Source organism: Lampetra planeri, chromosome 56 (assembly GCF_965212315.1).
Source record: "Lampetra planeri chromosome 56, kcLamPlan1.2.h2, whole genome shotgun sequence".
Classification (NCBI taxonomy): Eukaryota; Metazoa; Chordata; class Hyperoartia; order Petromyzontiformes; family Petromyzontidae; genus Lampetra; species Lampetra planeri.
Window position 1 is genome coordinate 236,431 of NC_136162.1, and position 139,001 is coordinate 375,431.

The window sequence follows — 139,001 nt, forward strand, 5'->3', positions numbered from 1 at the left end:
ACCACTCACCACTCACTCACCCTCAACACTCACCCTCACCACTCACCATCACCACTCTCCCTCACCATCACTCACACTCACCCTCACCACTCACCCTCAACACTCACCCTCACCATCACCACTCACCCTCACCACTCACACTCATCACTCACCTTCACTACTCACCCCTCTCCATCACCACTCACCCTCACCACTCACCACTCTCCGTCACCACTCACGCTCACCACTCACCCTCCCCCTCCCCACTCACCCTCACCACTCTTCCTCACCACTCTTCCTCACCACTCTTCCTCACCACTCACCCTTACTACTCACCCTCACCACTCACCCTCACCACTCATGCTCACCACTCACCCTCACCCTCAATACACACCCTCACCACTCACCCTTACTACTCACCCTCACCACTCACCCTCACCACTACTCACCACTCACCCTCACCAGTCACCCTCACTACTCACCACTCACTCTCACCACTCACACTCAACACTCACCACTCACCCCTCACTACTCACCACTCACCCTCACTACTCACCACTCACCCTCACCACTCTTCCTCACCACTATTCCTCACCATTCACCACTCACCCTCACCACTCTTCTTCACCACTCTTCCTCACTACTATTCCTCACCCCTCACCACTCACCACTCACCCTCACAACTCACGTTCACCACTCACAACTCACCCTCACCACTCACCCTCACCATTCACCCTCCCCACTCACCACTGACCCTCACCCTCACCTTCACCACTCACCCTCACCACTCACCCTCACCACTCACTCTCACCACTCACCCTCACCACTCACCCTCACAACTCACGTTCACCACTCACAACTCACCCTCACCACTCACCCTCACTATTCACTAATTAACCTCACCACTCACCCTCACCACCACTACTCACCCTCACCACTCTCCCTCACCACTCACCACTCACCCCTCTCCCTCACCACTCACGCTCCACACTCACCTTCTCCAATCATCCTCACTACTCACCATTCATCCTCACCACTCACCCTCACCACTCACCCCTCACCACTCACACTCACCACTCACCCTCCCCACTCACCACTGACCCTCACCCTCACCTTCACCACTCACCCTCACCACTCACCCTCACCACTCACTCTCACCACTCACCCTCACCACTCACCCTCTCCACTCACCCTCACAACTCACCATCACCACTGACTCTCACCCCTCTCCCTCACCACTCACACTCACGACTAACCCTCACCAATCATCCTCACTACTCACCACTCACCCTCACCACTCACTCAAATCACTCACGCTCACCACTCACCCTCACCACTCACCCCTCTCCCTCACCCTCACCACTCATGCTCACCAATCATCCTCACTACTCACCACTCACCCTCACCACTCACCCTCACCACTCACTCTCACCACTCACGCTCACCACTCACCCTCAACACTCACCACTCACCCCTCTCCTTCACCACTCACCAGAGGTGTGGACTCGAGTCATGTGACTTGGACTCGAGTCAGACTCGAGTCATGAATTTGATGACTTGCGACTCGACTTGGACTTGCATAACAATGACTTTGTCCCACCTATGAGATGTGGACTCGAGTCATGTGACTTGGACTCGAGTCAGACTCGAGTCATGAATTTTATGACTTGCGACTCGACTTGGACTTGCATAACAATGACTTTGTCCCACCTCTGCCACTCACCCTCACCACTAACTCTCACCACTCACGCTCACCACTCACCCTCACCACTCACCACTCACCCCTCTCCTTCACCACTCACCCTCATCACTCACCCCTCTCCGTCACCACTCACGCTCCCAACTCACCCTCACCACTCTTCCTCACCACTCTTCATCACCACTCTTCCTCACCACTCTTCCTCACAACTCTTCCTCACCACTCACCCTTACTATTCACCCTCACCACTCACCCTCACCAGTACTCACCACTCACCCTCACCACTCACCCTCACCACTCACACTCACCCTCAATACTCACCCTCAACACTCACCACTCACCCCTCACTACTCACCACTTACCCTCACCACTCAACCTCACTACTCACCACTCATGCTCACCACTCACCACTCTTCCTCACCACTATTCCTCACCATTCACCACTCACCCTCACCACTCTTCCTCACCACTCTTCCTCACTACTCTTCCTCACCCCTCACCACTCACCCTCACAACTCACGCTCACCACTCACCCTCACCACTCACCCTCACTACTCACTAATCATCCTCACCACTCACCCTCACTACTCACTACTCACCCTCACCACTCACACTCACCACTCGCCCTCCCCACTCACCACTCACCCTCACCTTCACCACTCACCCTCACCAATCACCCTCACCACTCACCACTCACTCTCACCACTCACCCTCACCACTCACCCTCTCCACTCACCCTCACAACTCACCTTCACCACTCACTCTCACCCATCTCCCTCACCACTCACGCTCACGACTAACCCTCACCAATCATCCTCACTACTCACCACTCACCCTCACCACTCACCCTCACCACTCACTCAAACCACTCACGCTCACCAATCACCCTCACCACTCACCCCTGTCCCTCACCCTCACCACTCACCACTCTCCCTCACCACTCATGCTCACCAATCATCCTCACTACTCACCACTCACCTTCACCACTCACTCTCACCACTCAGGCTCACCACTCACCCTCACCACTCTCCTTCACCATTCACACTCACCACTAACTCTCACCACTCACGCTCACCACTCACCCTCACCACTCACCACTCACCCCTCTCCTTCACCACTCACCCTCACCACTCACCCCTCTCCATCACCACTCACGCTCCCAACTCACCCTCACCACTCTTCCTCACCACTCTTCCTCACCACTCTTCCTCACCATTCTTCCTCGCCACTCTTCCTCACCACTCACCCTTACTATTCACCATCACCACTCACCCTCACCACTACTCACCACTCACCCTTACCACTCACCCTCACCCTCACCACTCACACTCACCACTCACCCCTCACTACTCACCACTTACCCTCACCACTCAACCTCACTACTCACCGCTCACCCTCACCACTCACCACTCACCCTCACCACTCACCCACACCACTCACCCTCACTACTCACGACTCATCCTAACCACTATTCCTCACCATTCACCACTCACCCTCACCACTCTTCCTCACCACTCTTCCTCACTACTCTTCGTCACCACTCACCCTCACAATTCACGCTCGCCACTCACCCTCACCACTCACCCTCACTACTCACTAATCATCCTCACTACTCACCCTCACCACTCACACTCACCACTCACCCTCCCCACTCACCCTCACCACTCACCCTCTCCACTCACCCTCACAACTCACCTTCACCACTCACTCTCACACCTCTCCCTCACCACTCACGCTCACCACTCACCCTCACCACTCACCCCTCTCCCTCACCCTCACCACTCACCACTCTCCCTCACCACTCATGCTCACCAATCATCCTCACTACTCACCACTCACCCTCACCACTCACCCTCACCACTCACTCAAACCACTCACGCTCACCACTCACCACTAACCCCTCTCCTTCACCACTCACTCTAACCACTAACTCTCACCACTCACGCTCACCACTCAACCTCACCACTCACCACTCACCCCTCTCCTTCACCACTCACCCTCACCACTCACCCCTCTCTGTCACCACTCACGCTCCCAACTCACCCTCACCACTCTTCCTCACCACTATTCCTCACCACTCTTCCTCACCACTCTTCCTCACCACTCTTCCTCACCACTCACCCTTACTATTCACCCTCACCACTCACCCTCACCACTACTCACCACTCACCCTCACCACTCACCCTCACCCTCACCACTCACCCTCAATACTCACCCTCAACACTCACCACTCACCCCTCACTACTCACCACTTACCCTCACCACTCAACCTCACTACTCACCACTCACCCTCACCACTCACCACTCTTCCTCACCACTGTTCCTCACCATTCACCACTCACCCTCACCACTCACCACTCACCCTCACCACTCACCCACACCACTCACCCTCACTACTCACGACTCATCCTCACCACTATTCCTCACCATTCACCACTCACCCTCACCACTCTACCTCACTACTCTTCCTCACCACTCACCCTCACAACTCACGCTCACCACTCACCCGCACCACTCACCCTCACTACTCACTAATCATCCTCACCACTCACCCTCACTACTCACCACTCACTCTCACCACTCACCCTCACCACTCACCCTCTCCACTCACCCTCACAACTCACCTTCACCACTCACTCTCACCCCTCTCCCTCACCACTCACGCTCACGACTAACCCTCACCAATCATCCTCACTACTCACCACTCACCCTCACCACTCACCCTCACCACTCACTCAAACCACTCACGCTCACCACTCACCCTCACCACTCACCCCTCTCCCTCACCCTCACCACTCACCCCTCTCCCTCACCCTCACCACTCACCACTCTCCCTCAGCACTCATGCTCACCAATCATCCTCACTACTCACCACTCACCCTCACCACTCACCCTCACCACTCACTCTCACCACTCACGCTCACCACTCACCCTCACCACTCACCACTCACCCCTCTCCTTCACCACTCACCCTCACCACTAACTCTCACCACTCACGCTCACCACTAATCCTCACCACTCACCACTCACCCCTCTCCTTCACCACTCACGCTCCCAACTCACCCTCACCACTCTTCCTCACAACTATTCCTCACCACTCTTCCTCACCACTCTTCCTCACCACTCATCCTCACCACTCACCCTTACTATTGACCCTCACCACTCACCCTCACCACTCACCCTCACCACTCACCCTCACCACTCACACTCACCCTCAACGCTCATCCTCAACACTCACCACTCACCCCTCACTACTCACCACTTACCCTCACCACTCAACCTCACTACTCACCACTCACCACTCTTCCTCACCACTATTCCTAACCATTCATCACTCACCCTCACCACTCTTCCTCACTACTCTTCCTCACCCCTCACCACTCACCCTCACAACCCACGCTCACCACTCATCCTCACCACTCACCCTCACTACTCACTAATCATGCTCACCACTCACCCTCACCACCACTTCTCACCCTCACCACTCTCCTTCACCACTCACCCTCACCACTCACCCTCACCACTCACCCCTCTCCCTCACCGCTCACGCTCACCACTCACCCTCACCAATCATCCTCACTACTCACTACTCACCCTCACCACTCACCCTCACCACTCACTCTCACCACTCACCCTCACCACTCACCCTCACTACTCACCCCTCTCCCTCACCACTCACGCTCACCACTCACCCTCACCAATCATCCTCACTACTCACCCTCACCACTCACCCTCACCACTCGCCCCTCTCCCTCACTACTCACCCTCACCACTCACACTCACCAATCATCCTGACTACTCACCACTCACCCTCACCACTCACCCTCACCACCACCACTCACCCTCACCGCTCACGCTCACCACTCACCCTCACCACTCACCCTCTCCCCCACCACTCACGCTCACCACTCTCCCTCACCACTCACCCTCACTACTCACCCTCACCACTCACCATCAGTGTGGTGGTGGTACCTGCTATAATGACAGTAGTACAAGCTGACGTTTTGTATGTTGAATGTCAAAAGCTAAATGAGTGAATGTGTGTGTCTGTGAAGCAAGTTTTTAAAACGGGAATAGGGTGAGTGGTGGTGGTGAGGGTGAGTGTTGAGGGTGAGTGGTGGTGGTGAGGGTGAGTGTTGAGGGTGAGTGGTGAGTGGTTAGGGTGAGTAGTGAGGGTGAGTGGTGAGCGTGAGTGGTGAGTGGTGAGGGTGAGTGCTGAGGGTGAGTGGTGAGGGAGAGTGGTGAGGGAGAGTGATGAGGGTGAATGGTGAGGGTGAGTGTTGAGGGTGAGTGGTGGTGGTGAGGGTGAGTGTTGAGGGTGAGTGGTGAGTGGTTAGGGTGAGTAGTGAGGGTGAGTGGTGAGCGTGAGTGGTGAGTGGTGAGGGTGAGTGCTGAGGGTGAGTGGTGAGGGAGAGTGGTGAGGGAGAGTGGTGAGGGTGAATGGTGAGGGTGAGTGGTGAGGGTGAGTAGTGAGTGGTGAGCGTGAGTGGTGAGGGTGAGTGGTAAGTGGTGAGGGTGAGTGGTGATTGGTGAGGGTGTGATTGGTGAGGATGAGTGTTGAGTAGTGAGGGTGAGTGGTGAGGGTGAGTGGGGAGGGTGAGTGGCGGTTGTGAGTGGTGATTAGTGAGGGGTGAGTGGTGAGGGTGAGCGTGAGTGGTGAGGGTGAGTGTTGAGCGGTGAGGGTGAGTGGTGAGCGGTGAGGGTGAGCATTGAGGGTGAGTGGTGATTGGTGAGGCTGAGTGGTTGTTGTGAGGGTGAGTGGTGAGGGTGAGTGGTGAGAGTGAGTGGTGAGGGTGAGTGACGGCTGTGAGTGGTGATTAGTGAGTGGTGAGGGTGAGTGGTGAGCGTGAGTGGTGAGGGTGAGTGGTGAGCATGAGTGGTGAGGGTGAGTGGTGATTGGTGAGGGTGTAATTGGTGAGGATGAGTGGTGAGGGTGAGTGGTGAGGGTGAATGGTGAGGGTGAGTGGTGAGGGTGAGTGGCAGTTGTGAGTGGTGATTAGTGAGGGGTGAGTGGTGAGGGTGAGCAGTGAGTGGTAAGGGTGAGTGGTGAGGGTGTGTGGTGAGCGGTGAGGGTGAGCAGTGAGGGTGAGTGCTGAGGGTGAGTGGTTGTTGTGAGGGTGAGTGGGGAGGGTGAGTGGTGAGGGTGAGTGGTGAGGGAGAGTGGTGAGGGTGATTAGTGAGGGTGAGTGCTGAGGGTGAATTGTTGTTGTGAGGGTGAGTGGTAAGGGTGAGTGGCGGTTGTGAGTGGTAATTAGTGAGTGGTGAGGGTGAGTGGTGAGTGTGAGTGGTGAGGGTGAGTGGTGAGCGTGAGTGGTGAGGGTGAGTGGTGAGTTGTGAGGGTGAGTGCTGAGTGGTGAGGGTGAGGGTGAGTGGTGAGAGAGTGGTTAGTGTTGAGGGTGAGTGGTGAGGGTGGGTGGTGAGGTTGAGTGGTGAGGGTTAGTGGAGAGTGGTGAGTGGTGATTGGTCAGTGGTGATTGGTGAGGGTGAGTGGTGAGTAGTGAGGGTGAGGTTGAGTGGTGAGGGTGAGTGGTTAGGCTGAATGGTGAGGGTGAATGGTGAGAGTGAGTGGTGAGTGGGGAGTGGTGAGGGTGAGTGGTGAGGGTGAGTGGTGAGGGAAAGTGGTGAGGGAGAGTGGTGAGGGAGAGTGGTGAGGGTTAGTGGTGAGGGTGAGTGGTGAGGGTGAGTGGTGATTGCTGAGTGGTGAGGGTGAGTGGTGAGGCTAAATGGTTAGGGTGAGTGGTGAGGGTGAGTGGTGAGGGAGATTGGTGAGTGGTGGGTTGTGAGGATGAGTGGTGAGGGTGAGTTATGAGTGGTGAATGGTGAGGGTGAGTGATGAGTACAGTCAATATGCACTGCTGTAATCATAGCAGGTACCACCACCACAGTATGTACTGCTCTCATCAGAGCAGGTACCACCACCACCACAGTATGTACTGCTGTCATCATAGCAGGTACCACCACAGTATGTACTGCTGTCATCATAGCAGGTACTACCACAGTATGTACTGCTGTCATCATAGCAGGTAACACCACCACAATATGTATTCCTTTCATCATGGCAGATACCACCACAATATGCACTGCTGTAATCATAGCAGGCCCCGCGGAGGGAATAGGCATTTCCGATTTTTCGTCTCTAAACTTTAAATCGGTCCGATTATCGATTTAGTGCGATTTCTTTTTATTTAATTATTTATGTTTGCCGACCAGCACGTGACAAAGCACGCCGATGCGCATGCGCGAACGCGGTTGCCCCTGGCAACGGGCGGTTGCCCCTGGCAACGGGCAGCAACGCTGTCACTGCGGGGTGGACGCCATTTTTAATTCCCGTTAAAAATTATGCAATCGCGTTAACACGCGACGCTGAGGTAAATTCATCAAAGTTTCACATCCTCTTCACTCCCACCCCCCCAACCCAATGTGTGCAATTACTATTATAGGGTCTTTAGATAATACAATTATAGCGATTAGAGAGTATTATTACAGCGCGGGGGAGGGGGGGGGGGGTAGCGGCCCCAGCACCCAGCTTCGGCCGGGTGGGCAATCTAGGCGAGGCCGGAGGCTCTGCACGGTACTAGGCCTCGACACCCCACACGTGTCAGGCGAAGACTTTGTGCTATAAACTCGATATACCCAGCGTTGCCCGGGGGAAAAATACATTTAAAATATTCTGAAAACTTTAAAACATAATATACCAATGAAAATACAACTGTGTAATTATAAATTTTAACCCGACCGCTCCAAGAATCGATTCTCTGAATCGCGAAAAGGAATCGAATGTTGTAGATTCATTTAGAATCGACCTATTCCCGTTTAAAATAAGTTGGTTATAGAGTCGATATAAACTGCTACGAATGGGAAATATCCGGTGTTGACCGGGGGAAAAATATTATTTAAAACTCCTGAAAACTTTTAAACATAGCATACCAATGAAAATAAAACTCTGTAATAAAAATGTAGCCCAAGCGCGAAAAGAAGCGATTCTTTGCAATCGTTGCGAAGGAATCGAGGGTTGTAGATTACTTTAGAATCACCCTATTCCCTTTTTAACAAACTGCGTGTCGCCAAGTTTGCTTAACATTTCCAACAGACACACACATTCACACATTTAGCTTTTACATTTAACATACAAAACGTCAGCATGTACTGCTGTCATCATAGGCAAAAATATATACAACCTCACCACTCTCCCTCACCACTCTCCCTCACTCACCCTCACCCTCACCACTCACCCTCACTACTCACCCTCACCACAACTACTCATCCTCACCACTCTCCCACACCACTTTCCCTCACCACTCACCCTCAACCACGCACCCTTTTACCTCAATGCTCACGCTCACCCTCACCAATCATCCTCACCACCACCACTCACCCTCACCACTCACAATCAACACTCACCCTCGCCACCACCACTCACCCTCAACACTCACCCTCACCACCACCACTCACCACCACCACTCACCCTCACCACTCACCACCACCACTCACCCTCACCACCACCACCACTCACCCTCACCACTTACTCACCCTCAACACTCACCACTCACCCTCACCACTCACCACTCATCACTCACCACTCACCACTCACACTCACCACAGACCCCTCACAACTCACACTCACCACTCACACCACAGAACCCTCACCACTCACTCTCACCACTCACCCTCACCACTCACCACTCACCCCTCTCCCTCACCACTCACCCTCACCACTCACCATCACCACTCACGCTCACCACTCACCCTCACCACTCACCCCTCTCCCTCACCACTAACCCTCACCACTCACCCCTGTCCCTCACCACTCACGCTCACCACTCACCCTCACCAATCATCCTCACTACTCACCACTCACCCTCACCACTCACCCTCACCAACCATCCTCACCCTTACCACCAACACTCTCCCTCACCACTCACCCTCACCACTCACCCCTCTCCCTCACCACTCACGCTCACCACTCACCCTCGCCACTCACCCCTCTCCCTCACCACTCACGCTCACCACTCACCCTCGCCAATCATCCTCACCCTCACCACCACCACTCACCCTCACCACTCACTCTCACCACCACCACTCACCCTCACTCACCCTCAACACTCACCCTCACCACCACCACTCACCCTCACCACTCACCCTCACCACTCACCCTCACCACTCCCCTCTCACCACTCACCCTCACTCTCACTACTCACCCACACCACCACTACTCACCCTCATAACCACCACTCACCCTCACCACTCACCCTCACCACTCACCCTCACCACTCACCCTCAGCACTCCCCTCTCACCACTCACCCTCACTCTCACTACTCAACCTCACCACCACTACTCACCCTCATAACCACCACTCACCCTCACCACTCACCACTCACCCTCACCACTTACCCTCACCACTCACCTCTCACCACTCACACTCACCACAGACCCTTCACCACTCACACTCACCACTCACACCACAGGACCCTCACCACTCACTCTCACCACTCACCCTCACCACTCACCACTCACCCCTCTCCCTCACCACTCACCCTCACCACTCACCATCACCACTCACGCTCACCACTCACCCTCACCACTCACCCCTCTCCCTCACCACTAACCCTCACCACTCACCCCTCACCACTCACGCTCACCACTTACCCTCACCAATCATCCTCACTACTCACCACTCACCCTCACCACTCACCCTCACCACTCACTCTCACCACTCACGCTCACCACTCACCCTCACCACTCACCACTCTTCCTCACCACTCTTCCTCACCCCTCACCACCACTGCTCACCACTCACCCCTCTCCCTCACCACTCACCCTCACTACTCACCACTCACCCTCACCACTCACCCTCACCACTCACCCTCACCAACCATCCTCACCCTTACCACAAACACTCTCCCTCACCCCTCTCCCTCACCACTCACGCTCACCACTCACCCTCACCACTCACACTCACTCTCACCACCACCACTCACCCTCACTCACCCTCAACACTCACCCTCACCACCACCACTCACCCTCACCACTCACCCTCACCACTCACCCTCACCACTCCCCTCTCACCACTCACCCTCACTCTCACTACTCACCCACACCACCACTACTCACCCTCATAACCACCACTCACCCTCACCACTCACCCTCACCACTTACCCTCACCACTCACCTCTCACCACTCACACTCACCACAGACCCCTCACCACTCACACTCACCACTCACACCACAGAACCCTCACCACTCACTCTCACCACTCACCCTCACCACTCACCACTTACCCCTCTCCCTCACCACTCACCACTCACCACTCACGCTCACCACTAACCCTCACCACTCACCCCTCTCCCTCACCACTCACGCTCACCACTCACCCTCACCAATCATCCTCACGACTCACCACACACCCTCACCACTCCCCTCTCACCACTCACCCTCACTCTCACTACTCACCCTCACCACCACTACTCACCCTCATAACCACCACTCACCCTCACCACTCAACCTCACCACTCACCCTCACCACTCACGCTCACCGCTCACCCTCACCACTCAACATCTCCGTCACCACTCACTCTCACCACTCACCCTCACCACTCACCCTCACTACTCACCCATCACCACTCACCCTCACCACTCACCATCACTGTGGTGGTGGTACCTGCTATAATGACAGTAGTACAAGCTGACGTTTTGTATGTTGAATGTCAAAAGCTAAATGAGTGAATGTGTGTGTCTGTGAAGCATGCTTGGCGACACGTCAGCAAGTTTTTAAAACGGGAATAGGGTGAGTGGTGGTGGTGAGGGTGAGTGTTGAGGGTGAGTGGTGGTGGTGAGGGTGAGTGTTGAGGGTGAGTGGTGAGTGGTTAGGGTGAGTAGTGAGGGTGAGTGGTGAGCGTGAGTGGTGAGTGGTGAGGGTGAGTGCTGAGGGTGAGTGGTGAGGGAGAGTGGTGAGGGAGAGTGGTGAGGGTGAATGGTGAGGGTGAGTAGTGAGTGGTGAGCGTGAGTGGTGAGCGTGAGTGGTAAGTGGTGAGGGTGAGTGGTGATTGGTGAGGGTGTGATTGGTGAGGATGAGTGGTGAGTAGTGAGGGTGAGTGGTGAGGGTGAGTGGGGAGGGTGAGTGGCGGTTGTGAGTGGTGATTAGTGAGGGGTGAGTGGTGAGGATGAGCTTGAGTGGTGAGTGGTGAGGGTGAGTAGTGAGCGGTGAGGGTGAGCAGTGAGGGTGAGTGGTGATTGGTGAGGGTGAGTGGTTGTTGTGAGGGTGAGTGGTGAGGGTGAGTGGTGTGAGTGAGTGGTGAGGGTGAGTGACGGTTGTGAGTGGTGATTAGTGAGTGGTGAGGGTGAGTGGTGAGCGTGAGTGGTGAGGGTGAGTGGTGAGCGTGAGTGGTGAGGGTGAGTGGTGATTGGTGAGGGTGTAATTGGTGAGGATGAGTGGTGAGTGGTGAGGGTGAGTGGTGAGGGTGAGTGGTGAGGGTGAGTGGCGGTTGTGAGTGGTGATTAGTAAGGGGTGAGTGGTGAGGGTGAGCGGTGAGTGGTAAGGGTGAGTGGAGAGGGTGAGTGGTGAGCAGTGAGGGTGAGCAGTGAGGGTGAGTGCTGAGGGTGAGTGGTTGTTGTGAGGGTGAGTGGGGAGGGTGAGTGGTGAGGGTGAGTGGTGAGGGAGAGTGGTGAGGTTGAGTAGTGAGGGTGAGTGCTGAGGGTGAGTGGTTGTTGTGAGGGTGGGTGCTGAGGGTGAGTGGCGGTTGTGAGTGGTGATTAGTGAGTGGTGAGGGTGAGTGGTGAGAGTGAGTGGTGAGTGGTGAGGGTGAGTGGTGAGCGTGAGTGGTGAAGGTGAGTGGTGAGTGGTGAGGGTTATTTCTGAGTGGTGAGGGTGAGTGGTTAGAGAGTGATTAGTGTTGAGGGTGAGTGGTGAAGGTGAGTGGTGAGGTTGAGTGGTGAAGGTTAGTGGAGAGTTGTGATTGGTCAGTGGTGATTGGTGAGGATGAGTGGTGAGTAATGAGGGTGAGGTTGAGTGGTGAGGGTGAGTGGTGAAGGTGAGTGGTGGTTGTGACGGTGAGTGGTGAGGGTGAGTGGTGAGGGTGAGTGGTGAGGCTGAATGGTGAGGGTGAATGGTGAGAGTGAGTGGTGAGTGGGGAGTGGTGAGGGTGAGTGGTGAGGGTGAGTGGTGAGGGAAAGTGGTGAGGGAGAGTGGTGAGGGAGAGTGGTGAGGGTGAATGGTGAGTGGTGAGGGTGAGTAGTGAGTGGTGAGCGTGAGTGGTGAGTGGTGAGGGTGAATGCTGAGGGTGATGGTGAGGGAGAGTGGTGAGGGAGAGTGGTGAGGGTGAATTGTGAGTGGTGAGGGTGAGTAGTGAGTGGTGAGCGTGAGTGGTGAGGGTGAGTAGTAAGTGGTGAGGGTGAGTGGTGATTGGTGAGGGTGTGATTGGTGAGGATGAGTGGTGAGTAGTGAGGGTGAGTGGTGAGGGTGAGTGGGGAGGGTGAGTGGCGGTTGTGAGTGGTGATTAGTGAGCGGTGAGGGTGAGCGTGAGTTGTGAGTGGTGAGGGTGAGTGGTGAGCCGTGAGGGTGAGCAGTGAGGGTGAGTGGTGATTGCTGAGGGTGAGTGGTTGTTATGAGGGTGAGTGGTGAGGGTGAGTGGTGAGGGTGAGTGGTGAGAGTGAGTGGTGAGGGTGAGTGACGGTTGTGAGTGGTGATTAGTGAGTGGTGAGGGTGAGTGGTGAGCGTGAGTGGTGAGGGTGAGTTGCGAGCGTGAGTGGTGAGGGTGAGTGGTGATTGGTGAGGGTGTAATTGGTGAGGATGAGTGGTGAGTAGTGAGGGTGAGTGGTGAGGGTGAGTGGTGAGGGTGAGTGGTGAGGGTGAGTGGTGAGCGGTGAGGGTGAGCAGTGAGGGTGAGTGCTGAGGGTGAGTGGTTGTTGTGAGGGTGAGTGGGGAGGGTGAGTGGTGAGGGTGAGTGGTGAGTGGGGAGTGGTGAGGGTGAGTGGTGAGGGTGAGTGGTGATTGAAAGTGGTGAGGGAGAGTGGTGAGGGAGAGTGGTGAGGGTGAATGGTGAGGGTGAGTAGTGAGTGGTGAGCATGAGTGGTGAGTGGTCAGGGTGAGTGGTAAGTGGTGAAGGTGAGTGGTGATTGGTGAGGGTGTGATTGGTGAGGATGAGTGGTGAGTAGTGAGGGTGAGTGGTGAGGGTGAGCGTGAGTGGTGAGTGGTGAGGGTGAGTGGTGAGCGGTGAGGGTGAGCATTGAGGGTGAGTGGTGATTGGTGAGGGTGAGTGGTTGTTGTGAGGGTGAGTGGTGAGGGTGAGTGGTGAGGGTGAGTGGCTAGAGTGAGTGGTGAGGGTGAGTGACGGCTGTGAGTGGTGATTAGTGAGTGGTGAGGGTGAGTGGTGAGCGTGAGTGGTGATTGGTGAGGGTGTAATTGGTGAGGATGAGTGGTGAGTAGTGATGGTGAGTGGTGAGGGTGAGTGGTGAGGTGAGTAGTGAGGGTGAGTGGCGGTTGTGAGTGGTGATTAGTGAGGGGTGAGTGGTGAGGGTGAGCAGTGATTGGTAAGGGTGAGTGGTGAGGGTGAGTGGTGAGCGGTGAGGGTGAGCAGTGAGGGTGAGTGCTGAGGGTGAGTGGTTGTTGTGAGGGTGAGTGGGGAGGGTGAGTGGTGAGGGTGATTGGTGAGGGAGAGTGGTGAGGGTGATTAGTGAGGGTGAGTGCTGAGGGTGAGTGGTTGTTGTGAGGGTGAGTCGTGAGGGTGAGTGGCGGTTGTGAGTGGTGATTAGTGAGTGGTGAGGGTGAGTGGTGAGGGTGAGTGGTGAGCGTGAGTGGTGAGGGTGAGTGGTTAGTGGTGAGGGTGAGTGCTGAGTGGTGAGGGTGAGTGGTGAGAGAGTGGTTAGTGTTGAGGGTGAGTGGTGAGGGTGAGTGGTGAGGTTGAGTAGTGAGGGTGAGTGGTGAGGGTGAGTGGTGAGTTGTGAGGGTGAGTGCTGAGTAGTGAAGGTGAGGGTGAGTGGTGAGAGAGTGGTTAGTGTTGAGGGTGAGTGGTGAGGGTGAGTGGTGAGGTTGAGTGGTGAGCGTGAGTGGTGAGGGTGAGTGGTGAGTTGTGAGGGTGAGTGCTGAGTGGTGAGGGTGAGGGTGAGTGGTGAGAGAGTGGTTAGTGTTGAGGGTGAGTGGTGAGGGTGAGTGGTGAGGTTGAGTGGTGAGCGTGAGTGGTGAGGTTGAGTGGTGAGGGTTAGTGGAGAGTGGTGAGTGGTGTTTGGTCAGTGGTGATTGGTGAGGATGAGTGGTGAGTAGTGAGGGTGAGGTTGAGTGGTGAGGGTGAGTTGTGAGGGTGAATGGTGAGTGGTGAGGGTGAGTAGTGAGCGTGAGTGGTGAGTGTTGAGTGGTGAGGTGGTGAGTGGTGAGGTGATGAGCGTGAGTGGTGAGTGTGAGTGGTGAGTGTGAGTGGTGAGGGTGAGTGGTGAGCGGTGAGAGTGAGTGGTGAGTGTTGAGAGTGAGTGGTGAGGGTGAGTGGTGAGGGTGAGTGGTGAGAGTGAGTGGTGAGTGGGGAGTGGTGAGGGTGAGTGGTGAGGGTGAGTGGTGATTGAAAGTGGTGAGGGAGAGTGGTGAGGGAGAGTGCTGAGGGTGAATGGTGAGTGGTGAGGGTGAGTAGTGAGTGGTGAGCGTGAGTGGTGAGTGGTGAGGGTGAGTGGTAAGTGGTGAGGGTGAGTGGTGATTGGTGAGGGTGTGATTGGTGAGGATGAGTGGTGAGTAGTGAGGGTGAGTGGTGAGAGTGAGTGGGGAGGGTGAGTGGCGGTTGTGAGTGGTGATTAGTGAGGGGTGAGTGGTGAGGGTGAGCGTGAGTGGTGAGTGGTGAGGGTGAGTGGTGAGCGGTGATGGTGAGCATTGAGGGTGAGTGGTGATTGGTGAGGGTGAGTGGTTGTTGTGAAGGTGAGTGGTGAGGGTGAGTGGTGAGGGTGAGTGGTGAGAGTGAGTGGTGAGGGTGAGTGACGGCTGTGAGTGGTGATTAGTGAGTGGTGAGTGGTGAGCGTGAGTGGTGATTGGTGAGGGTGTAATTGGTGAGGATGAGTGGCGGTTGTGAGTGGTGATTAGTGAGGGGTGAGTGGTGAGGGTGAGCAGTGAGTGGTAAGGGTGAGTGGTGAGGGTGAGTGGTGAGCGGTGAGGGTGAGCAGTGAGGGTGAGTGCTGAGCGTGAGTGGTTGTTGTCAGGGTGAGTGGGGAGGGTGAGTGGTGAGGGTGAGTAGTGAAGGAGAGTGGTGAGGGTGATTAGTGAGGGTGAGTGCTGAGGGTGAGTGGTTGTTGTGAGGGTGAGTCGTGAGGGTGAGTGGCGGTTGTGAGTGGTGATTAGTGAGTGGTGAGGGTGAGTGGTGAGGGTGAGTGGTGAGCGTGAGTGGTGAGGGTGAGTGGTTAGTGGTTAGGGTGAGTGCTGCGTGGTGAGGGTGAGGGTGAGTGGTGAGTGAGTGGTTAGTGTTGAGGGTGAGTGATGAGGGTGAGTGGTGAGGTTGAGTAGTGAGGGTGAGTGGTGAGGGTGAGTGGTGAGTTGTGAGGGTGAATGCTGAGTGGGGAGGGTGAGGGTGAGTGGTGAGAGAGTGGTTAGTGTTGAGGGTGAGTGGTGAGGGTGAGTGGTGAGGTTGAGTGGTGAGCGTGAGTGGTGAGGGTGAGTGGTGGGTTGTGAGGGTGAGTGCTGAGTGGTGAGGGTGAGGGTGAGTGGTGAGAGAGTGGTTAGTGTTGAGGGTGAGTGGTGAGGGTGAGTGGTGAGGTTGAGTGGTGAGGGTTAGTGGTGAGTGGGGAGTGGTGAGGGTGAGTGGTGAGGGTGAGTGGTGATTGAAAGTGGTGAGGGAGAGTGGTGAGGGAGAGTGCTGAGGGTGAATGGTGAGTGGTGAGGGTGAGTAGTGAGTGGTGAGCGTGAGTGGTGAGTGGTGAGTGGTGAGTGGTAAGTGGTGAGGGTGAGTGGTGATTGGTGAGGGTGTGATTGGTGAGGATGAGTGGTGAGTAGTGAGGGTGAGTGGTGAGGGTGAGTGGGGAGGGTGAGTGGCGGTTGTGAGTGGTGATTAGTGAGGGGTGAGTGGTGAGGGTGAGCGTGAGTGGTGAGTGGTGAGGGTGAGTGGTGAGCGGTGATGGTGAGCATTGAGGGTGAGTGGTGAGTGGTGAGGGTGAGTGGTTGTTGTGAGGGTGAGTGGTGAGAGTGAGTGGTGAGGGTGAGTGACGGCTGTGAGTGGTGATTAGTGAGTGGTGAGGGTGAGTGGTGAGCGTGAGTGGTGATTGGTGAGGGTGTAATTGGTGAGGATGAGTGGCGGCTGTGAGTGGTGATTAGTGAGGGGTGAGTGGTGAGGGTGAGCAGTGAGTGGTAAGGGTGAGTGGTGAGGGTGAGTGGTGAGCAGTGAGGGTGAGCAGTGAGGGTGAGTGCTGAGCGTGAGTGGTTGTTGTGAGGGTGAGTGGGGAGGGTGAGTGGTGAGGGTGAGTGGTGAAGGAGAGTGGGGAGGGTGATTAGTGAGGGTGAGTGCTGAGGGTGAGTGGCGGTTGTGAGTGGTGATTAGTGAGTGGTGAGGGTGAGTGGTGAGGGTGAGTGGTGAGCGTGAGTGGTGATGGTGAGTGGTTAGTGGTGAGGGTGAGTGCTGCGTGGTGAGGGTGAGGGTGAGTGGTGAGAGAGTGGTTAGTGTTGAGGGTGAGTGATGAGGGTGAGTGGTGAGGTTGAGTAGTGAGGGTGAGTGGTGAGGGTGAGTGGTGAGTTGTGAGGGTGAGTGCTGAGTGGTGAGGGTGAGAGAGAGTGGTTAGTGTTGAGGGTGAGTGGTGAGGGTGAGTGGTGAGGTTGAGTGGTGTGCGTGAGTGTGGTGAGGGTGAGTGGTGAGTTGTGAGGGTGAATGCTGTGTGGTGAGGGTGAGGGTGAGTGGTGAGAGAGTGGTTAGTGTTGAGGGTGAGTGGTGAGGGTGAGTGGTGAGGTTGAGTGGAGAGTGGTGAGTGGTGATTGGTCAGTGGTGATTGGTGAGGATGAGTGGTGAGTAGTGAGGGTGAGGTTGAGTGGTGAGGGTGAGTGGTGAGGGTGAATGGTGAGTGATGAGGGTGAGTAGTGAGTGGTGAGTGTGAGTGGTGAGTGTGAGTGGTGAGCGTGAGTGGTGAGCGGTGAGAGTGAGTGGTGAGTGGTGAGTGGTGAGAGTGAGTGGTGAGGGTGAGTGGTGAGGGTGAGTGGTGAGAGTGAGTGGTGAGAGTGAGTGGTGAGGGTGAGGGTCAGTGGTGAGTGGTGAGAGGTGAGTGGTGAGAGGTGAGGGTGAGTGGTGAGGGTGAGTGTTGAGGGTGAGTGAGAGGTGAGGATGAGTGGTGGTGGTGAGTGGTGAGGGTGAGTGGTGGTGAGGGTGAGTGTTGAGGGTGAGTGATGGCGAGGGTGAGTGTTGAGTGTGAGTGGTGAGGGTGAGTGGTGTTGGTGAGGGTGAGGATGATTGGTGAGGGTGAGCGTGAGTGTTGAGGGAGAGGAGTGAGTGGTGAGGGTGAGTGGTGAGAGAGAGTGGTGAGGGTGAGTAGTGGTGGTGAGTAGTGAGGGTGAGTGGTGAGGGTGAGTGGTGAGGGTGAGTGGTGAGGGTGAGTGTGAGTGATGGTGAGTGGTGAGTGTGAGTGGTGAGTGATAGTGAGTGGTGAGTGATAGTGAGGGAGAGTGGTGATGGTGAGTGGTGATGGTGAGTGAGGGAGAGTGGTGAGGGAGAGTGGTGAGGGTGTATATATTTTTTCCTGTGATAGCAGTACATGCTGACGTTTTGTATGTTAAATGTAAAAGCTAAATGTGTGAATGTGTGTGTCTGTTGTAAATGTTAAGCAAACTTGGTGACATGCAGTTTTTTAAAACGGGAATAGGGCGATGCTAAAGTAATTTACAACCTTCGATGATTCCTTTGCACGATTCAAAGAATCGATTTTTGGGGCGCTGGGGGTTTACATTTTTAATTACAGAGTTTTATTTCATTGGTATGTTATGTTTATACGTTTTCAGGAGTTTTTAACTATATTTTTGCCCCAGTCAACGCCGGATATTTCTCATTCGTAGCAGTTTATTTTAATTCTATAACCAACTTATATTAAACGGGAATAAGCCGATTCGAAATGAATCTACAACCTTCGTTTCCTTTGCGCGAATCAGAGAATCGATTCTTGGCGCGGTCGGGTTTAAAATTTTAATTACACAGTTGTATTTTCATTGGTATGTTATGTTTTAAAGTTTTCAGAATATTTAAAATGTATTTTTTCCCGGGCAACGCTGGGTATATAGAGATTATAGCACAAAGTCTTCGCCTGACAAGTGTGGGGTGTCGAGGCCTAGTACCGTGCAGAGCCTCCTGCCTCGCCTAGATTGCCCATCCGGCCATGGCTGGATGCTGGGCCGCTACCCCCCCCCCGCGCTAGAATAATACTGTCTAATCGCTATAATTTTATTATCTCCCAACCCTATAATAGTAATTGCACACATTGGGGTGGGGGGGGGAGTGAAGAGGACGTGAAATTTTTATGAATTTACCTCAGCGTCGCGTGTTAATGCGTGTCCATATTTTTAACGGGAATAAAAAATGGCGTCCACCCCGCAGCGACGGCGTTGCTGCCCGTTGCCAGGGGCAACCGCCTGTTGCCAGGAGCAACCGCCCGTCGCCAGGGGCAACCGCCCTCGCGCATGCGCATCAGCGTGCTTCGTCGCGCGCTGGTCGGCAAACGTAAATAAATAAATTAAGAGAAATCGCACTAAATCGATCATTGGACCGCTTTAAAGTTTAGCAACGAAAAATCGGAAATGCCTATTCCCACCGCGGGGCCGGGGGCGTGCCCACCGGCAAAATTTAATCTCGGCGAACCCCACGGTCCGAGAGCCAAATCCTCCGCAAGCGAGCGTACGCACGCAGAGAGACAAACGGACAGACAAAAAATGAATTATATAGGTTAGACTAGCGGAAGTACCCGGCGTTGCCCGGGTGAAAAATATATTTCTTAAAAACCTTACATATATATACACTGATACTAAGGTATTGTCAAAGCCCGGTGGGCCGTTTGTACATTTCTCCACCAACAAATATATAAGAGGCTTGCACAAGTCCAAAAAGTTGTAGAAAGTGTGGGGTAAATAGTTGATGTAAAAGGTTTCCGAAAATTGTGGACCCCCCCCTCAAAAAATATCTTTACCCCTCGTAGGTATATATACCTACACACCTTACATACAACAGAGGAAGTAGTATCTATTGACTCTGTAGTAGTATCTACTGACTGTACCGTTGTATCTACTGAGCCAGTAGTAGCCACTGACGGTGTAATAGTATTTACTGCCTGTAGTAACTACTGACCATCGTAGTATTTACTGGGCCTACAGTAGTATCTACCGACTATATAGTAGTAACGACTTACTGTATAGTATCTGCTGACTCTATAGTAGTATCCACTGACTATAGTAGTAAGTACTAACTCTATAGCAGTATCTACTCACTCTATAATCGTATCTACTGACTCTAGTAGCTACTCACCATGGTAATATGTACTGACTGTATAGTAGTATATACTGACTGTAGCAGTATTGACTGACTGTAGTGGTATATACTGACTGTTTCAGTATCTACTAACTCTATATAGCAGTATCTACCAACTCGATAGCAGTATCTACTATCACTACAGCACTGTATACCGACTGAGGTGGTACTTGCTATCACTACAGCAGTGCATACTGACTCCTTGAAAGTTGACCAGCCATCTGGCCAGCTGGCATGATGGCTGGAAACTTTGCAGGAGTTCTCTTTTGACATTCAATACCGTAAAGGTTCACGTCACGCTAATGCGGACGCGCTCTGCCTGCGCGTGTGCCTCGGGCACGAATAGGTGCATGTGGGTTCCACAGCCCCCGCGGCCTGTCATATCCGCTGTGGAGAAGCCCGTGGCCTCCACGTGTCCGGAGCCGGTTGATGGGGTTTGAATTTGCCGCGTTCCGTGTGGGTTCGTGAACAAATGCTCGATGACTCGCTTGCGGCCTTGCGGAGTCAGGCTGCAAAGTCAAAGGGGTATCCGTCATCTGATGGGATGCCGGGAGCAGCTCTCCGGGACGGATTGTTGCTGTAGAGAAAGGACTTGCAGGGTCGCTGGCACCTTGTCGTTCCGTTGTCGTTGCGATACGAGTTGATTCGGATTCTGCACGCTGAGAAGTTGTTACATCTCGGGGTGCAGAAAACCTTGTTGACGTTGCAACGTGATTATTTTTGGCACGGCATGACGACTGACGTTGTCGGGCACATTCGAGCGTGCTCCGACTGTGCCCGGCGGAAGCCACCCAAACAACCGTATGTTCCCCCGGTGCAATCGATTAAAGTGATGTGGGTTAACAAATTGGTGGCGTTGGACATTCTGGGGCCCTTTCCCCCGTCCGCTCGGGGGAACAAATTTTTGTTGGTCGGGGTTGAATTTTTTTCGTTATGGCCAATGGCTTGGCCTTTGCCCGACCAGTCAGCGTTGTCTATCACGGAGGCATTCCTGTTCGGGTACGTGATGGACAAGGGGGCGCCGGAATGACTGTTCACGGACCAAGGGCAACATTTTTCTTCGAACCTGCTGCGGAATGTGTGCGACGCTTTGGGAACTAAGAAAGTTCGGACCTCTCCCTACCATCCACAAACTGATGGGATGGTTGAACGGTTGAACCGGACCCTGTCGGCCATGCTCTGCCATACGGTTAGCGAGAAGCAGGCCGATTGGGATTTGCATATCCCGGGAGTGCTCTCCGCTTACCGGATGGCACCACATGTGTCGACGGGGTATTCACCTTTCTTTTAAATGTACGGTCACGAGAATGTGCCGCCTATGGAGGTGCAACTTGACACGCGTGCGAAGGGTCCTGTTAAAACCCTCCCCGATCATATTCGCGTGTCCGTTCGGCGCGTGGCGGAAACGCGGGACACGGCCCGATTGGCTACGGCCAAGACCCAGGCCCTGAACGAACGGTGCGCCCGGCGCTCTCATCATGTGTCCCCTTGGCGGGTGGGGGACATGGCCTGGCTCCACTGCCCACAGGTGCCGGTGGGGACCTCCCCTAAATTGCACAAACCCTGGCAAGGCCCAGTGGTGCTGATTGAGGTTCCTAGTCCCCAGTCCGCAAGCGTTCGTGTCGGGTCGCGCCGTTGGTACGTCCACACGTCCCGATTGAAGCCCTACGTTTCCCCTCGTGTCGATGCGTCATCTCCTAACGTTGCCTTGCCGGTGTCTGTCGCGTCCAACGTGCCACTGCCCTTGCCTGTTCAACCTGCAAGCGTGCCTGTCATGCCTCCTGTAGATGGGCCGATGGTGATCCTACCGGACACAGAGATTTCTGCACCGGGTGGCCCTACCACGGCAACGGGAGCACCTGCTTCCGCTGCCCCTCCAACCCCGCCGAGGTTGCGGCTGCAGGGGGCCCCAATTTCGGGCCTCTCTGATGCATGGGGTTCTGCAAAGGACGGGCCTCCACCAGCGGCGGATGATTCCGGTTCCGTCGCTCCTCAAACCCCGTCCGGACTGCGGTCTCCAAGGGCGCCGGTTCTCATGAAGGACGGACCGGCGGCCCGCACTCGTTCCAGATCCCTTCCCTTTCGTTGATTGTATTAGTCGTTATTGTTGTTCTCCATTGTGTCTGTTGTGGTTCTTGGAGGTGTTGCCGTCGCTCGCATTATTTTCATCCTGATTCAGCCGGGACGGCTGGTCCTTTACATCGGGGGGGGGGGGGGGGGGGGGGTCATGTAATGCGAGCATAAGCGGGGTTCGCTGCTGGGCTCTGGGCCAATCATACAGCCCGGGGAATTGGGGGGCGAAGCCCAGTATGGGGGGCGTAGGTGAAGGTCCGCCGCTCACCTCGGGTCCAATCGGAAGCGAGGTGAGTGGGGGCAGAACCTAAAGGCGGCGCCAGCAAGGCGCTATGGGGAGGCCGGATCTGTAAGGTTCGGAAGGGCGTGGTGAGAGGGAGGAGACAGGATCACGTGGTGAAGGGGATATAGGGGGGAGCCCGGAAGGGCTCCGGGTCAGTTGGGAGAGTCACGAAGCTGGGCCACATTGAGTGGCCGGAGGGAATCCGCGCCATCAGGCACGTGGCTGGAGGAGCTTCGGCACACCGTCGGCCAGCAGTGTGCGGAGCGGAGGAAGCGAAAGGACTGACGAGAGAGCGCGTGTGGGGTGCGCGCGAGGAGCAGCTGGTCCGCTGTCGGGACCAAGCGGGGTGCGAGTGTCAACCAGAATAAAGAATGACGGAGACCAAGCAGTGTGTGGTGAAGTCCTTTATTACACATTGATTGCTCAATTTGAATCCATCTTCTCGGTTGAAGTTATGTCTGTGTTTGAATATCTGGATGGCTTCATGAACACATCTTTGATAGTAGCCTGATGGTTTACAGAGTACCTTGGTCTCGGAAAAATCAATACCATGAGAGCCCACCGCGTTATAGCAGTGATCAGCAACTGCGGAAGATCCAGTTCTGCCATGTTTCAAATCCGCCTTGTGCTCGCGAATGCGGTCCGATACATGTCGTTTCGTTTCCCCAATGTAACAATCACCACAAATGCAACTAAGTTTGTAGACTCCAGGGTATTGCATGTCAGGAATGACATCCTATGGATGGGATTAGATCACGGATCTTGTGTACTGTACTGAATCGGACCTGGATATTGTGTTTGTTTAAGATTTTGGAAATCTTTTTGGTAACACCTGCTATGTATGGTAACAGGGGGTTGTCTCTCTATGGTTGGAGAAACAGCTTTGCGGATAATTTGATCTGAATATCCATTCATCTTTAGGGCCTGGCGTACGTGTTTCAATTCACTGGCTAGGTGGTGTTGGTCAGATATGCAGTGGGCCATATGGTGTAATGTTTTTATGAGGGAATTCCTCTGTGCCGGATGGTGGTGGGAGTCAGGTTTCAGATAGGAATCTGTGTGGGTGGCTTTCCTGTAGACTGAATGTCCCAAAGAGCCATCAGGTTTTTACACAAACAGAACATCCAGGAATGGTAGCTTACCATCCTTCTCCATTTCCATGGTGAATTTGATGGATGGGTGTATGGAGTTAATGTGGTCGAGGAATTGGTTCAATGCTGGTAGGCCATGTGGCCAAATGACGAAAGTGTCATCCACATATCTCTTCCATAGGGAAGGACACAGGGTGGATGTCTGGATGGCGTCTGTTTCAAATTTCTCCATGAAAACATTGGCTACCACTAGTGACAAGAGGGAACTCATGGGGGTACCCACATTTTTTTGTAGAAAGTACCATTCCAGGTGTAGTACGTGTTGGTAAGGCAGTGCCTAACCAGCGCAGGGACATCAGGGTTCAGTCCATGTTGGACTAAGTCTTCAATTATTGCTATGGTGTCAGGCACTGGAACCTTGGTGAATAGAGAAACTACATCAAAGCTGACTAGGACATCATCAGGGGACAATGAAATGTCCTTGATTAGAGAGACCAATTGAGCTGAATAAAGTACCGCTGAAGTGGTCTTGCCAGTGTAGGGAAGCAAGGTATCAGACAGAAAACGGGCTAGTTTGTAGGTAGGTAAGTTGATCGTGGCCACGATGGGCCGCAGTGGGGTGCCTTCTTTATGGATCTTGGGAAGACCATAGAATCTGAGTGGTCTAGCAGCCGAAGGTTTTAGGGAGAGCCGTTTGACTGGTTCGATTAGAGAAGTCGAATTGGTAATGATATTGTTGTTTTTTGTAGTTAGGCTGTTAGTAGGATCTTTATTGATTTTGGAGTAGCTGCCATCATTGAGCAGGTCCTGGATTGTTTTGTTGTATGTGGTTTTATCCATGATGACAGTGGCATTGCCCTTGTCGGCCGAGAGGATGACTATGTCATCCCTCTTTTTTAAATTTGCGAGTTCAGAGCGCTCGTCTTTGGTGATGTTGCTAATGGGTTTCTTATCATTTTTGAGGATAGTGGCAATTTCAGCTCTAGCAACGCCTGTTTGGATGTGTCCCAAGCCTTTGAGGGCTACATCGACCTGGGAGATTATATCATCCACTGGGATATGTTTAGGGGTAACTGCTAGTACCGATTTTAGATTGTCAGAAATTGGGATGCTACTCTGATTGATAACACTCTTGTTAACATCTAACTTTTTAATGTGTGGGTCTGGCTTTGACAGGAGGTTGAATTTAGCGATCAAGTTAGCTTTACATTCGGTTGACAATTAATTAGCAGAGGAGAATGTCATGTTGTCAACACGGTCCCAATCGGAAGGGGACATTTTTTCTGTTAACATTAAGTGTGATTGTAAGAGAATCTTGTCTAAATTATCGAGTTCAAATGGGAGCAATCTTATTCTCTCTGGGATTAGTGATAGGCTAGCTTTAAACAAAATCCGTTTAGCGTTCGGAGAAGTGACAGCAGCAGATGTGAGTGTAAATGCGCTGGGCATTATCTTATTGTTGCGGTATCTCTCGAGGAAGGTTAGCGACTCGATTAGCTTTGACTTCTTGTCCCGTTATCTGTTAAAAGCTCTAACAGATAAGTGGAATACCTCCCCGTAGAGGCGGTTAATTCTAGATTTCAAGTTTTCGTGACTGCAAGGATCCATACGTGACTCTCGCTCACCACAAGCGGCCCCGCCAGCCGCTGGGAGCGTGCGCCTCAGGCGGCCATCTTTTTTATCACGGCCTCCCCCCCCCCGGCCCCGTCGGCCTCCCCGGCCCCGTCGGCCGCCCCGGCCCCCCCGGCCCCGTCGGCCCCGTCGGCCGCCCCGGCCCCGTTGGCCCCCCCGGCCCCGTCAGCCGCCCCGGCCCCGTCGGCCCCCCCGGCCCCCCCGGCCCCGTCGGCCGCCCCGGCCCCCCCGGCCCCGTTGGCCGCCCCGGCCCCGTCGACCACACCGGCCCCGTCGGCCGCCCCGGCCCCGTCGGCCCCCCCCGGCCCCGTCGGCCCCCCCGGCCCCCCGGGCCCCGTCGGCCGCCCCGGCCCCGTCGGCCGCCCCGGCCCCCCCGGCCCCGTCGGCCGCCCCGGCCCCGTCGGCCGCCCCGGCCCCGTCGGCCGCCCCGGCCCTGTCGGCCCCCCCGGCCCCGTCGGCTTCTCTGGCTCCCCCGGCTCCACCGGCCACGTCGACATCGGGGCAGCGCTCGACAGGTTCCAAAACTCCGATTACGGTCCCAGTGACGTCACTACAATGACATTGGGGCAGCGCTCGACAGGTTCCTAAACTCCGATTTCGATCCCAGTGACGTCACTACAATGACATTGAGGGGAGCGCTCGACAGGTTCCAAAACTCCGGTTATGACTCCTGTGACGCCTCCGTTGTTGTTAAACCAGAGCTGTGGAGTGACGTCATCGCATTTGTTCTTATTTGTTTTCTGAAACTCTGTAAATCCCCACAGGGATTCGCTCCGTGACGATAAAACCGAGAGGTGAAATGCGATGCAAAACGTGCATGAATTATAAAATATATAAAAATGTATCACAAACATGCGGGTGTAACCCGGAAGCAGAAGTTCGCTTGGGGAGCACGTGACCACTGCGCGCACTCATGGTATCCCTGTTATGAAGAAGGGCCCTTGCCCGAAACGTCGCCTGTTGTACATTTTATTAGTTTCTTTTTTTATCGAGAGCATCGATAGTGGCGAATGTATTGAGCGCTTCTCATGGAGACGGAATGGAGGAGAAGTATCGCGCGGCAGCTGAGACAGCGAGACCGGGGCTCGCGCGACGCGTTCGGGGAGCTCATCCAGAGATGTGAGGGGCCGGGGGGTGGGGGGCTCGCCGGGGGGTGGGGGGGGCTCGCCGGGGGGTGGGGGGGCTCGCCGGGGGGTGGGGGGGCTCGCCGGGGGTGGGGGGGGGCTCGCCGGGGGGTGGGGGGGGGCTCGCCGGGGGGTGGGGGGGCCTCGCCGGGGGGTGGGGGTGAGAAGAGAGGCGCGTGGTGAGTGATGAGGTGGTGAGGAGTGACACAAAGGAACAGGATGAGGAGTGGTGAGAAGATTCACCGAGCGTGGGGGTGAGACGCGCGGGGTGAGGGGACTCGCCAGCCAAGCGGGGTGAGGAGTGGTGAGGATAACAAAATGCTGGTGGTGAGGGGACTTGCCAAGCAGATGTAGAGGGGTAGTGAGGGGACTCAGAAGTGGTGAGCATAACTCAGTGGAGAGTGGTGAGGAGGCGCACGTTTAGGGGGGAGGTTGAAATTGAGAGTGGATCAGTGAGGGGACCAAGAGAAGGGAGACTCGGTAGACGCGCCATTGAGGCGGGTGAGGAATGGTGAGGGGATCAGTGGTGGTGAGGGGAAGGGGGGTGGTCTGGCCAGCGTACCCTGGCATGACAGTCGGAAAACACCTCTCTGTCCTGGGCGGAGTGGGTTTCCACCAGTTCCTGTCTCTCCCGCCACCCCCAGCCCGCTCACGGCCAACACCAGTGACGATTAAATCTGAACCGGTTCTGGGCCTCCCTTAGGTTGATTCGGCCTCAAATGAGTAGCTGGTGCGGTGTGTAAGCATCGCCGCTGGGGAGACAAAGGCAGCCTTGTGTAGTGTTGGCCACCCACCCCCTCGTGCGCCGTGCAGGCCGTCATAGTTGCTAACAGCACTAGCCCCAACAGTCTGCTAAGTCTATACGGGGGATCTTTGTTAACTTTGTGTTTGTGCGCGCATTCTTGCCCCACAGACACGCGCCTGCTGGAGAAGGCTGACTTGCAGTCTCTTTTGAGCGAGCGACTGCAGAAGGAGACGCATGACGGACAGGGCCACGCGGAGACCAGGTCTCCAACGGCAACCGTCCATCCACAATACATAAAGACAAAGACGCATACATAGAGACAATAAACCAAAGAACCAAACCAGTATAGCCTTTAACAGACGGGTAGTGCAAGTCCCTGTTAGGGAGCATCTATGAAGAGCGGCACGGCATATAAGGGAGTGGGTGACCGATACCACGACCGGCCCCCTTTGTCTCCCCAGTAGTTATATATATATATACACACCAGGTACTAATTTGAGACTGAGTCCACCTAGGAAATGCCCAGGACCAGATCAGATAATTGTGTTGACCGTGAGCGGTAATCGAACACGGTGCGCTGGGTTTGTAGCATAACGCTTTAACCATTACATTACCGCTCCCTTAAACATGTTTACACAAAGATACATACACAGATATAGACATAAAGACAATGGCATATTCAACAACCAAATTTTGGCGACCCGGGTGTAGTGCAAATCAGATTTTCGTTGTCTCTGAGTTCTCACGTGGTTGAATAAAATACTCTTGAAACTTAAAATGACCACATACAATACATACATATTACATAAGGCATGCGCATCTAATAAATGCGAACACAACACTCGTACAACTTACACAGAACAACACAACATACCCATAGGAGCAAGTGCTGTTACCGAACACCCGTGTAGGCCAGTATGGCACATGAGGGGGTGAAGAGCCAGCATCATGCCTGGCCGCCTTTGTCTCCCCAGTGGCGATGTTTATACACTACACCAGATACTTAAAATTGAGGTTGAGTCGACCTTGGGAAGGCCCAGGACCAAGTCAGATAATCGTCGCGAGTGTTGGTCACGAGCAGGAATCGAACTGGGGTCGTCGGGTTCGTAGCGCAGCGTGCTAACCGCTAGACTACCACTCCCCATAATACATACACGTAGCACATACTAGTAAAACACAAATACGGAGATCCCGCTTTCACCTTGACTGATTGCTGGCGAAAGTACTGTTCGTGAGCAACTATGAAGCCTGGCATGGCACATGGGAGGATTGTGGCTATTATCGTCTGTGAAGCATAGAGCCTTGATGACTTTGCGCTATCTTAATTGCGCAAATATCAACTGTACTCGTGTTTTGATTTTATTTATCAACCACAACAGGGTTGTTTAGTCGAGTATCCATTTTTCTATAACCACTTTCAGAACCGATTATTGATTCCAAAAGTCACGGAATTGATCATCTACTTCAGTTCAGGTTTTTGTGTACCCCTCAGAGACAGAGACAAAACCCAGGGCTCGAACCCAGAATCTCAGCTAGAATTGTCTCTGACATGGTCATTATGAACCTGAGCCACTTATCCAATTCGGGTGAAGCGATCGAGGTTTTGTCAGACGTGGCGACGTGCGTGCACTCGCCGTTCACCAATCCAACTGCACCCCTGCACCCCCCCCCCTCTCTCCGGTGCATGTTCCCCACAGCAGTAGCCATGACGGGGCGTCACAGGGAGCGGAGATTTCCGCTCTGCGCATGAAGCACCAAGAGGAGCTAACTACGCTGCACAAGATACGTGGGGAGGTGGGTGGCCACATAGCAGTGCGGTACAATAAAATGTTCCACGTGTATTTCATTGTGTGTAAACATGGTGGGATTTCTCCGATGTCTATGGTGTCTTTCGAAATGAAGCCAAACTCCTCTTTAAAAAAGGAATTGTACACACCCACTTGTGCACCTTGATGGCTTTAATAGGTACTTGCTAACGCCACTAGCCCCAGCTTGCTTTAAGCCTATGTCTATAGGGTCTTTGCATGTGTGTGATTCCCGTTCACAGCCAACACCAGTGACTTTATCTGAACCGGTCTTAGGCCTCCCCTAGGTCGATTCAGTACCTGGTGTGGTGTGTAAATATCCCAACTTGGGAGACAAAGGTGGTCGGGCGTGGTGCTGGCCTCACGAACAGCACTTGCCCCAAAAGTATGTGAAGGCTATCAAGGGGATCTTTGTAGAATGTGTGTGTATTTGTCTTTGCATGTGTGTGTGAGCAGTTGGCGCAGGATGTGATTGAGCTGAACCACAAGCTCTCGGCAAAGGAGCAGCAGTTGCAGGAGATGCAGACCAGGTGGGGTGCACCTCTTTTTGCTACACAATCTCGCCACCAAACAAAGACAAAGATCCCTCATATAGCCTTAACAGACTGTTTTGGAAAGTGCTGTTAGCGAGCACCTAGCAAGACCGGCATGGCCAGTTACACGCCCGACCACCTTTGTCTTCCCAGTGGCAATATTACACACTGCACCAGGTACTCATTTGAGGCTGAGTCGATCTAGGAGAGGCCCAGGACCAGTTCAAATAATCGTCACTGGTGTTGGCTGTGAGCTGTAATCGGTCTCGGTCCCCAGGTTTGTAGGACAGTGTGCTAACCTCTACACTACTGCTCCCCATCTTGCCACCACAAAAATACACACACGCACGTATATAAGAACTTTAACTGAGTGAGGCTGAAGATGGGGCATGTGTATTTGTCCGGTGTGTAACCCAGTGACCTGAGTTCGGTTTCTGGCAACAGCTAATATCCGTTACAATATTTAATTTGCACTGCCTTGTCTGGTTTAAAATAGAGACAAGGAGTTTTTGCGAGACCGCAGTTTACACCTACAATTTCTGTTTTCCCTGTGCAGCACACCTGGTCCGCAATCGAGAAATTAGTCTGCCAGTAAGGGGCGACGATTGCCTTGGGGTGGCCCCAGATATATCGTCTGTATCAACGCTAACCTGTTGTGATGTGTCCCGATTGCTGTTGGGCAAACGCTCCTGCGCCCCTGCACCCTTTGTTCTCACACACTCGCACCACAGGCTGGCAGAGAGTGAGGTTCGGGCCGGTGGGCTGCAGGCCGAGGTGGATCGCCTGCGCGCCGAGTTGGCCGAGCTGCAGGCGGCAACGCAGACGGTGAAGGACGAGTACGAGGCGCTGCAGATGGCTTGCACCGCACTCGAGTCACGCCTGCGCCGCGTTGAGGAGGACAACCGCGAGCTGGTGGCACGCTGGATGGCCGAGAAAGCCATAGAGGCCGACCGTGTCAACACCGAGAATGAGAAGGACACGCGGTGAGGAGTGGGAGAGACGGCTCCGGGTGGGGGGGGGGGGGACACACAGGGAGTGTTATTGCTGGATGGCGGATTGGGGTAATAGGGGCAGAGTGGTGGAGATTAGGGGATAGAGGGGCACAGTTATGGGGGTTATGAGATCGGGGTGAGAGGGGGGCAGCATTATTGGATTTGGGGATAGTTGGGGTTATAAGTTTCAATATGAGGTCAGAGGATAGCATATAGGATTAGGGGTCAGAAAATAGGGTTGTGAAGTTAGGAGGGTTCAGGGTTAGGAGGTAAGATGGAGGTGAGTGGTTTAGGTGGTAGGATATGATAATAGGACATAGGAATCAGTGGCTAAAAGATAGAGCTAAAGGGTTTGTAGATCAAGGTCAGAGATTAGGACATATGACTCAAAGGTAAACAGCTATAGGGGAGGACAGGGGTCGGCAAGTTTTCAAAGAATAAGAAGAGCCATTTTTCTGTTTTTGTCTTTGACTAAAATAGTTTGAGAGCAGTATCACACACAGAGCTACTTGTACACAAACACAGCAGCAGGTATACAGCAAATGACAAGCACATTCTGACTTCAACAAAATAGGTGTTGGAATAAACTTAATCGATTTAGGTTATTTCCCCTTTAGTTATTCGATAACAAAACAGTTTGACTGTTGTACATTTTGTTGTCTTAAAAACATTCCATATTGACCCATTCCCTACCATATTTAATAAATTATCTTAACATAAAATTATGTTTTAAGATTACATTATTTTTTAAACGTCTGTGTGCAAGGAGGCAGATAAAGATCCACAAGGGGGAAGCCAAATGGCCGCATGCGGCTCCGGTGCCGCAGGTAGCCGACCCCTGGGTTAAGAGATGTCGGGAAAGTTGTTAGAAGATAAGGGTGAGATGTTAGGAGATGGCACTCATTAAGTAGCAACTACACGTCACGGGTTAGGAGAGGGGTAGGAGTAAAGGTCAAGATCAGGGGCTGGCCGCATGGGTCATAGGGATCAGTGTCAGGGTTCGGGGCTAGCTGTATCGGTAGGGCTGCGAACCCGTGTGAGTAGGAGTGGCCATGCCAGGCTAGGTGACCGTCTGGCCATGCGTTACAGGCGGCGCCAGGAAAAGCTGAGGAAGGAGCTTGCGGAGGCTGCACAGGAGCACGTCAACGTTGACCTGTGAGTTGCACCTGGCCTCTGAACCTTGATCCCTACCCGAGCACCGTGACGGTGCCACTAGAGCTAGTTATGCTGTTGTAGCTGTCGCTGGTGATGATGATGTTGTATCCGATGTTGTCCTCAGAGACGATGATATCGAGGTTTTGGCTGAGGAAGCGACGGAGGGGGCAGCGGCAGCGGGTGAACAACCAGCGAAACTCGACAGAGGCACGAGGCACGGAGACCCACGCAACCACGTGCAACCACAATCAACCATCGTGCTTAACCATAATTACAACCACGTGCAACCACAATCAACCACTGTGCTTTACCACAATTGCAACCACAATTGCAACCACATGCAACTTTGCCACACATAACCACACATTAAACTATGATCATTCGTGAAGAACAACTCAAGTTGTGTGCAATCCCAGCCTGAATAGGTGCTCATGAACAACTCTTGCCCCAGCAGCCCCAGCAGTCTCTATGGATATAGGGGGATGTTTGTCTTTGTGTGTGTGGGAAGCACAAGTTGACTTGTTAGTGTACTGCGATTCCCGTTCATGGTCTGAACTTGTCGTGGACCTCTTAGGTTGACTCGGTCGTAAATTAGTACCTGGTGTGGTGTGTAAACATCACCGCTGGGGAGACAAAGGTGGCCAGGCGTGATTATAGCCATACCACCCCCTTTTGTGATGTATTGGCCTTCTTTGGTCCTCAGTGAGAACTCTTGGCCCAGCATTATGTAGATGGTGGTGGGTTTATATACTCAAGAAGCTTCTTTTTAGTTGAATAGAGGACTAAACGAGCACGAAGAGGTGGGCTGATACAGTACAGGAGGATGTGGAGCTGAGTAGACTTGCTGATGACTGGTATCAGTGGTGTCAAGATCTGCCTTGGTTCAAGGGGCTGGTGAAGGCGGGAGGAGAGACCCTCACAACAATGGTCGTAGCACCGGGTGACTAAAACAGCGAGTTAGCCTAATGGAGAACACTGGTGCAATTGCCAATCATCTGTCAATCCATAACACCTGGGTCTATCCGGTGACCATCTGCCAGCAAGCCTTTGATGCTTTACACGATAGCATCAAACTGCACCTAGCCTGGCACATGTGCTGTGTTGTCGATATGAGCATCTATTCTTGAAAAAGAGACGATCCAGTTTTCTTGAGTTCTCATCTGTTTAAACAAATAAACTTGACTTGTGTTCATCAGGCCTCCCGTGGGCTCTCCCTCCCTCCCTGGTGGAACTCCCCTCCCTGGCCTTCTCGACTCCCTCTCCAACATGTTTGGGTCAGTCAGTGCATGGTGCTCACAATGCAATGCTTCTAATACTTACGAAAGACACGTGGCACACGTGAAGACGCACACAATGCTTTATACAACTCACAACACGCACACAAAACTCACAACGCTTACCACACTTATAACACAACAATCAAAAATGCAACACTCAATACACAATGGAAATCACTCATAAGTCACAACTCTCACAACAGATTGCTTCATATGCAACACTGAATTCACACTATGTATGTCTCAATTTTTTTGTTCATGGAGGATCTTAATTTTTGTATCCTGTGTATATATATGCGTTTGTGTATTGATATTTGTGTACATTTTTCTGTCTCACTGTGTATGTGTGTATCTATGTCCACAACTCAATATGTATGTGTGTGCGTGCATAGGTGCTCGCTAACAGCACTTGCCCCAATAGTCTGGTAATGCTATATGGGGGGATCTTTGTATTTGTTTGCCTCAATGTGTGCATGTGTCTATTTGTGTGTATCTGTAGTGGGGAGTGGTAGTGCAGAGGTTAGCACACTGCACTACAAACCTGGAAAACCCGAGTTTGAATCCTGCTCATGGCCAACACCAATGAGGATTATCTGAACTGGTCCTGTGCCTCCTTCCCGAGGTCGACTTAGCCTCAAATGAGTACTTGGTGTGGTGTGTAAACATTACCACTGTGGGGAAACAAAGGTGGTCGGGAGTAGTGCTGGCAACCCACCCCCTCGTGTATTGTGCTGGCCTTCATTGGTGCTCGTTAAGAGCATTTGCCCAAAAGTCTATTGAAACTATATGGGAAATCTTTGTATATGTGTATCGTTTGATCGTGTGTATGTGTATGCATTTCTGAAATTCAAGATGGTGGCCAAAACTGAAACCATTCCTGGTGGACTGGTTCCATATCCTGTCACCACAAGAGGTGGGCAGTCCTCTGGTCAGGGCAGGGTAACATGAACAACAGCATGGTTAATGAGTCACATTCCTTCTGTGACCTTTTACTTGCTTGAGTGGCCTCTCAGGATAGAGGCATTTCGCTTGGTTACTTTAATTCCTGAATGTGTCTTATTAATTATAACAATTCAATCACTTGCATAGAAGTAATTGGAATGTATACACCAGATCAGGATTATTTAGCATCGCCTTTGCCCAACACACTGAGCAGCTTGTGGAGCTCCAATGTAGTTGCAGGACAAGATGTCCTGCACAGATGCCATATTCTCTCTCCTACTACAGCAGAAGTGTATGAAATATCAACAGCATCTACATATCTGCTTTATTGAACATGCATATAAGGCATGATGGAAGTTGTGCTTGTGAGCACAACTTTGTTTCATATTAAATATGATTATCAAGATTTAACAACTGGGTTTTTCATGCTTTACGGGGTCTCTCTACTCATAGGAGCTTGATGGTGGTGGGCAAGGCACAGGTATAGCTGAGTGGTCAAGAGAAAGAGCTATCCTTTTTGTGAGCGTGTATCTGCATGTCCGTGTACATTTATGCATATGTCTATGTGCGCATGCATGCTTGTGCATCTCAAATTGTGTGTTTAATTTGTGTGTGTGTTTGTGCACATATCTACATGTATGTCTTTTGGTCTTCTGTTACCTACCAGTGAGCCTTCGACACTTCACGTGGCCTCAGTGCATATAGCCTGGCACAAGCCATGCGGTTGTTTTCTATTTGTGTCTGTCTCAATACGTGTGTGTTTATGTTTGTACCGTCACAATGTGCGTGTATCAATGTGTCTTTCTCAGAGTTTGTTTATGTCTATATGTATGTGTTACCAATAACCATGGTGGAAACACCCAATAACTCTTGTACTGGAGGCCCCGCCGAGGCAACAGGCATCTATGATGCCTTCTGGCCAAATCTCATTTGGCGGAGCCAGACTCTTCCCCTCCCTTCAGGGTTCTTCCAGAAATAACAAGACGACTTTGAGGTTGACCACGTGGAATGTCCAAACTCTTCCTGCGGAGGAGAGGTTTTCATTCCTCTATCAAGAGCTGAACCGGTACCACTGATGTTTGGGGTATACAGGACGTACGGTGTACTGGTTCTGATTCTAGTCACCATGAAGAGTGGACAGTTCTCCACTCTGAACAGGAAAATGCCGAACAACAGGGAGTGGTTCTTATTCTGAACAAAAGAATGAAGGGGGTATGGGAGCTTGGAGGCGAGGTGTGGGAATGCTTCGATCCCAACAGGAGGTGAGGAAATGTGATGATGGTGGTTTATGCACCCACTGAAGATGAACATCAGTGAAGGGAAGCTGACAAGGCTGATGAATATGATGCCTTCTATAACGTATCCCAAGTCTTGGCTAAAGTGGACCCTGGAGATCGTTATCTTATGAGGTAACTTTCATGCCAGAGTGGGGGTCATGACAAAAGCACTTGGGCGAGAGTAAATGGAAGGCAACAGTAGGAGGTTGCGAGAGTTCTGTGCAGCCCATGGGCTTGAAATCACCAATGGACTGTTTCGACATCAGCCCATCCTCACAACGTCATGGATGCATGCCGAGTCCAAGCAAAAACATCTGCTGGACTACAGTGAATGCTGATCCATATCCTTGACATTAGGATCTACCGTGGATCTGACCTCAACACTAACCATCGGCTTGTCATCTGTAAATGCGCCTACCATCCTTTCACTGTGGTGACAAGCATCCATCTAGGACCCCACTCAGACCCACAATAGCCTGGTCTCAGCTGATGAAGTTGGTGAGAATTTCATCATTCCTTGCAATTGGGGTTGGCATCATCCCTCCTTCCTCCTGATGCTGAGGAAAAATGGGTGAGTTTCAGGACTATAACTTATGCAGCTACCATGGCTGCATTGGGTACATGGTCCAGACTTCCCCAGAGATCCTGGCTGACAGAGGTGTTCCAGCTCATTGAAATAAAGAAGCAGGCTCACTCACAACATCTACAACATCTCAAATCCAAGAATGAGGAGCCTTATCGCAGACTTCGCTTAGTTGTTCGGAAAGCTGTGTGGCACTGCAAGGATGAGTGCTGGTCGCAGGTTGCTGGGGAAATGGAATCTTGCCTCAGTGGCCTGCGATCACAACTCACTCTTTAACTCCATCAGAAAAGTAACTTGCAGCTCCACACCTATCACCATCCTTCATGGAAAAACGGTGATCTGATCTCTGACCCCCAAGAACAGGTTTACAGGTTTCCTGAGCATTTATTTGAGGTCTTAGGGCAGTGAAAACCCCTCGGCTCCAAACAACACCACGCTGCAAAGTGGAGTGAACCTTGCTGGGGTTGCTGTGCCACACATATTGGACGAAGTCTCTGCTCCGTGTGAGTGGTTTGTGTGCCATTGTTGAGGAAGTGCGGAGGGCGATTCGGAGTTTGAGATCAGGTAAAGCGCTGGGCAGAGATGATCTCTCAAGTAAATTGCTGAGGGAGGGTTGTGTCTATGCAGACTGCCCTATGTAACATCATTACAATTGTCTGGTCTGCATGATGGGTTCCAAAGTATTTGTAGGATACCCTGGTGGTCACCATTTTTTTAAAGTGGGACCGCACTCATTGAATAAACTACTGGGGCATCTCACTCAGTGTGAGGCCAGGTGAGGCCCTAGCAAGGATTATTCAACATTTCCTTACCTCTCCTCAGACATACTGAGGAGAGGCTTTTGGAGCCCCGATGTAGTTTAAGACTGGGGCGGTCCTGCATGGATGCCATTTCCTCTGCCCATCTGCTACAGCAGAGGTCTAGGGAATTACAACAGCACCTACATCGCTTATCTATTGACATGGTCAAGGCTGATGATACCATCAAGAAGCCAGGGCTCTGGGTTATTCTTCATGCTTTTGGAGTCCCAGACCATCTGCTCACAATCATTCAGGACCTTCATTATGGTGGGTAGACCCAGGTAAAGCTGCATGGGCAGGAGTTGGAGCCATTTTCTGTTCACCTTGGTGTGCAACAGGGATGTCCTCTGGCCCCAACACTATTTCACATTTTTTGACCACGTAGCTTTAGAAGCTTTTAATGACTGTACCAGTGCAAGTTCCATCTGGTACGCTGATCGATGCCCAGGTGAGGTCAAGGGGTGGCTCCCTATTGGTCAACCATGTTATGTATGCTGATGATCTGGTAATTGCTGTCCACCCTGAGGAGTTGGAGATGCTGCTGCTGAACCTGGAGCATGCTACGAAGATATGGGGCATTACCATCCAATCTGGGTTTAACCAGATTGGATTCTGTGATGAGCTCACAGATCCTTGCAAGATCTGGACACAGACCCATCAATTAGCTCTTCCGGCAGGCGAGGCTGCATTGGGTGAGTCATGTAGCCCACGTGTTTAGTCACCACATGCCCAAACAGCTCTTTTTGGCCAGTTAGATGGCTAAACTCCACAGCACGGGCTAGAGAAGAAGAGATAGACTGATGTGGTACAGAAGGATGTGAAGCTGATTGGACTTGCCGATGACTGCTAATAGCGGTATCAAGATCGGCCCCTGTGGAGGAGACTCATGAAGGACGTTACTGGGCAGTTTGAGGCAGTTGCCCTCTAGCAATAGCAGCACAGAGGAGCAACACTCGCAACAAGGAGTAGAGCACCGGGTGGCTATTACAGAGCAATTTGGCACAGTGGGGAGGAAAGTTGGTGCTTCAACCAGTCATGTCAGTCAGTCAACCCATGGCACCTGGGTCTGTTTCTTTACCTTCTGCCAGCGAGCCTTCGACACTTTTAACATGACCTTCAAATGCAGCTAGCATGGCATAAGCGCCGTGGTGACGTCACTGCCACTTCGTGGTGAACGGCGGTTGTGTGTATCATGGGGAGCGGTGGCGAATGTACTTCAATATGAACCCAGTGACCCGATTTCAATTCCCGCTTATGGTCAAAATCGGTGACGAATCTCTGAACTGGGCCTGGGCCTCCCCTAGTTTGACTCACCTGTAAATGAGTATCTGGTGCAGTGTGTAAACATCCAGGTGTGGTGTGGCTACTCCCATACCTAGCCACCTTTGGTGCATGCTAACAGCACTTGCCCCAACAGTATGTGTAGGCTATATATGGGGGATTTTTGTCTTTGTGTGTCGTGTAAGTGTGAATGTCCTGCATGCATATGGAGCGGCACCTGAACACCACGCAAACAGGTGACCTCTCCCTCCTCTCTCTCCCTCCTCTCTCTCCCTCCTCTCTCTCCCTCCTCTCTCTCCCTCCTCTCTCTCCCTCCCCTCTCTCTCCCTCCTCTCTCTCCTCTCTCTCCTCTCTCTCCCTCCTCTCCCTCCCTCTTCTCCCTTCTGCTCTCCTCTCATCTTCTCTCTGCTCTCCCTCCTCTCCCTGCATCATTCCCCTCCCCCTACTCTCGCTCCTTTCCCTTGAATGAAACACAACAAATGAGAAAGACAATACTAAGACAGGTGATACAAATGAAACAGTGCAAACGGGACAAGATTCTCTACCTGAATCAAGTTGTGACCCCGAATTCAAGTCATGGAGTCATCACACATGGGGCGGCCGATGACTTATTATCAGCCCTGTGTTAATGACGAATGTGGCAATGGCTTTAATAGTTGTTGGGGTTAAGAGTTAGTTTTGGGTTTAGGGGGATGCATTGAAATGGCAGGTGGAGGGAGAGGAGTGAGATTAAGTGTCTCCTTTGCATTGCCTGATGAATAGTTCTCATTTATACCATTTTTTTTGTAGCATTTGTATTTTCCCATTTGTCAGATTTGTGTTGTCTGTCTTATTTTTACAGTGTCATTTTACATCGTCTGATTTGTCTGTACAATTTGTACTGCCTCATAGGTATTGTTTGTCTTATTTGTGTTGTGTATCTCACATGTTCTGTCTTGTTTTATATAAAAATGAAGTTTGGTCAGATTACTTCCATGACTGACACAGTGTTGAGAAGCCTTCATCCAGCACCAGTGCATTGACAATAGCCTGTGGATTATTGCTGTTATCAGTGACGTTTGTGTTGAGAGGCAGCAGTTCTTGTTTCATATGGCATGTAAGCAACAGTTTGTATAGATGTCATAGTTGAATGCTAAGATCCTTCAACCAATCTAAGGCAGCAGTAGATGCTGTATGGCTTGCAGCAATACCACCAGGGTGTGCATGGATGGTACACTCGTCGATATTGTGTTTGATGGTTTGGGCTTTACCACAGTCGCAGTTGACTGATTCCTTAATGTTACATTTATGGAACATGTACGCACAGAGGCAGCAGCAATCCCAAATGTGGGGAATGTGATGTGTGTTGGTGTACACTAACACCACATTGCCCCCACTCGCCCTTACTTTCCCACTCCCCTCCCTGTCTCTCTTCCACTTCCCTTGACTCTGACATTAACGCTCAACTCCAGCCTATGTCCCATTCTCCTCTCTTCCTTGTCTCTCCACTCGCATCCTAATGCTAGGACTAAACCTCCTGCCTCTTTCTCCACCACTCTCCCATTGTCCTACCCCAGCATGCTGCTCCTAAGTGGTGCCTCCCAGCGTGTGCTTTATTAACACTGTTATGCTTGTTTACCCAGAAAAGGTTCACTTCGGGACTGCCAAGTATTTTCTGTATTATTCCAATTGAGTTATATGCGGATGTCATTTTCAAATGACACCAGCACACAACGACCTAGTTTTGCGCATGATGTCACTGGATCCATAACAACCACTGTTAAGCAGATGGCAAATAATGTGCCCCAAGTAATAACGAGGGCAGCCGCTACTTTCGAACCGCGAACCTCTACAACAGGTGGCAAATGCGCCCCCGCATGGCTGTGTCCCCGCCCTGTTGGGACGCCAGTATGCATGGCCAGGTGTGTGCAACTTAACCACGTGTCTCCCTGCATGCTGGTGCGTGAGTGTGTGAGATAACTTTTGCCATCGTTTGAATGTGCATTGTGTGAATTTGTGTGTGCAAGTGCGTGTATGTGCATGTGTGCATACATATGGATCTCGCATATGTAATTGTGTGTGCGTTTGTGCTGTACGTGCCAAACGTGTGTGTCAGTGTATGTGCATTTACATACGTGTGTGTGCATTTGTGTGTACAGCAAACCCTTGTCCATCGGGGGTATACATTCTTCAAAATAGATGCAATCGGCAAAACCGCGATCCGCAAACTCAAAGGCATTACGGGGAAAATTAGGGTTTGGTTCACGGTTTGTAATATGACGCTCCCCCTCCTTTTGTTTTATGTAACCCTCCATGAACCCAGGCATTAAACAGGAAGTATTTTGAATGTAAAATATTATTTTCCAATGTTAAATATATCTTGTACGGTAAATGTATAGAATGGAAACAAAAGATAATGTTTTTCAGTTTCATTTATTTGGTATAGCCCTGTGAGCCATTTGGCTCTTGAATCGGGTGCAACTGCAACAAACAAAAAACATGAACAAGAAAACATCTTAAAGTGACTATGTGACTATGTGCAAGCAGAAAATCCAAGAAAAGACAGCAAAATATTGCAGAAAAAGCACCATACACCAACGCTGTGTGCAAAAATCCCAGTGGGATGCAAGTCAAACAACAACAACCACAAGACAACTTAGATTAAGGCCATCAGTTTTAACTCCGTACTACAACAAACAAACATGGACAAACCAAAAAACTTTTCGAAATCACCAAAATAAAGACATAAAAGCAATGTAACAATGATCATAGCAACTGTGACCAAATTTTCACAATAAACGAGATAAACAACATGTACCACCAAACCCTGCAGCCACAGCTGGCTGCATGAGTCACTCCACAACAGCAGGAGCATCAGTCGGAGTATCAAAAAATTTCAATGCACCTTTAAGATCAGCACACTAAATCAAAACACAGATCATGCTTTGCAGCGGTCATCCGGAGCGAAACATTTTATTTGATTTCAGGCCACTGAATAGCAGTGGCAGCTAGGGGTGTACAACTCCTCTAGAGCAGTTTTGAGTGAATATCTCATAGGTAGTGATTCAAGTTGCAGTTTATTGGCAACAGCATTCCAGGCCCTGGGGGCATCAATAGCAAAGGCCCTTCCTCCAGTATAGTGTACAATACGGTACAGTATATTATACAACACGGTACATGTATCTTCGTACAGTACTGTACACTGAACGTATCTGTGTACAGTACTGTACTCTACAGGAAGAAAAATCATGTGGCTGAACCTGGCTGCCTCATTGGAGGCTGGGAACACTGCGTGGCCTGGGACCCACAGTGGGCCGCGTGGGAGACGAGACGGAGACAAGATGGCACATCAGCATAATCGCGAGCAGTACAGTTACAATGCATACAAGGAATCTCGTGGTCAAGCGCGAATGTTGGAGCCACAAGGGTGTGATCGGCAAACCATACCTTAGTAATTTGCCACAGAACCGCGATAGTTGAATTCGCGAGATGGAACGGTTTTCTGTACACACGTTCGTGTGCTTTTTGTGTGTGTACAGTGTGCGCATGCATGTACACACACGAATGTGCATGTATACTTGTGTTTGTGTGTCCATGTACATGTGTATATAGGCATGTGTGCGTACTTGTAAATATCGCCACTAGGAAGATAAAGATGGCTAGAGGTGGTACAAGCCACATCAGCCCCTGATATATTGTGTCGACCATCATAGCTGCTCGCTTAACAGCATTTGCTCCAGCAGTTGGTTAAGGCTATATCAGGGATATTTGTGCGTCATTGTGTACGCATATAGAGCAGACCTTTGTATGTGTATTGATGTGTGTGTGCATGCACTTGTGTGTTTGTAGCAAGAGAAGAGCCTCGTCAGTGGTGAGCGCCGGCGAGGGTCAGGTCGCTCCCTCCTCCGTGTGTCTTGCCGCCCGCCTGCCCGAGAGGGCAATCTGCAAGTTTGTGAGTCGGGGTCTCAGGACACGGAGACACAGGGCAAGAGAGCACAGGGCAATGGGGCATGGGTACATAGACACAGCAAGAGCGCACAGGGCAATTAGACATGGGCGCAAGGGGGCATGGGCAGAGAGACACAGGGCAAGAGGGCATGGGGGGCACAAGGGCAGTGGTCTCGGTGTGGCGATTTGGGTGGGTCTGTGTAGAAGCGCAGCGTCACCAAGCCACCCAATGGCACTGTCAACGAAGGTGGGTCGATCCGCACCACGGAGGGGGGGTGCCGTCGTGGCCGGGGGGGCAGCAGTGGCACCGATCCCCCTGGTGAAGGTTGGAGAAGGGGTGGCGGAGTGTGGGAAGCGGATGGGAGCGGGGGTCAGTGAGAGGTCGTTGATGCTTCATCCTGGAGAAAAATCCGATGAGCTATTTTTCACAGATGTCCAGTAGGGCAGGATCAGAAAGTTACAACGACGAACAATACAAAAATATGATAGGGGTGCAAAGTATAGAAAAGTATAGCAAAGGTAAGCAAATGGCCGTGTAGCAATGCATTGATGAATCACCGAGTGCTGCAGCTTCCGACTCTTGAAATAATTGGGGTAACATCTCTGCATGTGTTATGTGTGGTTGTGGTTGGAAACGATTTGTTTTGTGCTGCGTGTGTAATTTGTGTGGTGTGCAGTGTGCATAATGTCTATGTTGCAGTTGGTGTGGTTTTTGAGTGTAATGTATGTTGTGGTGCGGTCAAGATGGTTGGTGTGTAATAAGTGTTTAATGTGTGGGTCCTGCGAGTGGGTTATCTGATACGGTTGACCTGTTGCTGTGTGTGTAATAGGTGTGGTCTAGTGGGCGTGGTCGCTGCGTGTGTGCTGTGCCCATCTGCATTGATGAGGTTTAGGTGTGGAATAGTGGATGTGGTCGCTGCATGTGTGCTGTGCCCGACGGCGTTCAGGACGCCCACGACGGTGAGGTGAACGCCACGAGGTTCAGCCCTAACTCACGGCTTCTGGTGACAGGCGGCACCGACCGCAAAGTGAAGCTGTGGGACGTGATAGCCGGCAAGACGGAGTGCCGTGGCACGCTCTCCGGCAGCAACGCCGGCATCACCAGCCTCGATTTTGACAACACGGTGGGTGGCACCACATTGTCACCAGCTGCAGGGTTTGGCACTCGCGGCACGGGTTACGAGTAAAGGTGGGCAATTGCTTGTGCCGTCGATTATGGGTCGAGGCTTGTCCCAGGGGGTTATGGATAAAATTGGCACTGCGATGAGGTTGAGGGTACAAAGATGGCGCCTGCCGTGGGTTAAGGGGATCAAGGAGATGGCACCAGCAAGGGGAAATTGCTAAAGGAGGCATTTTCAGCCCATAGGAACAATGAGTATTGACTCGTCTGCTGTCGTGTGACCCGTGTGTCCCCATGTGTCCCCTTGCGTACGTGTATTTGTGCGTCCCCGTGCATCCCCATGTGTCCCATGTCCCCATGTTTGTATGTATGTCCCTGTGTCCCCATATAGGGCACCTACCTCCTTGCCTCCTCCAGTGATTTTGCAAGCCGCATCTGGACTGTGGACGACTTCCGTCTGCGGGTAAGGTGGTGCATGTACATGTGTGTAGTGTGTGCATGATCAGTGCACTGCTATAAACCCGGCGGCCCGAGTTCAATTGCCGCTCATTGCCAACGTCGGTGACTAATATCTAAACCGATCCTGGACTTCCCCTGAGTCAACTCAGCCTTAAATGAGTACCTGGTGCGGTGTGGAAAACATCAGCACCGGGGAGACAAAGTCAATCGTGCGTGGTGCTGGACACACCACTCACCTCATGCGCTGTGTCGGCCTTGATAGGTGCTACTCGCTGACTTTGCTTCCCCCTACAGCTTCTATAGGTTACACGGGAATCTTTGTCTTTGTGTCAGCGTGCATGTGTGTGCGTATGGCTGTGTGTACTCGTGATTCTATGAATCATCCCAGTTATTGACCTCGGTTAATTAGAAGTATAATTTTGTGTCACGTGTTTACCTTTTGTGTCCGATTACTTCTGTGCTTTTTTTTTCTTCTTGGTTCTTTCGGTAAAGTCACTTAGAATGGAAATAATAAAATAATAAAAATAAACATAATAAAATAATTATCACGACGTGTCGGCCACAAGCAAGCAGCCGTCCTCAGGTGAAGAACAGGTCTGTCAGAAAGACAGCGTCTGAATGAACACCACCAGGCTTGGCAGCGTATATTTAAGCTGGGTTGGAGGGGGAAGAGCGCCTTGACAAAGGAATTTGCATATCAAGAGGAATTTAGCATATTTATGGAAAATGCAGGTATGTGATTAGTACTACTTAAGCTCGTGCATTATGCAGGATTAGCAGCATCAAAGGGAGGGAATATGGGAAATGCAGGTATGTGATTAGTACTACTTAAGCCCGTGCATTATGCAGGATTAGCAGCATCAAAGGGAGGGGATAGGGGTAGCATTAATAAAGGGAAGGAGTGTTAATAGCATGTAGCTGCAGTAACTAAAACCACCACATAAACAACTAAAGTATAAACTACATAGTATCATCAGTATACTAAATATACTCTACAATAAGCTGAGTTACTAACAGTAAGTAATACATTACAATTCTACGTCGTAAAAAATATAATATGCTTCCATCTAAACTTTATTCTCTTACATCACACGAGTCTACACCGTACTATATACTGCCATAGACAAACCCAACATTAAATTACATACTGTATTGCTATAAACCACCCTAAACCTTATACATTGTAATATTACACTATGTATTATTTTACCCACCCTAATGTATATCACACTGCTGTATGTTCACTATACAATTACGATACTATATATTACTTTGTACATTGTATTAAGCATATAAATGTTATACTAATTGTTATTATACACTGTACCATTGACCGTCGTGTGAAAGATACTAAGAGGAAGCAACGAAATATGTCAATGGGAGAGTAGTGGTTGGAAACTTGCAGCGGAGCAAATAATCCATTCCCTGCAAAGAATACAATGCCAGTGAGTGGAACGCGGTCTGAAAGTCACCGTAAACGTGAACACAATCAGTTAAGATCCGAAATGGTTTATTATGTCCTTCCAATGATTGCTAAGCCAGAATCCATCTTCTCGGTTGAAATTGTCTCTGTGTTTGTATATGTGGATCGCCTCATGAACGAATCTCTCATGGTAGCCAGATGGCTTGCAGAGAACTTCTGTCTTGGAGAAGTCAATATCATGTGAGCCCACTGAATTGTAATAGTGATCTGCCACGGCTGAGGTGTTTGTCCTACCGTGTTTCAGGTCTGCTTTATGTTCACGGATGCGGTCTCCATGAAAACGTTGGCTACAACCGGAGATAGGGGGGAGCCCATTGGGGTGCCCTCAATTTGTTTGGAGAAATTTGAGACTGACGCCATCCAGACTGCCACTCTACGCCCGACCTTATGGAAGAGGTACGTAGATGACACTTTTGTCATCTGGCCACATGGCCGGCCTGCTCTAGACCAATTTCTCGACCACATCAATTCCATACACCCAGCCATCAGATTCACCATGGAAGTCGAAAAAGTTGGCAACCTACCCTTTTTGGATGTCCTAATTAAAAGGAGACCTGATGGTTCAATGAGCCACTCTGTCTACAGGAAAGCCACCCATACGGATGCTTACCTAAAACCGGATTCCCACCACCATCCATCCCAGAAGAATTTCCTCATCAAGACTCTATACCATAGAGCCCAATGCATCTCCGACCAGGAACACATTGCCAGTGAACTCAAACACGTATGCCAAGCTCTTAAGTCTAATGGTTACTCCGACTACACAATCCGCAAAGCCATCAATCCAACCATCAAGAAGGATCCTGTTGAGGAGCCTTTCAAGACCATCACCTTACCCTACATTGCTGGGGTCACAAAAAAGATCTCCAAAATCCTGATAAAACACAAGATCCAGGTCCGATTCAACACAGTACATAAAATCCGTGATCTGGTCCCGTCTGTAAAAGATGTGGTTTCAGACATACAGTACCCTGGCGTCTACAAACTAAGTTGCCTCTGTGGTAGCAGTTACATTGGAGAAACCAAACAACATGTCTCGGACCGCATCCGTGAACATAAAGCAGACTTGAAACACGGTAGGACAAACACCTCAGCCGTGGCAGATCACTGTTACAATTCAGTGGGCTCACATGATATTGACTTCTCCAAGACAGAGGTTCTCTGCAAGCCATCTGGCTACCATGAGAGATTCGTTCATGAGGCGATCCACATATACAAACACAGAGACAATTTCAACCGAGAAGATGGATTCTGGCTTAGCAATCATTGGAAGGACGTAATAAACCATTTAGGATCTTAACTGATTGTGTTCACGTTTACGGTGACTTTCAGACCGCGTTCCACTCACTGGCATTGTATTCTTTGCAGGGAATGGATTCTTTGCTCCGCTGCAAGTTTCCAACTATGTCAATGGGAGAGTAACTACTCTCCCATTGACATATTTCGTTGCTTCCTCTTAGTATCTTTCACACGACGGTCAATGGTACAGTGTATAATAACAAATAGTATAAAATTTATATGCTTAATACAATGTACAAAGTAATATATAGTATCGTAATTGTATAGTGAATATACAGCAGTGTGATATACATTAGGGTGGGTAGAATAATACATAGTGTAATATTACAATGTATAAGGTTTAGGGTGGTTTATAGCAATACAGTATATAATTTAATGTTGGGTTTGTCTATGGCAGTATATAGTACGGTGTAGACTCGTGTGATGTAAGAGAATAAAGTTTAGATGGAAGCATATTATATTTTTTACGATGTATAATTGTAATGTATTACTTACTGTTAGTAACTCAGCTTATTGTAGAGTATATTTAGTATACTGATGATACTATGTAGTTTATACTTTAGTTGTTTACGTGGTGGTTTTAGTTACTGCAGCTACATACTATTAACACTCCTTCCCTTTATTAATGCTACCCCTATCCCCCCCCCTTTGTTGCTGCTAATCCTGCATAATGCACGGGCATAAGTAGTACTAATCACATACCTGCATTTCCCATATTCCCTCCCTTTGATGCTGCTAATCCTGCATAATGCACGGGCATAAGTAGTACTAATCACATACCTGCATTTCCCATAAATACGCTAAATTCCTCTTGATATGCAAATTCCTTTGTCAAGGCGCTCTTCCCTCTCCAACCCAGCTTAAATATACGCTGCCAAGCCTGGTGGTGTTCATTCAGACGCTGTCTTTCTGACAGACCTGTTCTTCACCTGAGAACGGCTGCTTGCGTTGTGGCCGAAACGTCGTGATAATTATTTTATTATGTTTTATTTTTATTATTTTATTATTTCCATTCTACGTGACTTTACCGAAAGAACCAAGAAGATGAATCCCTGCAGTCACGAAAGCTTTAAATCGAAATTTACTTCTGTGCTTTTTCATGCCTGTACAGTTTAGTTCTGTCAACATACACATATCAGCATCGCATTTGCACGTCATTTGCATGCATTGTGAGTAATCATTTGTCACGCATACCTCCGAAGCGTTTATTGCATGCGTACAAATAAATTAAAAAAATTACGAATGAAAGAATCGATCCAGGCCAGGTCATTATTAACTCCACACCAAGGTGTTTTAACGATCCATCAGAGCGGCCGTGCTAATGACCCACGGTCTTCAAATCATGCCCCCTTCCCGTGCCCACTGTGCTGACCTCTCCCGACCCCCCTCGTCACCCTCCCACACCTCCGCCGCCACCCCCACCCCGTGCAGCACACGTTGACTGGTCACTCGGGGAAGGTGCTTAGCGCCAAGTTCATGAGTGACTTTGTGAAGATTGTATCGGGCAGCCACGATCGCACGCTCAAGCTGTGGGACCTGCGAAGCCGGGCATGTGAGTGTCGCGCACTCTTCTCTCGTCATGCGGTCGCCGCCACATGCTGACACTCATTGAACTAACTAATTTCTCACAACCTCCCACTCATGCAATCATCACGCACTCATACGCTGATTCTTCATTGCGCTCTTTATCCTGGAGAACATTTTTACTATTTTTTATACAAAAGTCTAAACAGCACTTATGAGTGAGAACACGCAGCATTTGCTGGACGAAGACGCATACCCTGCCCCCATCATTTGCTCAGTCAATGAGAGCGACATATACACTCTTAGGCAACCAGACCCCCCCACCCCACGATTCAATTATCATGATTCGTAGTCACAATAACTCTTTTTTATAAATCACTAGCGGGAAGTACCAGGCGTTGCCCGGGCGAAAAAGGCAGACACACAGATCGATTTACACACACTTACAGACATTGACCCACACACACATACAGATCGACTTAAACACACGCACATTGACTCACACACACACATCGACGCAGACACGCACATCAAATCACACGCACACATCGATTCAGACACACGCATAAATATTCAAAAATGTACAAACTTAATTAGAAAATCTTAGTTGTCTATGCACACACACACCACGCACACACATTGACTTATATACACAAACATCGACTCACACACACAACGCCCTACACACACACACACACATATGGACTCACACACACACAGACTTACACACAACAACAACCGCCATTCGCCACTAAGTGGCGGTGACATCACCACGACGCTTGTGCCAGGCTATGTGCACCTTGAGGCCACGTGAAGGGTCGAACGCCCGCTGGCAGGAGGTCACGGGGCAGGCCCAGGTGCCACGGGTCAACTGACTGAGATGACTGGCTGATGCACCACCTATGCTCCCTACTGTGCCAACTTGCTGTGTTTTAGCCACCCGGCGCTCCACTCGTTGTTGTGAGCGTCGCTCCTCCGCCCTCCGTTGTTGTTGGAGGGCGACTGCCTCCAACTGCCCAGTAGCGTCCTTCGTGAGCCTCCTCCACAGAGGCCGATCTTGACACCGCTGGTACCAGTCATCGGCAAGTCCACTCAGCTCCACATCCTCCTGTACCACATCACTCCATCTCTTCTCTAGCCCGTGCCGTGCCCGTTTAGCCCCCTCGATTCAGCCGAACAAATGCTGTTTAGGCATGCGGTGACTCGGCATGCGGGCTACATGGTCCAGCCAATGCAGCCTTGCCTGCCAAAGGAGCTCACCGATGGGACTTTGTCCAGATCTTTCAAGGATTTGTGAGCTCACACAATCCAGCCTGGTTAAACCCAGGATGGATCGTAGGCAGGCCAGCCTAAATGTTTCTAATCAGCGAAGATGTTCCATTAGGGGGGTCCACGTTTCGCAAGCGTAGAGAAGGGAGGGAATGACTGTGGCCGAGAAGACCTGAAGCTTCGTGCAGAGCGACAGACCAGGCAGCTTCCACACATCGTTACGCAACCGATGAAAAGATAATGTCGCTCGACTGATTCGGAGTGAGACCTCTGCTGTTAAACCGGAGCCGGTCATAAGCACACTGCCTAGATATGGGAAACTCTCCACTCTCTCCAACTGCCCCATATCCAATTGGGAGTTGTGGGGGTGGAGTGTCCGATGGTACAAAATACCCAGGCTGGTGCTTAGTTTTGGTGGGGCTGATGGTAAGGCCCCATCTCTTAGTGGCCAGTTCCAGGTTTAGCAGCAGCGCCTCCAACTCCTCTTCTGAGTGAGCAGCGATTACCAGATCATCAGCATACATAACATGGTTGAGCAATAGGGAGCCATCCCTTGACCGCACTCGGGCATCGATCAGCCTCCCATTATATCTTTACCAAATGGAAATTCCCCCGGTACAGCTATTGAAGGCTTTATGAACTACGTGGTCAAAATAGATGTTAAATAATGTGGGAGCCAGAGGACATCCCTGTCGCACCCCAAGGTGTACAGGGAAAGGCTCTGACTCCCGGCCATGTAGTTTTACCCGGGCCCGATCACCATCATGAAGGTCCTTAATGATCGTGAGCAGAGGGTCAGGGACTCCGAAAGCACGAAGAACAACCCAGAGCCCAGGCCTACTGATGGTATCATAGGCCTTGACCAGGTCAACGAGTAACACACACACATGGACTTACACACACACATACAACGACTCACACACATAGATTGACATGCACACACAATTATTTTTTTCTTGAAACTTACACACATCGACTCACACACACACGGAGCTACACAATACACAAAGAAATGGACGTACACACTCACATGGAGCCATGCACACACATCGATTAACACACACACAAACATGGACTCACACACATATTGACTCACACACACACATCAACTCTCGCACACACACATCGACTCACACACACATTGACGCAGACACGTACATGGACTCACACGCACACATGGACTTAGACACATTATTATTGTAAAAATTGCAACCTAATTGTGAAATATTAGTTGTCTACACACACACGACGCACACACATTGATTAACACAGACATAGATTGACACACACACACTTATCGACTCACGCACACACACATCGACTTGCACACACACACATCGACTTATACATACATACACATACACAGACGTACACACACACAAATCGTCGCAGGCACGCACATCAACTCACACGCACAATAGGACATAGGCACACACACACGTAAGAATAAAAATAATAAGCAAGTAAATTGTGAAATATGAGTTGTCCGCACACAAACATAATTATTTGTATAAATGCAAGGTGATTATTAAAAAAATAGGTTTGAATGTGCGTAAGTTTAGCAAAAGACGCAAGAAAAATAAAAAATATTTGTCTGCTATGAAACAATATTATTTAAATATTAACAAGGTGATGATTTAAATAATAGGTTTGCATGAACGTGAGTTTAGCGAAATAAGCTATAAAAAAAAATTACTTGTCTGTACACAAACCGAATGATTATTATATTTCCAAGCTTATTTTTTTTAAAATCAGTTTTCTATGTACGTGAGTTGAGCAAAAGCAGCAATAAAATATAACTTACTTAACATAGCTGTGGTGAGGCCTAGTCCCGTGCAGAGCCCCTAGATTGCCCAGCCAGCCGAGGTGGAACCTTGGTAGACTGGGGGCTGGGCCGATCCCCCCGGCCGCGCTACAATAATATTCTCTAAGCGCTATAATATTAATATATAGGGTTGCAATCGAAACATCGCATTCTATTATTATTTGATTTTATTTCTTTCTACGTGAATTTACCGAAAGAACCAGAGTAATTCCGGTAGTCTCGAAAGCTTCAAATCTAGTTTTAACCATCTCTACGGGGAGGATTTGCCGTGCTTGCTTGTTTCGCACTTAACTTTTAATTTAGCGATTTTTGGAAGAACGTAATCAACCAAGCTGTGCGTTAACTGTGTGTTAACCAACTCTGTGTTGCATTACATTACACTTCCTAATTTTACTAAATTTGCTATCTCCGTGCTTAATCTTGATTTGAAGCTTTCGTGACTGCAGGAATCCATACTCTTTGGTTCTTTTGGTAAAGTCACGTAGGTAGAAAATCAAACAAATAATTTATTTTCTCCGTGCTTGTTTGTTCAGAAGCCCAGTGTCTAGCTCTTCCATCCTCTTTGGGCAGGCCGTGCTTGTTTGTTCCACACAACTCTCTCATTTTTCTCTACACCAAACCCCCCCCCCTCTCGACCCTATTGACTCTGTAATATCTACTGACTGTCCAGTAGCATCTACTGAGCCAGTAGTAGCTACTGACTGTATAGTAGTATGTACTGACTGTAGCAGTATTTAGTGACCGTAGTGGTAGAAACTGACTGTTTTAGTATCTACTAACTCAATATAGCAGTATCTACCAACTCGATAGCAGTATCTACTATCACTACAGCAGTGCATACCGACTGTGGTGATTGCCTATCACTACAGCAGTGCATACCGACTGTGGTGGTACCTGCTTTCACTACAGCAGTGTGTACTGACTGTGGTGGTATCCTGTTATGACTACGGCAGTGCATACTGACTATGGTGGTAGCTGCTATCATTACAGCAGTGCATACTGACTGTGGTGGTACCTGCTATGATTAGAGCAGTGCATACTGACTGGTGGTACCTGCTATGATTACGGCAGTCGATACTGTGGTGGTGCCTGCTATGATTACAGCAGTACATACTGGCTGTGGTGGTACCTGCTATGATTACAGCAGTCCAAACTGACCGTGGTGGTACCTGCTATGATTACAGCAGTGCATACTATGGTGGTACCTGCTTTCACTACAGCAGTGCATTCTGACTGTGGTGGTCCCTGCTATGATTAGGGCAGTGCATACTGACTGGTGGTACCTGCTATGATTACAGCAGTGCATACTGACTGGTAGTACCTGCTATGATACCAGCAGTGCATACTGACTGTGGTGGTACCTGCTTTCACTACAGCAGTGCATACTGACTGGTGGTACCTGATATGATTACAGCAGTGCATACTGACTGGTGGCACCTGCTATGATAACAGCAGTGTATACTGACTGTGGTGGCACCTGCTATGATTAGAGCAGTGCATACTATGGTGGTCCCTGCTATGATTAAAGCAGTGCATACTGACTGGTGGTACCTGCTATGATAACAGCAGTGCATACTGACTGTGGTGGTACCTGCTATGATTAGAGCACTGCATACTGACAGTGATGGTGCCTGTTGTGATTATGGCAGTGCATTCTGACTGTGGTGGTACCTGCTTTCACTACAGCAGTGCATACTGACTATGGTGGTATCTGCTATGATTACAGCAGTGCATACTGTCTGTGGTGGTACCTGCTATGATTAGAGCACTGCATACTGACAGTGGTGGTGCCTGCTATGATTACGGCAGTGCATACTGACTGTGGTGGTACCTGCTATGATTACAGCAGTGCATACTGTGGTGGTACCTGCTTTCACTACAGCAGTGCATACTGACTGTGGTGGTACCTGCTTTCACTACAACAGTGCAAGCTGACTGTGGTGGTATCTGCTATGATTACAGCAGTGCATACTGACTGCGGTGGTACTTGGTTTCACTACAGCAGTGCATACTGACTGTGGTTGTGCCTGCTATGATAACAGCAGTGCATACTGATTGTGGTGGCACCTGCTATGATTAGAGCAGTGTATACTGTGGTGGTCCCTGCTATGATTACAGCAGTGCATACTGACTGTGGGTGGTACCTGCTATGATTACAGCAGTGCATACTGACTGTGGTGGCACCTGCTATAATAACAGCAGTGCATACTGACTGTGGTGGTACCTGCTATGATAACAGCAGTGCATACTGACTGGTGGTACCTGCTTTCACTTCAGCAGTGCATTCTGACTGTGGTGGTATCTGCTATGATTACAGCAGTGCATACTGTGGTGGTCCCTGCTATGATTACAGCAGTGCATACTGACTGTGGTGGTACCTGCTATGATCACAGCAGTGCATACTGACTGTGGTGGCACCTGCTATGATTACAGCAGTGCATACTGACTGTCGTGGTACCTGCTATGATTAAAGCAGTGCATACTGACTGTGGTGGTACCTGCTATGATCACAGCAGTGCATACTGACTGTGGTGACACCTGCTATGATTACGGCAGTGCATGCTGACTGTGGTGGTACCTGCTATGATTAAAGCAGTGCATACTGACTGTCGTGGTCCCTGCTATGATTACAGCAGTGCATACTGACTGTGGTGGTACCTGCTATGATCACAGCAGTGCATACTGACTGTGGTGGCACCTGCTATGATTACGGCAGTGCATGCTGACTGTGGTGGTACCTGCTATGATTAAAGCAGTGCATACTGACTGTGGTAGTACCTGCTATGATACCAGCAGTGCATACTGACTGTGGTGATACCTGCTATGATTAAAGCAGTTAATACTGTGCTGGTACCAGCTTTCATTACAGCAGTGCATACTGACAGTGGTGGTGCCTGCTATAATTACAGCAGTGCCAACTGTGGTGGTACCTGCTTTCACTACAGCAGTGCATACTGACTTGTGGTACCTGCTTTCACTACAGCAGTGCATGCTGACTGTGGTGGTATCTGCTATGATTACAGCAGTGCATACTGACTGCGGTGGTACCTGGTTTCAATACAGCAGTGCATACTGACTGTGGTTGTGCCTGCTATGATAACAGCAGTGCATACTGACTGTGGTGACACCTGCTATGATTAGAGCAGTGCATACTGTGGTGGTCCCTGCTATGATTACAGCAGTGCATACTGACTGTGGGTGGTACCTGCTATGACTGACTGTCGGTGGTACCTGCTATGATAACAGCAGTGCATACTGACTGTGGTGGTACCTGCTATGATTACAGCACTGCATACTGTGGTGGAGCCTGCTATGATTACAGCAGTGCATACTGACTGTGGTGGTACCTGCTATGATTACAACAGTACATACTGACTGTGGTGGTACCTGCTATGATAACAGCAGTGCATACTGACTGTGGTGGTACCTGCTATGATAACAGCAGTTCTAACTGACTGGTGGTACCTGCTATGATTACAGCAGTGCATACTGTGGTGGTCCCTGCTATGATTACAGCAGTGCATACTGACTGTGGTGGTACCTGCTATGATCACAGCAGTGCATACTGTGGTGGTCCCTGCTATGATTACAGCAGTGCATATTGACTGTCGTGGTACCTGCTATGATCACAGCAGTGCATGCTGACTGGTGGTACCTGCTATGATTAAAGCAGTGCATACTAACTGGTAGTACCTGCTATGATACCAGCAGTGCATACTGACTGTGGTGATACCTGCTATGATTAAAGCAGTTAATACTGTGCTGGTACCAGCTTTCATTACAGCAGTGCATACTGACAGTGGTGGTGCCTGCTATAATTACAGCAGTGCCAACTGTGGTGGTACCTGCTTTCACTACAGCAGTGCATACTGACTGTTGTGGTACCTGCTTTCACTACAGCAGTGCATGCTGACTGTGGTGGTATCTGCTATGATTACAGCAGTGCATACTGACTGCGGTGGTACCTGGTTTCAATACAGCAGTGCATACTGACTGTAGTTGTGCCTGCTATGATAACAGCAGTGCATACTGACTGTGGTGGCACCTGCTATGATTAGAGCAGTGCATACTGTGGTGGTCCCTGCTATGATTACAGCAGTGCATACTGACTGGTGGTACCTGCTATGATGACAGCAGTGCATACTGACTGGTGGTACCTGCTATGATTACAGCAGTGCATACAGTGCTGGTACCTGCTTTCACTACAGCAGTGCATCCTGACTGGTGGCACCTGCTATCACCACAGTAGTACTTGCTGACTCCATAGCAGTATATATCGACTCGAAAGCACAATGTACTCACCTGACAGAGTGACGTGGTGAGGCCTAGTCCCATGCAGAGCCCCTGTCCTCGCCTAGATTGACCAACCGGCACCTTGGCAGGCTGGGGGCTGGGCCGCTATCCCCCACCCCCCACCATCCCCCTGCCCGCGCTACAATAATACTATTTAAGCGCTGCCTATCAACCTATAGTAGTAAGTACACATATTGGGGCGGGGGGGGCAGAACATGACACTTTGATGAATTTACCTCAGCGTTGTGTGTATCTTTTTTTGCATTTTGAACACGAATGAGAAATCCCCCCCTCCACCGATGTCGCGTGTGTGTTGCTAGGGGCAACCCCGGGCAGCTTTAGCAGCGTGAGGAAATAATTTAATAATGAGAAATCTCACTAAATTGTCAATTTATCTAGTTTTAAGTTTACGGATGGGAAAACGGAATAGCGTTGGCTCACCACGGGGATTACGGCGTGGTACCCGGCTACTATTTTTTTAATGTAAACCCCACAGTTTGCGAGCCAAATCCTTCGCAAGTGCACATCCACAGATAGACGGACAGACAGACGGACGGACGGACAGATGGACTGACGGACAGACAAAAAATGACTTTTATAGGTAAGATGTTATTATGTTACGTTTTGCCAGGTAAGAGCTCGCGAGACCAAGATAGCCTCAGGCCCCACTTAAAAGAAAACTCAACCACAGAAATTTAGACTGAGTGCATCACTTAAGGACACAGAGGTCCTGAAACTTCATTCTGAGAATGAGCGGGATTGTGAACACAGCTGCTCCTCTCTGCAACCTCGTCTCCTTCCGCTGCCTTGTAGGAGGAGTACAGTAGAATGAACTTGTGTGTACAGTACAATATACTAACTGATGTTATTTTATACATTAGTCTTTTTATTTATGAAATAACATTTTCCATCTGTTAGCACTTTCACCGATACCTCAATGAAGCCCTCGAATATAGCTCATTAGAAAGAAATAACGCTGTTCAGGAATGTATCCCCATATGCACAATGGTTTAATTACTTCTTTTAGCTCCGATTTCATAAGCGCTCACTTCTCCAGGAATGCATCTTGAGCACTTGGCGAGGTCTGCCTGCAGTGGAGCTGATCTGCCCACTGACCATTGGCTTGTCACTTGTAAGATGCGCCCGCCACTACGGTGGTGGGCTTCCAGTTAGGATTTCATCATCGCTTTTCGCTGGGGTTGGCATCGTCCCCCACTCCTCCTGCTGATGCCGAGGACAAATGTGTGAGGTTTAGGACTTTTATTAATGCAGCTGAAATGGCTGCTTTTGGTACAGTTCAAACCTCGCTAGAGACACTGGCTGACAGAGGTGTTTCAGCTGGTTGAGAAAAAGTTACAGAATCACACTCATTGTCAACAACATTCCACGTCCAAAAATGCAGCCTTTGCTTGGAACTTCATAGAGTCACGCGGCGCTGCAAGGATGAGGGGTGGTTGCGGGTTGGTGAGGAAAAGGAAACTGCCTCGGTTTCTCACGATCACCGATCACTGTTTAATTCCATAAAAAATGTAGCATGCAGTGGCACACCTATCACCATCCTCAAGGGAAAGAACAGTGATCTGATCTCTAAACCCCAGAAACAGGTCTGCAGGTTTACAGATAATTTTTGTGAGGCCTTGGGGGAGGGAAAACCCCTCAACTAATATAGCATCTTGGGGCAAGGTGGGGACAGATCTGCTGGGACTGCAGTGCCTCAAATATTGGAAGAAGCAGCTACCCAATGTGAGTCACTGCCTGGGGTGCCATCTGTTGAGGAAGTACACAGATTGATCTAGGAAAGCGCCAGGCAAACTGCAAAGGGAGGGTGGTGTTTCTCTGCAAAGTACCCTTAATTACAACTGTCTGGAACACAGGATGGGTGGCACAGGATCGGGAGGATGCTCTGGTGTTCCAGCTCTTTAAACAGGGGGACCGTACAGATTGTAACAACGACCGGGGCATCTCCCTCCTCAATGTGCCGAGAAAGGTTCTGGCAGAGATTATTCAAATCGCCCCCTTGCCAGGAACGCTGAGGAGAGGCTTGCTGATCCCCAATTTGATTTCATGCCAGGGTGGTTTTGCACGGCCGCCATATTCTCCATCTGTCTGCTACAGCAGAGGTGTAAGGAATTTCAATAGGCATGTGATGCGATGAATAAAGCAGGGCTGTGGGTTTTCGTCATACTTCCGGGGTCCCTGACTTTATTCACAATCATTAAGGACCATCATGATGGTGGGCAGGCTCGGGAAAAACATGCATGGTCAGGAGTCAGAGCCATGCCCTGTTCACCTTGAGGTGTGACAGGGATGTCCTCTGGTTCCTACATTATTTTACATCTTTTTCAATCATGTCCGTCGAGAAGCTTTCCATAGCTTTACTAGAAGATTTTCCATCTGGGCGCAGTCGAGAGATGGCTCCTATTGGTCAACCATGTTATAAATGCTGATCTCGTAATTGCTGCTCACTCTGAGAAGGAGTTGGAGGCTTTCCTGCTGAACCTGGACCATGCCACTAAGAGGTGTGGTGGCTTATCATTAGCCCCATCAAAACTAAGCACTTTTCTAGGTTTAACCAGGCTGTATTGTGTGAGGGGAGCTTACAAATCCTTGAAAGATTTGGACAGTCTCATCAGTAAGCTTCTCCGGCAGGGGAGGCTGCATTGGGCTAAGTCACATAGCCCACATGCCCAGCCGCTGCATCTCTAAGCAGCTTCTGTTTGGCTGGATAGAGCACTCTAAACGGGCACGGCACGGGTAGAGAAGAGATGGGCTGATGTGGTACAGAAGGGGATGTGGAGATGCGTGGACTTGCCGATTACTGGTACCAGCGGTGTGACAAGATCGGCCTCTGTGGAGGAGGAGGCTCGTGCAGGATGCTACTGGGCATTTGGAGGCGGTCGCTCTCCAGCAACAGCGGAGGAATGAGGAGCGATGCTCATAACAGCGAGCAGAGCGCTGGGTGCCTAAAATGCAGCAAGTTGGCACAGTAGGGGGCACAGGTGGTGCATCTGCCAGTCATGGCACCTGGGTCTGTCCCATGACCTGCCGGCGAGTGTTGGACACTTCATGTGGCCTCAAACTGCATATCGCATGGCACAAGTGCCGTGGTGACATCGCCACTTAGTGGTGAATACCGGCTTTTGTTGTGTCTGTGTACATGTACACATGTATATGTGTGTACGTTTGCATGGTGTGTGCATGCGTGTGTGTAAAATTATGTGTGTGTGCGTCGGGTAGCGGTTAGCACGCTATGCTACAAACCCGACGACTCGAGTTTGATTCCCGCTCATGACCAACATCACTGGTGATTATCTGAACCCTAGATCGACTCAGCTGGAAATGAGTACCTGGTACAGTGTGTAAACTTCACCTACCAGGGAGACAAAGGCAGCTGGGCATGGTGTTGGCCATCCACCCCCTCGTGTGCCATGCCGGCCTTCATAGGTGCCCACTAACAGCACTTGCCCCAACAGTCTGTTAAGGCTACATGGGGGATTTTTATCTTTGTGTGCGTACATATGTGTGTGTGTGCATTTCCAGGCATTCGTACGATCTTTGCGGGCTCCAGCTGTAACGACGTCGTGTGCTCGGAGCAGTGCGTCATCAGCGGCCACTACGACAAGAAGATCCGCTTCTGGGACACACGGTGAGGAGCGGGAAGTGGTGCCGCGAGAGGCTGGCATGGCGCCGCCCTCCGCTCCGGCTTGCCGCATCACGCTGTCGTTCTAGCCCTGCGCTCCGAACCCCATATCCCGAGTTCGATTCCTGCTCACGGTCAGCATTGGGGACAACGAATATCTGAAATGGTCCTTAGCCTCCCCTTGGTCAACTCGATCATCAAATGAGTCCTGTTGTTGCAGAGGGGTCAAAGGTGACTGGGAGTGTGTGATCCTGGCCACACCATTCACCTTGTGCTCAGTGCCAGTCTTCATCGGTGGTCGCTAACAGCACTTTCCCCAACAGTCTGTGTAGGCTCCATGTGTCTGTGTGAGTATACAGGGTGTGAGTGTGTGTGGAAAATAGACGTAAATCCAGGCTTGTAGGGAGCAGCATCTGTGTGTGTGTGCACATTGGGGGTCAGTAACCCCCCTACCTGGCGGCATTTCTACCAAATCCCACGGAAACTCCCAACTAAGCTTTTGCTGGGGACCCCAGGGGGACGAGCATTTATGATGCCTTCTGCCCAAACCCCATTTGTCAGAGCCAGACTGAGCCCCGCCTCCCCCTCCCCCCGCCTTCAGGGTTCCACCAAAAACAGGAAACCACCACGGTTGGCCACTGATGAGGAAAAAGGCTGCCATTCTGTCGGGAGGTGGGCCGGTACCGCCTGGATCTCTGTGATATTCAGGAGGTCCGGTGGACTGACTCTGGCTCCAGTCACCATGAGGGGTGGACAGTCCTCTCAGGGCAGGAAACTGATAAAAAATGAACAGGGAGTGTCGTTGCTTTTAAATAAAACAGTGAAGGGGGTGTGGGAGCGTTGAGGTGAGAGGTGAGGAATGGTGGTGGTGGTTGCTTATTCGCTCGCCGCAGATGAACATCAGTGGAGGGATGCCGACTAGGCCGATGAGTCAGATGCCTTCTAAAACTTCCTGTCCCAGGTGCTGGCTAAAGTTTCTCCTCGGGATAGTCATCTTGTTGGGTGATTTTAACGCATGAATGGGTCATGACACAGATACCTGGGTTGGAGTGATTGGAAGGAATGTACCAGATCAGCTCAATAATAATGGTAGGAGGCTGCTAGACTTCTGTGCAGCCAATGGGCTTGTAATCACCAACACACTTTTGCAGCATTGGCACATTCATACAATATCATGGATGCACACTGAGTCCAAGTAAGAACATCTGTTGGACTGTACAGTGAAATGGGTGAGGTTCAGGACTGTGGCTCATGCAGCTGCAATGACTGCATTGAGTACACACTGAGTCCAAGTAAGAACATCTGTTGGACTGTACAGTGAAATGGGTGAGGTTCAGGACTGTGGCTCATGCAGCTGCAATGACTGCATTGAGTACACAGTCCAGACCTCCCCAGAGACCACACTGAGATGGAGTTGGAGGCTCTACTGCTGAACCTGGTGTGTGACCATAAGAGGTGGGGTCTTACCGTCAGCCCAACTAAAACTAAGCAGCTGCCTTAGTTTATTTTGTCATCAGGCATCCACCCCCTAAGCTCTCCATAAATGATGGGGCAGTTGTGGAGATGTTTCCATATCCGGGCAATGTGCTTATGTCCAACTCTGGTTTAGCAGCAGAGGTCTCACTCCAAATAATTCATGTGCCATGATCTGTTCATCAGCTGTGCAACGCTGTGTGGAAGCTACGTGGCCTGTCATTCAATACGAAGATTTGGGTCTTCTCAGCCACAGTTATGCCCTTGCTACGATCCATCCTGGGTTTAGCCGAACTAGATTGTGTCAGCTCACAAATCCTTGAAAGATCTGGACAGAGTTCCATTGGTGAACTCCTCCGATGAGCGAGGCTGCATTGGCTGCAACACGTAGCCCGCATGGCCAGCCACCGCATGGTCAAACAACTTCTGTTTGGCCCCATAGAGGGGGCTAAACGGCCACGGTACGGGCTAGAGAAGAGAAGGACTGATGTGATACAGAAGGATGTGGAGCTGAATGGATTTGCCAATGACTGGTGCCAGTGGTGTAAAAATTGGCCTCGATGGAGAAGTCTCATGAAGGACGCTATTGAGCAGTTGGAGGCAGTCACCCTCCAGCAACAGGGGAGGGCAGAAGAGTGATGTTCACAACAATGAGCGGAGTGGCGGGCGGCTAAAACGCAGCAAGTTGGCACAGTAGGGAGCAAAGTTGGTGCATCGGCCAGTCATCTCAGTCAACCCATGGCACCTGGGTCTGTCCCATGACCCGCTGCGAGCGAGCCTTCAGACACTTCACGTGGCCTCAAAGTGCACCTAGCGTAACACAAGCGCCGAGATAACATCATCGCCGTTTAGTTACAAAAATGCCGGTGGTTTTTGGTCGGTTTAAATAAATCATCAAACGTGAGCAGCAGCATCAACAGCATAGGGTAGGTATCTTCGCAGGCAGAAGCTAAGAGCGTGATCGGCATCCTCACCATCAATAGTCCCCTTAATTACTAATTATTATCATTAGCAACAGCAAATGCGTCTTATCTTGTCAGCCTCAGTAGGTGCTCGTAAACAGCACTTGCTCAAATCGTCTGTATAGGTGACACGGGGGATCTTTGCGTGCATGTTAATACGTGTGAAAACATGCTTGTACAACAGCTCGGAGTCTGTGCGCACGGAGCTGGAGCTGCTGGGGCGCGTCACGTCGCTGGACCTGAACGCAGAGCGGACGGAGCTGTTGAGCTGCTCGCGGGACGACTCGCTCCGCATCACCGAGCTGCGCACCAACAGCACGCGCATCTCTCTCACGTGCGCGCTCGCCCCCGCATCCGCGTTGTCGCCACTCCTCACTCTGCGATCTTTCACTTGGAATCGGGAGTTGCTATTCGATTCCACTCGATAATCGCGTGCTTTTTGTGTGTCTCGTCACTTTTTACAGCTTAATATGTATTGACCGTATTGTCATGTTAGGAAGCCACTGGAGCTATGCACTTTTAAATATAAATTGAAAACTCATATCTTTAGAACATTTTTTTGTGTTTAGTTTGGTGTCCTTCCCCCACACCTCCAATTAGTGTGGTTGGCAACGTACGATCCGAAATAAGTCCTTCTGCCTGCTCTGTTGAATTTTTGAACAGCCGAGTTTGTGTCATTACAGGGCGGAGGGCTTCAAGTGTGGAGCGGACTGGACGAGAGCTGTCTTCAGGTGATGCAAATCACTTGTCTGGCATGTGTCTGTGTGCCATGTGTCTCTGCAGTGTATTTGTCTAGCTGTCGTTCTTTCACGTGGCTTTGTATCTCCATAATACAGGTTTTTTTTTTGGGTTAGATCGCTTGAATATAAATGTCGTTAAACCCGCCACCACCCAACAGCCAATAATAAGGTTTGTCACGTAAACAGAACATGCCAGTTCACTACTCGAATAGCACGCCAGTGTGTTGGAGAGCAAATCCACAACATTTACAATCTGAGTATGACATGTCACCAGTAATTACAACCGGCGTCATCAGGCTGGATCAAACCCACATTTTCTTTATTATGGATGATATTGGTCGCGAAAGCCTACGTGTTAAACTGGCTTTGTATCTACAGTATCTAACTGTGTGCATTTCTTTCTGTCTGACTTTGTCTGCCTGTTCACCTGTCTGGCTGTCAGTCTGTGGTTGTTCCTTCTTGTTTGCATGTTTGTGCATGTCTGTTTGGCGGTTAGTGATGAAGGTAGTGGCTGTAATAGAGTTTGGTTTAGTGTCGATGGTGGTGGTGTTTTAATGTCACTTGTGGTAATGTTGTTAGTGCCAGTTTTGGTGGTGTTGGTGGTGGTGGAGGCCACAGCAGTTTGGTGATGATGCTGGTACAGCAACAACGAGTGGAGCGCCGGGCGGCCAAAACGCAGCAATACTCTTAGGTTTTTTCAGTAAAGCCACGTAGGTAAAAAGAAATAATAAAATAAAAATTATAGAAATAATAATAGAAATAAAATTATAAATCACGACGTTTCGGAGGCAACACAAGTCTCCGTCATCAGGTTGGGACCATCACAGCTAGATTTACTGTATCAAGTGAGGCAAAAATTCCAAGATACAAGTTCTTAAATACAAGTTAAGGGGGGAGGAGGGGGGGAGGGGCTTATCTGAATGTGGTAGCCAATGAATGAAACGTATTGGGGGGGGGGGGGCGGGGCTAAAAGAGAACAACAGGTGCACATGCTAGAAGAGAACGACAGGTGCACATGTGTTTTTTACCCAGTGTTGGTTGACAATCCAAATACTAAAAAGGAGAGTGCTGTTAAACGCTGGGGATGTCAACACTCGGTAAAGTAGAATAGTACCTGTCAAATAAGATGGTCCAAAAATGTGTAGTTAAATCTTTTTTGCATGGTTAATACCATCTTTCCAATGATTACTCAGTTTGTACCCATCATCACGGTGGAAATTATTTCTGTGTTTGTATATCTGGATGGCTTCGTGTACAAACCTTTGATGGTAGCCAGAGGGTTTGCAGAGCACCTTGGTCTCGGAAAAGACAATATCATGAGAGCCCACAGCGTTGTAGCAATGATCGGCAACGGCGGAAGATTCAATTTTGCCGTGTTTCAGATCTGACTTGTGCTCGCGAACACGATCAGAGACATGACGTTTCGTTTCCCCAATGTAACAATCACCACAGCTGCAACTCAGTTTATATACTCCAGGGTATTGCAAGTCAGGAATGACATCCTTCATAGATGGAATTAGATCATGGATTTTATGTACTGTACTGAATCGGACTTGGATCTTATGTTTGTTTAGAATTTTGTAGATCTTTTTGGTCACGCCTGCTATGTATGGCAACGTGATAGTTTTGATCGGAGTTTCAAGTGGCTGTTTCTGTATGGTGGGAGAAACAGCTTGGCGGATGGTGCGGTCAGAGTATCCGTTCATCCTGAGGGCCCGATGTACATGTCTTAATTCACTGGCCAGGTGGTGTTGGTCAGAAATGCCATGAGCTCTGTGATATAGCATTTTGATGAGATGATTATTTTGAGATGGGTGGTGGTGGGAATCAGGAAAACGCAGCAAGTTGGCACAGTAGGGGGCACAGTTGGTGCATCGGCCAGTCATCTCAGTCAACCAATGGCATCTGGGTCTGTCCCATGACCTGCTAGCGAGCATTCGAAACTTCACATGTCCTTAAAGTGCACATTGTCTGGCACAGGTACTGTGGTGACGTCACCGCCACTTAGTGGCGGTGGAGGCTGGTAGTAATGGTCATGGTTAGTGGTGGTGTTGGTGGCACTTGCCACCATGTTGTGCTCGTTATTTGTGTTTACACTGCACTAACACAACACTGCTGTTGCTGTGTCACTGTGTTGCTGTTTCACTCTGTTGCTGTGTGTGAGTGTAAACCGCCCTAACGCACCGCTGCGCTGTTGCTCTCCTCAGCCCGGATGGACAGTACGTGACGGCCGGCTCGGCTGACGGGACGCTGTTTGTGTGGAACGCCGCCACGGGGCACGTGGAGCGCTCTCTCTCCCGGCACCACAGGTAGCGCCGCCCACCGCCCCGGCACCACAGGTAGTGCCGGCCACCGCCCCGGCACCACAGGTAGCGCCGCCCACCGCTCCGGCACCACAGGTAGTGCCGCCCACTGCCCCGGCACCACAGGTAGCACCGCCCACCGCTCCGGCACCACAGGTAGCGCCGCCCACCGCCCCGGCACCACAGGTAGCGCCGCCCACCGCTCCGGCACCACAGGTAGCGCCGCCCACTGCCCCGGCACCACAGGTAGTGCCGGCCACCGCCCCGGCACCACAGGTAGCGCCGCCCACCGCCCCGGCACCACAGGTAGTGCCGGCCACCGCCCCGGCACCACAGGTAGCGCCGCCCACCGCCCCGACACCACAGGTAGTGCCGGCCACCGCCCCGGCACCACAGGTAGCACCGCCCACCGCCCCGGCACCACAGGTAGCGCCGCCCACTGCCCCGGCACCACAGGTAGTGCCGGCCACCGCCCCGGCACCACAGGTAGCGCCGCCCACCGCTCCGGCACCACAGGTAGTGCCGCCCACTGCCCCGGCACCACAGGTAGCGCCGCCCACCGCTCCGGCACCACAGGTAGCTCCGCCCACCGCCCCGGCACCACAGGTAGCGCCGCCCACCGCTCCGGCACCACAGGTAGCGCCGCCCACCGCCCCGGCACCACAGGTAGCACCGCCCACCGCCCCGGCACCACAGGTAGCGCCGGCCACCGCCCCGGCACCACAGGTAGTGCCGCCCACCGCCCCGGCACCACAGGTAGCACCGCCCACCGCTCCGGCACCACAGGTAGCGCCGCCCACCGCCCCGGCACCACAGGTAGCGCCGCCCACCGCCCCGGCACCACAGGTAGCGCCGCCCACCGCCCCGGCACCACAGGTAGCGCCGCCCACCGCTCCGGCACCACAGGTAGCGCCGCCCACCGCCCCGGCACCACAGGTAGCACCGCCCACCGCCTCGGCACCACAGGTAGTGCCGGCCACCGCCCCGGCACCACAGGCAGCTCCTGCCACCGTCCTAGCTCCTCTCCTAGCCTCTGTGCTTTCGTGCGCGTGCGAGCATTTGTATGTATTTGTATGTCTACATGCGTGTGGGGAACGGTAGTGTAGCGGATAGCATGCTGCACTTTGAACCTGATTGATTCCCGCTCATGGTCAACACCAGTGACGATTATCTGAACCGGTCCTGGGCGTCCCCTAGACCGACTCGGCCTCAAATGAGTACCTGGTGCGGTGTGTAAACATCGCCACTGTGGAGACATAGACGGCCGGGCGTGGTGTTGGCCACCCACCCCCTTGTGTGCCTTGCCTGCCTTCATAGGTGCTCGCTAACAGCGCTTGCCGCAACAGGGCTATACTGGGGATCTTTGCCTGTTTGTGTGTGTGTGCGCGCGTGGGTGTGTATGTATGTATGCATGCGTACGTGCATGTGTGCATGGTAACGTGTCCATGTGTGTCTGTGTGTGTGTTTCTGGACAAAGTCCCATTGATGAGCTTCTCTGGCAGGCAAGGCTGCGTTGGCTTGGTCATGTAGCCCGCATGTCCAGCCACCGGATGCCTAAACAGCTTTTATTCAGCCGGATAGAGGGGGCTAAACGGGCATGGAGTGATGTGGTACAGGAGGACGTGGAGCTTAGTGGACATTACGATGACTGGTACCAGCAGTGTCGAGATCGACCTCTATGGAGGAGGCAGTTAGAGGCAGTCACCCTCCAACAACAGCGGAGGGCAGAGGAGTGACACTCACAACAACGAGCAGCGCGCCGGGTGGCTAAAACACAACAAGTTGGCACAGTAGGGGGCACAGGTGGTGCATCGGCCAGTCATCTCAGTCAGTTGACCCATGGCACCTGGGGCAGACCCAGGTGCTGGCAGGAGCCAGCGGGCGTTTGACACTTCACGTGCCCTTAACGTGCACATAGCCTGGCACATACGCCATGGTGGCGTTACCGCCACTTAGCAGCGAATAGCGGTTGTTATTGTGTGTGTCTTGGTGTGTGCACGCACGTGGGTGTGTATGTATCTTTGCGTTTGTGCATGGTAACATGTCCATGTGCGTATCTGCCAGTGCGGCGGTAAATGCAGTGGCGTGGAGCCCTTCGGGGGAGTACATCCTGAGCGTCGACAAGGCCAAGCGCGCCGTGCTGTGGTCCGACTTGTGACCTCGAACTGTGAGCAGAGGTCATCACGCTCTCGTCGCCAACCCCGGTGGGCCAGCATTGCCAAACTGCGACCCCTGACCCCCGTGGCACCCATCAACTCTGAGAAGAATGGCGAAACCATCATGATGGGGGCAAGAGGGGACTCCGGAGAGTCCCAACAAGGGGTTCGTTCGGGAACACTCCCTCCCAAACCCACCGGGGTGCGATGGAAGACGGTTGCTGGGCGTTTCTACGGTTATTGGATGGGTGTGCATCACCACGATGATTTTGGCTGAGATTCTTTAATGGGTGCCGGGCCTCCCCACCGCTCTCTGCTTCTATTGCCTCCACTAACCTCCCCCTATCTCACGTGGCCTCACCTAACCTCCTTCTGCCTCCCCTAACCTCTCCCCCTGTCTCACTTCCTGCCTCCCATAACCTATCTTATTTCACCTCGCTTCACCTCCTTCTGCATCCGAATGCTTCCCGCGTTCTCCCCCTGTCGCTCCTCCCATCTTTTCCTCGTCTCTGTTCACCCAAACGCTTCCTTGCTCCTCCCACAATTCCTCCTCATGGCTCTCCCCTACATCCCCTCCCCACCCCCCAGAGCTGAGCTTGTAAATAGCACAAAACGATTGTGCACTTGTAAATATGCACTGGGCACCTGAGTGGCACCCTCCCTGCCAGACCCCCCCCCGAACTGGACATCCTCGAGAAACGGCAGCGCTTCTCATTAGCGATTACCAGTCACGATCCACCAGTTACTGATTCCAGGTCGCCGATGTCTGATTACTGATTACATTTGTTGAGCATATTGCTGGACGGCCTGGTCAGATTTACAGAATTAATGCAAAAGATTCAGGGCCTTATTCAGCACCTCTCACTGTTTGTCCACTGACACATCCGAGCCACGCCAGAGGCCAAACTGAGCCAGACCGGTGCAGGTCAGGAGGCACCGGCTTGATTTTCCACTGCAGAAGCTAACAACACAAGTGATGAATGAGCGGAGACGCATGTAGGTGACGCGGTGATGCCTGTCCTCAGAGCGTACTGGCGTCACTACGAATGTGTCATTAGCCCTGGCCCTGCTTGACCCCAAGCCAGATTCGGATGTCTCATGATGTATGTCGACGTATCACTATTTTGCCGGCTCGGGAAATATCCAGTGGAAAACCACCCGTCCCCCGAGTTCGCCACGTGCTGGTTCCGCTTGATGTGGCGGTAGACGAGGTACGTCAAACGTCATCAGGCGTGTGGTGTCCATGGGAAAGGAGTGGTGGCCATGGAGAGCAAATTGCACAGAAGTTTAAGTACTGGAGTTGGAAGAGCTGTGGCTCAGTCCGCGTTTGTGTGGAGAGGCTGTGAAATGTAGCCAAACATCCCAACCCAGGACCTCCCTGAAGAGTCTTGATCCTTGCCATCACTTGTCAAGAGAGTCTTCCTGCTCTTACGAACATTGGGGGCAAACATCTCTATTGGGCGGCCCTGAGCTAATGGCGGAAATTACACATTCCTGTGGTAAGCTCGAGCCGGCGTGAGATAACTGGCTGACTTCCCACAAAGTGGAATACACTTTATCGACCATGTTCGAATGATTGTGATGACGATGATGATGGTGGTGGTGGCTTAATTTCTCACTGAATGTTTTTCGGGTCACTGGAAGCCTGGAGTATGTTGGCACCTAACTACAGTAGCCACAGCCATAGGAGTTAGTTATTGGACGTGGTGTGATGGGTGTGCACATTTTTTACCAGGTCGCCTACGCACACAGACTCGGCTAAAATTCAGCTTTGGGGATGATAGATATCGATAATGTTGGGGATTCTAGTCAACCCCAAACCAGGGTTGGTTAAATATTTCTTGTCTCGCTGGAGGGGAGCATGGGGATCGGCGGCTGGGTATTGAACCTACGCCTCCAAGGTTTACGGCCTCGCCAGGCAACGCCACCAATATTACACTCTCAGCCGCCGTGCAGGTGTGTGCAGGTGTTTGTGCAGTTGTGTGTGCAGGTGCACACGAATAAACAGACCAGGAACACGTCTGGTTTATTTTTGTACATCGGTCTTTTTTTGAGTTTTTTTCCTACCAGTTCTCTTCTGTGCTGTTGGCACCGTGGCACGGGGCTGAAGATATGTCCATTAGACATTCTCTCAGAAAGCAGTGCATCACCCTGTGTAAGACAAGGAAACACCTGAGGAATGGCTGTTAAACCAATGTTTTTGCGTGAATTCTCAAAGCTAGACAGACAAACCAAGAATAATTTTCAATTTGTAGCGGTCACAGTTCTTTTACTCCGGAGAGAGAGAAGCGCGGTTGAAGTGACAGCAGAGTTGAGCCTGGTTGGCTCTTGAATTGGAGATGGGTTCAGGAGGGTTTGGGGCTGGCTGGGAGGTGGCCATGAGATGGAGGCACAGCAATGGATTATTAAATGCGTCTGTACAGAGCTTTGGTGTCACCCCTCCTACGCGTGGTGGGGCTTCTCCGGTTTGCACCCACACGAAGCCATCCTCTCGTAAATGTTGTTTGCCAGTCTCCATTGAAAACATTTCTTTTTGAACTGCGTTTTGTTTACTCTTTGGTTCTTTCGGTAAAGTCACGTAGAAAGAAAGTTAATTAAGTAATATAATACGACGTTTCGATTGCAACACAAGCAATCGTCATCAGGTAGAACTAAATTTGAGAGAGAGACAAGACACGGAGACACAGAGAGAGACCACACAGACAGAGACAATATAGACACACAGACCCAATGCCTCTGTGTCGTGGCCTTAAATAGAGAGAGGGATGGGGGGGGGCAGAGAGAGAGGTGGGGCTGCTGGAACAGATAAAATGTGCATGTCAATGAGAGAGCTGTGTGGAAATTCACTCTGCGGTGGCAGGGGGAGAGAAAGAAAAATAATGTACCAGACTTGCTGGATCTTTCTCCCCCTGCCACCGCGGGGTGGATTTCCACACAGCTCTCTCATTACTCGTACCTGATGATGATTGGTTGTGTTGCAATCAAAACGTCGTATTCTATTATTATTTTATTTCTTTCTACGTGACTTTACCGAAAGAACCAAAGAGTATGGATTCCTGTAGTCACGAAAGCTTCAAATCAAGATCTCCCATTTACATGCTAATTGTTCTGCTCCAGCAGACCCACCTCTCTCTCTGCCGCACTCCCCTCTCTCTATTTAAGGCCACGACACAGAGGCATTGGGTCTCTGTGTGTCTATGTTGTGTGTCTCTTTGTGTCTTTGTGTTGTCTCTCTCTGCTTGTGTGTCTGTGTGTCTCCGTGTCTGTGTTTTATCTCTCTAAAATTTAGTTCTACCTGATGACGATTGCTTGTGTTGCAATCGAAACGTATTCTATTATTATTTTATTTCTTTTTACGTGACTTTCACGAAAGAACCAAAGAGGAATTCCTGCAGTCACGAAAGCTTCAAATCAAGTTTTTTTATGTTTAGTTTGTTGTCCTTCCCCCGCACCTCCGATTAGCACGGTTGGCTACGTACAGTACGAAGGAAGTTCAACATACATACAGCTAAACATGGCATTCTAGCAGGACCCTCGTGAAAAAGTTTTGAAACTCGAGGAGGCTTGGCTATAAGAATGTCAAAGTACACGTCGCATGGCTGAATCGGAGACACGAAGAGTTGGAGGCACTGTTTATTAACACGCACCAACGGGTAACACTTCCAAATAATCCGTCTACAGTCGACTACAGTTCCCAGTCAGGACAGCCGGTAGACTGCCTGACTGGCGACGCTGAGATGGTGAAGACGGAGACGACGAGAAGAACGGTGAAGACTCCAGCAGCAGCACGACAGGGACCCCACTCCAAACGACAGCCCCGAGGTCACCTCTCGGGGCTCCTCTTATACCGTCAGCGTGGCCTGACTCTGCCCCCGGCCACGCCCCCTTTCTAGAACCTATCCTAGGGTTCCTGGTGAGTCCCTTCCGTGACCTTTCCCCTCTGGTGTATCACGTGGCCTGTTGCCGTCAGGGCTGCTGTAAGCTGCAGATCTCCCTCCCCGCCAGCAGCCAGCGCTATGCTGCTACATAGCTAATTCTATGTCACTACACATGTACACCGATTGTCACGCTGGTGTTTGGTGAAGGGCGCCTCGTTCTGGTTTACCCGCAGAGATTGTTTGACCATACTTCACAACCCTAGTCAATTACGTTCACAATTGATGTTTTAGGCAAGGCCACAGTAGTCCAGCCAAATGTACAGTGACCTCACGGCCTGCGCATGCGGGCGTGGGATTGAACTTGAGTGAATATGGGTTGGGGCGGAACAATTACAGGTTCCGTAGCTACTCGCCACTGATGTTAGCCGTGAATCAAATCGCTGAAATACCGTACAAAAACAAAAGTTCCCTGTATAGCCTCAACAGGCTGTTGGGGCAAGTGCTGTTATTGAGCACCTATGAAGGCTGTCATGGCGCACAATGCCTGCCCGCACCAGGTGCTCATTTGAGGCTGAGTAGACATTGGCGATGCCCAGGACCGGTTCATATAATCGGGTCATACACCAATATATTTAACGTTTAACCGATTTATGCTGGTGAGCAACGCTCAGTCGTAGCAGGATCCTGCTGCATTGGGTTTTCATTTTGAGATGTTCTCAGCCAATCAATGATGAGTTGTTTTTTATACAAATCAGAGGAAACCGGTGCAACACTGTACCCCACCCCCCGTACAGATGGAAGCAGATGGCGAGCCATGGGGTGACGGCATCTCGACGCCCCCACGAAGAAAAGCGAACTTCACGTTTGTGCGGTGATCCACCAAAACCCCCTCGCCTCCATGGTGCTGGATTAGAGGCCACGTGCACAAGCCACCACCGGTCACTTCCCGTGACCCTCGCTTGCCATCGCCCCTTGCGTCCGCTGTGAACACTCCAGTATGAGAAGCGCACCGGTGGTGCCACCGAGTACACGTGGCAGCTACTGGGTGAGCTGTGGGATGGTTCTTTCTACGGTTCGGGGTAAAAAATGTGCGTGGATGTCCTCGTCAAGAGGCGCGCTGTTTCTTGGTTTCCTCCGACGTAGCGAGCGGCAGGCACCACGGTGGCTAGGAGATGTCAACTCCCTTGCCTGGTATGCAGGAGGACGTGGGTTCGATCCCGACGCTGACGCCTGCTGCTGTATACAGAGAGGGAAAAAAGTATTTAATCCCCTGCTAATTTTGTACGTTTGCCCACTCACAAAGAAATGATCAGTCTATAATTTTAATGGTAGGTTTATTTGAACAGTGAGAGACAGAATAACAACAACAAAATCCAGAAAAACGCATGTCAAAAATGTTATAAATTGATTTGCATTTTAATGAGGGAAATAAGTATTTGACCCCTCTGAAAATCATGACTTAGTACTTGGTGGCAAAACCCTTGTTGGCAATCACAGAGATCAGACGTTTCTTGTAGTTGGCCACCAGGTTTGCACACATCTCAGGAGGGATTTTGTCCCACTCCTCTTTGCAGATCTTCTCCAAGTCATTAAGGTTTCGAGGCTGACGTTTGGCAACTCGAACCTTCAGCTCCTTCTACAGATTTTCTATGGGATTAAGGTTTGGAGACTGGCTAGGCCACTCCAGGACCTTAATGTGCTTCTTCTTGAGCCACTCCTTTGTTGCCTTGGCCGTGTGTTTTGGGTCATTGTCATGCTGGAATACCCATCCACAAACCATTATCAATGCCCTGGTTGAGGGAAGGTTCTCACCCAAGATTTGACGATACATATGTAGTGACATAAGAAGGGAGGGGCTGCTGGGGGCTCTGGGACCCTGGGCGGGCCAGGCGCTTAAGCCTCTTGGCATCAGGCGTTGGGTTCCCAGGTGGCCCAGGCGCTTAAGCCGCTTGGCGCCACCAACGGGGGGGGGGGGGCTGTGTGTGCTCTGTGGGATATCTGGGGGCGCACACGGCCCCACCCCTCGTTGGGGACTAGGCATAAAAGGGGAGCTCCCTGGACGATCAGGGCCAGTCGTAGCTCAAGACCCAAGACCCAAGACCAGCCATCTGAGGACCCTGGGATGCTGTGAGAGCGAGTGGTGGGACTCTGGAACTCCCGGCTCTACGTCCTTGTGAGGGCGAGTTCCAGAGCGTAGCCAGAGTAGTGTATCTAGGCTGTGTACCTAGGCTGTGTACCTAGGCTGTAACAGAGTAGATGGACTGTTGGAGTGTTGGAGTGTTGGATCGTAATAAAGAAGTTACCTCTACAAGTGTCTCCGGAACCCGTTACACATAGCCCCGTCCATCGTCCTTTTGATGCGGTGAAGTTGTCCTGTCCCCTTAGCAGAAAAACACCCCCAAAGCATAATGTTTCCACCTCCATGTTTGACGGTGGGGATGGTGTTCTTAGGGTCATAGGCAGCATTCCTCCTCCTCCAAACACGGCGAGTTGAGTTGATGCCAAAGAGCTCCATTTTGGTCTCATCTGACCACACCACTTTCATCCAGTTGTCCTCTGAATCATTCAGATGTTCATTGGCAAACTTCAGACGGGCATGTATATGTGCTTTCTTGAGCAGGGGGAGCTTGCGGGCGCTGCAGGATTTCAGTCATTCCCGGCGTAGTGTGTTACCAACTGTTTCCTTGGTGACTATGGTCCCAGCTGCCTTGAGATCATTGACAAGATCCTCCCGTGTAGTTTTGGGCTGATTCCTCACCGTTCTCATGATCATTGCAACTCCACGAGGTGAGATCTTGCATGGAGCCCCAGGCCGAGCGAGATTGACAGTTATTTTGTGTTTCTTCCATTTGCGAATGATCGTACCAACTGTTGTCACCTTCGCACCAAGCTGCTTGGTGATGGTCTTGTAGCCCATTCCAGCCTTGTGCAGGTCTACAATCTTGTCCCTGACATCCTTGGAGAGCTCTTTGGTCTTGGCCATGGTGGAGAGTTTGGAATCTGATTGATTGATTGCTTCTGTGAACAGTTGTCTTTTATACAGGTTAGGAGCACTCCCTTTAAGAGTGTGCTCCTAATCTCAGCTCGTTACCTGTATAAAAGACACCTGGGAGCCAGAAATCTTTCTGTTTGAGAGGGGGTCAAATACTTATTTCTCTCATTAAAATGCAAATCAATTTATAACATTTTTGACTTGCGTTTTTCTAGATTTTGTTGTTGTTAATCTGTCTCTCACTATTCAAATAAACCTACCATTAAAATTATAGACTGACCATTTCTTTGTCAGTGGGCAAACGTACAAAATCAGCAGGGGATCAAATACTTTTTTCCCTCACTGTATGTGGAGTTTGCGTGTCTCCCCGTGTCTCACGTGGATTTTCTCCTTGTCCAGTTTTTCCCTGCACATTTAAAAACGCGCGTTTAGAGTACAGGTAATCCCTGACTTACGACGGTCCGACTTACAATATTTCGATCTTACGATGGCGATAGCGATATGACAAAATTTTAAATATTTTACATTTCGCGCGGCAGGCAAACGCAGCAGCATACGAGGTACGATACTGTGCGTTGGGACGCTGCCGGGATGTACTGTACGCATCTCCCGACCTTGTGTGATGCCTTACTCTCCCCAGCCGTCGACGGAGTTAAGTTGTCACGGTGTTAGCGCGTGTATTCTTTAGTGAAAAAAGCATGTCTTCCAAACGCTTTATCATCGCCATCCTCCTCTTCCGACCACTAAGTTAATGTGGCCATCAACAACCTAACATCGTTCAAGTATGCAGACGACGGACAGAATCTTGGTGACTACAGTACGATACAGAGGTGGGACAAAGTCATTGTTATGCAAGTCCAAGTCGAGTCGCAAGTCATCAAATTCATGACTCGAGTCTGACTCGAGTCCAAGTCACATGACTCGAGTCCACACCTCTGGTACGATATGATACGTTACGATACGTTCAATGCATGTATGATACGTAGCTTTAGCGATTTCATTTTAGGGTTACCACGAAACGATACGTTCAATGCATGTTAAACGTTTTTTTATAGCAGATAGGATTGTTGACTGAAAAAACTTTTTTTGAAATTGCAGTTCATATAGGTAGGCTAAGAATTTACCTTGTTTTTTACTTTAAATTTTACTGTGCAATACAGTATTGTAATTAATACATACAGTATATAGTTTATACAGTATGGTACTGTAAATTGCTCTGTTTTGCTCAAAAATCACCCTTCTTTAAGACTCCTGGGTAGGCTCGGCCATTTTCGACTTACGATATTTTCGACTTACGATGGGGTCGTCGTAACGCCTCTCCATCGTAAGTCGGGGACTACCTGTATTTGGCTGCTATAAATGTACACGTGGTAAGCCACCTTGTCGAGTTATCATTTGTGATGGCAAGGTCGCGTCAGAAAAAAGAGCTGGATAGCTCAGTGGGCTTCATCTGGTAAAATAAAAAGTCTATATTTAGTTTAGTTAGGTGAAGTGTATGTTCAGCTTCTTTCGCACCACGTACGTAGCCAACCGTGCTAATTGGAGGTGCGGTGGATGCCACATTCGTTTGTGAGATGTTCTTCAATCGCGCATGAGTTGAAACGATCATAATTGACGACACAAAGATCCCCCGTGTAGCTTTAACAGACTGTTGGGGCAAGTGCTGTTAGCGAGCACCTATGAAGGCCGATACGGCACACGAGGGGGTGATTGGCCAGCACCACGCCCGGCCGCCTTTGTCTCCCTAGCGGCGATGTTTACACACTGCACCAGGTGCTCATTTGAGGCTGAGTTGACCTAAAAGAGTTCCAGGACCGGTCGTCATTTGTGTTGGCCTTTGAGGAGGAATCGGACTTGGGTCGATGAATTCTTAGCGCTATCACTTGTACACGTGCAGTATCCAGTTTAATGTTGCTATGTCGGGTGGTGGAGGGCCTCGATGACACGAATTTGGTGAGATGATTACGCGGCTTCACCCAAACTTGCATTGTGAATCCGAGTTGTTGTTTGTCCAACCCCAATCGCACTGTGAATCCGCGCCGCGTGTGGTGTTCGTGGTGGTAACCCCACCCCCACTCCCCTCCCGTCGTTTCGCCATCGGCAGCGCTTCTTTCACAATCACGGGGGGTCAGGGTAGCGAGGCGTCAGCTGCGTTGTGTGCAGCTGTGGGTGGTTCCTTGTGTATCCCACGCTGACAACTCAAGCACCCGCACGCTGACATTGGTGGCGAGATATTAACTAACCTCTCCTGGTATACAGGAGATTTTGGTGTTCGATCCCGACCATTGACGCCTGCTGTATATTTGGAGTTTGCGTGTATCTCTCTCTCCCCGTGGTCGCGTGGATTTTTATCAGGGATCTCTGATTTTTTTCCCCTCTACATTTGGAATTAACGTCACGCGTTTTGAGTATTTGGCTGCTATACATTTCCACGTGATAAGCCACTTCGTTTAGCTATCATGTGTGGCTCGATCGATTATGAAAAAGAGCTAACTAGTTCAGTGGGCCTTACCTGGTAAAGTAAAAAATAATATTTACAATTTTTTAGATCCACACACGTCGACACACGCAGTGGCGTCTCGACACACTCGCACGTTGACACATTCACAGTGGCACACGCTGGCACAGACAACACTGCCATAGATATGCCGGCATATTCACACACTCACTGGCACGGATACACTGACACTCAGACACATTCGCCTTTGTGTCTCCAGTGGTGACTCTTACACCTCGACGGGTATTAATTTAAGGCTGAGACGACCCAGCGGAAGTCCAGGACTGGTAAGTCGTCGATCTTCGGTCGCCAGGTTTGTAACGCAACCGATCTCCACACCCCGCTCCCCACATACACAAACGGACACGTGCATTGGCACTGACAAAGATAAAGACATCCCCCGTGTAGCCTTGACAGACTGTTGGGTCAAGTGCTGTTAGCGAGCACTTTTGAAGGCCGACACGGCACATGAGGGGGTGGGTGGCCAGCACCACGCCACACAGACACACAGACACACACAGACACACACACACACACTGCCTAGCTGATACTCACTGATACTGACACTGACGAACACACACACAGATACACTGCCTAAATGACACTGGTGCTGACACACACACTGACGCGCACCACAGCAGAAACTTCCGTGTACTCTGCGACTCTCCTCCTCCCTCCCGTCTCCCTCGTCTCTCTCGTCTCTCCCTCTCGCGTCTCTCTACTCCACAGCTCCCTTCCGTGCCTGCCCCCGCCACTTCGACTCTGCGTGAGAGAGAAAAGCGAGGCCGCGGACGAGGTGAGCAGATAACAGGACGAGGAGAGGGGGGATTAGGGTTAAGGGTAGAATGTGCTCCAGTGATTGAACGTGGCTCAGGGTTTGAATGGCAATCACGCTTTGAACGGGATTCAGGGTTTGAATAGGTTTCTGGAGTTCAATGGGGTTCAGTGATTGTACTGGACTCCGGGTTTGAATGGGGTTTGGGAATTCAATGGGGTTCAGTGATTGGGTTCAGGGTTTGAATGGCGTTCACGGCATGGATGGGGTTCAGGAGTTGAATGGAATTCGGGGTATGAATGCGGATCATGGTTTGAATGGTACTCGAGTTTCAAGGCCACCAGGATGAGTCTTTATCTGCAAGAGCGACCTCCTGCGGAGTGAGTCTGCCAGTAGGGGACGACGAGTCCTGCTGTTGCTCCTCTGTTATCCCTATTGAGTAATGTACTGGACTGTGCTTTGGTTACACCACCCGCAGCAATAACCAGGGCGGCCGCTGGTATCGAACCGTGAAGGGTTGAGGGGTTTAGGATTAGGGATTCAGGGGGAGGGGTTCGGGGTAGGAGTTGAATGGGGTTATTAATGGATCCCTCCTTGTAAGGCATCATCAGAGTTGAGGTGCTGGAGTTGGTACGATACCTTCAGAAGTTGCCATCTCTTTCTCTTCTCAGCACAAGGCGGTCCGCTGCTCTCGGTAGTATCCCTATAGCAGCACTCCGTGTCAGTAGGGGGTTAGTAAGATGGACGCTAGGGAGACAAAGGCGGATGGGCATGGTGCTGGCCGCCCACCACCTCGTGAGCGCCGTGCCGGCCTTCATAGGTGCTCGCTAACAGCACTTGCCCCTACAGTCTGTGTCGGCTCCCACGTGTCTTTGTAAGTGTACAGGATGTGTGTGTGCGTCAATAGACATAAACCCAGGCATTTGGGGAGCGGCGTTTGTGTGTGTGTGCACTTGACGTCGGTTTAAATAAACGATCAGCAGCTGTAGCAATAGGGCGCCGGGTTGGCTAGGAGATGTTAACTCCGTCGCCTGGTATGCAGGAGGTCGTAGGTTCGATCCTGACCCTGACGCCTGCTGCTGTATATTAGGAGTTTTCGTCTCTCTCTTCCCACAGTCGCGTGGATTTTTCTCCGGATCCTCCGGGTTTTCCCTCCACACGTAGAAACAGGCGATTAAGAGTATTTGGCTGCTGCTATAAATGTCCACGTGATAAGCCACCACTTTGTTGAGCTGTCATTTGTGGCCAGGTCGCTTCTAAAAAAGAGCTATACAGCTCGGTGGGTCGTACACTTGGTGAAATAAAATAAAGTTTGGTTTGGGTTTTAGCTGCATTCGCACCATCACACATCACCACCATCAGAGCCACTAGCGTAAACATCGCCCTCAGCAGCAGCAATCATCATCACTGAGTGTAACTCCTCCCGCGTACTCATCCAGCGATCGTTCATTACACTAATTGGTGACGCGATCTGCGTGTCTGCAGGTGTTGTCACGTGATGGAGGAGAAGACAAGGACAAGGTATGGGGCCCATAGAGCCAGGCTAAGGCAAATAGAGCCAGACTAAGGCTCACATAGACAAAGGCTCACGGGACTCATCAAGCAGACTAAGGCTCACAGAGTCAGACCAAGGCTCACGGAGCTCATAAAGCCAGACTAAGACTCACAGGACTCATAGAACCAGGCTAAGACTTATAGAGTCATACTAAGGGTTATAGAGCTCAGAGACAGATGAAGACACGGGGCTTACAGAGACAGATGAAGACACGGGGCTTACAGAGACAGCAGCCAGACTTAGGCTCTTGTGTTCCACTGTATTCAGTGTGGATTTCGTAAACTTTGTATCTGTGCCCCCTCCCCCCTTTGTCCTACCCCCCCCCGCCCCCAGAGTCTTTAAGAAGAACAGCCCTAACGGGAAGGTGCGTGGCGAAAGGGGAGGGGGGAATAGGGAAGGAAGAGCAAAGTTCCTCCTCACGCAGCACGGGTTACGAAACCCCCCCCCCATCCCCTCCCCTCCTGATGCTCCCCTCCCCTGCCAAGCCACTCGGGTCAAAGTTCGCCGAGAGAAATTAGTCGCCAAAGCAACCAGGTTTACACGTCTTGACACCTGCGCATGTGTGCGCGCACCTACGCGGTAGTGTAGTGGTTAGCGCTCTGTGCTACGAACCCGGCGACCTGAGTTCGATTTCCCCACTCACGGCCAACAACACCAGTGACGATTATCTGAGCTGGTCCTGGGCCTCTCCTAGGTCGACTCAGACTCAAATGTGAACCTAGTGTGGTGTATAAACATCGACACTAAGGGAGACAAAGGCGACCGGGCATGGTGCTGGCAACCCACCCCCTCGTGTGACTTGCCGACCTTCACAGGAGTGCTAACAGCACTTGCCCCAACAGTCTGAAAAGGCTTTTCGGTATATATTTGTCTTTGTAGCGCAAGAACAGGTCTGCAGGTTTGCTGAGCATTTCTGTGAGGTCTTGGGGGAGGGGAAACCTCTCAACTCATGCAATAATCCTAGGGCAAGGTGGGGCTGACCCTGCTGGTGCTGCTGAAACTCACATTTTGGAGGAAGTAGCCGCTCCTTGTGAGTGGTTGGCTGAGGTGCCAACGGTTGAGGAAGTGTAAAGGGTGACCTTGAGCTTGAGACCTGGTAAAGTGCCGGGGAGAGATGACCTCCCAAGTGAACTGCTGAGGGAGGGTGGCATCTGTGTGCAGTCTACCCTACCTGACATGATCACAACTGTCTGGTCCATTGGAAAGGTTCCGCAGGATTAGAAAGATGCCCTGATTGCAACAATTACAGGGGTATCTCCCTCTTTAGTGTGGCGGAAAAGGTTCTGTAAAAAAATATTCAACGTCGCCTTGTCAGACATGCTGAGAAGCTTGCAGAGCCCCAATGTGATTTATAATCAGGGCAGTCCTACACAGATGCCATTATCTCTCTCTGCTAGAGCAGAGGTGTAGAAAATGTCAACAGGACCTACATCTCTACTTCATTAACATGGTTAAAGCCTATGATTCCATCAATAAGCCATCAATAAGCTTTGGGTTGTTCTTCGTGCTTTTGGAGTCCCAGACCGTCTGCTCACAATCTTAAAGGCCCTTCATGATGGTGGGCAGGGCCGGGTAAAGTTGCATGGCTGCGTGTCAGAGACATTTTTTGTTCACCTTGGGGTGCAACAGGGCTTTCCTCTGGTCCAACACTATTTAACATCGTATTTGACGGTATAGTTCCAGAAGCTTTTCATGGATGTACTCAATATGGTATAGATGCAATAGGAGGCTGATCGATGCCCAGGTGCAGTCAAGGTGTAGCGGAGAGAAATACGCGGTGCGCACAGTTAAGCGGGTGCAATGGAGGGCAAACAGGTGTGCGCGTTGCAACATGAGGTTTGCACAGACAAACCGCCAGTAATTAAGGGGAGAAGCGGGAGCAACCGAGGTCGAATAGGTGAAACACTATGACTGGAAGTTGGCGCCTAGGAGATGGGAGATGGGGGGTGATGATAAGAGATTAATGGGACAACTGGCGCTGGCCTGGCGGCAGCTTAAGTGGAAGCACGTGAGGACAGGGGGATGTAAGCGGGAGTCTGTGTGAGCGAGGGGAGTTGTTGCCGGGAACCAAGAGTGAAGACATCTCGCCGCTGCCGCTCCAGCCGTCAATGGGACCTCAACCCCCACGCCGTCGCCGGGCGGGTGTTGGCTGAACCCCCCGCCGGGGACAGACGGGTGAGCGGATCTGAGGGAGCATAGGTTAGGGCAGAGGTGGAGATGCGAAGTTGCTGTGTGTGGAGTCGCTGATTGTGAAGACGCTTTGTGCGGGGTCACTGAGAGCAGAGCTGCTAAGTACAGAGTAAGTGAGGTGCAGAATAGATAAGAGGGGGAATAAGTTGAGTATATGTGACCATACAAATAGTTATAGGAGTGCCTATAACTGGCGCGAGAACAGGTGAATAAAGTGTAAGCAGGTAACTTGTTACAATGTGTCGGTGTGAGTAATGTTTGAAGACACTGCAAAGGTATGGCACCCGATTGGTCAACCACATTATATATGCTGATGATTTGGTAATTGATGCCTACTCTGAGGAGTTGGAGGTGCTGCTGCTGAACCTGGAGCATGCTAATAAGAAATGAGGTGCCACGGTGGCAAGATGTTAATTACCTCGCCTGGTATGCAGGTGGTCGTGCGGTCGATCCCGACGCTGATGCCTGTATATTTGCAGTTTCCATCTTCCCCCCATGGTCGCGTGGATTTTTTTTCTGGGTCCTCCGGCTTTTCCCTCCACGTTTAGAAACATGCATTTAGAGCAGTCGTTCTTAACCTTTACTGTAGCCTTGCACCCCTTTGGTTCTCAATCGAAAAAACATATAATGTTAATAAATACATAGGTTTGATTAAACAAAGTAGTGTTACTTACGGTCCCGTGCTTATTGCGATTTTTATTATTTGCCTTCTAAAAAAATCTGGCCATGCCTCACACCCCCGAGAAAAGACATCTCGCACCCTCAAGGGGTACGTGCACCCCAGGCTAAGAAGAATAACCACTGATTTAGAGTGGCTGCTAGAAATGTCCACATGCTAAGCCACTTCGTTGAGCTATCATTTGTGGCCAGATCGCTTCTGAAAAACAGCTACATAGCCAGTGGGCCCTTACCTGGTAAAATAAAAATATAAAGTGTTATAGTTAAATAGTTTAAGTTGCAATTGAGATGGGAGAGAAACCAGAGACGTTTGTGAAGCAATGCGATTAAAGGTTGACTTAAAACTTTCGTGACTGCAGTAATCCATATTATTTGGGTCTTTCGGTAAAGTTACGTAGATAGGTTCAAAGAAAATAATAAAAAACTCAAAAAAACGACAACGTTTCGATCGCAACACAAGCGGTCGTCATCAGGACGTGACTTTACCAAAAGACCCAAAAGAATAGAGATGCAAGGTGTTTGGGGCTTTCACGGAACCCCGAGCGAGAACCGCGTGAGGTTTTGTGTCCTTGGTACAATGCCGTAGGTCCTGAAAAATAAACACATTGGATCGGTAAGGGACCAAATAATGAGTGCGTGGCTCAGCGATGAACTCGGCCCAATGAATCTCCGTCCAGGTTTTGCGAGAGGAGGCGATAACTGGTCTTGGGGTAAAGGTCACAGCGATGAAAGGGGTAGCTCGCGAGATGAAGCGCGAGGTGGAATAAGAGATTAGGATTCAGCGAAATCGAAAGTGGTTGTCGAGGTTGATTGTGTTTGCTGCCAGCGTGGTCTGAGGAGAGGCACGGGGGCAGCAGCCATCCAATGCCTCTGTGTAGGCTGTAGAGGATGAGGAACTGGATTGATTTCTCTACACTGCCCTCATCTTCATCGTCGGAGTCTTTATTCTTGAAATGCGAGATTGAGGTTGAAATTGGAATTGAGCCAAATGACGAAATACATTTTACGAGTAGCTGGTGTGGCGACAATAGCACTGAGAAGACAAAGGTGGCCGGGCAGGCGTGCTATAGCACTCCTCGTACACCGTATCAGCCTTCATAGGCACTCGCTAACAGCACTGGCTCCAACAGCCTGTGTATAGTACACGGGGTACCTTTGTTTGTGTCACCTGTGTACAGCTCACGGTTTACCTGGGCAAAAGGGACTTTGTGGATCACCTGGATCACGTGGACCCTGTGGGTGAGTGCCGGATGGGACACGCACTACTTCACCTCCTGACCTGCATCGCTGCCTCACCTGTACCAGGGGAGCCGGATACTCTCACCTGTACACACCTGTCGGCTTTTGTTCCACTGTCCTTGAGCCATTAGTTCAGCAATGACATTGGTACCACACAGGATGGCAATTGCTACCAGTGATATTTTTGAAGGCTAATTCTAGATCACGAATGTTGTCCTCGTAGCAGGACAACAGCTTTTCGCTGGCAATCTGGATCGCGCTTCCTTCCCATATTAGGAAGCCACCGGAGCGATGCACTTTTAAACTATATTGTAAACTAATTTATTTAAAATAGCTTTTTGCGTTTAGTTTGTTGTCCTTTCGCCGCACCTCCGATTAGCGTGGTTGGCTACGTATGGTGTGAAAGAGGTTCAACATACTTACAGTATATGTATTATGGTAAGCAGTGGCGCAGTGGTTATCCCACTGCGTTACGAACCTGGCAACCTGAGTTCGATTCCGGCTCACGGCCAACACCAGTGAGGATTATCTGAACTAGTCATGGGCCTCAAATGAGCACCTGGTGCGATGTGTACGCATCATCGCCACTGGAGAGACAAAGGTGGCCGGGAGTGGTGCTGACCACGACCCTCTCGTGTGCCGTGCCGGCCTTCATAGGTGCTCGTGGATAACACTTACCCCAACAGTCCGTTAGGATCTTTGTTTATGTATCCAGCAGTGCCGGATTAAGCTGGTGTGGGGCCTGTAAAATGTTATAAAGGGGCGCTAAAAAAAATCACGTAAACATTAAAACACAAATTGTTTTACTTGCATAATAAAGTATTGTATTTTTTCATTTGCTATGCAGCCAGATAATACGACAAATCGATAACCTTAAACACCCAGTCGTTCATGAAAGTTTAAGGCAGTATAGTACTATCGTAATAGAGCAAGTGCAGAATCACTGAATCGGAATTGATAGCTTGAAAGCATTTAGCGCGGGGCCCTCGAAAGTGCGGGGCCCGTAGCATATGCTACTTTTGCGACTAGGATAATCCGGCACTGGTATGCAGTAATGTGTGTGCCCTCTCGTGTCGTTGGCCAATCTCAATTTAAAACTCATTTCTTTCTAACTGCTTTTTGTGTTTAGTTTGTTGTCCTTCCCCCGCACCTCAGATTAGCACAGTTGGCAACATACGTTGTGAAAGCAATTCAACATACACACATGAGATGACATCACACATTGCAGATACAGATTACTTAAGACACTGCCCATATCTGCCTGTCCCTTGCCTAACCTTTTACCTGTCTCACCACCTCACATGTCACCTGTGTGTGTTGTGTGCACAGACGGCGTTGTTCTGGTGGAGCCCGATTACCTTAAGGAGAGAAAAGGTGTTTCACATCGTTTCCCTCGCAACCCCTCAACCAACACGCCCACCCAACCCACACCTGCCCCCACCACCACTCTGCTCCGACCGTAACACTGATCACGTGGCTCCCTTCACCTGTATCCCCGTCTCCTTCTCTTGTCCCCCCCCCCATTCCTCGGTCTTGCCGTGTCCCTCCGTGCTCACCCCAAGCTCCCCCCATGTCCCTCCGTGTCCCCCCGTGTCCTCCTGTGCTCACCCCGTGTCCTTCCATGCTCCCTCGCGTGTCCCCAGGGCCCCAACGACCTATTTCAACGGGGGTGAGGGAGCTGTGCAAGATCCGACTGTGCCCCCCCCTCCTTTCTCCCGACTCACTTTTACTGAAATAGCTACGGATGTTTTTTATCGGGCTTGGTCCATAGTAGACCACAGATAATTTATTATTATAAATTTTCACACCGTATAACAGTAATATGTAGGCTATAATTACCATTTATCATTTTAGTTGCACCGTGTATTGGGTTTAGAGGAAGACAGTTTTCAGCAGTGAAATGATTAATAAAACGATGTACAGGTGCAACACTCACAATTAAGTTATCGTGCGTCTTGCTTTCATGCGCATGGCAGTCAGCAAATCAGCCTGGTGGTGCTCAAGTAACAAACACCAGCACTAGACCTCCGAGATTTTACGCTGTGCATTTTTTCGTAAATATTTTTTTTTCTTTTGTAACAATGCTTTTTTGGCATTCATGGTTAATTGTTAGAATATTTTTTGTTTTAATCTTTTTTTAAAGATGTATTTATTTGAGAATAGGGTTTCCCCTTTTTTCTGGCAACAAAACAGGTGTTAAGATGTTAAAACACTAAACTGAAATCTTTTACAAGGAATCATGTCTGCGTTAACCACAATACTTGTGGTCAGAATGCAAACACAAACATACTCTGATAATATATGCATTGTCTTTGAAACTGATTGGTCCACACCAGAGACAGCTTTCTTTTAGTCTCAAACGGTGTTAGTTGATTCGGGGGCCGATTGGGCCCCTATGCGTTGCACAATGCTGGCACACACCCGCCCGTGTGTCCCCGCTGCGTGTCCCCCCCAGTGTTCGTGGCGCTGGCGTGCGTGTTCCGCTATGGCCGTGAGGATTTGGACGTCCTCGGTCTCTCCTTCAGGAAGGAGCTCTTCACACGCACCGCGCAGGTAACAGCACCATGCGCGCGTGCCGCCGGCCCAGGGGCGCTGTAATACTCTGATTGGGGGTGTTTGTGACGCGTAGGGGCCCAGTCCGCCACAAGGGGGTCCCGAATCAATAAACAAGTATAATTATGTTAAAAAAATCATAACAAAAATTACCAGCGGTCTACTGTGGACCAAGCCCGATTAAAAACATCCATAGCTGTTTCAGTTAAAGCGAGTCGGGAGAAAGGAGGGGAGCCTACCGACGGATCTTGCATAGCCCCCCCCCCTTACCTCGTTGAAGTAGGGGGTATGCCGGGGTGCCGCATGTCTCATTCCACGCGAGCGATCCGCAGTCTGATTTTTGTCAAACTTGGACTGCACACAAATGTCGTCGCGGGGGTCAACTCGGCACGACTGTGAGGGCGCCGCTGCGTCTGCTCCTCTACCCATCTCCGCCCCCCACAGGTGTTCCCCCGAGATGGTGGCGAGAACGGGGGCTCCCCACCAACACGTCTGCAGGAGCGTCTCCTCCGCAAGCTGGGAGAGAACGCTCACCCCTTCGTCTTCCACGTGAGTTGCCGGCACCGTGGCGGCAACTTTGCCAGCGCCGTTATCACGGGAACAGCGGGTTCTGCGTGGCACTGATTGACCGCCTCCATGATTGTTGTCGTCCGATTAGCACGGTTGGCTACGTACGGTGCGACATACGTTTCAACATACACACACAAAGTGCTTGCTGCAAATTAACCACACTACCTTGATGATCTCTACGAGGAACAAACCAACACGCGAACTCCAGTCATCCTCGCTGCGGCTTTTGGCTGGTCATTGAACAAAGACGGGCACCGCATCGCGTGCTTTCAGATATGCTTCTACGGCCGTCTGGAATGCTGGAGCTATGTACTTTTAAATCATCTAGATTGACAAACTCATTTCTTTAAGACTGTTTTATGTATTTAGTTTGTTGCCCTTCCCTTGCTCCTCCGATTAGCACGGTTGGCTGCATACAGTGCAAACGACGTTCAACGTACATACATGTGCGTATGTGTGTACACGCGTGTTAGATCCCCCAAGACCTGCCATGCTCTGTTACGCTTCAGCCTGGGCCAGAGGACACAGGGAAGGTGAGACCAGACACGCAGACACACGGGGACGCACAGATAACAACCGCCGTTTGGCACGAAGTGACGGTGACGTCACCACGGCGCTTGTACCAGGCTAGGTGCTATTTGAGGCCACGTGAAGCATGCAAGGCTCGCTGGCAGGACGTCACAGGATAGACCCTGCAGGTGCGATGAGTTTACTGACTGAGATGACTGGCAGATGCACACCACCTGTACTCTCCACTGTGCCAACTTGCTGTATTTTATCCACCTGGCGCTCTGCTCATTTTTGTGGGCGTCGCTCCTCTGCCCTCTGTTGTTGTTGGAAGGCGACTGCCTCCAACTCGTCATCGGCAAGTCTACTCAGCTTCATATCCTCTGGTACCACATCGGTTCCATCTCTTCTCCAGCCTGTGCTGTGCCCATATAGCTCCCTCTATCCGGCCGAACAAAAGCTGGATCGTAGGCAGACCAGCCTAAATGTTTCTAACTGGTGAAGATGTTCCATTAGGGGGGTCCACGTTTCCCAAGCGAAGGGAGGGTATGACCATGGCTGAGAAGACAGGAAACTTCGTGTGGAGCGACAGACCAGGTGGTTTCCACACAGCGTTGTACAGCCGATGAAAATATGATCCTGCTCGACTGATTCAGAGCGAGACCTGATTGCTGAGACGATGGTACTTTGCAAGCCCACTGGCTATCAACAAAGATTCGTTCATGAAGCCATCCATACATACAGACAATTACACAATTTCAACCGAGAGGATGGTTATAGACTCAGCAATCATTGGAAAGACGTCATCAGCCACTTTGGGTCATTACTTGACTTGTGTTTTCTTGTCAATCAACCTCCACCGTCAGCAGTGTGGTGTGTGGAGCGGGATGCAGTGATTTCCTGGCGGCCCTTTGCTCCATTGGCTTTGCTGTTGCATTGACATTGCTGCCGCATTGGCTTTGCTGCCGCATTGACATTGCTGCTGCATTGGCATTGCTGCCGCATTGACATTGCTGCCCCGCCTATGCTACTGGTGTTGCTGATACACTTGGGCTACGCCCATCTCCAAACCTTTTAAACAGTTTGCCTTTAGATGGCTAACCCCTTTTCCTGATGACGACCGCTTGTGTTGCGATCGAAACGTCGTGGTATTTTTATTCACTATTTACATTATTATTATTTCTATCTACGTGACTTTACCAAAAGAACCAAAGAATAGTGTTGGTAATTACAAAACCATGGGCTGCACAAAAGTCTAGCAGCCTCCTATCGTTGTTATTGAGCTGATCTGGCCGATGCCTTCTAATAACTCTAGACCAGGTGCCAGCATCATGACCCACTCGGGCATTAAAGTCACCCAAGAGGATGACTATTCTGAGGGGCCACTTTAGCTCGCAGCTGTGACAGGTCATAAAAGGCATCTGAGTCACTGGCGTTGCCTGCATCCCTCCACTGATGTTCATCTTCAGTGGGGGCATAAGTAACCACCACAACCACCACTCCTCGCCGCTGGTTGGTGGGAAGACGAGTCCACAGTTTCCCACACTTCACATTTTTTTGTTCAAAAGAAGAGCCACTCCCTATTGTTTAGCAGTCTCCTGCCCCGAGTAGAGGACACATACACACAAATACACTCATGCAGACCCGCACACACATACTCGCAGACCCGCACAGATACACACAATGAGACACACAGACTCACACGGACAAAGACAAAGATCCCCCGTATAGCTTGTAACAGACTGTAGGGACAAGTGCTGTTAGCGAGCACCTACGAGGCCGGCACGGTACGCGAGGGGATGGGTGGCCAACACCACGCCCGGCCGCCTTTGTCTCCCTAGTGGCGATGTTTACACATCGTACCAGGTACTCATTTGAGGCTGAGTCGACCTAGGGGAGGCCCAGGACCGGTTCAGATAATCGTCACTGGTGTCGGCCGTGCGCCGGAATCAAACTCGGGTCGCTGGGTTCATAGCGCAGCGCGCGAACCGCTACACTACCACACACAGACTCACACAATCTCACACGGACACACACAATGAGACACACACAGTCCGTCACAGACACATACAGCACTCAGACCCACCGATCTCCCTCCGCTCCCCGTGTCCCCCACCCCAAGGCATGTGGCGTGGACTACGAGGTGAAGGCGTTCTGTGCCAACAGCCCTGACGAAAAGCCGCACCACCGGTGAGCCACCCTCCTCAACTGGAAACTGGTCGCAAGGCAATTGGGTGCTAGGCAACAGGTCGCTGAGTAAACTGATGCTAGACAATATGTCGTTGGGTGCCACTGCTGCTAGGCAATAAGTTAGGTGAACTGCTGATAGGCAACAGGTTGCTTTATAAGCTGCCACGAGGCATTGTTGCTAGGTAACATGCCGATCGGGAAACGTGCCGCCAGGCAACAATTCGTGGTGATGGCTTGTCAGTGGTCAACGATCATCAAGGCCTCAGATCAACGTGGCGACCAACCGCCACGGCGACGGTGTTAGCACGGTGACCCACTTCCCCCGGCGACCAGACACTAGGCCAGCTGTCGCCCTGGTTGCAGGAACTCGGTGTCGCTGGGCATCAGGAAGGTTCAGTTTGCGCCGCTGCGCTCGGGGCCACAGCCGGTGGCCGAGACGCGGAGGCAGTTTCTGCTCTCAGACAAAGCGCTGCACCTGGAGGCCTCGCTCGACAAGCAGGTGAGGGCCTCACCTGCAGGCTCACCTGCCTTCTCACCTGCAGGCTCATCTAACTTCTCACCTGCAGGCTTATCTGTTTGCTTATCTGCAGGCTCACCTATCTTCTCACCTGCAGGCTTATGTTTGCTTAGCTGCAGCCTCACCTGTCTGATCACCTGCAAGTTCGCCTGTCTGCTCACCTGTAGGCTGTCCGGTTACCTGCAGGCTCATCAGCCTACTCACCTTCAGGCTTAACTGCAGGCTCACCTCTAGGCCCACCTGCAAGCTCACCTGCACGCTCAACAATCTTTTCAACTGAAGGCTCATCTGCAGACTTATCTGTAGGGTCACTTTGGTTCACTTATAGGTTCACCTGAGGTCACCTGTAAGCTCAGCTTGAGGCTCACTTGGTTAATTAACCACAGGCTCATTAACGTTTGGGTGAGTGAGCGAGTAATGGGTGATGAGTAAGTGACATTTAGTGAGCAAGTGAGTTAGTGACGGCTGAGTGATCTGTGTGCAGATCTATTACCACGGGGAACCAATCAGCGTGAACGTTCGCGTGACCAACTCCTCCTCACGCTCCGTCAAGCGCATCAAGGTGTCCGGTGAGGGGTGCAGGGGACACGCGGGGAGACACGGGGACACGCGGAGAGATACAGGGACACGTGAGAAGACACGGGGACATGCGAGGAGATGTGGAGACATGCGGGATAACATGGAGAGATACGGGGAGATACGGGGAGACACAGGGACAGGCGGGGACATGCGGAAAGAAATGGGGGTGTGGGGGCCGACGCGTCATCCTGCGCAGCCTTTAGATTTTCGATCTCCGCGCCCACATTCCTCACCCCTGACTCAGCGAGAGGCCACCTGGCTCAATACACATCCGTGGTGTCCACAGGGATTTCCCTCCCACCTCCTCGTCTGCGCTGCCCACGTAATATTTTACCCTGGCCCCTCCCCCATGCTGTGAGCGTCTCATTGCGGTTAGCCCGGTGAGCTTCTGTGCGCCCATACAAATTTAAGACAATTTAAGGGGGGCCGCAATGTAATTTCGCCTGGGGGGGGTCGGCCAATCTCCTGGCACCGGGAAACCGTGGGACATTCCCGCTAGGGGCCCTTCGGATGAAAACCCATGGTGCCAGACAACCCCCACCGGGACCCTACGTGTGTGCGTGTGTGCGGCGTGTGTGTGCGTTCAGGGCAGGGTCGCGGTGCTTGCGGAGTGGCTCCGCGGTCGTGGCACCACAGGGACACGCAGGGACACACGATGAGACATGGGAACACGTAGGAAGTCACGGGGACATGCGGGGAGATTTCGGGACATGCGGGACACGTGGGGAGACAGGGACACACGGGAACACGCGGGGAAAGATGGAGAGATGCAGGGACAAGCGTGGACACACGGGGAGCTGTGGGAAAACGCGAGGAATTACGGGGAGAATGGGGAGACGCGGGACACGTGGGAGAACGGGGGGGGGGACGCACAAAGATGTGTGAGAACACGGAGACGTGTCTCCTTGTCTCCCCAAGCGCGATGGTAATGTCACCACCGCCTAGTGGCGAACGGTGGTTGTTGTCCCCGTGTGTGTGTACCTACCTGTGTGGGGAGTGGTGGCACATTGGGTAGCACTCTAAACTACGAACCCGGTGACCCGAGTTCGATTCCCACTCACGGGCAATACCAGTGACGATTATCTGAACTTGTTCTGGGCCTCCCCTATATCGACTCAGCCTTAATTGAGTACAAATATCGCCACTGGGGAGACAAAGGCGGTCGGGCGTGGTGCTGGCCACCCCACCCCCTTGTGTGCCGTGCCGGCATTAATAGGTTATTTCTAACAAAACTTGCCCCAACAGTCCGTTGAGGCTATACGGGGGATCTTTGTCTTTGTGTGAGTGCAGTGCGGCAGTGCGCAGACATCTGTCTGTTCAGCACGGCTCAGTACCGGTGTCCCGTGGCGGCGGAAGAGGCAGAGTGAGTGACACACGGCTGGGCACACCACAGCCACGACGTGGCCATGCGCAGGTGTGGCTGTGGTGTGATTGTTGTTGTGTGCCTGTGATTGTGCGGCTGTGATTGCGAGGTTGTTGTGTGGTTGTTGTGTGGTGTGACAGAGAGACGGTGGGGCCAGGTGCCACGCTGTGCCGGGAGTTCCGCCTGACTCCGCTCCTCGACAACAACCGCGACAAGCGCGGCCTGGCGCTCGACGGACAGCTACGCCATGGCGACACCAACCTCGCCTCCTCCTCCATGTAACCTCTGCACCACCACCGCACTACCACCAGACAACCCAGCACCACCACCACCACTGCATCACCACCGCACAACCACAGCACCACCACCACCACACGACCACCACACAACCACAGCACCACCACCGCAGAACCACAGCACCACCACCGCACAACCACGGCCACACAACCTCGTCTCCTCTATATAATCGCACTACTACCACTCCTCCAACGAGTTTTATGTTACCAGGTAAGGCCCACTAAACTGTATAGCTCTTTTTCGGAAGTGAGCAGGCTACCACAAATAATAGCCCAATGAAGTGGCTTATGACGTGTAAATATATAGCAGCAGCCAAATACTCGAAACGCGTGACGTTGATTCTAAATGTGGAGGCAAAAACCGGAGGACCCGGAGAAAAATCACCTCTACCACTGGGAGAGAAAGAGAAACAAACTCCAAACATACTGCAGGCGAGGTACAGTAGTTAACATCTCCTAGCCACCGCGGCGTTGCCAGTGCTGTTGTCCCTCAAGTTATCGTCGTGCTTTCGTCTTTCCCCCCACCTCGTCGTGCTGTCGTCGTCCTCCCCACGTGGTGCAGAGTGAAGGAGGGAGTAAGCAAGGAGTTGCTGGGGATCGTCGTCTCGTACCGTGTGAAGGTCAAGGTCGTGGTGGCACGCGGGGGGTAATGCACACACACACGCATACACACAACAACCGCCATTCACCACTAAGTGGCGGTTACATCACCACGCCGTGTGTGCCAGGCCATGTGAAGAAGCCACGTGAAGTGGCGGAAGGCTCGCTGACAGGTCACCGGACAGACAAAGGTGCCATGGGTTGAGTGAGATGACTGGCAGATGCACCACCTGTACCCCCTACTGTGCTAACTTGCTCCGTTGTACCCGCCCGGGACTCTGCTCATTGTTGTGAGCATCGCTCCTCTGCCCTCCCTTATTCAGGCCAACCTGAATGTTTCTCACCTGTGCAGATGATCCATTAGAGGGGTCATCGTTTCACTAGCATAGAGAAGAGAGGGCATGATTGGCCGAGAAGACCCAAAACTTTGTGTGGAGTGACAGACCAGGCAGCTTCCAAACAGTATTACCCAGCCAATGAAAAGATAATACCGCCCAACTGATTCGGAGTGAAACCTCTGTCAAACCAGAGCTGTTCATAAGCACACTGCCGAGGTATGGGAAAGTCTCCACTCTCTCCACAATTGCTCCATCACCAATGGGGAGCTGAGGGGGTGGAGTGTTTGATTGCACACAATACCCAGGCAGGTGCTTAGTTTTGGTGGGCTGATGGTAAGACCCCACCTCTTAGTGGCACAGTCAAGATTCGGCAGCAGCACCTCCAACTCTTCCTCTGAGTGAGCAGCAATCACCAGATCATCAGCATACATAACATCAAAACATGGTTGACCAATAGGGAGCCATCCCTTGACCACACGTGGGCATTGATGAGCCTCCCATTGTATCTGTACCAGATGGAAATTCCACCGGTACAGCAATGGAAAGCTTCTCGAATTACATGGTCAAAGACGATTTTAAATAGTGTTGGGGTCAGAATAGTGAAAATTGCTCTGACACCCACATAGCTTTACCCGGCCCTGCCCACCATAATGAAGGCCCTTAATGATTGTGAGCAGAGAGTCGGGGACCTCGAAAGCACGAATAACAACCCAGAGCCCAGGCCTATTGATGGTATAATAGGCCTTGATCAGGCCAATAAAGCAGAGATATAGGTCCTATTGGAATTCCCTACACCTCTGCTGTAGCAAACGGACAGAAAAAATGGCATCCATGCAGGACCCCCCCGGGCTGAAACCACACTCACACACACAAAGGTAAATATCTCCCATATAACCTTAACAAACTGTTGGGGCAAGTGCTGTTAGCAAGCACCTATGAAGGCTGGAATGGCACACCAGGGGGTGGATGGCCAGAACCACGCCCGGCCGCCTTTGTCTACCAAGTGGCGATGTTTACACATTGTGCCAGATACTCATTTTAGGCTTAGTCGACCTAGGGGATGCTCAGGACCAGTTCAGATAAACGTCACTGGAGTTGGCCGTGAGGGGGAATCGAACCCGGTTAGCTAAATTGGCTAATAGCGCAGCGCGCTAACCGCTACACTACCGGTCCCCGCAAACACACACACGCGCACATGCATACACACACTCATACACAAACACACAAGCACTGTGTATTTCACAGATGTACTGGACATATGTGAAAAAGAGCTTCATAGCTCATCGGGTTCCTCCAGTCTAAATAAAGATTTTGATTGTGTATATGCATGTAACTAACAAAAAAACTACTTTTTATTTCACCAAAAGGTAAGGCCCACTGAGCTATGCAGGTATTTTTCTGAAGTGACATGGCCACAAATGATAGCTCAACGAAGCGACGTATCATGCATACATTTCTAGCAGCCAATACTGTAAATGCATGTTTCTAAATGTGGAGAGAAAAGCCGGAGGACCCGGACACAAATCCATGCAACCATGGGGAGAGAAACATGCACACTCCAAATATATAGCAGGCATCTGGGTCGGGATCGAACCCACGACCTCCTGTGTACCAGGTGAGGCAGCTAACATGTCGCTGCCGTGTGTGTCAGGGATGCCCTGGTGGAACTTCCCTTTACCCTGATGCATCCCAAACCTAAGGAGGAGGAGGGGAGGGGAAAGAAGATCCCAGCTCCCCCGGGTGAGACCAGATTCCCCATTCTTGGGTCTGTGTATGGTGCGTGTGTGTTGTGTGTGTGGTGTGTGTGTTGTGGTGTGGTGTGTGTGGGGAGCGATTCCCACTCACGGCCAACACCAATGAAATTTAACACGTAGGCTTTCGCGACCAATATTATTCATTATATAGGTTTTTGGGTCAGATCGCGTTATTTATGTGTCGTAACCCTCCACCACCCGACACGGCCAAACAGTAAAAAATGTGTGTGCTATAGCCAATCTGTACATGGAGAACTTTGAAACAAGAGCACTTGCCTCGAGTACATTAAAACCATCCTTTTGGTTTAGATATGTTGATTACACTTTGGTTGTGTGGCCACATGGTAAAGATGCACTTAATGATTTTCTAAATCATCTCAATGCACAAAACCCGGCTATCCAGTTCACCATGGAAATGGAGGTAAATAACAGACTCCCGTTCCTAGATATTTTGCTGGAACGTGGTCTTAATGGCAAAATAACACACAGCGTTTACCGAAAGCAAACGCACACTGATGCCTATCTGAATGCAGATTCACATCATCGCCCAGCTCAGAAATCGTCTCTTATCAAAACACATCGGGCTAAAACAGTGTCAGATGGTGAGAGTCTAGTGAGAGAGATGAAACATGTTAAAGAAGCACTAAGACAGAATGGCTACAATAATGCTCAAATTAACAGAGCACTGAAGGCCAAATCACGAACGCAAAGCAACACTGCTGAAAGCGATACGATTGTTCAAACAATCAAAATACCATCAATCTCAGGAGTAACTGACAAATTAGGCCGGGTTTTGGAAAAGCAAAACATTAAAGTAAGATTTGGTACAGTGCACACAATTCTAAAACTGGTATCTGGCACTAAAGACGAATTGCCTAAATTATCAACACAAGGTGTATATCGGATTAATTGTTTATGTGGCAAATGCTATATTGGACAGACAGGACGTAACATCAGCGTAAGATTAAAAGAACACCAAAGAAACATTAAATTATCTCAAACACAACTGTCGGCAGTGGCAGAGCATGCTTGTCAACAAGGACACTCAATTGATTTTGATAACGTTGAAGTGTTGTGTAAAACTAATTATTACTGGCCAAGACAAATTAGAGAATCCATTGAAATTAAGAGAAACATAAATAACTTCAATCACTCTGACAGCTACAGGCTTAGTGCGGCCTGGAAGCGTATGATTAAATAAATACAATTACCATTTCTTATAAGGGAACCAAATACCAATGAATAACAATTGAATGATTACCAATCTATATAATTACAATACCCTCCCCCTCCTTGCCTCGAATCAATGCACCAGATTGAATTGAATTAAATGATGACGTCACCCTGATGCTGCTCTATTTAAGACCGGAAGCAACAGGAGAGCTTCACCATTCTTGCCTGATGAAGCTGATTGTAATTATCAGCGAAACGTCGTACTCAAATTTTTAAATGCTGTTGATTCTCTATACAGCACACCGGTGGGCTAAAGAAGTGAATTATTTTGTCCTTAGAAAAACGTGACACATGTTTTACTGTTTGGCCACGTCGGGTGGTGGAGGGTTACGACACATTTATAAATAACGCGATCTGACCCAAAAACCTATATTATGACCAATGAAATTTATATGAACCGGTCCTGTGCCTCCCCGAGGTCGACTAAATCTAAAATTAGTACTTGATGGAGTGTGTAAAAATATCGTCACTGGGTAGACAAAGGCCACCCACCCCCTTCGTGTGCCGTTCTTAGGTGCTCGCTAACAGCTCTTCCCCAAAGTCTGTTAAAGCTATACGGGGATCTTTATTGTTGTTGTTGGTGTGTGTGGTGTCTGTGTTTGTGTGTATGCGGTGTGTGTGTGGTGTCTATGTGTGTGTAGAGGAAGTGCCTGTGGAAGTGCCTGTGGAGCCGAATTCAAGGGACCTCATGGAGTTTGACTCTCAGTGAGTTCCACACCACTGACAGACACCATCACTCCCAACCACGTCACTCCCCTACCTCATCAATCCTTCACTTCGCAGTAGTGTTGCGATTAGCGCGCTGCACTACAAACCCAGGGCCCCCGCGTTCGATTCCCGTTACCGCCCAACACCGGTGACGATTATCTGAACGAGTCCTGGGCCACCCCTAGGTCGACTGAGCCTCAAATTAGTACCTGGTGCAGTGTGTACAAACATTGCCACTGGGGAGACAAAGGCGGCCAGGCGTGGTGCTGGCCACCCACCTCCTTATGTGCCGTGCCGGCCTTCATAGGTGCTGTCCGCTAACAGCACTTGCCACAACAGTCTGTTAAGGCTACACGGGGGAACTTTGTCTTTTTGCCGCACAGTGACGATGACTTTGTGTTTGAGGACTTCGCTCGCCAGCGCCTGGTGGGGAACACGGAAGACGGCTACACCTGCTAGGAGCCGACTCGTCTCGTCACGCACATACACGTGTGTGCCGCGACCCTCCATCACATGCGTGTCCTGAGGCCCACCCTCCCCTCCCGCCGCAGTGCTGGCGTTCATTCACGATGCGAGGGCCTCGAGTCACATGCGTGATTATTCACGTGCCAGGCCCCCCGACACGTACACCTCGCCATTGTTGTGAGTGCTGGGGAATGCTCAGTGGTCAAGAGTCCCCAAACCTCCATTGGCACTTGGGGGTCACACGCAGCGGGGCGGTCCCCAAGGCGGTCAGCGGCACCCTTGAGCCGGTGGCATCAGGAATCCATTTGTACCGACAGCTGGCGATAACATTGAGATTTTGTGATAAGATTTGGTGATGATGAGATCTGATGATGGGATGATGAGATCTGGTGATGGGATGAGATCTGGTGATAAGATCTGGTGATTATGAGATGATGAGATCTGATGATGATGGGATAGACCGAGTGCAGACTGAAAAACGCCAGGTTTGGTCTATGAAAATGGTTGCAACAACTCACCCAATCATTCAAGACCCGCCCACTCACCTACTCATCCACCAAACCCACTCCTTCACCCATTCACGGACTCATTTACTCACAAACCCACTCATTCACTTACCCTCTCATTTACTCATTCACGACTCACCCACCCACTCTTCCAGCTAATGGCTCACTCTTCCGGCGATGTGACAACAGCACCGTCGCTCTCCAGAGCTGTGGTTCTACTCATGATTCGACGCTGCTGCTGCGGTGGGGGACTTGGTGTTCTGCACTCCTCGTACGGCTCCGCGCCTTTCCTTTTTTAGGCCCCGCCCCATCCTATTTAGGCCACACCCCTTCCCTGGGTCGTGGTGTGCGGAGGAGTGGGGCGGCTTCACGACCATGATCAGAAGAGGCAGCACGGTCATAGATGGGCACTCGTCTTGCCACGTTGACCCCGCGGGGATTCCGCTCTCCCCCACGGCTGCCGATTGGGCATTCACTTCTGTCATTTATTTCGGTCTGTCTCCTATCAATGCCCCCACGATTCTCCACTGAAATCCCCTCCCATTCCTCTGGCATCCGCGTAATGCAACTGCGCACAAGAGCATCGGCAGTCTAATGCGCTCGACACACTTGGTGGGTCGTCAAGTATATCCACCGCACTCCCACAGCGAGGACTCGCTTAGCGAGACGCAGACCGCTTCGTCTCGCCCACAGCGTATTCAACCACCACTGCGGGTCACAACATACCCACCCACTCACACATTCCACACTCACCCACCTCCTCACACATCACCTACTCATAGACCCACGCACACAACCACCCATCCACTCAGCCACCTACTCAATCAACCACCCACTCAATCAACCACCCACTCAATCAACCACCCACTCACACATCACCTAGCCACTCAACCACCCACCTACTCACATCACCCACTCGACCCACGCACACAACCACCCATCCACTCAGCCACCTACTCGCCCACTCACTCAACCACCCACTCACTCAACCACCCACTCACTCAACCACCCACTCACACATCACCCACCCACGGACTCGACTACCCACTCACACATCACCCACCCACGGACTCGACTACCCACTCACACATTACCCCTTCACTCAACCATCCACTCACACATCACCCACCCACTCGCCACACTGCAAGTCACTTTGCCTTCTCCCTCTGCTTCTTCCCTCGCTCTGCTCCACCATGGAGTCCCCCTCCTCCCAGCATCATCATCGTCTCTTCCCCCAGAGCTCGTATAACGATAACATTGCTTAAGAAACACGTTCACTGTTATCCGTTTACAACTTTGAAGAGTGCTGTTTGTTGCTGGCCCACTTGATGCTTTGGGCCAGCGCTCGTCCACTGCGCTTCAAGGCCCTCACGTGAACCGAATTCTCCGCCTCGTAAATAAAACTGCGAGCACTTTGGTGTCTGATCGTCGCATGTGGCTGTCGGGGGGGGTGCGATGCCGCTGCCGTGCGTCGCGCCCACTGAGCCTGCGGAGGCGACGCCCTCACCGCCGACGGCCTCCTCGCTGTCCAATGACGTCACGGAATCTGCAACCTCCGCCGCGTATTCTGAACATTCAGTCGGCACCGCGGTATTAACCAGGGCGGCCACCGAGCTCAAACCGCTCAGGCGATCGTCGCCTCGCTCAATTCACGACACGCCTGACACTCGTATCGAGTGCGACGTTGTATAAGAGCGCTGTTTGTTGCCGTCCCGTTTGACACGGCGGGTTTTTTGGGGCCTGCGCTGAGCAACTGCGCGAACCACCGCGTCGCCGCGAACCGGGATGAGTCACGTGACGCCGAGTCACGTGACGCCGCCGCGCGGGGGCAATTGGGATCCGCGCGGTTCTCGTGGAGCCGCCGTGCCGGCTCGGCTCGGAACACGCGACCCGAGCCAGGAGGACCCGTGCCGGGTCACCAGGACCCGTGCCATCAGGACCCGTGCCGAGCCACCAGGACCCGTGCCGAGCCACCAGGACCCGTGCCGAGCCACCAGGACTCGCTCCACCGACCTCTCCTAAGCTGAGGGCATCTGCAGGTCGGGACGAGCAGCGTGAAGTTAGCAGGCGAGGACCGGGCGAACGTGGATGAATGTGGGTGGGTGAGGTAAATTAGTGTGTGTGAGGTGAACGAGTGCGTGAGGTGAATGTGGGTGTGAGGTGAATTAGTGTGTGTGAGGTGAATTAGTGTGTGTGTGAGGTGAATGTGGGTGTGAGGTGAATTAGTGTGTGTGTGAGGTGAATGTATATGAATGTGGGTGAGCGTGTGAGGTGAATGTGTGTGGTAAATTAGTGTGTGGGTGAGGTAAATTAGTGTGTGTGAGGTGAATGTGTGTGAGGTGAATGTGGGTAAGGTAAATTAGTGTGTGTGTGAGGTGAAGGTGTGTGAGGTAAATTAGTGTGTGAGGTAAATTAGTGTGTGAGGTGATTGTGTGTGAGGTAAATTAGTGTGTGTGTGAGGTGAATGTGTGTGAGGTGAATGTGTGTGAGCTGAATGTGTGTGAGGTGAATTAGTGTGTGTGTGTGAGGTGAATGTGGGTGAGGTAAATTAGTGTGTGTGTGAGGTAAATGTGTGTGAGGTGAATGTGTGTGAGCTGAATGTGTGTGAGGTGAATGTGTGTGTGTGTGTGAGGTGAATGTGTGTGAGGTAATTTAGTGTGTGTGTGTGAGGTGAATATGTGTGAGGTGAATTAGTGTGTGTGTGAGGTGAATGTGGGTGAGGTAAATTAGTGTGTGTGTGAGGTGAATGTGGGTGAGGTAAATTAGTGTGTGTGTGAGGTGAATGTGTGTGTGAGGTGAATGTATGTGAATGTGGGTGAGCGTGTGAGGTGGGTGGATGGGTGAGTTGAGTGGGTGGGTAAGATGACCGAGTGTGTGAGGTGAATGTGAGTGAGGTGAATGCGTGTGAGGTGAATTAGTGTGTGTGTGAGGTGAATGTGTGTGAGGTAAATTAGTGTGTGTGTGAGGTGAATGTGTGTGAGGTGAATGTGTGTGAGGTGAATGTGTGTGAGGTGAATGTGTGTGAGGTGAATGTGTGTGTGTGAGGTGAATGTATGTGTGAGTGAGGTGAATGTGAGTGAGGGGAATGTGTGTGAGGTGGGTGAGCTTGTGAGTTGAGTGTGTGGGTGAGGTGACCGAGTGGGTGAGGTGAATGAGTGTGTGAATGGGTGGGTGGGTGAGGTGAATGAGTGTGTGGGTGAGGTGAATTAGTGGGTGAGTGGGTGAAGGGGATACGAGTGTGAGTGAATAGGTGGATGGATGACAGTGCCGGCCCGAGCCTCTTGGGGGCCCTAAGCAGAATTTGATTTGGGGGCCCCCCTCCCACCACGCAGACTCATCTGTGCTAGAAGATTATTGACACAAATGTCACACTATAATGTTATAGCGAATATTATAAACGAATACAGTGAGGTTATGTATTAATAAAAAATAAAAACAACACTTAAAATACTTCACTCTTTTATTAAAACTTCTGAATACAAACGGTCACAAAAAACATATTAAATAAATTATTTGCAAATGTGCATTAAATGTGCAATCTTTTAAATAAAACCAAAATAGACAAACATTAATCTAATCAAAAATAGAATGTTACAAAAAAAAAGATACTTAAATAATGAAAGCAAACATAAGAACAGCAAGGGTTCAACAATGTCAACTGTACAACAATGACCTCAAAATCGTTCCTTCCTAGCTTTTCTGGAGGCAAAGTCACTAATGACATCATTGTATGGTATTGCTTGGCCAACTTTGCAAACATACCTTTATCTCGCTCTTTTTTCTCCTCCTCGGTCCTTTTCTTTTTTCTTTTTTCGGCACCAGAGGGATACGTCCTTTTTTGTGACATGGCTTAGGCGTATTTATTATCGTGACGTACAATTGCGCGCACCTGCCCGCGCCCGCGCCCGCGCCCACGCGAATTGTCAATGAGCCGTGACATCCGTGAGCCGTGACAAAGCAGCAGTTGTCGACAGAATTTTCTTGTCTTGAATCATTTATTCATTCATTCATTAATTCATTTATATCACTTGTTTAAGTTATTTAATTGTAAAAAAAAAACGATTCGGGGGCCCCCTGGTGGCCAGGGGGCCCCAAGCAGCCGCTTAGTTCGCTTATGCCTCGGGCCGGCCCTGATGGATGAGGTGGGTGAGTGGGTATGTGAGTGAGTGATGTTTGAATCCCCACACCTCTGTTGTAGTGCACAGACAGAAAAAATGGCGTCCATGCACGACCGCCCCGGCCTGAAACCACATTGGGGTTCCGCAAGTCTCTTCTCAGCCTGCTGCCTTGCAAGGGGGCAATGTTGATCAGGACCTCCTCCCAGCCTAATACTGAGGAGGGAGATGCTCGGTAGTTGTTATAATTAGCGACCTATATCTCTGCTTCATTAACCTGGTCAACGCATATGACAGGGCTCTGGGTTGTTGTTCATGCTTTCGGGGTCCCTGACTCTCTGCTAACAATCATTAAGGACCTTCATGATGATGGGCAGGCCCGGGTAAAGCTGCATTGCTGGCTATTCCCTGATCATCTTGGGGTGCGACAGGGATGTCTTTTGGATCCTACACTATTTACCATATTTTTCTATCACGTAGTTCTAGAAGCGTTCCGTAGCTGTACCAGAATACTCTCTATCTGGTACAGATACAACGGGAGGCTGATTGATGCCCGGGTGCAGTCAAGGAATGGCTCCCTATTGGTCAACCATGTTACATATGTTGATGATCTGGTGAGTGCTGCTCACTTAGAGGAGTTGCAGGCTTTGCTGTTGAACCTGGAGCATTCCACTAACAGGTGGGGCCTTACCATCAACCCCACCAAATTCCGCTTTGGCAACAGAGGTCTCACTCCGAATCAGTCGAGCAGCATTATCTTTCATGACATGCTTTATGAAAGCTACCTGGTTTGTCGCTCTTCTCGAAAGTTGAGGTCTTCTCGGCCACAGTCATGCCCTCCCTTCTCAATGCTTGCGAAGCGTGAACCCCTCTAATGGAATATCTGCGCCGGTTTGAAACATTCAGGTTGGCCTGCCTATGATCCACCCTGGGTTTAACCAGGCTAGATTTGTGTGAGGAGCTCAACAAATCGTTTAAAGATCTGGACACAGTCCCTTCGCTGAACTCCTCCGCAAGGTAATGCTGTTTTGACTGGGTTATGTTGTAGCTCACATGCCCAGCCATCACATGCACAAGCAGCTTTTCTTTGGCCAGATAGAGGGGGCTTAATGGGCGCGACATGGGCTATAGAAGAGATGGGTTGATGCGGTACATGAAGATGTGGAATTGAGTGGATTTGCCCATGACTGTTATCAGCGGTGTCAAGATCGGCCTCTGTGGAGGAGGCTCATGAAGTACGTTGCTGGGAAGTTGGAGGCAGTTGCCCTCGAACAACAACAGAGGGCAGAGGAGCGCTCGTAACAACGAGCTGGGCAATTAAGATGCAGCAGTTGGGCAGAGTAAGGAGCACAGGTGGTGCATCTGCCAGTCATCTCAGTCAACCCATGGTACTGGGGTCTGTCCTATGACCTTCCAGCAAGCCTTCGACACCTCATATGGCTTCAAAGTGCACCTAGCCTGGCACAAGCACCGTGATGACGTTACCGCCGCTTATTGGCAAATTGCAGCAGTTGTTGAATGGGTGGGTTCATTGTGAGTGAGGTGAGGTGGACAGAAGTGGATAAGTATGGGTGACTGATTGAGTAGGTGATTTGATGAGTGGTTGTTTGAATGAATGAGCTGGTGAAGGAGCGTGTCCTCTTCCCCAGGGTCCCCTGGACCCGCTGAGGAGGGGGAGTCGCTGGTGCTGCTGGGAGTGATGTCGCTGGTGGAGCGGCAGTGGAGGATATGCTGACAGGAGATGGAGCGAGATCGCGTGCAGCTACACCGGCTGCAGGTCCGTGAAATCAATGCCAAGTCGCCTCTTGACACCATCGATGAGGGTCGATCGCTGGAGCAGACTCCAGTGCAGAGAATCGACACCGCACCTGCGGCGTGACGAGGCTGTTGTTGTGTTGGTCTAGGTGTGTGTGTGTAGGTATGCAGGTTCACGTCTGCAAGTATGCGTGGCATGTAGGTCACTCGGAAGGCGAGGTCTTGCAGTCTGTATTTTGTACAGACACACATCTCATACTGGTATGGGAATTTTATATGTATGTGTGTGTGGGGATCGGTAGTACAGCGGTTAGCGAGCTATGCTATGCACCCGACGACCTGAGTACGATTCCCACTCGTGGCCAACACAAATGACGATCATCTAATGTCCCTGGGGCCGCCCCTAGGTCGACTCGGCCTCAAATAAGCACCCACGCCCTCGTGCGCCATGTCAGCCTTCGTAGGTTGCTGCTACTCGCCAATGGCAACTCATCCTGACAGTCTGCTAAGGTTACACACGTGGGGGGGGGGGGGTCTTTGCAGGAGGCACTGGAGAGGGGGAGCTCGTTGGTGGGCCGCGAAAGTGAGCGGCATGCTGAGTGCGAGCGGCGCCTTCTCTGCTCCTGCGCCACCTCCTTGCTGGCCGCGCGCCCACGCCTCCTTCGCGCCGAACGGCGCCTCCTGGAGCTTGTGGCGGCCACCACGCATGCCCGCTACCGGGCCGAGGAGGCGCGGGAACATGCGGACGAGTGAGGGCGTGGGGAATGCGTTACACAGGGATGGGTGCGGGGGGGGGGTTTGATCGGCGTTAAAGAATAGTGGGGCATGTTGGAGTTAAAGCCAGGGTCAGGTTCAGGGTTCGGGCCTCTCTCAGACAAACAACAACGAATCTCACACCAGACATTGGGTGTTTCTTTTACAGATGTTTTCAGCCATTTAATAGTGAGTTGTGTTTTAGAATTCAAATGGGAGAAAACCCACGCCTATCACCAGGAGCCAACGCCATCACTGTATGCATGACAATGGTTGGTGATTAGTCCACTTGCCATATTGTCCTTCTGGCAGAGCTAGGATATTCCTCCTCCTGGATCCCCACACAGGAAGGGAGTTTCACAACATCCACGTGCGATCCGCCAATTCGCGCTGCTGCTGCCTGCACCAGCACTGGATCGCAGGCCTCGTGCCACGTAGCCCCCACCACCACCGTCCGGCTTAAGCGATGATATCGCCGTCGGTTAGGGTTTCACCAGCACCCCCCAAAAGTCGGAGCGATCCTGTCCTAGACGGACGTTGAGGCGGTGGTTCACAGCCCTGAGTTGGTGGTGGAAATTCTCCTTTACTATGGCGGGGATGAGTCTATACACAGGACAACCACTCCATAAGAGGTTTTTGGGTTAGATCGATAAATGTGTTGTTAAACCTGTCACCACCCGACATAGCCAATTTGTAAGGTTGGCCAAGTAAACAAAACAAATGCCAATGAGTTACTAGTTCAGTACACTGGTGTGTTGGAGAGTAAAAATGTAAGGGTGCTAATTTTATTCACCCTGGAGGAGTGATGGGCTTTACCTGGTAACATAAAAACTTTAGTTTTATTTGTAAATTTTTAAAGTGGTTTGTTTACTTTTCCTATAGTTTGCACTCCTATCGTGTGTTTGCACTGTTTGTTGGTGTAACGTTCTGACCTCGTTCCCCTCCAGTATAAATATGAATTCCAATTCTGATCTCGCAACCTTGTGACAGCAAGCCACTCGCTCTGCCACTCGGGGCCCCAACTCTACCAGCGGCATGGGGTCTCTAACCACTGCCACTGCTCTGCTCCTTTTCCGTGATCCGATGACACCTCCTCCACCTCGACCTCGCGCTGGGCAGGCTGGTGGCATCTCATGCACGCTCATGGGCCAGGCTCGGGGGTGGCGGCGAAAGGGAGCCGGCACCCCCCGCAAGCCCCACCCTGGCTGCCGCCGCCGCCGCCCAGCGCTGGCGCAACCTCGTTGCTCTGCGCGACGAGCGCCTCTCGAGTCTGCCTGGCGCCAGTCTCGCCGACTGGCACGCCGGGCCGCGGCGCGCACAGGTGCGGCCGCTCGCTCACTCTCTTGTTCGCTGGTTACCCTCACAGGACACACATGAAATAGATTTGGGGCCCTATCTGCTGAATAAAAATAAAAATTTACCTAATGGACTTACTAATTAATTGACTCACCGACTGTCTAATTGAGTTACTGTGGAACTAACTGACTGAATGACCGACCACCCACTTGACTGACTCACTATGTCCTACTCATCGAGTGACTGGCCACCTTGACAGTGAACCTCCTCGTTTACTAAGAGCTGACTACCTGACTGACTGCCAGGCCGACTGATTCACTGACTGACCATCCAAGTGACTAACCAGCACATTCACTAAGTGACTGACTTTCTGCCTGCCAATTCGCCGACCGATTCTTAATGCCCGACCGGCTAACCAGCGGGGGGGGGGAGCGCCTGCGGGGTACTGAGCGTGTCTGCGGGATGCCGCAGGCGGAGATGGAGGCGCTGCGCTTGGAGCTGCTACATCTAAAGCAGGAGGAGGCAGCAAAGTCCACGGAGCTTGAGGAGCAGAGTCAGGCGCTAACGCACGCCCGCAGGGGGCTGGAGGTGTGTGTGGGGTTGTGCTGGGGGTTGTGGTGGGGGTTGTGTGGGATGGAGGGGTGTTCCAGGGTTCATAATGTTTATACGTTCAACTTCTTTCGCACCATATAGCAAACCGTGCTAATTGGAGGTCTGGGGCAAGGACAACAAACAAAACACAAACAGCAGTTTTAAATAAATTAGTTGAAAATCTATATTTAAAGTGCGTAGCTCTAGTGGCTTCCTAATATCGGGACGAAGAGCGTTCCAGACGATTGCAGAAGCGCATCTAAAAGTGTGCGATGCGGTGACTATCTTTGTTTGATGACCAATCAAAAGCCACTTCTGCGAGGATGACTAGAGTTTACGTGACGGTTTATGTTCCTTGACGAGATCGACAAGGTATTGTGGTTAATTTGTGGAAAACACTGTGTGTAATGAGTGCAACCTTATAATGTATAAATAATGAGTCGGAGACACCAATCCTAGGTTCAAGCCCTGGATCTATCTCAGTGGGTTCATAATGACCGTGCCAGAGATCCTGGGTTCAAGCCCCGGATCTCTCATAAGAGCCCAGGCCTGGGCCTGCTAGTGATGATAGAGCAGCCCACAGGCACCACTGTCTTGGTAGCCACCTTGATGCCGTCTATAGGACTGATTTTATTTGATGCCTGCAGCGACCGCCCTGTGTGCCGTGTCCCCCCGGTGTGTAGCTGTGTGTGGTTGTGTGGCTGTGTGTGTCTGCAAAGTTTGGTCATACATGCTATGTTTCTCGTTTCTTTTTAAATTAGAATCACAGTTCCTATGATCACTGTTACATTGTTTTTATAGCTTTGATTTCGAAAACATATGGCTTAGCCATGTTTGTTTGTTGAAGTACAGAGTTAGCCTGATAAGTTTAATCTAAATTGTCTTATGGTTGTTATTGTTTGACGTGCATCCCATTGGGATTTTTGCACACAGCGTTAATATATGGTGTTTTTTTCTGGAAGACTGCTGTTTTTTCCTGGATTTTTCTGTTGCGCATAGTCACTTTAAGACAGTGATGTGCGGTGAGGTCAATGGTTGGGGAGGCACTGGCGAGTATCAGAGACAGATTTACACAGGTATGAATCCGATAGAGGTAGCTTAAATTCACCAGTAAATTGGCAGGTTGCACAATGACTATTGGTTAGGCGGCTGTATGTTTCATATTTAATATCAGCATTCTTTACAACACACGCATACAGGTAAGTTACGTATTCGATTCACGTTTTATAGGCGAATGCAGTTCCACTTTTCATACTCATTCAATACAAATGATAATATATATTGCATGGTCTTACCTTTACTTGTAAATGAAGTCCATTAGCCTATCCTGGACAAAAATGTCAGTGACTTTGTTGTAGAAGTCCTCTTTATTCTTTTAGTTTTAAAAGTCTTTCCGTCTCAATAGAGATGATTGCCAGGGATGAAAGTCGTCCTTGGTAAGTCCGATTCCGACTGTATGTTTTGAGTCGTTTCAAAGCAGAGAACGACCTTTCAACGGACGCTGTTGAAGCTAGTATAGTGAGCACCACCAGCTGGAGTAACTTTGTCGCCTCGGGAACCGTCGGCATCAGATCATTCTGGGCCAAAAAGCTGAGGAGCTGTCCGGGTGATTTGCATTCGTTCCTCACCATTTGTGAACTATACAATCCGATAAGGTCAGCCTTTAGTCTAACAAAGTCAAAGTACCTTGCATATTTTGATAGGCTTTGCAGTTTGGTGTCATCGAAATGTTGTGACATTTCATAAAATTTAGTGCAATTAAACAAACCAAGGAAAGTTAGCTTACCGAAATGATCAAACCTAGCTTTCATTTCAACACTGATATTGTCCAGAATGTTATAAAACATTATTTTCCTCTCATCTCTGATCGGCTGTTTACTTCGGGCATTGTCTGTCAGGCCAAGTGTGACGCAATTCTGCTTGAATCGATCATAGAAACTGTCGAACTCTTGTCTCTGGCATTCCGCAACTTCCATTGTGTCACGGAATGGCACGCAGCAGAATCCAATTTCCATTACTTTATTCTGCAGCACACGAAAGAGTGCTTCGGTTTCATTGAAAATGCCCTCATATGCCATTATGAAGAAGCAGCTTGATGCTTTTAACAGCCAGAGATCATATCCGGCGGCCATCATCAGGGTGTCATTGTCCCAACCATCGGGATTTTCGCTCATAATCAGGAACACAGCACGCAGATCAGATTGGTACATGCTGATCGTCTGAACTAGTCTAGAATTTGAGCTCCATCTCGTGGGCGCTGCTCTTGGTAAACGTCGCTTCACAACATTGTCCAGTAGGTGGTTGCGCTTGGTCGAATTATTGAAAAATGTCGCAAGTCCCTCAACTGTTTTAAAAAACGTTTTACACTCAGGCATATATTTTGCTGAATGCGAAAGCACCAGCTTCAATTTGTGTGCATAACAATGAGAAAACGTGGCTTCAGGTACCTTTTCTTTAATCTTGGCCTGCACTCCATTAAGATCTGATGCCATCACAGATGCTCCGTCATAAGTCTGAGCTATCAGCTTTTCAACGCAATTTTATTTCCCCAACACTCCCAAAACATATTCAGCAATAGCCGGTGCTTGTCTGCCATCACTGACATCATCAAATCCCAAGAACGCCTCTCTCACCTCACAAATCACCTCACAAATCACCTCACTTTTAGCCACATAACGCAAATTTACAGAGACCTGGGCTTTGTTTGTGACATCCGTTGTCTCGTCTACTTCGACTGCAACAAATGGGGCTGCATTAATCTCCTCTTTGATATCATTTCTAATTACATCACCGACTGCTTCGATTAAATCGTTCTGTATTCTGTTTGATAAGCCAGAAAACACAGTGGATGTCTCCAAATGTCTAGCTAACTTTTCATCTTTCTCAGCAAAAGCATGTAATAGCTCCACATAGTTGCCACAATTAGAAGAGCTTGCACTCTCATCATTACCACAAAATGCTAAGTCCTGTTTGGCTAGGAAGCAGGTCGCATTAATAAGGTCTTTTAAAACCTCACGGTTTTCCTTTATCTTAGCATTGTGGATGCTGATATTTAATCTCCGCTGTTCATTTAAAGCCAGATCTATCCTTGAATATCCAAAGGTTTTTAAAGCAATTTGGCTTTGAATGTGAGTTGTCGATTTTTCATGTTTGTTGTGGCTCCTTGGTAGATTTTTCAACATACATACAGACATAGGTGCTTGCGAAAAGCACTTGCCCCAGCAGTCTGTTAAGGCTCTATGGGGGATCCTTGTCTTTGTGTGTATGGCTGTGTGCAGGTGGAGCACAAGCGTTGTGATGCGGTGTTACGACGTCTGCGCGGGCAGCTGGCCGAGGCTCGGTCCCAGCGGGGTCAGCGCCCACTGTGACCCACAAGCCTACTGTGACCCTACACAATCCCACTGTGACCCCACTGTGACCCCACACAACCCCACTGTGACCCCACATTACCTCACTGTGACTCCAAATGACCCCACTGTGACCGCACACAATCCGACTGTGACCCCACACGACCCCACTGTGACCCCACTGCGACCCCACACGACCCTACCGTGACTCCACACGACCCCACCGTGACTCCACACGACCCCACTTTGACCCCACATGACCTCACTATGACCCCACTGTGACCCCAATCGACCTCACTGTGACCCCACACGACCCCACTGTGACCCCACACGACCCCACACAACCCCACCGTGACCCCACACAACCCCACTGTGATCCCACACGACCCCACTGTGACCCCACACAACCCCACTTTGACCCCACATGACCTCACTGTGATGACCTCACTGTGACTCCAATCGACCTCATCGTGACCCCACACAACCCCACTGTGACCCCACAGGACCCCTGACCCCACATGTCCCCACTGACCCGACAACCCCACTGTGACCTCAAGCCTAAAGATGACCCCGGCTATGAATTTGACCCCTGGGGTCGTGTTTAACGGCAATAGAAGGGCTGGATATGGGGTGAGGTGGCTTTGAGATGTTAATTACCTCGCCTGGTATACAGGAGATGGTTGTTTCAATCCTGACCTTTGACGCCTGCTGTATATTTGGAGTTTGCGTCTCTCTCCTCGTGGTTGCATGGATTTTTCTCTGGGTCCTCCGATTTTTCCCTCCACATTTAGAATAAAAATAGGTTTAGAGTATTTGGTTGCTATACATTTCCACATAATACGCCACTTTCGCTTAGCTATCATTTGTGGCCAGGTCGCTCCTGAAAAAGAGTTGTCTAGCTTAGTGGGCCTTCCCTGCTAAAATAAAAATAGTTTAGTTTTGATTAAGCGGTGGTGGTAGTGGTTCGGAGGAAGCGGTGATGAGATAAGAGTTGGTGGGGAGGTAAAGATGATGATGTGGTGGTGGGGATGACAATAATTATAGGGTAGTGGAGATGGTGAGGAAGTGGTGGTAAAATTAAGGTGGTGGTGAGGATGACGTGGCGGTGGTGAGGTGATGGCAAGGAGGGGTACAGTGGGTTGCCATGGCGAGAGCAGAGGGCTTGTGAGCAATCGAGAGGGAGCTGGGTTAAGAGCGAGCGAGTGAGCGAGCGGTCTGAATAGCGGGTTAGCAAGCCATGTCTCGTAGCTACTGTCGCCCGGCGTGGCGGATGCTCGCACCGCGTGCCCCACGTTTAGTTGACCCGTTTTGTTTTGTCTCATCTGAGATTCGTTGCTGCTCGTCTGAGACTGGCCTGGACCCTGACCCATGGCTCTAACCCTAACATGAGCCGTAACTCTTAACGCTGATTCAACCCCTAACAGCCATCCTACCACTTGAACTAACCCCAACCATGACCATGAAGGCTGAAGAACCCTTGACCCTAAACGGAGCGCTCTCCCTGTTGCTCGTCGCTCTTCTTCCTGCTTATTGTCTGGGATCCTGCTCCTCCTCCTCCTCGTCGTCCTCGTTCTCCCTCCTCCCCCACCACCCCCTCCTCCCCCCGTCATCGTCGTCAATTGGCTTCTCATTAATTTCCCGCTTGCCGCTCGCCCGGTCCCCGTCGTCGCCGCTTGTTGCCCGCGCAGGAGCCCGGTGCGGCCTCGTCAGGGCCCCGCTTGGAACCGTCGCTCGCTCGTCAGTTAGCCTGCGCCACCCTCGTTTGCTGTCATGGTTGCGCACGCGAGGTTTTAATAAACGTGCTGCGCTTGGTCCCCGTGAAGTGCGTCCCTTCGTACAAAACCCGGTTCTGTCGTTTCTGCAAATTAATTCCAGCTGCTCTCTTCCGCCGCTCGTGTGGAAACCTCCGATCTAAAATCAGCATCGCCTGCATCCCGTCACGGGACATGGTGGTCATTCGCAGAGAGCAGCGCCCTGTGACGGAGAACGATCTCGCAGATGCAGATACAGCGGAACTTCTTCCGATATCCCTTGTGGTGACCTCTCAGACCTTGATTGCTCACCGCCACCCAGGCTGAGGCTGCTGGGCGCCAGCAGCAGCAGCAGCGGCAGCAGCAGCAAGAGGCCCCTTCTGGAAGCAGACGTCGCTCTGGAGGAAAAGTGGCGGTACCGACGGTGGGCGGCGCAGGCCGTCAAGTGGAGGAGGAGCGCCATCGACGTTCCCCCCCACAACGGCTGATCCTCCTGGCCGCTTGGTGCAATTTTTACCCATGCGATCTCTACCCCTGTGGTCTCTACCCGTGCGATCTCTATCCGTGCGATCTCTATGTCCGCTTGTGCTGCTGTCGAGATGCTCGGCTGCATGCGTGGAACTTGAAACCGATATTTTGTCGATTCTCCGAGATGGAATTGAGCCAACCTTTTGGTTTTAAAATCCAGAGCGATTTCCTGCTCAAGGCAAGGCCCAATGAGCTGTATGGTTCTTTTTCAGAAGCGACCTGGCCAAAAGTGATAGCTCAAAGGAGTGGGTTATGTGGAAATTTCTCGCAGCTAAATGCTCTAAATGCATGTTAATGCTTGCTGCATATTTGGAGTTTGCGTGTCTCCCCGTGGTTATGTGGATTTTTCTCCGGGTCCTCCGGTTTTTCCCTCCACATTTAGAATAGATTATTTCCATTATTTTGCTGCTATAAATGTCCACATGATAAGCTACTTTGCTGAGCTATCGTTTGTGGCCAGGTCGCTCCTGAAAAAGAAGTGCATACCTCCGTGGGCTTTGCCTAGTACGATGTGGTTGGTTTAGTTGTACTTGTATGTTTTTGGGTGATTTTTGTTTACCTTCCTTGTACTTTGCACTACTATCGTGTTTTTATATTTGTTGTTGTAACGTTTTTACCCGCCCCTACTGGACATTTTATGAAAAACAGCTTTGTAGCTCACCGGATTCCTCCAGTATATATATTCTGATTCTCTTATCGTAACTGTGCAGTTTCGATGACAATCATAGCACCAGATCTCATCTTCATCTCATCTCCAGATCTCATCTCCAGATCTCATCATTTCCAGATTTCATTTACATCTTATCATCTCCAGATCTTATCTCCATTTCATCATTTCTAGATCTAATCTTCGCCTCAATTTCCAGATCTCATCTTCATCTCATCATCTCCAGATTATGAAATCTCGCGACAAATCACTCCCCGTCACCCGAACTAAGAATAATGCCAAATTCCGGACAGTCCGGGTCAAACACGGACACGTGGCAGCCAGCCCCAGGTCAATACCGCGCGGTGTTTGCGACACTTTTTTAATTTGGCGAACGTAAGCTGCTGCTGAGTTGGCGTTAGTTGCATTGTTGCCCTGGGGCAGGCTGCAACAATCGCCAGGTGCTGAGGCGGTTGAACGCACGTGACGGCCATCGGTGGCCAGGCGTGCATCTCCAGCGGACAGCATTGGGTGACCGGGCTGGCACCATTAACTCGCTTGCTCTTGATGAGCCCAGTTTTACTACTACCCATTTCTATGATGCTGTGGGTCTCTATGGATCTCTTGTTGGCATCGGTACAATCTACAGATCTATACGTGCCCCCAGGTCACGATGTCATCAGGTCATTGGGTAATAACACGTCCAGGTGACCAATATGTGCACGGGTCACCAGGTCACCAGGTCACCAGTATGTGCACGGGTCACCAGGTTGTGCACAGGTCACCAGTATGTGCATGGGTCACCAGGTCACCAGTATGTGCACGGGTCACCAGGTTGTGCACGGGTCACCAGGTGACCAATTTGTGCACGGGTCACCAGGTTGTGCACGGGTCACCAGGTCACCATTATGTGCATGGGTCACCAGGTCACCGGTATGTGCACGGGTCACCAGGTTGTGCACAGGTCACCAGGTTGTGCACAGGTCACCAGGTGACCAATATGTGCACGGGTCACCAGGTTGTGCACGGGTCACCAGGTCACCAATATGTGCACGGGTCACCAGGTTGTGCACGGGTCACCAGGTCACCAGTATGTGCACGGGTCACCAGGTTGTGCACGGGTCACCAGGTCACCAGTATGTGCACGGGTCACCAGTATGTGCACGGGTCACCAGGTTGTGCATGGGTCACCAGGTCACCGGTATGTGCACGGGTCACCAGTATGTGCACGGGTCACCAGGATGTGCATGGGTCACCAGGTCACCGGTATGTGCACGGGTCACCAGGTTGTGCACGGGTCACCAGGTCACCAGTATGTGCACGGGTCACCAGTATGTGCACGGGTCACCAGGATGTGCATGGGTCACCAGGTCACCGGTATGTGCACGGGTCACCAGGTTGTGCACGGGTCACCAGGTCACCATTATGTGCACGGGTCACCAGGTTGTGCATGGGTCACCAGGTCACCAGTATGCACGGGTCACCAGTATGTGCACGGGTCACCAGGTTGTGCATGGGTCACCAGGTCACCGGTATGTGCACGGGTCACCAGGTTGTGCATGGGTCACCAGGTCACCAGTATGTGCACGGGTCACCAGTATGTGCACGGGTCACCAGGTTGTGCATGGGTCACCAGGTCACCGGTATGTGCACGGGTCACCATTATGTGCACGGGTCACCAGGTTGTGCATGGGTCACCAGGTCACCAGTATGTGCACGGGTCACCATTATGTGCACGGGTCACCAGGTTGTGCATGGGTCACCAGGTCACCGGTATGTGCACGGGTCACCAGGTTGTGCACGGGTCACCAGGTCACCGGTATGTGCACGGGTCACCAGGTTGTGCATGGGTCACCAGGTCACCAGTATGTGCACGGGTCACCAGTATGTGCACGGGTCACCAGGATGTGCATGGGTCACCAGGTCACCGGTATGTGCACGGGTCACCAGGTTGTGCACGGGTCACCAGGTCACCATTATGTGCATGGGTCACCAGGTCACCGGTATGTGCACGGGTCACCAGGTTGCGCACGGGTCACCAGGTCACCAATATGTGCACGGGTCACCAGGTTGTGCACGGGTCACCAGGTCACCAGTATGTGCACGGGTCACCAGGTCACCAGTATGTGCACGGGTCACCAGTATGTGCACGGGTCACCAGGTTGTGCACGGGTCACCAGGTTGTGCACGGGTCACCAGGTCACCAGCATGTCCCCAGGTATTTCAGGCACGGCACATTGCAGGGCCATCTGGTGGTGCCGTCGCTGTCGATGTCCGGGGCTCAGGCGGCTCCACCGGAAGCGGCGCATCTCTCCCCCTCCCCTCCGTCCTTCCATTCCCCCCCCGCACTGATGGCGGCGGAGTCGCTGGAGATGCAAACTCAGCGCCGCTCGTAGGGCGAGAGAGAGAGGGGGGACCCAGGGCCTTACCAGGGCGCTGCCATCGCCACCCTCACCACCACCCTCACCTTCCTCACTACTCTCACCTTCCTCACCACCCTTACCACCCTTACCACCACCATCACCACCCTTACCACCACCATCAACCACCATACGCCGCCGGCAACATCGACGTGTCTGCCTGGGCCTTCTTCACCGGGATCCGGATCTTCCCGGCACCTTTCTGGGCCTTCGCCCCTGCGATGGTGCACACCTTCCCGGGCCTTCATCACCGCCAGTGTCGTCTCCGGGCCCTCGCGGCTGTAAACAGCGTCACCCCGGGCCCGGGTGATGCTTCGCCGTTACTATGGCCGAGGCCAGGAGGTTCACGAAGTCTCTGAGCAAGCCGGGGACGGCGGCCGAGATGAGGCAAAGCGCCTCGGAGGCAGTCAGAAGGTCCACGTACAGCCAGGTGAGCGGTGAAGGTCCAGGGTGTGGGTGTGTGTGTATGTATGCGTGTATAAGAGAGTGCCTGGCCTTCACACTGTGCGTTGCACTGTGTGTGTTACACTGTGTTACGGTCCTTCACTGTGTGTACATGTATGTGTATGTATGTGTGAGTGACTGGCCTTCAGTGTTGCGAGTGCTGGATCACCATTCGCCTGACTGCTGCTGCTACTGGGTGTCCCACTCCACATTCCCGATCGGCGTGTGGTGGTGGTAGCGAGGGTGAACACGCATGCCCAATGTGTGAGAATACACAGCACCAAAAACAAGGATCCCCCGTGTAGCCTCAACAGACTATTGGGCAAGTTCTGTTAGCTAGCTTCACGATACACTCGGGGTGGATAGCCAGCGCCACGCCCGACCGCCTTTGTCTCCCCAGTTGGCGATGTTTACACATCGCAGCAGGTGCTCATTAGAGGATGAGTCGACCTAGGGTCCTAGGGGAAGCCCAGTGGACAGTTCAGATGATCGTCGCTGGGTTCGTAGCGCAGCTCGCTAACCGAAGCGCCACAGCTCCCCACGGCATATACATCATATCCACATCACATACCACGCACACACATCATATCCACATCACATACCACACACACACATATCCACATCACATACCACACACACACATCATATCCACATCACATACCACACACATCATATCCACAGCAGGATTTGGTGTGCGTGTGTACAAAATACAGGTTGGAAAACATCGCCTTCACGGTGACCTACATGCCACAAATACCTGCGCACGTGAACCTGCGAACCTGCACACATACGCCAAGACACACACACAGATACACACGCCCTCACAGAAATGCTCAGCAAACCTGCAGACCTGTTGTTGCACTACAAAGACGAAAATCCACCGTATAACCTAACCATACTGTTGGGGCAAGTGCTGTCCGTGAGCACCTATGAAGGCTGGCACGGCACACGAGGTGGGGGGGGGGGTTGATAGTCAGCACCACTCCTGGCCACCTTTGTCTTCCTAGTTGCAATGATGCGTACACATCGCACCAGGTACTCAATTCAGACCCAGGACGAGTTCAGATGATCGTCACTGGTGTTGGCCGTGAGCCGGAATCTAACTCAGGTTGCCGGGTTCGTAGCGTAGTGCGTTAACCACTGCACCACTACTTCCCACGTACGTATGCTGAACTTTTTTCGCACCCTACGTAGCCAACTGTGCTAATCGGTGGTGTGGGAGAAGGACTAAACTAAACACAAAATTCAGTTCTAAAGAAATGAATTTGTCTGAACGCACGCGATGCGGTGACCACCGTCTTTGTTCGATGGCTGAGCCAAAAGCCGCTGCTGCTACGAGGATGAGCGGAGTTCGCGTGGTGATGGTTTATGCTCCTTGAGATCAGCGAGATACAGTATTGTGGTTCATTTGTGGCAGGCACTTTGTGTGTAATGTGTGCGACCTTATCACGTATTCGTTCAGCAAGCGGAAGCCACAGCCGCACATTGAGCACTGGACGGACACGGTCGGTTCTTGCAGTACCCGTCACGACACGCGCACGCCTTGATACACGCACACGCCTAGATACACATACACACACCTGGATACCTACACACAATTATTTACTAAAAACACACACACACCCTGACACGACATGCCAGCCTCTTACACTCAGAGCCCTTGTCCCTAGCTGCTGTCCCATCTTTAACCCTGACATGGTCAAAAACCACATCACCTACCAATCACTAACCACATCACCTACCAATCAATAACCACATCACCTACCCCAATCACTAACCACATCACCTACCCCAATCACTAACCACATCACCTACCAATCACTAACCACATCACCCACCAATCACTAACCACATCACCTACCCCAATCACTAACCACATCACCCACCAATCACTAACCATATCACCTACCAATCAATAACCACATCACCTACCCCAATCACTAACCACATCACCTACCAATCAATAACCACATCACCTACCCCAATCACTAACCACATCACCTACCCCAATCACTAACCACATCACCTACCAATCACTAACCACATCACCCACCAATCACTAACCACATCACCTACCAATCACTAACCACATCACCTACCCCAATCACTAACCACATCACCCACCAATCACTAACCATATCACCTACCCCAATCACTAACCACATCACCCACCAATCACTAACCATATCACCTACCCCAATCACTAAGCACATCACCTACCCCAATCACTAACCACATCACCTACCCCAATCACTAACCACATCACCTACCAATCACTAACCACATCACCCACCAATCACTAACCATATCACCTACCCCAATCACTAACCACATCACCCACCAATCACTAACCACATCACCTACCCCAATCACTAACCACATCACCTACCAATCACTAACCACATCACCCACCAATCACTAACCATATCACCCACCAATCACTAACCACATCACCCACCAATCACTAACCACATCACCCACCAATCACTAACCACATCACCTACCCCAATCACTAACCACATCACCCACCAATCACTAACCACATCACCTACCAATCACTAACCACATCACCCACCAATCACTAACCACATCACCTACCCCAATCACTAACCACATCACCTACCAATCACTAACCACATCACCTACCAATCACTAACCACATCACCCACCAATCACTAACCACATCACCTACCCCAATCACTAACCACATCACCTACCCCAATCACTAACCACATCACCCACCAATCACTAACCACGTCACCTACCCCAATCACTAACCACATCACCCACCAATCACTAACCACGTCACCTACCCCAATCACTAACCACGTCACCTACCAATCACTAACCACATCACCTACCCCAATCACTAACCACGTCACCTACCCCAATCACTAACCACATCACCCACCAATCACTAACCACATCACCTACCAATCACTAACCACATCACCTACCCCAATCACTAACCACGTCACCTACCCCAATCACTAACCACGTCACCTACCAATCACTAACCACGTCACCTACCCCAATCACTAACCACGTCACCTACCCCAATCACTAACCACATCACCCACCAATCACTAACCACATCACCTACCCCAATCACTAACCACATCACCTACCCCAATCACTAACCACATCACCTACCCCAATCACTAACCACATCACCCACCAATCACTAACCACATCACCTACCCCAATCACTAACCACATCACCTACCCCAATCACTAACCACATCACCCACCAATCACTAACCACATCACCTACCCCAATCACTAACCACATCACCTACCCCAATCACTAACCACATCACCCACCAATCACTAACCACATCACCTACCCCAATCACTAACCACATCACCTACCCCAATCACTAACCACATCACCTACCCCAATCACTAACCACATCACCTACCAATCACTAACCACATCACCTACCCCAATCACTAATCACATCACCCACCAATCACTAACCACATCACCTACCCCAATCACTAACCACATCACCCACCAATCACTAACCACATCACCTACCCCAATCACTAACCACATCACCTACCCCAATCACTAACCACATCACCCACCAATCACTAACCACGTCACCTACCCCAATCACTAACCACATCACCCACCAATCACTAACCACATCACCTACCCCAATCACTAACCACATCACCTACCCCAATCACTAACCACATCACCTACCCCAATCACTAACCACATCACCCACCAATCACTAACCACATCACCTACCCCAATCACTAACCACATCACCTACCCCAATCACTAACCACATCACCTACCCCAATCACTAACCACATCACCCACCAATCACTAACCACATCACCTACCCCAATCACTAACCACATCACCTACCAATCACTAACCACATCACCTACCCCAATCACTAACCACATCACCTACCCCAATCACTAACCACATCACCTACCCCAATCACTAACCACATCACCTACCCCAATCACTAATCACATCACCTACCCCAATCACTAACCACATCACCTACCCCAATCACTAACCACATCACCCACCAATAACTAATCACATCACCTACCCCAATCACTAACCACATCACCTACCCCAATCACTAACCACATCACCCACCAATCACTAACCACATCACCTACCAATCACTAACCACATCACCTACCCCAATCACTAACCACATCACCCACCAATCACTAACCACATCACCCACCAATCACTAACCACATCACCTACCAGTCACTAACCACATCACCTACCCCAATCACTAACCACATCACCCACCAATAACTAATCACATCACCTACCCCAATCACTAACCACATCACCTACCCCAATCACTAACCACATCACCCACCAATAACTAACCACATCACCTACCCCAATCACTAACCACATCACCCACCAATCACTAACCACATCACCTACCAATCACTAACCACATCACCTACCAGTCACTAACCACATCACCTACCCCAATCACTAACCACATCACCCACCAATAACTAATCACATCACCTACCCCAATCACTAACCACATCACCTACCCCAATCACTAACCACATCACCTACCCCAATCACTAACCACATCACCCACCAATCACTAACCACATCACCTACCAATCACTAACCACATCACCTACCCCAATCACTAACCACATCACCCACCAATCACTAACCACATCACCTACCAATCACTAACCACATCACACATCACCTACCAGTCACTAACCACATCACCTACCCCAATCACTAACCACATCACCCACCAATAACTAATCACATCACCTACCCCAATCACTAACCACATCACCTACCCCAATCACTAACCACATCACCTACCAATCACTAACCACATCACCTACCCCAATCACTAACCACATCACCTACCCCAATCACTAACCACATCACCTACCAATCACTTACCACATCACCCACCAATAACTAATCACATCACCTACCCCAATCACTAACCACATCACCTACCCCAATCACTAACCACATCACCTACCAATCACTAACCACATCACCTACCAATCACTAACCACATCACCTACCAATAACTAACCACATCACCTACCCCAATCACTAACCACATCACCTACCAATCACTTACCACATCACCCACCAATAACTAATCACATCACCTACCCCAATCACTAACCACATCACCTACCAATCACTTACCACATCACCCACCAATAACTAATCACATCACCTACCCCAATCACTAACCACATCACCTACCAATCACTAACCACATCACCTACCAATCACTAACCACATCACCTACCAATCACTAACCACATCACCTACCAGTCACTAACCACATCACCTACCCCAATCACTAACCACATCACCCACCAATAACTAATCACATCACCTACCCCAATCACTAACCACATCACCTACCCCAATCACTAACCACATCACCTACCAATCACTAACCACATCACCTACCAATCACTAACCACATCACCTACCAATCACTAACCACATCACCTACCAATCACTTACCACATCACCCACCAATCACTAACCACATCACCTACCCTAACGACCGATCAAACAGCAGCTGTAGCAGAAATCTTGTGTCTGTCAGTGTGTGAGCGTGCCTGTGAGTGTGTGTGTGAGCATGCGTGTGAGTAAGTGTGTGTGCGTGTATGTGAGCGTGTGTTTCAGTGTGTGAGCGTGCGTGTCAGTGTGTGAGCGTGTGTCGCTGTGTGAGTGCACGTGTCAGTGTCTGAGCGTGTGTCAGTATGTGAGCGTGTGTCTCACTGTGCGAGTGCACGAGTGCGTGTGAGTGCGTGTCAGTGCGTGCGTGCGTGTGAGTGCGTGAGCATGTGTTTCAGTGTGCGAGTGCACGTGTGAGTGCGTGAGCGTGTGTGTGAGCGTGCGGGTGAGTATGTGAGCATGCGTATCAATATCTGAACCGGTCCTGGGACTCTTCTAGATCGCCTGAGCCTTAAATGAGTATGTATGTATGTTGGACTTCTTTTGCACCGTACGTAGCCAACCGTGCCAATCAGAGGTATTGGGGCGAAGGACAATGGTGCTGTGTGTAAACATCAGCACTGGGGAGACAAAGGCAGCCGGTGTGGTGCTGGCCCCCCACCCCTTCATGTTCTGTGCTGGCCCTAATCGATGCTCGCAAACGGCTCTTTCCCCAACAGTTTGTTGGGTGGAGGATCTTTGTTTATTTAAGTGTGTGTGTGAGTGAGGAAGACGAAACGGTGTTGGCTGGGTCATGTAGCCCGCATGCCCAGTCACCGCATGCCCAACAGCTTTTGTTTGGCCGGATAAGAGGGGACTCAATGGGCGTGGCACGGAAAAGGAAGAGATGGAGTGATGTGGTACAGGAGGATGTGGAGCTGAGTGGACTTGCCGATGACCAGTACCAGTGGTGTCAACATCGGCTTTTGTGGAGGAGGCTCGTGAAGGACGCTGATGGGCAGTTGGAGGCAGTCACCTTCCAACAACAGCGGAGGGCGGAGGAGCGACACTCACAACAACGAGCGGAGCGCCGGTTTCAGCAAAGGGCAGAGCGCCAGGCTGCTTAAATGAAGTGAGTTGGTACAGTAGGGAGCACAAGTGGTGCATTTGACAACAATCTCAGGCAGTCAACCCATTGTACCTGGGTCTGTGACATGACCTCCTGTCAGTGAGCCTTTTACACTTCATGTAGCCTCAAAGTGCACCTAGCCTGGCACAAGTGCCGTGGTGATGTCACTGGTGAACAAGGGTTATTGTTGTTGTGAGTGAGTGCCAGTGTGTGTTAGCATAGGGATGGCCTTCTATTGGTTAACCGTGTTCCGTATGCTGATGATCTGGTCATTGCTGATCACTTTGAGAAGGGATTTGAGGCTCTGCTGCTGAACCTGGAGTGTGCCCCACCAAAGCAAAGAACCTGGTCCGGGTATTTAATGTCCTCTTACCTTATCTAGAGTCATATAAAGAGCCTCATCTCAAGGCACCTGAAATAAATTTTAAAATTGTACATCAGGTGATAGTGTTTGAGATAAAGAGTGGGGCTATTAAGAGTGATGGTGTAATTATGGTGACAGGACAACAGGCGAGAGTGGTTAAGGAGGGGTTGGGGGAGTGATAGGGGTAGCAGTGGTGATAGGGGTAGTGATAGGGGTTGGGGTAGTGATAGGGGTTGGGGGAGTGATAGGGGTTGGGGTAGTGATAGGGTTTGGTGGAGTGATAGGGGTTGGGGTAGTGATAGGGGTTGGGGTAGTGATAGGGTTTGGGGTAGTGATAGGGGTTGGGGTAGTGATAGGGGGATTGATAGGGGTTGGGGGAGTGATAGGAGTTGGGGTCGCGATAGGGGTTGGGGTAGTGATAGGGGTTTGGGTAGTGATAGGGGTTGGGCTAGTGATAGGGGTTGGGGTAGTGATAGGGGTTGGGGTAGTGATAGAGGTAGTGATAGGAGTTGGGGTAGTGATAGGGGTTTGGGCAGTGATAGGGGTTGGGGTAGTGATAGGGGTTGGGGTAGTGATAGGGGTTTGGGTAGTGATAGGGGTTTGGGTAGTGATAGGGGTTGGGGTAGTGATAGGGGTTGGGGTAGTGATAGGGGTTGGGGTAGTGATAGGGGTTGGGGTAGTGATAGGGGTTTGGGTAGTGATAGGGGTTGGGGTAGTGATAGGGGTAGTGATAGGGGTTGGGGGAGTGATAGGGGTTGGGGTAGTGATAGGGGTAGTGATAGGGGTAGTGATAGGGGTTTGGGCAGTGATAGGGGTTGGGGTAGTGATAGGGGTTGGGGTAGTGATAGGGGTTGGGGTAGTGATAGGGGTTGGGGTAGTGATAGGGGTTGGGGTAGTGATAGGGGTTTGGGTAGTGATAGGGGTTGGGGTAGTGATAGGGGTAGTGATAGGGGTTGGGGGAGTGATATGGGTTGGGGTAGTGATAGGGGTAGTGATAGGGGTTGGGGTAGTGATAGGGGTAGTGATAGGGGTAGTGATAGGGGTTGGGGTAGTGATAGGGGTTTGGGCAGTGATAGGGGTTGGGGTAGTGATAGGGGTTGGGGTAGTGATAGGGGTTGGGGTAGTGATAGGGGTTGGGGTAGTGATAGGGGTTTGGGTAGTGATAGGGGTTGGGGTAGTGATAGGGGTAGTGATAGGGGTTGGGGTAGTAATAGGGGTAGGGGTAGTGATAGGGGTTGGGGTAGTGATAGGGGTAGTGATAGGGGTTGGGGGAGTGATATGGGTTGGGGTAGTGATAGGGGTAGTGATAGGGGTTGGGGTAGTGATAGGGGTAGTGATAGGGGTAGTGATAGGGGTTGGGGTATTGATAGGGGTTTGGGTAGTGATAGGGGTTTGGGGTAGTGATAGGGGTAGTGATAGGGGTTGGGGTAGTAATAGGGGTAGTGATAGGGGTAGGGGTAGGAGTTGGGGGAGTGATAGGGGTTGGGGTAGTGATAGGGGTAGTGATAGGGGTTGGGGTAGTGATAGGGGTTGGGGTAGTGATAGGGGTAGTGATAGGGGTTGGGGTAGTGATAGGGGTTTGGGTAGTGATAGGGGTTGGGGTAGTGATAGGGGTTGGGGTAGTGGTTGGGGTAGTGATAGGGGTTGGGGTAGTGATATGGGTAGTGATAGGTAGGGGTAGTGATAGGGGTTGGGGTAGTGATAGGGGTTGGGGTAGTGATAGGGGTAGTGATAGGGGTAGTGATAGGGGTAGTGATAGGGGTTGGGGTAGTGATAGGGGTAGTGATAGGGGTAGTGATAGGGGTAGTGATAGGGGTTGGGGTAGTGATAGGGGTAGTGATAGGGGTTGGGGTAGTGATAGGGGTAGTGATAGGGGTTGGGGTAGTGATAGGGGTAGTGATAGGGGTAGTGATAGGGGTTGGGGTAGTGCTAGGGGTAGTGATAGGGGTTGGGGTAGTGATAGGGGTAGTGATAGGGGTTGGGGTAGTGATAGGGGTAGTGATAGGGGTAGTGATAGGGGTTGGGGTAGTGCTAGGGGTAGTGATAGGGGTTGGGGTAGTGATAGAGGTAGTGATAGGGGTAGTGATAGGGGTTGGGGTAGTGATAGGGGTAGTGATAGGGTTTGGGGTAGTGATAGGGTTTGGGGTAGTGATAGGGGTAGTGATAGGGGTTGGGGTAGTGATAGGGGTTTGGGTAGTGATAGGGGTTGGGGTAGTGATAGGGGTAGTGATAGGGGTTGGGGTAGTGATAGGGGTTGGGGTAGTGGTTGGGGTAGTGATAGGGGTTGGGTAGTGATATGGGTAGTGATAGGGGTTGGGTAGTGTAGGGGTAGTGATCAGGGGTAGTGATACGGGGTAGTGATAGGGTGGTAGTGAAGGGGTAGTGATAGGGGTCTGTGTACGTGATAGGTGACTTGTGAGTGACTAGGGATTGCCTTTAGTTTTAAATTTAAAACCAACCCGGAGCATGTTAAGATTCTAGATACTCCCCGATACCCTTTGTAGAAACGTGTACCTGAAGGTCTCCCAAGCCGTAGTCAGGTTTGGAATATCACAGACCTTGTCAATATCCGAGTGAAGCACATCATTAGTAAATGCCTGTATGCTGTTGTATTCTGATCAGGTCTTCGGAAGGCTGGGCACTGTTCAATTGGGCTCTGGTTCCAGCTTCTGCCGGGTTCTTCCCACTTCTTGTGACCAGTCTTATCACGGCGATGTCTTGGTTCGTCGACTCTTGTTGTCCGTCTCTGTCGGTTTGGTCTTCTAGCTTCCACGGGGTGCCTTCCAGGCTTCCCACTTTTGCTATGGCATCTGCTTGGTCGTTCCCAGTTTTCTCTTGACCAGGTATCTTGGAGTGCCCTTTGACTTTCTTCCAAAATATCTTCATATCCTTGTTCTGAACCATCTTATCTATGGCCTCGAATAGTTCTCGATGGTGAATTGGTTTATTCCTATGGTTCTTCATCTCGTTTTTTTTCCATATGGGTAGGTGGTGCAGGAAGCTGTGCTGTACGTAGTTGGAATCAGTGCACACCACCATGGTCCGTATTTGGTTATCGGATGCCATTTGGACAGCGATGTGTACCCCGACCAACTCTGCATACTGGTTTGACTTTGGTAGTGATAGGGGTTGGGGTAGTGATAGGGGTAGTGATCGGGGTTGGGTAGTGATAGGGGTTGGGGTAGTGATAGGGGTTGGGGTAGTGATAGGGGTAGTGATAGGGGTTGGGGTAGGGGTTGGGGTAGTGATAGGGGTTGGGGTAGTGATAGGGGTAGTGATAGGGGTAGTGATAGGGGTTGGGGTAGGGGTTGGGGTAGTGATAGGGGTTGGGGTAGTGATAGGGGTTGGGGTAGAGATAGGGGTTGGGGTAGTGATAGGGGTAGTGATAGGGGTAGTGATAGGGGTTGGGGTAGTGATAGGGGTAGTGATAGGGGTAGTGATAGGGGTTGGGGTAGTGATAGGGGTAGTGATAGGGGTTGGGGTAGTGATAGGGGTTGGGGTAATGATAGGGGTAGTGATAGGGGTAGTGATAGGGGTAGTGATAGGGGTTGGGGTAGTGATAGGTGTAGTGATAAGGGTTGGGGTAGTGATAGGGGTTGGGGTAGTGATAGGGGTTGTGGTAGGGGTTGGGGTAGTGATAGGGGTTGGGGTAGTGATCGGGGTAGTGATAGGGGTTGGGGTAGGGGTTGGGGTAGTGATAGGGGTTGGGGTAGTGATAGGGGTTGGGGTAGTGATAGGGGTTGGGGTAGTGATAGGGGTAGTGATAGGGGTAGTGATAGGGGTTGGGGTAGTGATAGGGGTAGTGATAGGGGTTGGGGTAGTGATAGGGGTAGTGATAGGGGTTGGGGTAGTGATAGGGGTTGGGGTAATGATAGGGGTAGTGATAGGGGTAGTGATAGGGGTAGTGATAGGGGTTGGGGTAGTGATAGGGGTAGTGATAGGGGTTGGGGTAGTGATAGGGGTAGTGATAGGGGTTGGGGTAGTGATAGGGGTAGTGATAGGGGTTGGGGTAGTGATAGGGGTTGGGGTAGGCCTGGTCGGAGCTGGGGTGGTGTGGAGGCAGGGAGTAGCAGTAGGATGGGCAAGGGGAGTAGAGATGGGGGTTGTTTTAAGTGAGGAACGGAAACCGATTATAGTGAAGATTGCTCTGTGCGTGCTGCAGTGGGAGTTTGTTCCAGTGGAGGGGAGCGAAAAGGGAGCAGGAGGGAGAGAGCAAGACTGGGCGCAGCAGGGCGAGGGAGGATTAGAGAGGGACGGTGGAGACTGGCAGCGTAATAGGACGGCATGGGGCAGATTAGTGAGAGATGAAAGAAGCGAGATGAGGTGGGGCAAGACTATGGAGGGATTGGTAGACTAGAGTGATGAATGGTTAACAGACAGCGATAGTAAACAGGGAGCCAGTGGAGTTGGCAAAGTAGAGCAGAAGTGTGGAAATTGTGGGGAGAGGTTAAAAAAGAATCCAGGATGAGGCATTTTGTTTCTGTTGTCGGAGAGGAGTAAAAGGCGTAGGAGGCAGGAAGGCCGAGAAGAAGAGAGTTGCAGAAGTCGAGCTGAGTGAACGCGAGGGAGTGAACCGGGAGTTTAGCAGCAGGGAGTTTGTATGTATGTTGAACCTCTTTCACACCGTACGTAGCCAACCGTGCTGATAGGAGGTGCGGGGGAAGGACAACAAACTAAACCACTAACAGCAGTTTTAAATAAATTAGTTTTAAATCTTTATTTAAACGTGCATAGCTCCAGTGGCTTCCTAATATCAGAAGGAAGAGCGTTCCAGATGCCACAGAAGCACCTCCCTCTGCAACTGTGCGGTGCTGTCACCACCTTTGATCGATGGCCAGCCAAAAGCCACAACTGCGAGGATGACCGGAGTTTGCGTGGTGATGGTTTGTGTTTATTGACAAGATCAGCAAGGTATTGTGGTTCATTTGTGGCAAACACTTTGTGTGTAATTAGTGTGACCTATAATAATGTATTCATTCAGAGTTAGATGAGGGGACTAATTTAGCCAATATTGAAATGGTGAAAGCGGCGAGTGTGGGTAGTGGCAGAGATGCGGTTTGAGAGGGAGAAGTTGGAGATGACCCCGTGGTGGTTGCGAGCAGAGGAGACAGGAGGAGCGAGGGACAAGTGGGGGAGGGAGATGGAAGGACATGGTGGAGGGGAGCAGGGAAAGAAAAGAATATCAGTATTGGAAGGATTGATGTTAATGGAGAGGTCAACTTCAACTAAACTATAAGCTATTTATTTTTTACAAGGTAAGGCCCATTGAGCTGTAGATTTCTTTTTCAGAAGCGACCTGCCCACAAATGATAGCTCAAACGAAGTGGCTTATCACTTGTAAATGTAAAGCAGCCAATTATTACAAACGTGTGACATTGATTCTAAATGTGGAGGGAAAAAACTGGAGGACCTGGAAAAAATCCACGCGACCACGGGGAGAGAGAGACGCAAACTCCAAATATACAGCAGGTGTTAGGGTCAGGATGGAAACATCGACCTACTGCATACCAGGCGAGGTATTTAACATCTCCTCACCATCGCAGTGTGACATCCAGGATTGGACAGTGACTGAGCAGAGTCGGAAATGGGGGAGTCAAGGTCCAGGGTCAAGGAGGGACAGGAAAAGAAAGTCTGGGTGTGGACGTCGAAGAAGTAATTGGGGAAAGTTAAGTGAAGACATGACAGCTTCCAGAGGTGGGTTGCAGAGGGAGATTTTAACACGTCGGCTCTCGTGACCAATGTCATTCACAATAAATCGCCCGATGAAACTTGTTCTAATTACCAGCGAAACGTCCTACTCTGGGTTTACTCTCAAACCCACCGGTGTACTGAGGTAATAACTAATTGATTACCTAACAAACCTTTACTAATTGGCTGTGTCGGATGGTGGTGGTGGGTTTAACAACACATTTATGTTTTTGCGACCTATCCTAAAGAAGTTTTATTCTGCAAGAGAGAATCGTAAAGTTCCTCGGACAGACCCCTTGGGGGACACCGACAGTGACAAGGAAGGTGGAGTGGTTATCAAATGCTTGTGGAGAGAGTGGAGGAGTTCATGGGCCTAGCCTAGCACAAGCTTCGTGGTGACATCACATGGCACTGAGTGGTGAATGACAACTGTTGTGTGTGTGTGTTCACTATACTGTCTACGTATTGTGTTTATACGTGTGTATACGTGTGTGTACAGATACAATGGGAGGCTGATCGATGCCCGGGTGCGGTCAAGGGATGGCTCCCTATTGCTCAACCATGTTATGTATGCTGATCTGGTAATCGCTGCTCACTCAGAGGAGGAGTTGGAGGTGCTGCTGCTAAACCTGGAACTTGCCACCAAGAAGTGGGGCTTTACCATCAGCCCCACCAAAACTGGGCAGTATGCTCATGACCGGCTCCGGTTTAGCAGCAGAGGTCTCACTCCGAATCAGTCGAGCGGCATTATCTTTTCATCGGTTGCGTAACGCTGTGTGGAAGCTACCTGGTCTGTCGCTCCGCACGAAGCTTCAGGTCATTGCCTCCCTTCTCTACGCTTGTGAAAAGTGGACCCCCCGAATGGAACATCTTCGCCGGTTAGAAACATTTAGGCTGGCCTGCCTACGATCCATCCTGGGTTTAACCAGGCTGGATTGTGTGAGGAGCTCACAAATGCTTGAAAGATCTGGGTAAAGTCCCATCGGTGAGCTCCTCCGGCAGGCAAGACTGCGCTGGTTGGGTCATGTAGCCCGCATGCCCAGCCACCGCATGCCTCTAAACAGCTTTTGTTCGGCCGGATCGAGGGAGCTAAACGGGCGCGGCACGGGCTAGAGAAGAGATGGAGTGATGTGGTACAGGAGGACGTGGAGCTGAGTGGACTTGCCGATGACTGGTACCAGCGGTGTCAAGATCGGCCTCTGTGGAAGAGGCTTGTGAAGGACGCTACTGGGCAGTTGGAGGCAGTCACCCTCCAACAACGGAGGGCGGAGGAACGATGTTCACAACAACGAGCGGAGTGCCGGGTGGCTAAAGCACAGCAAGTTGACACAGTAGCGGACACAGGTGGTGCATCAGCCAGTCGTCTCAGTCAGTCGACCCGTGGCACCTGGGTCTGCCCCGTGACCTCCTGCCAGCAGGCTTTCGACACTTCACGTGGCCTCAAGGTGCACATAGCCTGGCACAAGCGTCGAGGTGACGTCACCGCCACATAGTGGCGAATGGCGGTTCTTGTTGTTGTATGCAAAGACAAAGAGCTTGTATGTGAACCTGGTGCTGTGTGTATTTATCAACACTGGCGAGACAAAGGCGGCCGGGAATACTACTGGCCGCCATAGCGCTCGTGCTGCGTTGGCCTTAATAGGTGCTCGCTAACAGAACTTTCCCTGCAGTCTGTGTTGCCTACATGGGCGTCTGTGCCCAACAGATGATGTACTGCCCCTGATGACTGCCCTCAATCACTGCCCCCTCTCACTGCCCCCTCTCACTGCCCCCCCTCTCACTGCCCCCTCTCACTGCCCCCTCTCACTGCCCCCTCTCACTGCCCCCTTTCACTGCCCCTCCTCACTGCCCCTCTCACTGCCCCCTCCTCGCTGCCCCCTCTCACTGCCCCTTCTCACTGCCCCCTCTCACTGCCCCCTCTCACTGCCCCCTCCTCACTGCCCCCTCCTCACTGCCCCTCCTCACTGCCCCTCCTCACTGCCCCTCCTCACTGCCCCCTCACTGCCCCCTCTCGCTGCCCCCTCTCGCTGCCCCCTCCTTGCTGCCCCCTCTCACTGCCCCCTCTCGCTGCCCCCTCTCACTGCCCCCTCCTCACTGCCCCTCCTCACTGCTCCTCTCACTGCCCCCTCCTCACTGCCCCCTCCTCGCTGCCCCTCTCACTGCCCCCTCTCACTGCCCCTTTCACTGCCCCCTCTCACTGCCTCCTCCTCACTGCCCCTCTCACTGCCCCCCCCTCACTGCCCCCTCCTCACTGCCCCCTCTCACTGCCCCCTCCTCGCTGCCCCTCTCACTGCCCCCTCTCACTGCCCCTCTCACTGCCCCCTCTCACTGCCCCCTCTCACTGCCCCTTTCACTGCCCCCTCTCACTGCCCCCTCTCACTGTCCCCTCTCACTGCCCCCTCCTCACTGCCCCTCTCACTGCCCCCTCTCACTGCACCCTCTCACTGCCCCCTCCTCGCTGCCCCTCTCACTACCCCTCTCACTGCCCCCTCCTCACTGCCCCCTCCTCGCTGCCCCTCACACTGCCCCTCCTCACTGCCTCCTCCTCACTGCCCCTCTCACTGCCCCTCTCACTGCCCCTCTCACTGCCCCCTCTCACTGCCCCTCACACTGCCCCTCCTCACTGCCCCCTCCTCATTGCCCCTCTCACTGCCCCTCTCACTGCCCCCTCCTCGCTGCCCCTCTCACTGCCCCTTCTCACTGCCCCCTCCTCACTGCCCCTCTCACTGCCCCTCTCACTGCCCCCTCCTCGCTGCCCCTCTCACTGCCCCCTCCTCACTGCCCCTCTCACTGCCCCCTCCTCGCTGCCCCTCTCACTGCCCCTCTCACTGCCCCCTCCTCACTGCCCCCTCTCACTGCCCCCTCCTCACTGCCCCCTCCTCACTGCCCCCTCTCACTCCCCCCCTCTCACTGCCCCCCCTCTCACTGCCCCCTCTGACTGCCCCCTCCTCACTGCCCCTCTCACTGACCCCTCCTCACTGCCCCTTTCACTGCCCCCTCCTCACTGCCCCCTCCTCACTGCCCCTCTCACTGCCCCCCCCTCACTGCCCCCTCCTCGCTGCCCCCTCTCACTGCCCCTCTCACTGCCCCCTCTCACTGCCCCTTTCACTGCCCCCTCTCACTGCCCCCTTTCACTGCCCCCTCTCACTGCCCCCTCTCACTGCCCCCTCTCACTGCCCCCTCTCACTGCCCCCTCCTCACTGCCCCTCTCACTGCCCCCTCTCACTGCACCCTCTCACTGCCCCCTCCTCGCTGCCCCTCTCACTGCCCCTCTCACTGCCCCCTCCTCACTGCCCCCTCCTTGCTGCCCCTCACACTGCCCCTCCTCACTGCCTCCTCCTCACTGCCCCTCTCACTGCCCCTCTCACTGCCCCGTCTCACTGCCCCTCACACTGCCCCTCCTCACTGCCCCCTCCTCATTGCCCCTCTCACTGCCCCTTCTCACTGCCCCTCTCACTGCCCCTCTCACTGCCCCCTCCTCGCTGCCCCTCTCACTGCCCCTCTCACTGCCCCCTCCTCACTGCCCCTCTCACTGCCCCTTCTCACTGCCCCCTCCTCACTGCCCCTCTCACTGCCCCTCTCACTGCCCCCTCCTCGCTGCCCCTCTCACTGCCCCCTCCTCACTGCCCCTCTCACTGCCCCCTCCTCGCTGCCCTTCTCACTGCCCCCTCTCACTGCCCCCTCCTCGCTGCCCCTCTCACTGCCCCTCTCACTGCCCCCTCCTCACTGCCCCCTCTCACTGCCCCCTCCTCACTGCCCCCTCCTCACTGCCCCTCTCACTCCCCCCCTCTCACTGCCCCCCTCTCACTGCCCCCTCTCACTGCCCCCTCCTCACTGCCCCTCTTACTGACCCCTCCTCACTGCCCCTTTCACTGCCCCCTCCTCACTGCCCCCTCCTCACTGCCCCCCTCTCACTGCCCCCTCTCACTGCCCCCTCCTCACTGCCCCCTCTCACTGCCCCCTTTCAATGCCCCCTCCTCACTGCCCCCTCTCACTGCCCCCTCCTCACTGCCCCTTTCACTGCCCCCTCCTCACTGCCCCCTCCTCACTGCCCCCCTCTCACTGCCCCCTCTCACTGCCCCCTCCTCACTGCCCCCTTTCAATGCCCTCTCCTCACTGCCCCTCTCACTGCCCCCTCTCACTGCCCCCTCCTCACTGCCCCCTCTCACTGCCCCCTCTCACTGCCCCCTCTCACTGCCCCCTCCTCACTGCCCCTTTCACTGGCCCCTCCTCACTGCCCCCTCTCACTGCCCCCTCTCACTGCCCCCTCTCACTGCCCCCTTTCACTGCCCCCTCCTCACTGCCCCTCTCACTGCCCCCTCTCACTGCCCCCTCTCACTGCCCCCCCTCTCACTGCCCCCTCTCACTGCCCCCTCCTCACTGCCCCTCTCACTGCCCCCTCCTCGCTGCCCCCTCCTCACTGCCCCCTCCTCACTGCCCCCTCCTCACTGCCTCCTCCTCACTGCCCCCTCCTCACTGCCCCTTTCACTGGCCCCTCCTCACTGCCCCCTCCTCACTGCCCCTTCCTCTCTGCCCCCCCTCTCACTTCCCCCTCTCACTGCCCCCTTTCACTGCCCCCTCCTCACTGCCCCTCTCACTGCCCCCTCTCACTGCCCCCCCTCTCACTGCCCCCACTCACTGCCCCCTCCTCACTGCCCCTCTCACTGCCCCCTCCTCGCTGCCCCCTCTCACTGCCCCCTCCTCACTGCCCCCTCCTCACTGCCCCCTCCTCACTGCCCCTTTCACTGCCCCCTCCTCACTGCCCCCTCCTCACTGCCTCCTCCTCACTGCCCCCCCCTCACTGCCCCTTTCACTGGCCCCTCCTCACTGCCCCCTCCTCACTGCCCCTTCCTCTCTGCCCCCCCTCTCACTGCCCCCTCTCACTGCCCCCTCTCACTGCCCCCTCCTCACTGCCCCTCTCACTGCCCCCTCCTCGCTGCCCCCTCTCACTGCCCCCTCCTCACTGCCCCCTCCTCACTGCCCCCTCCTCGCTGCCCCCTCTCACTGCCCCCTCCTCACTGCCCCTCTTACTGTCCCCTCCTCGCTGCCCCTCTCACTGCCCCCTCTCACTGCCCCCTCCTCACTGCCCCCTCCTCACTGCCCCCTCTCACTGCCCCCTCTCGCTGCCCCCTCTCGCTGCCCCCTCCTCACTGCTCCCTCCTCACTGCTCCCTCCTCACTGCCCCTCTCGCTGCCCCCTCTCGCTGCCCCCTCTCGCTGCCCCCTCCTCACTGCCCCCTCTCACTGCCCCTCTCACTGCCCCCTCTCACTGCCCCCTCTCACTGCTCCCTCCTCACTGCTCCCTCCTCACTGCCCCTCTCACTGCCCCCTCTCGCTGCCCCCTCCTCACTGCCCCCTCTCACTGCCCCCTCTCGCTGCCCCCTCTCACTGCCCCCTCTCACTGCCCCCTCCTCACTGCCCCTCCTCACTGCCCCTCTCACTGCCCCCTCTCACTGCCCCCTCTCACTGCCCCCTCTCACTGCCCCCTTTCACTGCCCCTCCTCACTGCCCCTCTCACTGCCCCCTCTCACTGCCCTCTCTCACTGCCCCCTCTCACTGCCCCCTTTCACTGCCCCTCCTCACTGCCCCCTCCTCGCTGCCCCCTCTCGCTGCCCCCTCTCGCTGCCCCCTCCTCACTGCCCCCTCTCACTGCCCCCTCCTCACTGCCCCCTCTCGCTGCCCCCTCTCACTGCCCCCTCCTCGCTGCCCCCTCTCGCTGCCCCATCTCGCTGCCCCCTCCTCACTGCTCCTCTCACTGCCCCCTCCTCACAGCCCCCTCCTCACTGCCCCCTGTCACTGCCCCCTCTCACTCCCCCCTCTCACTCCCCCCTCTCACTCCCCCCTCTCACTCCCCCCTCCCACTGCCCCCTCTCACTGTCCTCTCCTCTGTGTTTACTGTGGTTTCATGTTGCCATGGAGACGTCTGCTGATACGATTAGACGTTGCTATGGTGACTTTGGGGTGCAGAGGTATCCATGGAGACATAGACTGCATCAGAGATGGGCAGAGGTCACTGGGGTCAGAGACTCAGGGACTCAGGGGTTAAGAGATTCAGGGGTTCAGAAACCTCGGGGTTCAGAGACTTCTTGAGTTTAAGGAGTCTCAGACCCCCTGCTATGCTTGGAGATGGGACCTCTGGTGTCCCCTTGCGCATGAAGGGGACACCCCGTGACCCCACACCACGTGATTGCATTCTGACGAACCCCCTGGCTGAGGCTGGGGTGTGCCTCAACTTGGCAGCGCTAACATCAACATCATCTGTAACATCGACAATTACGGTGCGATTATTTAACGCGCATTCCTGTGTGCGTTTTGGTGCGAGCGTTTGTCGCGGGGAGCGATGGCGCAGCGGTTAGCACTCTTGCCCTACCGACCCGTTGATCCCAGTTCGGTTCCTGCGCACGGCCACCAACACCAGTGAAGATTATCTGAGAGGGGGACAAAGGTGGCTGGGCGTGGTGCTGACCACCCCCACTACCTCCTTGTGTGGCGTGCCGGCCTTCATATGTACTTGCCAGGAACACTTGCCCCAATGGTCTTTGAAGACCACAAGGGGGGGATCTTTGTGTGTGTGTGTTTTTAATAGTGGAGAGCAGTAGTGGAGCGGTTTGCGCGCTACGCTACAAACCCGGGGACCCAAGTTCGATTCACGCTCATGGCCAACATCAGTGACGATTATTTGAACCGGTCGTGGGCCTCCCCGAGGTCGACTCAGCCTCAAACGAGTACCTGGTGTGGTGTGTAAACATCGCCACTGGGGAGACAAAGGCGGCCAAGCGTGGTGCTGGTCATCCACACCACTGTGTGCTGTTCCGGCCTTCGTAGGTGCTGTTCGCTAACAGCACTTGCCCCAACAGTCTGTTACTGGCTATACGGGGGTCTTTGTGTTTTTAATCAATACTTCCAGTGCCACACCTATCTATGACCTTCCTTACAGGGGGGAAATTGTGATCCGACCTCCAGGAACAGGTCTGCAGGTTTGCTGAGCATTTCTATGCGGTCTTGGAGGAGGTGGGAACTCCTCAGCTCGGATTCACCATGGGGCAAGGTGTGGCTGACCCCGGTGTGGCTGACCCCGGTGTGGCTGACCCCGCTGCGGCTGCCGTGCCTCACATATTGTAGGAAGTCGGCACTCTTTCCTTCTGATATTCGGAAGCCACTGGAGCTGTGCACTTCTAAATCATCTAGATTTAAAAGTAATTTCATTAGAATTGCTTTTTGTGTTTAGTTTGTTGTTCTTCCCCCTCACGCATATGGCATAATTACAACATGTGAACCGTAGGGTGGGTTCTGTAGGATTGGAAGGATAACCTGGTGTGGTCACCCTTGTTAAGAAGGGATACTGCACTGATTGCAACAGCTACCGGGGCATCTCCCTCCTCAGTGTGAGGCTGGAAAAGGTCCTGGCAAGGATTATTCAACATCACCCCCTTGCCAGGCAGCACGCTGAGGAGAGGCTTGCGGTGCCCCAAAGTGGTTTCAGACCGAGGCAGTCCTGCACAGATGCCTTATTCCCTGTCCGTCTGCTACAGCAGAGGTGTAGGGAATTCCAACAGGACGTTATTGACTTGGTCAAGGCCTATGATACCATCAACAGGCCAGGGCTCTGGGTTGTTCGTCATCTATTTGGGGCCCCTGACTCTCTGCTCACAATCATTAAGAACCTTCATGATGGTGGGCAGGCCCAGGTAAAGCCCCCTGGCCAGGAGTAGGAGCCATTCCTTGTCCACCTTGGGGTGCGACAGGGATGTCCTCTGGCTCCTACATTATCTAACGAACATCTTCGACCACATACAGTGAGGGAAAAAAGTATTTGATCCCCTGCTGATTTTGTACGTTTGCCCACTGACAAAGAAATGATCAGTCTATAATGGTAGGTTTATTTGAACAGTGAGAGACAGAATAACAACAACAAAATCCAGAAGAACGCATGTCAAAAATGTTATAAATTGATTTGCATTTTAATGAGGGAAATAAGTATTTGACCCCCTCTCAATCAGAAAGATTTTTGGCTCCCAGGTGTCTTTTATACAGGTAACGAGCTGAGATTAGGAGCACACTCTTAAAGGGAGTGCTCCTAATCTCAGCTTGTTTGCCTGTATAAAAGACACCTGTTCACAGAATCAATCAATCAATCAGATTCCAAACTCTCCACCATGGCCAAGACCAAAGAGCTCTCCAAGGATGTCAGGGACAAGATTGTAGACCTACACAAGGCTGGAATGGGCTACAAGACCATCGCCAAGCAGTTTGGTGAAAGGTGACAACAGTTGGTGCGATTATTCGCAAATGGAAGAAACACAAAAGAACTGTCAATCTCCCTCGGCCTGGGGCTCCATGCAAGATCTCACCTCGTGGAGTTGCAATGATCATGAGCACGGTGAGGAATCAGCCTAGAACTACACGGGAGGATCTTGTCAATGATCTCAAGGCAGCTGGGACCATAGTCACCAAGAAAACAGTTGGTAACACACTACGCCGTGAAGGACTGCAATCCTGCAGCGCCCGCAAGGTCCTCCTGCTCAAGAAAGCACATATACATGCCCGTCTGAAAATTGCCAATGAACATCTGAATGATTCAGAGGACTGATGAGACCAAAATGGAGCTCTTTGGCATCAACTCAACTCGCCGTGTTTGGAGGAGGAGGAATGCTGCCTATGACCCCAAGAACACCATCCCCACCGTCAAACATGGAGGTGGAAACATTATGCTTTGGGGGTGTTTTTCTGCTAAGGGGACAGGAGAACGTCACCTCATCAAAGAGACGATGGTCGGGGCCATGTACCATCAAATCTTGGGTGAGAACTTCCTTCCCTCAGCCAGGGCATTTAAAATGGGTCGTGGATGGGTATTCCAGCATGACAATGACACAAAACACACGGCCAAGGCAACAAAGGAGTGGCTCAAGAAGAAGCACATTAAGGTCCTGGAGTGGCCTAGCTAGTCTCCAGACCTTAATCCCATAGAAAATCTGTGGAGGGAGCTGAAGGTTCGAGTTGCCAAACGTCAGCCTCGAAACCTTAATGACTTGGAGAAGATGTGCAAAGAGGAGTGGGACAAAATCCCTCCTGAGATGTGTGCAAACCTGGTGGCCAACTACAAGAAACGTCTGACGTCTGTGATTGCCAACAAGGGTTTTGCCACCAAGTACTAAGTCATGTTTTGCAGAGGGGTCAAATACTTATTTCCTTCTTTAAAATGCAAATCAATTTATAACATTTTTGACATGCGTTTTTCTGGATTTTTGTTGTTATTCTGTCTCTTACTGTTCAAATAAACCTACCATTAAAATAATAGACTGATCATTTCTTCGTTAGTGGGCAAACGTACGAAATCAGCAGGGGATCAAATACTTTTTTCCCTCACTGTAGTTTGGGACGCTTTCCATGGCTGTACCTGGATACATGTATATCTGGCACTGCTACAATGGGAGGCTGATTGATATCTATGTGTGGTTAAGAAATGGCTCCCTATTGGTCAAGCGTATTACGTGAATGCAGATGGTCTGGTAATTCCTGCTGACTGAGAAGGAGTTGGTGGTGCTGCTCCTGAACCTGGCACTTGCCACTTTGAAGTCGGGCCTTACCATCATCCCCACGCAAACAAAGCACCTGCCTGGGTAATATCAAATACTTCACACCCTCCACATCCCGTGAGTGATGGGGCACTTGCTGAGAGAATGTTGGAGTTTCCGTATTCCACATGAAGCTTCGGGTCTTCTCAATGGCAGTCATGCCCTCCCTTCTCTATGCTTGTGAAACGTGGACCCCTCGAGTGGAACATCTGCACCGGTTAGAAACATTCAGGCAAGCCTGTCTACAATCCAACTTGGGTTTAACCAGGCTGGATTGTGTAAGGAGCTCACAAATCCTTGAAAGATCTGGACACAGTCCGATCAGTGAGCTCCTCCGGCAGGCGAGGCTGTGTTGGTTGGGTCATGTAGCTCGCATGCCCAGCCACCGCATGCCCAAGCAGCGTGTGTTTGGCTGGATAGACGGGGCTAAACAGGCGCGGCACGGGCTGGAAATGGGATTGGCTGATCTGGTACAGGACGATGTGGAGCTTAGTGGAATTGCCAATGACTGATACCATCGATGTCAAAATCAGCCTCTGTGGAGGAGGCTCTTGAAGGACGCTACTGTGGCGTTGGAGGCAGTCACACTCCAACAACAGCGGAGGACAGAGGAGCGATGCTCGCAACAACGAGCGGAGCGCCGGGCGGCTAAATCGCAGTGAGTTGGCAAGGTAGGGTGCACAGGTGGTGCATCTGGCAGTTATCTCATTCAGTCAACCCATGGCACCTAAGTCTGTCCCGTAACCTCCTGTCTGTGATCCTTAAACACTTCACGTGATGGTCTCAGTGCACCTAGACTGGCACAATCATTATGGTGATGTCACTGCCACATTGTGGCGATTGTCAGTTTTGAGCTTCTTATGTGGGTTGTATGTGTCTCTATGTGTTGTGGGGAGCAGGATTGCACTGGTAAGCGCGCTGCGCAACAAACCTGGCAACCCGAGTTCGATTCCCACATACGGCCAACACCAGTGACGATTATATGAATTGGTCCTGGGCCTCCCCTCGGTCGCCTCAAATGAGTAGTAGTACTTGGTGCGGTGTGTAGTAAACTTCGCCACTGGGGACTAAAAGGCGATGGGGCGTGGTTCTGGCCATCCACCCCCTCGTGTGCCATTCCCGCATCCATAGGTGCTCGCTAACAGCACTTGGCCCAACAGTTTAAGGCTATGGGGAGGATTCTTTGTCTGTGTCTCTGTGTGCCAGTTTATGTTGTTTTGGGGTGTGTTAATGCGTGTGTGGTCCCAGCCTGACTCCACCTTGCATTGCTAAACACTTTTATTCCCATTGCCATGCTGGGAGCTCACACCACTCCTGGCACATTCTCGTGACGTCGGCTTCATTAACACGAGCAGTGTGGGTCTAGAGTGGGAGGGAGATGGAGTAGCTCGAGGGAGATAGGGGAGAGCGTGGAAGGGAGATGTTGGAGATGGAGGGGAGAGTGGGGACACGTGGTGCTGGAATGTGTGGGTGCATCTGTCACATGCCTGGCGTGTGTAACAGTTGAATATATAAGTAATGGGACCCCTCTGGCATTAGCACAAAGACGCCTCCCTCCCGCCTTTAGCCTCTCGCAGCCTTTAGGGGCAAGTGCTCTCGGCGAGCACCTATGAAGGCAGATATGGCACACGAGGGGGCGGGTGATATTAACACACGGCACCAGGTACTCATTTGAGGCTGAGTCGACCTTGGGGAGGCCCTTGGACCGCTCCAAAAAATTGCCACTTACTGGTCGTGAGCAGGATTCCAACCGGTGTTGTCGGGTTTATCGCGCAACGATCTAACCTCTGCACCACCACTCCTCACACGCACGTACACACGAATCGACGTTCGGCGCTTGTGCCAGGCTGTGTGTAATATGAGGCTATCACGTGAAAGGAAGGTTTGCTGTTAGCAGGAGGTCACGGGGACAGGCCCAGGTGCCATGGACCGACTGAGATGCCTGGCACAGATACACCACCTGTGCTCCCCACTGCCAGTTTGCACACGCACACACGCACACACGCACATGTACTCACACACATACACAAGACAAAGGCACAGATCCCCGTATAGCCAGTAACAGACTGTTGGGGCAAGGGCTTTTAGCGAGCATCTATGAAGGCCGACAGTGCACACGACGGGATGGGTGGCCAACACCATGCCTGACCATCTTTGTCTCCCCTAGTGGAGACGTTTTTTACACATCTTACCAGGTACTTATTTGAATCTGAGTCTGTGTTGGCGGTGTGCAGGAATCGAACTGGGGTCGCCGGGTTTGTAGCGCAGCACGCTAACCGCTACTCCACCACTGTCACTACACATGCACACACATACGCACGCACACACGCACGCAGTGAAATCACACTTTGCTGTGATTTGTGGCAGTGAAATGTGCGTTGCTATTCTTGATTACTCTGTGATTTCACATTCACTGAACAGGAACCTGGTCACCCATATGCATGGCTGTTCAGACACACATACAAATACCCATGTATAGAAAACATAAATCCTGTTCAGCCCCATCGATTGTTGGGGAAAATGCTGTTAGCGAGCACCTATTAAGGCCAGGATGGCACACAAGGGAATGGAAGTGGCCAGCACCACACCCAGCTGTGTTGTCTCCCCGGTGGTGATGTTTACACGCCATGCCAGTTTCTCATTTAAGGCTGAGTCGACCTCGGGATTGGCCCAGGTGGGGTTCAGATATGTATCACGTTGGCTCTATCTGGACATTGAACTCGGGTCGCCGGGTTCGTAGCGCAGTGCAAAATCCACTGCGCTACTACTTCCCGCATGTAAATTCACACATTAACATACACACTCGGTTTTACACACAACAACACGCAGGCATAGAGATGCACATATGCATAGGCAGATAGACACGCAAAGACCTCCCCGTTGTATAGCCTTTCGCACTGTATGTAGCCAACCGTGCCCCAGACTGTTGGGCCAAGTGTTGTTAGCGAGTAGCACGTATGAAGGCTGGCACGGTAC

The 139,001-nt window shown here is 51.4% G+C and overlaps 4 protein-coding genes across 14 annotated transcripts; all 4 read left to right on the forward strand.

Annotated features, from left to right (window-relative positions):
- Positions 1 to 26,074: 26,074 nt before the first annotated feature.
- ATG16L1 (autophagy related 16 like 1) lies at positions 26,075 to 68,235 on the forward strand. Of its 3 annotated transcripts, none has more exons than XM_078618057.1 (18): positions 26,075 to 26,330; positions 27,249 to 27,342; positions 28,778 to 28,874; positions 29,342 to 29,415; positions 30,150 to 30,401; positions 31,500 to 31,565; positions 31,690 to 31,779; positions 32,762 to 32,839; positions 37,911 to 37,961; positions 41,554 to 41,656; positions 42,600 to 42,776; positions 43,164 to 43,235; positions 47,445 to 47,565; positions 58,465 to 58,570; positions 61,184 to 61,333; positions 61,683 to 61,730; positions 63,947 to 64,048; positions 66,107 to 68,235. In XM_078618057.1, the coding sequence occupies exons 1-18, from the start codon at positions 26,240 to 26,242 to the stop codon at positions 66,198 to 66,200; spliced, it is 1,866 nt and encodes a 621-aa protein (XP_078474183.1). In that variant the 5' UTR covers positions 26,075 to 26,239; the 3' UTR covers positions 66,201 to 68,235. The 3 variants fall into 3 exon arrangements, with proteins under 3 accessions (XP_078474183.1, XP_078474185.1, XP_078474186.1); XM_078618059.1 differs by having other exon boundaries at positions 28,781 to 28,874; XM_078618060.1 differs by lacking the exon at positions 37,911 to 37,961.
- LOC144735716 (uncharacterized) lies at positions 64,054 to 66,085 on the forward strand (the record flags this gene model as incomplete). The annotated part of the gene is made up of 1 exon (XM_078618218.1): positions 64,054 to 66,085. A coding segment is annotated over one exon (1,095 nt), but the record flags the coding sequence as incomplete, so codon positions are not given.
- Positions 68,236 to 75,196: 6,961 nt separating the features above from the next.
- LOC144735626 (beta-arrestin-2-like) lies at positions 75,197 to 97,596 on the forward strand. 7 transcript variants are annotated; one of them, XM_078618064.1, is made up of 19 exons: positions 75,201 to 75,583; positions 75,786 to 75,852; positions 76,295 to 76,361; positions 77,826 to 77,861; positions 78,229 to 78,259; positions 81,942 to 82,002; positions 83,332 to 83,376; positions 84,458 to 84,555; positions 85,000 to 85,104; positions 85,599 to 85,658; positions 87,755 to 87,822; positions 88,186 to 88,321; positions 88,824 to 88,908; positions 90,209 to 90,281; positions 90,422 to 90,559; positions 91,140 to 91,223; positions 93,167 to 93,255; positions 95,144 to 95,207; positions 95,594 to 97,596. In XM_078618064.1, exons 4-19 carry the CDS (start codon positions 77,839 to 77,841, stop codon positions 95,667 to 95,669), a joined length of 1,236 nt encoding a protein of 411 aa, XP_078474190.1. In that variant the 5' UTR covers positions 75,201 to 75,583; positions 75,786 to 75,852; positions 76,295 to 76,361; positions 77,826 to 77,838; the 3' UTR covers positions 95,670 to 97,596. The 7 variants fall into 7 exon arrangements, with proteins under 7 accessions (XP_078474193.1, XP_078474191.1, XP_078474192.1 ...); XM_078618063.1 differs by having other exon boundaries at positions 75,201 to 75,878; XM_078618062.1 differs by having other exon boundaries at positions 75,202 to 75,583; positions 75,786 to 76,361.
- A 98-nt stretch (positions 97,597 to 97,694) lies between these two features.
- On the forward strand, positions 97,695 to 109,850 carry CCDC122 (coiled-coil domain containing 122). 3 transcript variants are annotated; one of them, XM_078618069.1, is made up of 6 exons: positions 97,695 to 98,248; positions 101,946 to 102,073; positions 102,595 to 102,800; positions 103,924 to 104,125; positions 104,572 to 104,688; positions 107,970 to 109,850. In XM_078618069.1, exons 2-6 carry the CDS (start codon positions 102,038 to 102,040, stop codon positions 108,057 to 108,059), a joined length of 651 nt encoding a protein of 216 aa, XP_078474195.1. In that variant the 5' UTR covers positions 97,695 to 98,248; positions 101,946 to 102,037; the 3' UTR covers positions 108,060 to 109,850. The 3 variants fall into 3 exon arrangements, with proteins under 3 accessions (XP_078474195.1, XP_078474197.1, XP_078474196.1); XM_078618071.1 differs by having other exon boundaries at positions 97,695 to 98,220; XM_078618070.1 differs by lacking the exon at positions 97,695 to 98,248 and having other exon boundaries at positions 98,295 to 102,073.
- Positions 109,851 to 139,001: the final 29,151 nt, after the last annotated feature.

Bases quoted from the DNA above. Each gene is read 5' to 3' on its own strand.
- CCDC122 (XM_078618069.1), top strand. From the start codon at position 102,038: ATGGAGCGAGATCGCGTGCAGCTACACCGGCTGCAG. The intron at 102,801-103,923 runs GTGAGGGCGTGG...CGCGCTGGGCAG, and splicing joins GCGCGGGAACATGCGGACGA to GCTGGTGGCATCTCATGCAC. The intron at 104,689-107,969 runs GTGTGTGTGGGG...GGCTGTGTGCAG, and splicing joins ACGCCCGCAGGGGGCTGGAG to GTGGAGCACAAGCGTTGTGA.
- ATG16L1 (XM_078618057.1), top strand. From the start codon at position 26,240: ATGGAGACGGAATGGAGGAGAAGTATCGCGCGGCAGCTGAGACAGCGA. The intron at 43,236-47,444 runs GTAAGGTGGTGC...CACCCCGTGCAG, and splicing joins TGGACGACTTCCGTCTGCGG to CACACGTTGACTGGTCACTC. The intron at 61,731-63,946 runs GTGATGCAAATC...TGCTCTCCTCAG, and splicing joins TGGACGAGAGCTGTCTTCAG to CCCGGATGGACAGTACGTGA.
- LOC144735626 (XM_078618063.1), top strand. From the start codon at position 77,839: ATGGAGGAGAAGACAAGGACAAG. The intron at 83,377-84,457 runs GTGTTTCACATC...TGTCCCCCCCAG, and splicing joins TTACCTTAAGGAGAGAAAAG to TGTTCGTGGCGCTGGCGTGC. The intron at 88,909-90,208 runs GTGAGGGGTGCA...GTGTGAGTGCAG, and splicing joins CAAGCGCATCAAGGTGTCCG to TGCGGCAGTGCGCAGACATC.